Below are 144,179 nucleotides of genomic sequence, written 5' to 3' on the forward strand. Positions count from 1 at the left end.
CGAAAAAAATGAACCTGGCCTCTGGACTCTAATTTACTCATTTCGGTTTGACTGTGTAGTATCCCAAACAATACCTGCATATTCCAGTACTGGCCTTACTATAGTTTTATATGCCGTGAGTTTGACATCAGGAGTGGCATTCCGTAGCTTCCTTTTTAGGAAACCAAGCTTATGTTGGATAGATCCGCAAATGTACTCAATGTCTCAGTCCCACTTCAAATTATCAGTAATAGAAAGTCCGAGATATTTTACATGTTTGGAACGCTTTATTTCTTTCTGATTAATGGCATATGGATATTGTAAGGGGGACTTCTTATTTGTAACTGTCACAAAGGTAGTTTTTTCAAAATTAATTTTCATGTCCCATGTAGCACACCAGTAATTGATAGCTTCCAAAGACTCACTTACAAAGTAAGCTGAGGCATATACGGGTACATTCATTCGCAAAAATAGCTTTTATTGAAGGCAACATGTTCCACCATTCAGTACAAACACGTTCATAAAAATTGACTCCAGTGCCCAGAGAGATACGAGCATGGAGTTGTAAACTTGTACGAGGCCAGAGCTCGCCAAAGAAAATATTGTAGAAAAAAAATCCATACAAAAGAACTAGTATAATCATGAGTAAAGAACATCAAAAGCCAACGCAACTCCATAAATCACAGTTTACATTTCTATGGGAAGGGCTTCGACTGCACTTGGTCCCACACACTTTTAATTACTGACGATGTGCTCAAAGTTTTACTGATCTGCACTGTGTGCAATCATTAATTGTTTGTGCAAAGTCGGCATCAGCCAATGCATCATCACAACTTTTACCCTGAAAACACACTCAACACGTTTGGATATATATTCCTCGAGAAATCACCCAGATATAGCCATGTTAGTGTGACACACGGTGGGTTAACAACATGACAGCACACAAAAGTTGCAATAAACAATGGATGACTGTTGCAAAAAACAAAAAAACAAAAAGGCACATCACCATTCTGTCTACAGTGAAAACAGTATGATGCATTTCTTGAATATTGGGAAACAGCACACACAGAGAGGTCCGGCCCCTTCCGGAGTTGAAACAAAGATAATCTGTACAGACCCTGGCCTTTGCATGATGTAAAACAATATGTAGCTTCCACCATAAGAGTGTATACAAATGCATATGTGCGATCAACAATACCAGTGAAACAGTCACCACTATGAATGGTCACTCCACCGAGGTAGACCGTATTAAAAAATAAAGAATTATGATATATATGAGGGCACAATGTAATTAGGAGTAATCACCGGATAAAGATTCAACACAAAAACACCGCATCAACGGCAACAGGACAATTGACAAGAACTAAAACCTAGTTTCTACTTTGCTTCATTCGTTTGTTTCCTTGGCAGTAGCACATCAGTTACTTACGATATAGGGAATACAGTGAAGCCTCAATATAAAAGAAAGCACGGATAGAGACAACTTTAGTTAATTCAAGCCTGATAAGACCGACGAAACTGATCGAATTATCTGGCTGGTCAAATTAAACAAGATGCAGAAAATCCCAAAACACTTTGCTGATACATTTGACTGTGTTTGCCCGAGTCTAACAAACCGCCGAATCAAATGCGCACCAAATATCTGCATCTGAAGTAGAAAACTAAAGCATAAATGAAATTAAAGCTCCTAAACAAAGTGTAAATCTAATGTGGACCCGATTTTAACGCGAGAGCGTTAAGGGCCTATGTCGCATAAGATGTGGCGACGGCGTCTGCAGCCGAGGAAATCATTCCGAACCATGCAGGCCCTCTGCGTGACGCATAGGTGTTACTGAACTAAGTGAATTTCTCAAAGTAAAATGCATCAGAAAACTTGTCAAGTAAGACTTGCACACAATCTACAGACATGATAGCGTCGGATTGTAATTTGAATATGCAAGAAAGCATCATTCTGTTATGCGGAAACTCAACCGCAAACCCCTTTTCCAAATGCCATTTGAGGTTTGTCTTAGTAGGAGTGGTGTGGCCCACTTGGTGCCTTGCAACACCATCAAAACAAAAGAACCAGAAAGCTCGCCTACATGCGCAATGTTTGCCGCCAGCATTTCCAGGAAAACATTACAGTTACATAACCTGCAGTTGCCAGGATGCGTGAAGCCCAGTCAGGGATCTTTGAATGCTATCGTGTTCCACCTTTAAAAGCAAAACCATTTTTTTTTAGGATGGCGGCAAGTTGCCTAAAGTTTGCTTCGCCACAGTATAGCTGTGTTATGAAGTAAAGCCTACAAATGCCACAAGGGCGGTTTTGGTTTTGTATCTGATTGCACCATGCAGGCTACTTTCGCCACAATTTCCTAGGAAAACAAAAGGCGTGCTTTGGAATCGGGTAAACACCATAGTCAGACATTGCGTGCTACCGTTGTTGCCTGACTATCTTCCTAGGGCTGGCTGGAAATAAGCATTTTTGACGGGAGGTGACGTGTGTTCAATGCATTCACAGTTCCTTAAGCTCTGCTGCGACAGATGTTGCCACGAAAGGGATCGTTATTCGTGTTACCACAGGGGTCAGATGCATGCATGCTGACTGGTCAGCTTTGAATTATCTGGTGAAGGTCAATTTTAGAATTGAAATAATGCCCGTTTGGGTCCATCGAAATGCATGGGCACTGGCAGAGAAATTCGGTTGGGATCGAATTAACTGAAAAATCTAGACAAGAGATAATATTGGTTACAGTGAAGCGAACAGTAGTATGCCTACAGCTCAAAGTATGCGTTCCAGTAGCAGAAATCTCAAATACTCGGCAAGAGCAATTTGAGATGAAACATTCTGGACATGCATGCGTGGGCCAATGGCTCAAATTGGCTGGCCTGCCCCAACGTGCCGATTCTGTAAGACTGGATCAACCACACCATCATGGAGCAATGGTACAAAATTCATTCGTAATTTCGAGCTGTTTACGTGCCACGTATCACCATGGTAAGGTACCTACAGACCACTAAAATTGACAGAGCCTTAACTGTCTCATTGAAGGCATCATGCTTGCATTCCTTTCGCTTAGACTCAATCGAGAAATTGCTATTTTTTCAATGACATCAGCGAGTATGCTTATAATGAATATCGGGTGTATTTTCACTACAGTTGTAACTTAATTTGGTGTATTCAAGCAACATTATGAGAGCTGTATTGTCGGCCTATTCACTGCTTCTGCATGGCTGGACATGAAGCAGACATATGCAGATCAGGACAATGTGCAACCATTCACCATACCAGATGTAAATTATGGTGGCCACTGCAGCAGTAGCTAATTTTATAAATACCGCCTTTGCGTACCCAAATTCACGCCCTGTTTGCATTCTTTTGCACTCCTTTTGTTTTCTTTTGTATCTTGGGTTCTTTTGCACGCTCAGCCTATAGCGTCCCCTAATCTTGGACCCCATATTACTAAAGCTCCACAATGTCAGCGCATACTTCCCACTGAAGTGAGTTTAGATGTATGCTATTCAGGGTTACAGAGGTTAGATGTGCAGCCATGCACAACCTGAATGTTCTCACAAACGTCTAGGTTATCACCTAGAAAAAAATGCAGCTTGCGCAGTGGGTACCCTTAATGAGGGCATTTTTAGAGACTTCTAGGGTGATTTCTAGGGTAAGGGAGTCCCAGGCAGACAGTCCTGTGAAACCATGGCTTCAGAAGCACTGAGTCATTCACGGGCTTCGGGATGACAACATGCCAACCGAGCGAAGAGCAAAAGTGGTGTGCTACAACATATGTGGAAGGAGACGCCCGATGGTTGGCCTGGCTTTTCTCCGAGCCTGAGTGGCCATGGTGATAGTGGTGTGCTCTTTTTCAAGCGGCTTTGAAGATACAGACTGTTGGTGGCAGTTCTTTCCTTCACCAATTCTGGCCGAAGATGGCGATTACATGTGGTAGCGATGACAGCACGCTCTATCGCAGAGTGCTGTGGGAGCATGCGACTTGCTACTGCAACTCTTGCAAGATGCAAGAAAAGCAGGCTTAGCACTACCTCTTTTGGAAACTCATGCTAACCAAGGAGCTAAGTCTAGCACTAACAAGCAAGCGTCACCCAGGTATAAGAACACACTATTCCCATGAAGCAAGCATCCATCAGTTATATAGAAGTAGCCAGTATTTGATGTGGAATGCCGTGTGGCTGCAACAACCACAGCCATGCCACTTCAGCTCAAGTATACGCGTGCTATGAGTATGTGCCTCTTTGATCTACTGAGTGTGGCATACTTTATGAGTGTCATATGCACAATATGTGGTTCCAGCCAATCAGCACGCATTAAAACAAGAATTTCGGATGCAAACAAGAAGGCAATGAGCCTGAAAATACTATCAGCAGTGGTTGCCCGCAACTCTTATCACGTTAGTACTTCCCCAACCTGCCCCTAGGAACTCTTGGGAACGACCAGTGAGCACTCCCACAAGCTTAACAGGGACCTCTAGAGTGTGGCGTGGTGTGGTGCCCACAGAGGCAAGGGCAGCATCGGCAACGACGGGACAATGCCATCATCCCGGAAACTGGAGGGACTTGTAATAGGAGACAGACCGCTGGACAGCCTCGTCAGGCGTCACGTTAGGGTAGTAGTTGAGCCGCAGCGTGGCCTTGGTGCGGTTGAAGAAGAGCGATGTGCATATGTAGGTGACAGCCGAGGGTGGAGGCACATAAAAGCGTGGCCGGTACAGGGGTCGAATCAGCCGCAGCACCAGTACCAGCAGCATGAGCACCAGGATGGCCAGCAGGTAGGGGACCGTGTAGTCCGACAGCCGGCAGCCCTGGCACTCGACGAACGGCCGCAGGAACTCGTAGATGTCCTCGAGGGGCGTGTCGTCTGTCACGTAGAACACCTCGCCTGCCACCGACTCGTCGATGGCCAGCTTCTCCATGGCCCGCAAGTGTGCCAGGGCAGCATTTCCCACGTATGTCACCTGTTGTTGCGGTGAAAACAAAACAGAAGGAAATGAGGTTGCGAAACAAGCTAGGTGGTTGTTTACTGGATAGATGAGAACCCCCCCATAACACTGCTATGCTAGCTCAATCTGAAAAATTTCTAAGCACCCCAAGAAATGCAGCCATTTCAGAATACTACATCTTAAAAAATTGAGGAACAGCTAACTTGTGCTCACTAATGAGCACCCTTAACCATCATTGCAGGTAAGAATGTTCCCATCTTTCATAGTCACAGTCATCTGCGAGTTCTTCAGAAGATTGTACACCATGAGTCAAATCTGTGCCCCCCCTCTCTCCTGGGGAGCAGTGTCCTCGCCCCTCTATGTGCAAACTTAAACTGAGTTAGCACTGGCTGCTTTCGACTACCAATGCCAACTACACTGGCCAGCATTGACAATGTCATGCAATTAAATATATATATGCTTCATTGCCTGCATTTGTCATCTGACTGCAGTGGCAGTAGACAAAGCAGAGTTGAGGCTATCAAAAAGAACTGGCCCGACCGTCTTTTTGACTCTGCAACTGAACTGGCCAACGTTGGCTGTAGTGACCATTCTGCCAAACTAGCTGGTTACCCGGAAGCAATTACCAGGAAGAAAACAAGATATATCCAAACACTATGTTGGGCTTTCGGGCTGGACTCTCTACTCGGGACGTTATGCTGCAAAACAAGCAGCAAGTACTAGACAGTAAAGTGAGATCCACGAAAGCTATATTAGGGTTGGAACTCAAGAAAGCATTTGATAAAGCAGCGCATTCGGCCATACTCAGTCGATTCAGCAACCTAAACCTAGGAGAAAGGGTGTACAATTACATCTGAGACTTCCTAACGAATAGGAAAGCTGCCCTCACCATGGGGGAACTCAAGTCCGAGCTGAGGGACATGGACAGTTCGGGTACGCCTCAGGGCTCCATGAAATCGCCCATGCTCTTTAACCTCATTATGATAGGATTATAGGAAAAGCTCGAGGACATTGAAGGAATCAATCACTCCTTATACGCGGATGATATTACCATATGGATCTCGCAAGGCAGTGATTGAGAGATAGAACAGAAATTACAGGAAGCAGTAGATAAAGTGGACAAGTACCTTACATGCACGGGGGTTGAGTGCTCCCCAGAGAAATCAGGGCTTCTCCTTTACAGACCCACCTTCAAGGGCAGGCCGCCCAAGGGATACATCAAGGAGAGAGAGCACAAGGAGATACAGATTCATATGAAGAATGGCGGGGCCATCTCCATCGTTAAACAAATTAGGGCCCTGGGACTCAACACTGAGTCGAAGGGAACTAATGGTGAAACTTTTAGAAAGCTTGTGACCAAGGTCACTAATGCCCTTAGGCTGATCAGGAGAATCTCGAACAAGTATCAGGGAATGAAGGAGGCTAGCATTGTTAGGCTCATTCCTGCTTTTGCTATAAGCCGCATCATTTACGTGGCTGCGCACTTCAACTGGTACTACAAGATAGAAAATGATAAAATCAATACGCACATAAAGAAAGCTTTTAAGCAGGCCATAGGCTTGCCTGAAAGCACCAGTACAGAGAGATTAATATAGCTGGGCATGCATAACACTTTAGAATTGATTGATGCTCAGCAGACAGCTCAGTTGGAAAGACTGGCCAGCACTTGTACTGGCAGCAGTACCGTAAAAACCGGAATATAGGTCGAACATTTTTTTCAAAAAACCATTGCGAAAAGTCGACCCTCGTCTTATATACCGGACTTGGCGGAAAAACTACAGAAGTCTTGCAACAATGGGTGGATGACGTAAACAGCCACCATTAGCAGCAGCGTGGTGTGGCGACATTGAGGCATCCAAAATGGCATCCACAAAATGGCATCCACTTCAATGGAAGGCTAGGAGCCCAGATCGGCTGGCGCCTGGCAGGCCGGGCAGTAGCTATTTTAGGGGGTCCACTGCGTCTCATGGTGTAGGGGTAGGTAGAAACAATGTAGAAAGTGCAACCAATAGAGGCAGACGCCAATAAAATGACCACTAAGAGGTCCAGGAAGAAAACTACAAAAAATAAATTTAACACCAAGATCAGGTACATAAACATGCAAGGCGGTAGAAAGAGAGCGAAGTGGTTAGAAATAGAACAGCAGTTAAAGGACGAACGAGTAGGTGTATACGCGCTATGCGAAACACATCTCAGGGATCTAGAAGACCCACCGTTTATTGAAGGCTACGTCTGGGAAGGGAGCAATAGAACAACGGAGAGGAAGGGAGGAGGAGTAGGTACGCTGATACATCAAGGAACAAATTGGCAAAGAATAAAGTCAACTCGCAAAGAACATGCTGGGTATCAGGTACAATTGCCGGTAACAAGATATGGCTAGGAGTATTTTATTTAGGGACAGGGGACAAATGCAGGCAAGAGAACAAGGATCTAGTGAAGTGTCTCGATGACGATATAAAGCAGTTTGGAGAAGGTGCCGATATTTGTCTGCTGGGTGACATGAATGGCCACATCGAGGATCTAGATGGATACACAGATTGTAATTGGAAGTCGATGCTAGACTTCTGTGAACGACATAACCTAGTTATAATAAATAGAGAAAATAAGTGTGAGGGACAAATCACGTGGGAGCCCCGTAACAGAGAAACGACCATTGATGACTACTGCTTAATGTCGCAGGGGTTGTATAGCAAGTTCGCAATAGTGGAAATAGACGAAGAGGGGAAGCACAGCCTCGGAAGTGATCATAAGCGTATTAGTCTACAGTTGGGAGCCCTGCTCAAAAGAGAAATGCAGGGAAGTCAAAAAGAGTATGCAAAATTAAATGACGAACAAATAGCGCAAATAGTGGCCGGCATGCAGGCAGCAATAGAGAAACATTCCATAAAAAGGTGGGATTATAATCAGTTAGAACTATCATTAGTACAAAAATAAAAGAAGTAAAAGGAGTAAACCGCTGGAGAAGAAAGAGGAAGCCACAAAGTTGGTAGAATAAGGAAATTAAGGAGACCATCGAACAGCGACAGTTGGCATCACGGGAACACAGAGAAGCAAAGAGGGCGCAGTTATATGAAGAGGAAATAGGCCAAAAATGGGAATCTTATCGACAAAAGAAACAACAAGTGCAGGTCCTCGTCCAGGCTAAAATAAAGTAGTCCTCTGATCGCTGGCTGGCTGAAGTTCACGATGTAACTAATGGGGAGTCAAGAAAATTCTGGAACCATATAAGCTGGCTGGGTAAAGCTAATCACAGAAAAGAGGAACAGATTCACGATGCCAAAATTGTTTAGAGGGAGATGACGCTATGAACTACATTGGTTCAGTTATAGCAGAGACATTTAGCAAAGGCGATAGGGTAATTGCCCCTAATGAGGGAGCAAGACAGGATAGCATAATAGAAAACAGCTTAGAACTGACCATTCTTAACTGGAAAAAGGCGGAAGCAAATGTTTCAAAATGCACGTCCGCGGGGATAGACGAAATTCCAATCAAGTTAATTAATGAACTTGGCCCAAGAAGCAAGGAAACGCTGATGAAAGCATTGGAGACAGTCATAACAAATAAGCAAATTCCGCACAGCTGGAAACAGAGTATAATGAATTTGATTTATAAAGGGAACGGTGATAAGAACATAAAATCCTTCCGACCAATTACGATAACATCAGTTATATATAGGTTGGCGATGCAGGCGGTGAAATTAAAGATGCAGTCATGGGTTGAAAGTAATAGAATACTCGGAGAACTTCAGAATGGGTTCAGAAGTGGTAGGCGCTTAGGTGATAGCCTGTTCGTGCTTACCCAGTGCATAGAAATAGCTAAGGCGGAAAATAGACCTCTGTATTTGGCCTTTCTGGACATAAGCGGTGCATACGACAACGTGAACAGAGAACTCCTGGGGAACATATTAAAAGATGAAGGTATCGGTCATGAGGTAATTGACTTTCTACAGGAAATACATCGAGAAAATAATGTTGTAATAACATGGGAAGGAATTAAGAGTACGACAACTGTCGAGGTACACAAAGGATTAAGGCAAGGTTGTTCTCTATCACCGCTGCTGTTCATGCCTTACATGATAAGTATGGAAAGAAGGTTACAACGAAGCAATCTAGGGTATAATCTGTCGTACTGATTAGGCGGAAAGGTTGTTAAGCAACGACTACTGGGTTTAATGTATGCGGACGATATTGTACTGTTAGCAGATAGCCAGGAAGATTTGCAAACTCTGGTTAATTACTGTGGAGACGAAGGAGACAGTTTAGGTTTCAGTTTTAGCGCAGCTAAGTCCGGTTGGATGTTTTCCAACGATACAACTGATCAGGAGCTTACAATACAAGGCCACGAAATACCCCGAGTGGCCGAATACAAGTATCTCGGGGTATGGATAAACAAAGGGCAGATGTACACGGAAAAGCACGAACAGTCTCTCATAGCAAAAAGGCGAAGAGATGCCAGGATAATGAAGCGTAGGGCATTGTGGGGGTACAACAGGTATGAGGTACTGAGAGGTATTTGGAAGGGAGTAATGGTGTCTGGGCTTACTTTCGGAAATGCGGTCCTCTGCTTAAAGGCAGAAGTTCAGTCGAGACTAGAAGTAAATCAGAGAGCTGTGGGAAGATTAGCACTAGGTGCCCATGGGAAAACCACAAACGAGGCAATACAGGGAGATATGGGCTGGACATCATTTGAAGCACGGGAAGCTCAGAGTAAAATCCTATACGAAAAACGTCTGAGGAAATTGGAGGATAACAGGTGGGCAGCTAAGGTATTTAAATACCTATACAGAAAGAGCGTTGACTCGCAATGGCGGAAAAGAACTAGGAAGCTAACCAGTAAGTTTGCCAGACACGAGGACGAAGAAAGACAGAGCGTTAAACGACAGGTTAAAAACGCGGAAGGTAAAAAATTGGATAAATTCAATGGAAAAGAAGCATAGTGTGAGAATATATCGATACTGGAAACAACAGATCAGGAAGGAAGCGTTTTATGATAACTCAAGAGGCAGTGCCCTACACTTTGAAGTGAGGTCAGGATGTCTTAGAACGCGGAGCTATAAGGAGAAATTTAACGAAGAAGACACATGTACTGTGTGTGGTAAATCTGTAGAAACGATGGGACACCTCATACTAAAATGTGATGGTATCCATCCTGATGTCGATGCGGGCACAGTCACGCTTCCTGAGGCCCTAGGGTTCAGAGATAATAATAGTCATGTAAATAAATATGCGGTGGAAATTAGCAAAAGGCGATTGGAGGATTGGTGGCTCAAAAGCAGAGAGGTGACATAAGGTTAAAAGTGTAGGAAGACGTATTTAAAGAAAATGGCGAATTTTAATAACTTACAACACAGTTAAATAAAATAAAAAGCTGAGCATGGTGGCAACTGCCATCACCCCATTTCAAAGGGGTTGCTCCTACCTTCCATCCATCCATCCATTGAGGCACCGCTATTTTGCGTTTCGATTGTCACAAAGTTATATTGGTTAAAGGCTGTTTTTTCACATTTTGTTTCAAAATGAGCGGAAGCCGACGACAATTCACCGTCGCCTTCAAGAAAAAGGCGACTGAGTACACAGAAGCCCACGGCAACCTGACGGCACAGCGCGAATTTGGTGTACCCGTAAACAGCATTTGGTACTGGCGGAGGCAGAAGCAGCGTATTACAACTTGCAGCAACCAAAAGAAAACGGTAATGTCATTTCGTGGTCAGACCGCAGCGGCCCGCAGAACTGGAAGACAAAGTTGCGGAGTTCGTCTGGAAGCTGCGTGTAAGATCACTGCCTGTGACTCCCAAATGCATCCGTTTGAAAGCGGTAGAGATTGTACACACCTCTGGATTGGGCAGCGAGAAGCACTCGTTATCCGACTCTAGTTCGGACGACTCCGATCAAACGCGTTGCTCTAATTTGGAGTAGCGCTTGCGCACTTCGTGCCCTTCTGTGTACTGTACACCCAGCCAATTTTTAACAGTATTACGCAACCATCGACCCGCATGTTTGTCAGCACCTTATCATCACTGCACGAAGCGGCAAAATAGCGAAAGTAAGTGCATGTGTACACATGCGCATATCTCGTTTGTTACGCCGCTCAGCGCCGTTAATAAGGTGCTGACAAGCATGCAGGTCAATGGTCGCGCCATACTGCTGAAAATTTGGCCAGGTGCACATGCGAGCAGCATTTAAATAAATACTTTCACCATTGTGCAACCGGCTGAGTCGCATTTGTTTCAAGGTAAGGGTGTCTTTCGGTACTTTTGCCATTGAAAAATATTTTTTTTATTTTTAGAATTCGTTAGTTGGGGGATCAACCTATATTCCGGTCCGACCTATAGTCCAGTTTTTATGGTATACATACTCGATAAATTACGAACAGAGAGAGAGAGAGATGAAGAGGAAAGCAGGAAGGTTAACCAGATATTAGTCGCCCATTTGCTAAATTATAAATAAATTACCATAACCAGCAATGACTCAAGCTTGCATTGGCCAGAGAGATCAGGAGCAGGATTCAAATTCCAAATTTACTCAAAAATATGCACCTGGAATTCAATCAGGACAGGAGAACAGGCAGAGTTAATGCTCTACTCAAACACTATGGCAATAACGAGGAAGCACTATTCATGGATGCCGTGGAGTATTCAAATCACCAAGCATTTACAGCAGTAGCAATTAATACAAAGTAAGAAAGCTTACACACGTGCTCAATCAAAACTAGGATCTCTTAGGTTGCAGAGGAGGTTGCCATTGCTCTGGCTATCACTTCTCTCAAATATAGATACGTTATGAGCGACTCTCAATCGGCTATATGAAATTACGCCAGAGGATGGGTATCAGTTGAAGATGCAAGAATTCTGAATAGTAAAGTCAAACTCATATCATCTGAGGAATTTTACAAGGAAATCATCTGGTTCCCAGCCCATACAGAGTGCGAATCCACTGTCACCCCAAACCTTAACGAATCTGCCGATCGCGTTGCGCGAGGACTCATTAACTGCGCCCGATTAGGGGTGGCTCTGGCCGAGGAGGAGATGATGGAACAGAAGGATAGGGAAAGACTTTTCTCATTCAGTGACATTACCCAATTCCCTAGAAAGTCGAGGTGTATATATCCACATCCTAGCCCAAAAGTGGACAGGTCTCGGACGGTTGAGTGCAGGCACCTTCAAACCAGAACTTACACGAACCCGGCACATCATTAACCACACGTTTCCGGAATTATACCCTGATGCCAAATGTATATTATGTGATGATAGAGGATCCACCCTAGAGCATATACTTTGGGATTGCGAAATAGTTCAGAGAAGAATTGCAGCCTCCACCTCCCCACCCCCCCGGATAGACTAGAGGTGCGGTGGAGAGTCACAGCGACCTAGCTCTGGTCTTCCGGGCCAACTTTGGGCCATCCAGCAAGCCCGGCAAGCTATTGAGAGACGGGGTCTCCCTGCTGCCCCCGGTGCAGCCTAGAAACAGGTCATCACTCTGCAGGATATTCAATAAAGTTGTCACAAACACACTATCACGTGAAAAAAAATGCAAGCTTAAGAAAATGACCTAGAAGGAGAATTTCCCTTTCCACGTTTACTCCTGCGTGTGACACTCAGGTGATTCATTCACGAAGGCTTAGTTTTAAGACCAGCATGCTCTTAGCGCACAGCTGCAGCACGATCACACATCTCACTTTCAAGCAATCAGGCAAGAGAGGCATTTTTATTTATTTATTCTTGTTTGCACTTCATTCCAGCATGATAGGCCTCAAGATGGCACTGTGAAGCTGACATACGAAATATTAGAGATCTGAATACAGTTTCATTTACTCGTGTTCTAACATTTTTTTTAGTCTTTGAGCTCCTTTAATCACAGGCATTGGGTTGCAGTTCATAGTGAGCGTGAATATACATCATCCTGTTTCAGCACGGCACACAGTACCCCGCTCGGGACACCTCTTACTCCCACTTTTCCTGATCAGCAACACAGTACCACAGTTGCCCATGTTTTGTGGTGCTGTCTTAATGTTGAACTCTTATAACTAGCACTCGCTCATCAAAGTATCATCCTGTAAGATGTTGACGCTATGGTAGTAGTAAAGTGGCAATACATGCGCGTACCTGGAAGCGCTCATCAACGCTGCGGATCTTGGTCAGGGTGTTCTTCCAGGACTTGGCAACACGCAAGAACTGCACCACGAAGTGCTGGTCCTCCTCCCCGTACATTGCTGTTGGCCGAAGCACCAGTGTGCTGAACTTGGTGTGGCCTGCACAATGAGAGGGCGACAGCAGCGTGTGTCAAGCCGTTGCTGCTGCTCTGACTTGATACAGGTCACAAATGGAACAGGGATGCAGTCCCACGCGAACTGGTCATTATTATTAGGTTTGCAAACATGAAAATGATCACAGAGAGATAAAAGAGAGAGAAGAGGAAAGGCCTGGGGCTGACAATTGCTGCCAGAAAGGGAACAACACCCGCCTGCTCTAAAGGAAGAAAGGCTGATTCATTCGCGGGGTTTAATGTCCCATAGCAACACTTTGTACTCACGCTTTGTCCCTTGATAGAGCACTCACATGAAAACTGCGTCGCACCTTTTTTTTGCCTCTGTTATTTAGGTAGCTGTCGACTCCATAGATATGGTACAAAGACTCCGAACTAATTAACTACAGCGCCTTTCATACAGCCCGTTAGTATTGCAAACGTTTCGTTATGTCGCTATGAATACCAATCAGATTTTTAGTTTAATAGTGGGCCATACTGTAATTAATATTATGTAACTGACACTTGGGTCTGCCTTGCACTGTTTACTTAAGATGTAATTAATATGGTGATTTTCTATTACTTTCAAAAACCTTTCAGAAACCTTGCAGGTTTCTTTCAGAAAACAAGGGTTTTTCCATCTAAATGGCAGGTGGTTTCTGTGGGTTATTGCCATCTCATTGTGGCCAATCTGTACAAGACAGAAGCAGGGAAGCACATCACGTGACTCAACACTGCTTCGTGCAGTTGTCGGGCGCTTTTTCACTGTTGGGTTTGACTTCTGCTGCCTGTCATAAGTTCGCAAATTGGGAGACCCACAGCAAGGAACACGTAACACCAACCCTTCCCCTCCATCCGCGTCCATCTATCACACGTGTAAATGCGTATGCAGCTGGGTGGCACACATTTTCGAACTCATAATGTGAATACGAAGCTAGTCTTTTAACAAGTTGCTCGAAGTTAGAGAAGAGACTGATGTGTGCCTACGAGCAGCATTTGAAACGAGAGGTTGTCGTACGGTGTTTCGCAGAGATGGTTGCTATGGGCAATGGTCACCCCGTACATTCGCTTTCGTTGGCGGGGTGGTTTGTTAGCTTTCTGAGCATCATGTGACCACTGCGAATAGATATGCAGTAACTTGGCACCGAAACATGATTTTACTCGCCAACACCCGAGGATACAGTTCCGATTAAGGCTTAACAAGCTAGACGGTGTGGCCGTGACAAAAATTCACTGCCAGACCTTGTGATAGCGAGCCGCAAGCCATCACCGAAAGCATGCTGCTTACATGTTCCTATGGTTGGCTCATTAGTGATTGGCTGCTTCCGGTCAAATGATCTGCAGCAGGGCCCCAGTGTGTGTATTTACGTCAGCGGTACCTGGCACCACATGACTGCCAAAACAGGTTTCAATGATGTGATAAGTATCTTTCATCACACGAGGAGTCATGCTACATTTGGCATGCATTTTTAACTGGCCTTGTTAATAGGTAACTTTCGAGGTATTAACACTGCATAGAGTGATCACTGGGTGAACAGCAATCCAACAAGGCGATAATAATGACATGAAATTTTCTGTCCGTACTCCTTAAATTTTCACACTGGTGCAGAAAATTCAGTCTGAGGAGGAGAGTTCCCAATTGAAGCAACAGCTTGCAGGGCAGCCGACTTGCAGATTTTAGTGAATTGTCCGTTAGCCTGCCGGGCTCAAGCGAATGTTGTAGCCAGTCAGGCTTAGTTATTTATTTGTTTGTTTGTTTACTTTATTGATAACTTGATTGGTTTTAACATCTCAACGTAACACCAGGGGCTATGACAGACACCAAAGTGGAAAGCTCCAGCTCACTTTTAATCCTTGGTTTCTTTCTTCTTTTTTAATGTGCAATGCAAGTTTGGTATATGGGCTTCCCTGTATTCTGTCTCTATCAGAGCATGACTGGAGCAGATGGGAATCAAACCTTCGACCCCGTGTTCAGCACCGGAAAGCAATAGCCATTAGAGAAAAAGGTGGCATATTGAATTAAGATATCGAGTGAGTATGGTGGACAGTTTCGAAAAGAAACAGAAAATAGCAAATTAAAGAGTGATATTGTTACGGGCATGTTGAGAGTATAGAAGATTATATTTATAATATATATACAAAATGAGTCTGAGCAGTTAGGATGGCTGACCACCAACAACCCGCAGCAGCCAGCGTCTCGCGATCTTCTTCTTCCTCTCTTCGTTCATCTTTCCGTAACAAGACCCCCGGGTGGTGAAGCACCGTCTCGGCGCATGGTAGGCGAAGAACTGCGAGCGAAGTATGGCTTCAGTCGCAAAACGTGCACGTCAACAGGCGGCGGACTTGAGAATGGATCAAACTGTAACGGCGTGATCTCATAATTGACATCATTAACTTGACATAGGACTTCATAAGGCCCTGTGTAGCGGGAGAGAAGCTTCTGGAAGAGGCCGACCCAACGACATGGTGACCACGTGGGGTGAACTGAACATGGCGATGCCGCCGGTCGTAACACTCTTTTTGCAGATGCTCCGAGGCTAATAAACGAGATTGGGCGATTTGATGTGCCATGTGAGCGTGATTGATGACTTTGTGAGCGTACTCAGTGGCAACGCGGGGCACAGACCGTGTCGTGTTGTGGTACAGACCGTGGTGTCGAACGGTAATGTGGGGTCACGGCCATACAGAAGATAAAAGGGTGAATATCCTGCAGTGTCATGTCAGGACGAGTTATGCGCGAATGTCAATAGGCCAGCATGGCATCCCAGTCATGGTGGTCGTTGGAAATGTACATTGACAGCATCTCTGTAATTGTTCGGTTGAGACGTTCCGTAAGACCGTTCGTTTCTGGGTGGTAGGCGGTGGACAGCTTGTGCTCAGTGGCACAAGAGCGGAGGAGGTCATCGAAAACTCAAGACAAGAACGAGCGGCCGCAGTCTGTAAGTAACTGTCGAGGTGCACCGTGCCAGAGAATGACGTCGTGAAGGAGAAAATCGGTGACGTCAGTTGCACAACTAGTCGGCAACGCCTTTGTTATCGCGTAATCAGTAGCGATGGTGATCCACTTATTCCCTCTAGTCGTCGTCGGAAAAGGGCCAAGCAGGTCAAGGCCTACACGAAATAACGGTTCAGAGGGAACTTCAATTGGATGGAGTCATCCGACAGGTGGCAGGGGAGGTTTATTACGGCACTGACACAATTCGCAAGTTGCGACATAATGATGCACAAAGTGGTAGAGACCCGGCCAGAAGAACCGGCGTCGTACGTGGTCATATCTACGCAAAGCTCCAAGGTGTCCTGCCGTCAGTGCATCATGAAGTTGCTCGAGAACGATGGATCGCAGATGACGAGGAAGGACAAGGAGCAACTCGGGGCCGTCAGGGTTGATATTGCGGCGGTGGAGGATGCGGTCGTGCAGCACGAACATGCGGCACTTGCAGTCGGTGCTGCCAGATTGCACTCCGGCGATGATGGACTGAAAGGGTGCGTCGCGTTGTTGTTCAGCGCGCATGTCGGTCATGTCAGTCAAAGCCGTCACCGGATCATGTGCAGCAAGATCAGAGGGATCCGCGGCGTGACGAGAGAGGCAGTCAGCGTCCTTGTGCAGACGTCCAGACTTACAGTTGACAACAAATGAAAATTCCTGGAGCAGCAAAGCCCAGCGAGCAAGCCGTCCTGTGAGGTCCCGGAGGGAAGACAACCATCAGAGGGCGTGGTGGTCTGTAATGACTGAAAACGTGCGGCCATAAAAATATGGCCGGAACTTGGCGACAGCCCAAACTAAAGCCAAGCACTCCTGCTCGGTGATGGAGTAATTTCTCTCAACAGGTGACAGCAGGTGGCTGGCGTAAGCTATGACGCAGTCGGTGCCATTCTGCTGTTGGGCGAGAACAGCGCCGATGCCGTGGCCGCTTGCGTCAATGTGGACTTCGGTCGGTGCAGATGGATTGAAATGGGCAAGTATGGGAGGGGTGGTCAGAAGCCCAATGAGAGCGGCAGACGTGTGAGCCTGCTCCGGGCCCCATGAGAATGGCGTGTTCTTCTTTAGAAGATCTGTCAAAGGCTGAGCAACGTCGGCGAAGTTTTTGACAAAATGGCGAAAGTAAGAACACAGGCCGACAAAGCAGCGCACGTCAGAAGCAGAACATGGCACAGGTAAACTGCGTATGGCCTCAACTTTTTCCGGATTTGGTTGGACACTGGATGCGTCAACGAGGTGTCCCAACACTGTAATATGATAGCGCCTGAATTGACACTTTGTGGAGTTTAGTTGAAGGCCGGCTTTTCGGAAGACTGCAAGAATTGCAGCGAGTCGGGTAAGGTGGCTGCCGAACGTGGGAGAAAAAACAATAACGTCGTCAAGGTAACAAAGACAGGTGGTCCATTTGTAACTCGCAGGAGAGAGTCCATCATACGTTCAAATGTCGCAAGAGCATTGCATAGGCCAAAGGGCATGACTTTGACTGATATAAGCCATCCGGCGTGATGAAGGCTATCTTCTCACGGTCCATTTCATCAACTGAAATCTGCCAGTAGCAGGATCGAAGATCGATGGGCGAGAAGTATTGAGCTCCGTGCAAGCAGTCCAAGGCATCATCGATGCGTGGTAGTGGGCAGACGTCTTTATGCGTGATCTTGTTTAAGTGTCGATAATTGACGCAAAAACGCCAGGTACCATCTTTCTCTTTCACAAGGACGACAGGCGAAGCCCAAGGGCTGGCTGATGGCTCGATGACCCCTTTGCAAAGCATTTCGTCCACTTCTGACTGTATGACTCTGCGTTCAGCATGCGATACCCGATAGGGACGCCTACGAATAGGATTTGTGTCTCCAGTGTTTATACGGTGGTGAACGACAGATGTTTGGCCTAAAGGCCTGTCGCCGAAATCAAAGATGTCACTGTACGATTCAAGCAGGTGACGTATGTCCGTGGCCTGTGCAGGTGTGAGATCAGGTGCAATCATTTTTGCGAAGTCATCCGTTAAGTAACCAGAGCTGTGAGCTGCAACTGGCACTAATAAGTCACTCTCGGCATTCAGACTCTCAATGTTGAATTCGGAACCACTGGAAACGCTGGCCAAGAACATGCTGGCCGGAATCACTTGAGGGCACAGGCTGAAATTCAGAAGCGGTAGAGTGACGTCGCTGTTAGTAACCGTGACCAACGTATGCGAAACAGCAACGTTCCGGTTCAAAAGCATGTTGATGATGGAGCGAAGCACATATTCACCGTCAGAAACCTGTGGCTGGGAAGTCAAAGTGATGCAAGTAACTGCCTCGGGTGACAGATGCACATCGTGAAGCGGGCACAAGTGCGGTGGGGGCGGGGGTGCTCGGAGCAGCGGCGAGTTGAGGCAATTCCAACTGAAGAACGCCGGTCACGCAGTCGATCAGAGCAAAATGAGTGGATAAAAAGTCCAATCCAAGGATAACGTCGTGAGGGCAGTTGTCGACCACAGCAAAGAGAATAGAAGTAGGGCTGCCGGCTATAATTAAACGAGCAGTACACATTCCAAGAACAACCAGCATGCCGCCGTCGGCCACATGAAGCACTCGGGCAGCTGCTGGGGTGAGGAGCTTCTTTAAGCGTCTACGTAGGTTAGCACTCATCACAGATACGTGAGCCCCAGTGTCGACGAGTGCATGGACAGGTAGGCCGCCTATTTTAATGTCTATTACACTTCTCCTTGTGGGCACAGACAGAGGATTTGCTGCGGTAGTAGGCAATGCAGCACCACCTCCGAGGACTGCATTTCTTAGTTTTCCGAAATGGCGCGGCCAGACACCACAGGGGACGAAAGGCGACCTGGCTGCGGCGAATGGGAAGATGGGCGATGTGTTTGCGGTGAACGAGACTGGTGTCCGCGCGGCTGTACCATGTGTTCCTAGCAAAGTTGTCGGCGCTGTTAGACTCGGCGGTGGGCAAAACATTGCGGGCATTTTCATCAAAACGGCTCAGGTTGGTCGGCATGCGAGGTGCTGAGGGCCACGAGCTGTGACAGTATCGGGCGACATGACCAATGTGGCGACAGGTGAAACATATCGGCTGGTCGTCCACAGTTCTCCACTCAGTTGGCTTGCGATAACGCGGAGAGAAGCGTCAGGGTGGAATGAAAATAGTAGAAGGGCGTTCGTTAGCTCTGGGATGGGTGACAGCACACACAGAATGTAAACCAATGTTTTCAAGTTCCTGGCGAACGATGGCTTGTAGGAGGGGAACTGAAAATGTGGTAGCACCAGGGCTACGCAAACAAAAAGCTGTGGGCGCCATCGCATCCAGTTCACGTCTAACGATTCGCACCACGTCCTCTGATGGCGATGCATGTTGCTGTGCGGGTTGATCTTCACATGTCGACGTTGCAGCAGTATTGGGAAGTCTGGCGAATGGTTGCAAGACGCATCAGTTTTTGGCCTGCTCAAATTGTCGGCACTCTTTAATGATTGCGTCCACTGCGGAGCAGATTTTGCACATGAGCAGATTAAACGCGTCGTCAGCACTGCCCTTAAGCAAGTGCTCAACCTTCTCAGCTTCTGTCATGTCGTGATCGGCCTTACGACAGTGCCAGCGCGTCCTGGATGTACGAGACATAGGACTCCGTAGGGGATTGGGCATGGGAGGCCAGTTCCTGTTTTGCTGCAAAATTTTACAGCCGGCTGGTTTGCCAAACAACTCTGTCAATTTCTTTTTGCATTGGTCCCAGCTGGTTAACTCCTCTTCGTGGTTTTTGTACCACACCTTTGCCGTGCCTCTTAGGTAGAACAACAGGTTAGTTAGCATAAGCGTAGGGTCCCATCTGTTGATTCCACTCACGCGTTTGTACATGGCCACCCACTCTTCAACATCGGCATGATCGGTCCTGCAGAAAGTTCCAGGATCTTTGGGTTGCACAACGACAACCGAAGGTGACAGCGACGTAGCATGCGACGGTGTCGTAGGAGGTGGAAACGACGTTGATCCCGAGTGCTCACCGTCATTCATGGTGCGGACAGTGATGCGACGTCCACTGCGGAGCTCCGTTTGCAGCCGTGGTACCCCGCACCTCTCACCAATATGTAACAGGGATGTTGGGAGTATAGAAGATTATACTTACAATATATACACAAAATGAGTCTGAGTAGTTAGGATGGCTGACCAACAACAACCCGCAGCAGCCAGCATCTCACGATCTTCTTCCTCTCTTCGTTCATCCTTCCGTAACAATATAAATGAAATAGCAACACAGAGGGGACAGATGCATGCTGCGTGCAAATGAAAACAACATGAACATGCAGCTAAGAAGAAAGAAAGAGAAAGAAAACAGTGTGGCACTCAATGACCCAAGGATGGTACACAAACGTGCATGAAATTAGGACGACACCAGTAGCTGGAATAGTCAGACTACACCTAGGAGTCTAAGTGTGTCACTTTCATAGACAACGTAAATGCTCTGTAAGCATCATTGCATCTAGACACATGGCCAGTACGTTTCGTTCATGAAAACTCACCGCAAGTACAGAAGGAAAGAAAGGGGGCCTTAAAGATAACGACACTATTTAGCACAACTCTCATTTTCTCTTGTTCACACTTCATTACTTGTGTGGCCCACAGACTGCCTTCGGCTTCGGAGGGACAAGATTGAGGACAATTATTTTATTAGTAAAACCTGCATACATTAATGTGACACCGACGGCCTGATGCGCCTTGATGATGAGCCTAGACACACAGCAGAGTGACTGTCTCTTGCTAGAAGCTGCAACTCAAAAACTTACAGAAGCTTCCTCATGTCAACATGAGGAAGCTTCTATTATGACAATCACGAAGTGCACGCAACGTAGCTGACAATTTCACTCTGTCTGTGGGCCTCACTCCATCTCGTGCGCATGCATTTAATGTCAGTATTGGCGCAGCTTCTCCAGTGTTGCCGTTAAGAGTGAAACGCAGTTAGGGAGTCCCTTCAGGAGGGAAGGAAGAAGGCAGCAGCACAACCCACCATCGGCCAGCACGCGCTGATTGGCCTGGAGTACAAGTTGCTCGGCTCGGTGTTTAGTCTCGGCATAGGGACCCATGAGGAAGTGCTTTGGTGTGAAGGTGGTGTTCTCTGCGCCGAAGAAGATGTGGTTGCTGCTCACGACCACGTCCGCCGTGCTCGTGAACACCAAGTAGGGCACATTCTGTCGGATGCAGGCATCAATCACTGTCCGTGTACCTGCGGCAGACGACATCGAGGAGGGTTTCTGGAATCTTGGGCAACATTCTCAAGGTCATGTCGCCTGCAGTCACAAAGCACGCATGTGCAGTCAGTGTCAAAAGTTTACAGACCGTGGTATCTGATAAAAAACCTAGTACTATTTCTGCAGCCCGGTATGTGGATTTCCAATCTTCACTAGTGTGTGCCAACAGAGTTGTAAGGTTTTACTGGCTATGGTCACAAACTGTTCCGAAATTAATCTTATCAGATCCCGCAGTCTAACTCGCCGTAGCAGGTGAGTGGACATGGCCCAACACTGCTGAGCTCAAGGTTGCAGGTTCAATTCTGGCCGCAGAGGTTGCACTTCAGTGATGGTGAAATGAAAAAAATGCTTACGTGCTTAGATTTAAGTGCATGTTAAAGAATCCCAGCTAGTCAAAATTAATACAGAGTTTGCCAGTATGGCAGGTCTCACAATCATATCATGGTTTTGGCACATAAAACCTCAGAATTAAAATTTTTCAGTTCCCGCAGTCTATAAGCTTCTGATGCTGACTGTACTTGGGACACTGCAAAATATGCTGGTTTCAGTCCCCTTTTTTTTTAAGTTCCCATCAAAAGAAAATTTCCAGTTGATGATATCATGTCTCTTCCGTATATCATTGCTTCTGCACTGCACTTTTGACATCAATCCTAACAAACTTGCTCAGTTACTAGCCTAATCAGTCTTTGGGAGTTGTCTGCATTCCAGTCCCACTAGGTGCAGAAATCAACTGAGTCTCACTGAAATATTCGGGAAACAAATGCCTTAACCAGCTGCAGAAGAAGCAAGGTCGGGATCACCAATGACATGTGCATCCTATTGACCGTGTAGTCGCAGAGAAGAAAATGCATGTTTCCATCCCGAAAGTCTGTGACAAAAGTGAGGAATCGCCACAAATTGAGTTGAACCTTGATACTACAGCGAAAATGTATTTAAGGGAAGGCACTCCTCGAAACAACCTTTTTTTTTTACTAGCTATAGGTTTGAAAATTCAAACAATCAATCAAGTTCTTTATGCAGATTTCAAATACTTCATTCGTTTTTGCGTTGCTGCTATAGTTGGTGAGCTATGTCATACACAATGACAAAAGAGAGAGATCTCTGCAGGCACTTCTTTTATACACTAAATTAAAGAAAAAAAAAACATCATGCTGTAGCTTATTTAGCTTTTTGTAGGCAGAAAAGTGCCGATATCTAGCCAAATAATGTGCAAAACATAGGACACTTTAGCACATTTCTTTTTTTCACAATTCTTTGAAATATCACATTGTACGTTCACAACTATTGCTAGGAAATATTGCAATTTCAAGTAGACATCAGCATTCTACATATCTTCAAAAGTATGTATGCTAAGTTTCATTAGTATAGGGCACATGTGCACAAGGTTATTTTCATGGGGCCGTGAAAAAAATTAGTTGAAGTGTTATATAACTTTTTTTTATAGTTCCAGTAACTTTACACACTGTTTGGATAAATATTGGCACTTTGCAGTATACAAAGAGCTACATAAACTACAGCACAATGCTTTTCTGTAAAAAATTTAGGACACGAAAAGTGTCCACTAAGATCGCTATATTTTGCTGCTGTGTAGGACACAACTTGGGAACCATAGCAGCTACATAAGAACTAATTACATATTTGAAATATGCGTGAAACACTTTATAATTGCCTGGATTGTCCAACCTTTAGTACAAATAATTAAAAAGGATTTGTTGAGGAGCTCTTCTATTAAATTTGTGATGTACTTTTTTATTTTACCTCAGGTTACGAGCCTCAGACAAAATGTATTACAGCCCATCATGTCTATCATGCATCAAGCTTTAAAGAAAGCCTTTCTCAATGTGTGAAATTAGAAATGGGCATGTTAACAACAACCTGAAGAATTGTTCAGTATTTCTTGTGCTGCTCATAATTAATTAGACTGCCATGACTAATTAACTCCTTAATACACTTTACAACAGATATGCTGACACTATGTTATAGCACACATGCGAAAACATTAATTTCAATCGTTTGCAGTGGGCTATCTCTTGTGTGGCTCTCTCTTTATGCATTTAAGAGAAAGGTTGAGAGATATAAAAAAGCCAATCCCGCGTCCCACTTGTACAATGCAGCACTGTCGCAGACATTTGAAACTGTGATTTGTGTGTGTGTGTGTGTGTGTCTATATATATATATATATATATATATATATATATATATATATATATATATATATATATATATATATATATATATATATATATACAGAAAGTGTGCATCATTTTTTCTTTTGTGAGACACTTAAAAAAAGAAAAAGAAACTGTCCTGTCTAGGCCCCCTGCTGTTCTTGCAGATAGGCTATGTGTCTAGGCAGACATTACCAGAAAGGAAACATTCAATGATTAATTAGCTTTTTAACTAACTTTGGCATGCACATTGTAATTGCATAATTGAAGCCGAGGTGCCGTGAAGTTGTGTCTGCTTAGCAGCAACCCCCAGACTAGCACCACTTTTGAGACATGCGACCTTAAAACGTGCAACAGAATACATTGGCACTCCCAGTTTGAAGTTTCCCAAAGGCATGTCTCTAACAGTTTAGTACAATCTTAACTGGAACACCGACCATTTTCTAGCAAATTTTGGGGACGGACATTTCGAGCCGCGCTCCCCCATCCCCAGCAATAGGCAGCTCGCGGATGTGGACTTTTCACCTGATTGCCATGCTGCCTGTGCTGACATTATGTGTCACTTCTCATTAAAGGAGCACTAAAGAGAAAAATTATTTCACATGCAATAGCAAGTTACCCCTCTATGTGGTAAGCGTGGTAAGCCAGAAAGGGTGCCAAAAAGTAATAACAGGTGGCGCCGCCATTTTGAATTTAACTGCACCAGCTCACCATGATGTCGTGGACTTTGATGGTGCCAGCTACTAGGGCCTAGTTAATTCTTCGGTGGCAAAAATGGACTATACACTGTGTTTTAAAGGAGCCAAAGTTTCGACATGGGAAGTTGAGGCAACTTCTACTTAAGCAACGCAGCCCAAGTATGAGTAAATACTTTGAAATCTGTGACGTCACGGTGACGCGCTGGCACTGGGGTTCTGGCATGAAATAAATGAAATGGGGTTCTGGCATGAAATAAAAGAAATTGAACTTTGCCCTTAATTTTTACTTGTACTAGTCAACCTACTATACATGAAATTAATGAAAACAGAGCTTTCAAAGAATGCTTGATCAGTCCAAACAGATTTAGTGCTTCACTTTAGTGTCCCTTCAAACATGTGTGTTAGTTCCGATCTCTGCTTGAGACACAACAATCAGCACGTAACAATTTTTGCGGTGACAGCAGACAATAGACAGTGCTTTGGAAATGGTGCAAAGAAACACGCAGAAGTCAAGCTCCCGTCCTTCCTCTCAATTTCTATGCGATGCTCCAATTCCTGGCCAGTGGCCCAACTCGTGGCTATCTTTAGCGTAGCTCTGGTGGAGCAGGCGTAAGCAGCAGTTCTGCGATGCTTACGTACACCATGTCAAAGAAACAGACGGACCTCCTTTACTGCAGCCAACAACTTTCTGTGCTGGTTACCAGAGTATTCCACAGCTGTTCAGCGTGCCGTACCTTCGACGTTAACAGCCTCCATGGCTTCTGCATCGGGAAAAATGGTGCAGTCGACCAGGGCCGCAGTGTGGATGACGCAGTCAACACCCGCAAATGCCTCCTGGACTGCCTTGGCATTGCAGATGTCGCCCACGGTGGCCTTCATGGGCTTTTCTGTGCTGTGCTCTGTAACGACATGCAATGCGTGTGGACATAAAATTTGAATCTTTACTGCAGCCATTTCATGCCCTGACATACCCGATTTTAATGAACACATTTTGACCTTTATTTTTTTGTAATTTCTGATCTCAAAATGTACGTTGTGATATTTTAAAACCGTGCTTGAATGAACAACTTCTCTCTCATTTTTTTTCAGCAGTCTGTGCCTTGAAACTTCTCACCCTTTCTCACACCATGCCTTTTTGTTGCAGCACAGCCCTTGTCACATCATGCCAGAGTGCATGCAGACCAGCAAAAAAATCAAATAAGTTCAACGACACTGGCAGCTGTTCACTGTATATATATTTAGCTGCTCAAAATTTTTTTTACACTGCAATGTGCCAGCTATCAAATGCATAAATAATGAAAAGGAAGCCAAGTTTAATTTTCATTACAGGGTTCATTGTCTCGAAACTGCATAGCAGCTTATGAGGGATGCAATATTGGAAGGCTCCAGAATAATTTTGACCATCTGGGTTTCTTTAACGAGTACCCAAAGTGAGACAGATGAGCATGGTTACATTCTGATTTATTCAAATGAGTCAGCTTCGGTTGGGAATAGAACCTCATGTTTAACAGCACATCACGCTTGCCACTGAGGCACTATGACAGGCAAGGAAATTGGCACAACGCGTTGCTGTGGCTGGTGAGGGTTTGACTGCTTGATTAGGTTGCAACATTCCAACGATGGCAGAGACGATGGACAAAGATGGACGATGACAAAGACGATGGAGAGAACAAACGCCTTAACAGGCACCCTTTTCCATGGTGCGAAGCAGACGACACACAGAGAATGGGAACACACACAAGTGCCGCTACCAACCATTTTCAAAACATTCCCAGTCTCTGTGTGATGTGTGCTTCACAGCGCGGAAAAATAATGCACAGTAAAACTAGACAGACTTGCCCAGCAAAGTGCCTTTCGAATCTTACAGGCACCCGTACTATGAGTGCTTGCCACTGGCCTTGCCACTCGCCCCAGTATTCTAGAATGTCTCTCCACTCAACATTCCACCTTGACTCAAGAAAGTGGGCGGCAGCACTACCTCTCGATTGGAGTGGTCACTACACTTCAACGACACCCCGTGATGTTTCCCGACCAAAAAATGTAAGCATGTAATCTCGGCATCAAGCCAAATGCACTAGGATAAATGTGAGTTTCTGAACTAACTCCTCATCGAAGAAATCACTGAGAATCATTTCAGCAAGGTAATGTGTTCTTCTGTGAAACCAACAAGACTTCTCGTCTCGTCGGGAAGCAAATTTATGTGATGAACAGAAAATAAGTGGTGGTGCATCTGTCCTCTGGAGATTGCTGGCAACATTAATGCAATTAGAAATCTTTCTTATGACGGGGGTGTAATTGGCAGTTGTATGTTTTATATGTTATAAAGATTATTATGATTATTATTGTATTTCCATGCCACATCCGCATGCTATCTGTGAATCACAAAACCTTATGGGCACATCAGTAGACATGTGAACTGGCCCTCTCGTTGCCTACCAGCATGCTGAATTATACGACGACACCGTATGCCTTTTTACAGTCACTGCACCCCAGTTGCATCTTTGGCAACGCCCCCCCCTATCCTGGCTGCAACTTCGTTGAAATGGTTATCCGTCAAACGGTTGCACTTGACGAGGAGGTGTCTTGTACAGATGGAGTGCTATTGCTCCAATATGTTTAAAGTTACATACTCCTTGTGTCACCTAAGCACACCGATTCTGGGGGATTGGTCAAGAATGGGCAAATACTGATATACTATCACACAGACAGCACCAAAGTTGTCTGTTCAGGCACGTTAGTTCAGGAATGCATTAGCTTAAGCCGAGGAAGAGGAACCGTAAACACCTTATTTACAACAAAACATATAAAGCAGGATAGACAACTGAGGGATCGGACTTATTTTCCTTCTTTTCTTTTCCGCGCCTGCGCAAATGCAAAACCGCTGCATGTGGAAGCTACGTTTATTCCCAGCACCTGTTCCAAAAGGCCAAAGGCACTGTCAAATGCTGCCAGAATGCTCGACGCACTAACACATGTGCATAAGTGTCAATCCTTCGTTGCCACGGTTAGCTGTCCGCAAGTATAGACGCACAACAATGCATCTCTATGCGCTTTTTAATGATGTTGTGGTTTCTAGGCCAGTGGCCACACTCTTGGCCATCTTCGAGCAACTCTGGCAGAGCAGACACCGTCGGCAGCAGCTCTGTGATGCTAATATTGCTTGAAACACTGACACCACCACATGTAGGAAGAGCTAGGAGATGCTTTTACATTTACCAGGCACTATACGTACAATCTCAAGAGTGTGTTTGCACACATGCACATACGGACACACACACACACACACTTCAGGATGACAGAGGAGGGTAAGTGAGGCTAAGATAGGGGGAACGGCACTCACTGAGTTTGTTCTCGTATGGCTTGATGTCAAAGAGGCGGATTTCCTTGACATTCTTGTCGTGCTCTTGCAGCAGCTTGACCACGTGCTGGCCCAAGAAGCCGCTTGAACCGGTCACGAGCACCACCTCAACCTTGCGCTTGTCCCTGGTCAGTGAGAGAGGGTGACCAGACATTTCACTAATTTTTCACTTCAAAAGCAAGTAAGCATCACACACATGGGTCAGTGCAACATAAATAGAATAGCAGAAATAAACACAGCCTCTTGAATTAGGAGTAGTCACAAATAATAAAAGGATTCTCACTAGTGCAACATTAGAGCAATACAAAACACAGCCTTAACCACGGTGGCTGTGTCATTATGCTGCATTCTTGTTTATGTGCATGTTAAACAATCCCACATAATCAAAATTCCTCCAACGTTGGTGTTAATTCCGAGTTAACCTTCCCTTTCATGTGCATTGTCCTTGAGCATACGCAGGCTGCTTTTATGTACAGTTTCTAAGGCTCTTACAGGCGCAATCCTCAATTTGCACCTGTCCCGTCTTCTTCCTTGTGATCGTCTACTAAGCGCATCCAATCTTTCCAAATACAATGAACCAACTTGCCCAACAACGCACCCTGCTAAACTTTATTGTCAGTAGTGTAAAGGTTTTAGTAAAATTGTGAGTCTGCATTTTATTTTCCTTGCTGTTCGGCACACACGTTAACGTACTTAAACAAGGACACAAAACCAGACAGAGGATAATTACATGCAGGCACGCTAGTCTCTCAACTTAATGCCGCTTCCTTGCACAATGCAAAGAATAAAGTTATTTTTCTAAATCCACATTCTCCTGCCTTCGGGAGAACCCAACAATTTGAATTACCCTGAATTCCTCTTTGACTAATTCAAACTAAGTAACTTCAAAGCGCGCTGAAAACATAGCCAACAGAAGTTCTTTTTATTTGTTTGTAGTAACTAATTTAAACTTTTAATTATTTGTGTATGAATTTCCTTGGCATTACTGCAGTAATAATAGCCATCAACGGGCAGCAAGGCCTATAGGTCTCTGTTTCACACTTGCACAGGAAAAAATTAGCAAGACAGTGTGCAAGTAGGCCATGCTTAGTTTCAGTAATCAAAAGAAAAGAAAAAAAAAAGAACCTGAGAAGCATGCTATTAGTTTCACAGTCCTTTTATCATTGCTATTATTGTTGATATTATTAAAGCAATAATGCAAACAAAACTACCATCTCTAATTTACAAAGCACAAGATTCAGTTAATCACATGTAACAAAACTGTTTTGTAGCTTTCTGATCAGAGTCCACTGCCTAGCTGACTGGGATAAATAAAGGATTCATTCAGTCATTCAAGTGACAACGAAACAGTCAAATTGTAAGTCACATCCAGTAGGTAATGTAATGCTAACGACATCAGCAATATACAAAATGTAATTAATTATGCTGTGGGCTTTTACATTCAAAAGTCACAACCTGGCTATGAGATTTTACCCGAACTTCAGTACATTTTACAAGTTGGTTTAGCATGGACATCATGTATGATAGCTGGATGAGGCAGAGAAGACACAGAAAGATGCTCAAAACTGATGCCAATGTCGATTAAATTGGTGGGCTTAAGCATCATAAAGCAACCAGATGGCATACTTCTGTTCTTAGACGACCTTCGTGGTCTTTGAAATGCCACCAAAGACAAGGAAAGATTAAATCAGTCAAGGCTGTTTGATCCCACATTTAAGAACCTCATGATTATTGCTTTACATCAACATTACTGCTTTTCATCAAGTTGTTTCAGAGAAAGTTAAGACTTCATAGTTAAGGGGTTGGACACTTTGGACTTCATATTGCCCAGACTAAGAGGTCATGCTGTGGCTGGCAGATACAACCAGCTACTTTGAGTCAGATGCTCACACAGAGAGGACACAACACACCTGTATATACAAAGCCAATAAAACAGTCTCAAGAGGTAGCATCAGCAAATTACTGCGTCAGAAATTCCAATAAAATTGTTTACATCACCATGTCATGACATGGAAATATGACATCGTATTTTCACACTGACAGCACCAATGCAATTTTACGTTTACTCAACTTTTTCGCTTAGTAAGACCACTGTTCTTCGTAGAAGTAGTGCATATCTATTCAACATGTAGCCCCAATTTGTCAATTTGGTGCCTTTTAGCGCACCTTTACTATGTGCACACTAAGTATGTTTCACGTCGGGGAGCAATGGCAGCCAACATAATAGCAGCCACTAACGTAGTGTTCACTGAGTAAATGAAAAGCCCCCATGTGCTAAAATAATAAAAACAGCAACAAAAAGTAGCACAGCAAACAACAGCTGGAGGATCCTGCAAAGAAACGCCAAGCACAGATTTGTGCCACAGCCCTGCAGGGTGTGCATTGTGTGACAAAAGGTTTGACCCAGAAGTGCTTTATCTTCACATCACAAGCATGCTGCATGGAATTGAACCAACGAAAAGAAGGGACTGCTACTAGGTTCCAGTGCAAGTAGGGCGCAACTTTATCATGGACATGACGTCATCTGTTCTCATTAGTAGTAGCAACAAGTCTAGAAGCAATAAAGCAATTTCCAGACACTTCAAGGAAGAGTTTTTCTTTCTCTCTCTCTTTCTCCCCTTTTCTTTCTGCGGAGGTCTACTTTAGCGTCAAGGATGAATATACCCGGAATGCTAATGTTAGAAGAGCACCTGCTATGGGCTGCCACCTTTTGTATGCTAATGACTGACACGGAAGATGTACGCACAAATGAGTTGAACTTGAGTAGCCAAGCTTCTTGCGAAAGTTATGCCTGCCTGTTTTTTTACATTTGACAAGACCTAGAAATGACAAAGGCTAACACTGGTGACACTTACGTCATGAAACCGACACGTCAAAGCACATGATGATGATGATGTTATGCTGGGTTTTCCTTTTACATCAGTGCACGACTAGTTTCTTTTTGTATGTTTCTTTTCGCAAAAGTGTTGCACGTTGCATGTGCAACAATAGCAGACTGACTACCTGTAATTCTACTTTCATTTCCTTGAGCATGTCAATCGAGTGAACAACCTAGAAGGCAACAAGCTTTCTTGCCGTCCTGAAATTTCCTCCGCGGACTACACAAGCTTGAAAGTTGAAATTTCATGGGGTGTGGACTAAGGTAGGCTTGAAGATAACAAGTCAAGACGGCGACTGCAAACTTCTCCGGTGCTAAATCGCATAGCAAAAACAGCGCAACAATGGTCATCGGTGTGCACGAGCAATATCTCCAGCTCATACTGCACGTGTGTGTGCATGCATATGTGTACAATGTAGTCATTCGTCACAATTTTTTCCATACTCAAGAAACTACCTACAAAAATGTCTATATTTTCTTTTTTACCTGTGCCTTAGCTTCCCAAGCACTCAAAATGTACTCGCAAACCTTAAAAAAAAGAAAAAAGAAAGTACTGTAACTCTACAATTTGCAAACATTTTTACAATTCTTTCAGAAGCAGAGGCTTTAGCAGAAAAAGCAAAGACAAAAGTAGCAATGAATTACTACCTGCAATTCTACAAAGCCATTTAATGAACTGCAGCATTTGTGCCTAAACGAAGGCAGCCATACATTCAGCAGGTTAAAAGCTACACTAGCATGATCACGGGAATGGCTGCTAGTAAAATTCAGCCACTGCACAAATTCGACCGACTGTAGCCCTTCCTGTTGTCCTTTATCTCCTTCATTTTAACAAAGCTACGGTGTTGGCTGTAATCAACTTAGGCAACTGATATGCAAATACACACAGCATGTCAGATAGACACAAAGCACACATTATGTGTTGAAGAAAAAAACAGATGTGCAAACCGCTTGAGAACCTAAAGTTCCCAGCATGTTAATTGAAATGCATGTCCCCCTTGCCAACACAGGCACTATTAAAGGGGGGTGGTGGGTCTTAGAAAAAAAAATTATTCTTTGAGGAATGGTGCTGAAAATGTTTACATATATGTAACATTATGTGCTTATTTTGAATATGCCGTCTATGTTTGTTTATCTCCTCTGGTTCTAATTTTATGCAAGCTTCCTTTAATTAATTTTTAGCAAAGATTTGCAAACTATCAGTTCCTGAAATTTCAATAAATACAGTACCAATGGCTTCTGTATGATTCAAAGAATGCAAGAGGATCAACCATTATTGCTCTGCCTTAGCTGGAACAAGAGTTGGAAAACTTTAAAGCTGTTCACCAGAAAAACACTTTTCAGAGTTTCAAAGTCAATACCTCACAACTCGTGTCATAGGTAAGACAGAGCAATAAGGTTGGTCTATTGCATTCCTTGAATCGTACAGAAGCCACTGGTACCCTGTTCAGCAAAGTTTCAGGAACAAATACGTTGCACAAAATTGCATAAAGCTTGCATAAAATTTGAAACAAAGGAAATAAACGAAAACAGACCATACATTTCAAACAAGCACAAAATGTTACATATGTGTACAAGTTTTCAGTGCTATACCTCAAAGCATACAGATTTGGACCTACATCCCCCCTTAAAGGAACATTAAGGTGGAGTTAGTTTAGCCAGATAATCCATTTGCATTTACTTGGTGGAAAAAGGCTCGTTATCAGTGCACAAACCGAAGGTCAGAGCCTCCCGTTTTGGAAATTCGAGCTTGAATCAGAGAGCCAGTACTTCAATGTGGCATCACAGGTTTTAAAGTACTTTCCTGGTGGTTCGAGAAAATTCCTCATAGCACACAAGGCTGAGTGTTCCATTTCGTAGAATGTAATGCGATCCTTGTTTCCGGATAATCCATTCACCAGACTGCAGCGGATGCCGTCCAAATAGCATGATATCACAAGGAGCTGGTTTGGGAAGCCCATCTTAAATTTTTGTATCAAGATTCTGCTTACAGCAAGACCAGCGTTTCTGGTATTTCAGAAGAGTGATCTGCTGATCCAGCTCAACCTAACATTTATTTTGCAGTGTATCTTTCACGTGCTGACCAGCCTCTCGGAAGTCTTGATTCGTGCAGATCCAGCACAGCTTACAATGAGATAAACTGTTTTCCAACATTCACTACCATCTCAAATGTAACAAAGAAACAGATGCATAGAAGCAATCCCTAATCTCAACAAAGTTCATCATCATTAAATGGTTGAACCAATATATTAATATTGCAGCATAAGGATTTTGCTTTTCAGACCATTTTTTTTCCTCTAGTCTATGTGACACCATGTTGCGAAAGGCCAGTGGATTAATAGTATACGCTTTTCTTTCTTGATAAGTAGCAGGCAAAGCTACAAATGCTACAAAAGCTTTCTTGTCTGCTCGCATTCACAGTGTGCCGAATTTGAAAAGGAGACACAGGTATGTGTCAAGTAATAAGATGGAATGTAAGTCTCGTACTTTTATGTTATGTGCGCAAAATTAAATCCAGTCTTACCTTCGTGGGATCTAGCATCATTTATTTGCTGGAATGTTTGTTCTGCCACAAACAATACAGCTGTGAAAGAGGACAGCCAGCCAATGAATGTTGGATCAGACGGACATCGCAATGGCGCAGCTAAAAACTTCCAAAAGCAATCATTTTAACCTGCCAGGTCACAATGTCGATGGACTTAAAGTTGATATCCAACAACCAAATTTTTGTTTGCCCAGAGACAGAAAGTATAGAGAATTATATCTTATTTACAAGTTTATTACACTGTAACCAACAGGCATAAATGTTTCAAAAGTTCTTGAATCCATTCATTACACCAATGGCACAAATATAATAAGGAGCCCTTAATTTTTTGTGGTCTTGCAACGGGTCAAGCCACATCTCCCGTCCCAATTTATTACGTCATTAAATATTTTTATTATTATTATTATTAATTATTGAACTTCAAGATAATTGTTTCTCATAAGCAGTGCTTTGCTAATCTACTATGTCCTCTAGTATAAGTTTACTGTATCATTTATTTAATATTTGGTCAGTCTCATTTCTCTCTCAATTCAGCATTCAAAAAGATGTTGATTTGTATTAATGCGTAAGCATTCTTCGGCGAGCAAGTACCCCAACGAAATCGGGCCCACGCGAAAATTGTAATACCTTATATCTGTACAAAAATGGGTAATTCACAAAGTTAGGACGTTTAATCGTTATAATAGCATAAATGCAGATGACTGGCAGCTTTATGAGAGCGTTGTGTGTCAAGTTATCGGGAAGTGACAGCTTTTTGAAGCCAGTGGTGTACATAAAGCGAGTTGTGTGGCGAAAACAACTTAACATAAAGAACGAATGGACGAGCGCAAGAAGACAATGACGAAGAAGTCACGTGTGCAAAATGTCACGCGCCGTCAGAAAGAATACAAAGAAGGAAGTGGACATTAAGGACAGTACTTTATGGTTGATGTAGAAGAAAAGGAAGGAAGATGAGGAGGTGACGGAGACACTCTGGAACAGGGTGGTGTTGCTCAGACGCAAGAGGGCACCAGAGAAGTCGGGGCATCATCCAGAAGCGGGAGTGAGCCGCTGGGCCGTGAGCCCAAACTTCCAGACTCCTACCGGCAGAACCTGGACTGCCTAACCTCCTGACACAGTACAAGGTCCCACCGCGTGACAACCTGGAGTCCGCTCACGGAGCGACCAGTACCTTCCGTCGACGACGTCTCGGCATTCTTCAGCTACGTGACCACGTGCCTAAACTGCTGGTGAGCCGCACCCACCCTTGTTCACTCTCTGTGTGGCAGCACACTCATAGAACTGTAAGGTGTGAACTGAAATGACCATTTAACTTTGTTATTCGACGTCTTGTTTTAGTTAATGGAAACCGTGTCTATTATAAGGAGTGTAGAGTGTTCTTTTTCCCTCTGTCTGTGCCTGCGTTTTCTTGCTGCATCCCTTGTGCAAATGTACATTCTTCCTTCACTTCTGAAATCAAACGCTCTCATCTTTCCTCTGCAAAGGGAACATGGATATAGATATTATTTCAAGTTGCTTCCATTAATCAAACCTTGACAAAGAGATAAGGAACATTCGAAACCAGAAAAAAATTGATCAGAGAGAATGCCCATAGGGATACATAGGGCTCCATAAAAATGCATGGGGAAGCCTACAGTAGGGGTGGGCCAAATGAAATGTGGGGGTGGGCCAAGCTGAAATTTGCAGGTGGGCCAACTTAAATTTGCAGGTATGCTTACGCACACTTGGACAACTCCAGGGGAGTTCCTGCATAATTTTTTTCACACCCAACCAAGCATATCTTGTTAAAACATTATTTCTTCCACCAGTTTTAATCTTCTCGTACTCTTTTTTTTTCTCTCTCTCTTTCTTTTCATATGGTTTGACAGCATACCTTTTTACTTTCTGTTCTGTGGGAAAATGGGTCCACCATATTGTCAACGCTGCTAGCACGTTCGGAGTCGTTTCCCTTTTTTTTTAGCTCTGTTTCTGACAGCAATGCTTCCCTTACCGGTTGCCTCTTTAGGAGAACTAAACACCATCCCCAACCCTCTTTTCCTTTTCTCCCCCCCCCCCCCCCTTTTCTTCGAACAATTTGAATTCCAGTTACTCCTCTCACTGGCTTATTCTTGTCCCCCTCCCCCATTGAGGGTTGTGGAAAGTGATCGACACGCATACATAAAGACGCTGCTAAGGAAAGCAGTTTCGAAGACAAGTGCCCTGGTCAAAACACTGGCTTTTGCAAGGTTACTTGTTTCACCAGTGTTTATCACTTCAAGCCTCCACTTACCTGTAAATCAGGTCCTTGTTTTTCGATACATCGATGTTGCAAGATGTGGCATAATTATTACATGAATAGTGTCGCAGATCTGAACCTATATACCACCTAACAAGTAGGGCGACGCATTTCTGTGAGCGGCAACCACAGCGCACTGCTTGGGCTCACGACCAACAGATACTGGAACCGCACATACTGAAAGCACTAAAGTGCACAAATAAAGCGTGATTTGATGCAACCTTACGTCTGCATGTTGTAGTTGCAATACGTGAAGTGGTTGCTTTCGAGAAAGTGCTGCAGGTCTAGTACAACTGCAAATTGTTTGGAGTGAGACTTCCATAGCTTCACTACTTCCACAGCTTCAGCAGCATTGCCTGCCGAGTGTGAAACGGAGCAAAGGCCACATGGAGAACACGTACACTGGACCTCAACAACTACCGAAATATACTTTTTTATTTTGTGCTGTTTAACATGCAGCTACTACAGTCAGAAAAGTCAGATATGCAGTTCAAGCCCCTACAGAAAACTTTAACCACTGCTGAGCAGCCCCCCCCCCCCTCCCCACCCCTGGGTGTCAGGTAGCCTATCCATGCCTTGCACTAATCGTATCTTATCGGACCGCTGAGGCAAAGCCAAGGAAAGCCACGAGCTGCCTTGGTTTTACATAACCAAACAGAGATAGTGACGTACTGTGGCCATTCTAAGCAGCCTTCGCCAGTCTCCTGCTAGATGTGATCTTTTCCAAAAGATAAGAATGTGAGTAACTGCAACCTGCAGAGGACGAGGACACAGCAGTCTTATCAACAGCACACACTGAAGTGCCTCTACAGAAAGCAGAGATGCCAGGTGATAAACGCACGGACGTGTCTGATGGACAACACAAGCTTGCTGGCAGATGGTTGTTTTTTTTCTCAACGTTATTCATAGATAAACCCCAGCAGAGAGCTGAAGCACACCTCAAGATTAAAGACGTTAAACTAGTACCCTATTGGCTAGCCAGGATACTACAGGCAACCGAGGAGAAAACTTCACATAATTGGCATTTTCAAGTACAGCAATACAGCCTATTATTACGAATTGTTTCGAGCACATCTGAACAGTTTATCCTATTAAATGAATGTGGGGGCAATCGAGTATAAATTTTTGTGCCTTTTTCAACACATAGAACACTAAAGCTTTTCTTTTCTCTACCTGCATTAAGTTAAAAAGAAGTATGACACTAACATTTATTGATAGCATTAATCAATCTCTGGCTTGATCAACGGACAAATCCAGTAGTGAAGTCCAACTACACATCGCTAAAGAACCATGATGAGCACACTGCACATGTAATAAAATTTCCGCTGACCAATTATTTCATGAAAGCCATATGCCAATTTTTAGGCAGTAGAGGGGCTGGGCAATTCATGCTACATGCCAAAAATGCCAGACAGCCCAATTAAGTAGGTGTTTGACAAGGCCACCATCACAACAAGTCAAATTCTCCTGAGAAAATTAGATGCAGAAACTGCTATTCCCACAGGATGAAGTAAAGTGCCATAAAGTGTCTAAGACCTTAAGTTCCTTAAAATGCGATTATGTGTCAAGTTCCTGCTACACACACATTTTAAGACCATTAAATATCGCAATGATGACAGCTAGTGAATGCAGTTATTTCAATTGGCAATATTAACATCATCAAAAAGTTCAGGTCCAAGAAATGGCACTAACGATATTAATTGGCATATTTTATGCACATTAATTTACTCCATAAATGTGTTGTTCATACATTTCTGAATGTAATTTACCGGGGAAAAGAATACACATTCGACAAAAAAATGAGTTGTGAGAATGCCACTATGGCTGCAGTGGCATTAACTTTAACACTGTTGGGTATGTCCATGTGGTACTGCACGAACAAAATTAAACAGCAGTGAATATAACTTTTTTTGTGCCCCTGTGGCATGGGTGCAAAGGGAGATGACATACTCAATTGCATTTGCATAACTTTGTGCTATTGAGCACATGGTGTTTATAGCTTGCATGCATACATAATTTTCACATATACTGCATTAATATTTCATATGCACCATATGCTAGTGAGCGAACTGACTGTCGAAACTGCAGATATTACGCATTCAACTTCACTTACTTAACTCACTCTGCCCTTTCATCATCGTCTAGATTCTTAGTCGCACAATGATCATCAGGCCATAGTGATGTTTCTTTGGGCGATATGTTTCCTCCTTTTTTTCCCCTTTTGCCAAACCTTCTCTCCCCCTCCCTAAGGAAAAGTGCCAGCTTCAAGACGGTGAAACAAAAACTTTCGTTGCCCATGCATACTGCAGGCTTACTTTGGTGCTACCGTGACCAGAATATATGCTGCTTGTCAATGGAATGTGTGCAAGCATATGTGACATTGTGTCCTGACCCTTAACTTTTCCTGAAACAGTGCTCACTTGACCTGTATACCTGCCGTGCTGTAAGTATGCACTTGAAACACACACACACACACACACACACACACACACACACACACACACACACACACACACACACACACACACACACACACACACACATGGTGAGAGAGCCACTCACGCTGAGGGTGCTGCCCACGGGGAATCCACATCTTCGAGCTCCGGGCTCTCGTTGCCATTGGTGCTGCTGCGCTCAGGGTCAAAGGACATCTTTCTTCAGCTTGCTTCAGCCTGCCAGCACATACCACAAGTTTAATCGAAACATACTCGTCTTGCTTTGAGTTCTCAGTGCACCAAGAATTGCCACCCTTTAGTATATAGCTTATTGCTGTACACATGCACACGTATATAAATTTCAGCTATTCAATGTTTTAGAGAGGGAAAGACATAGGTGAAGATCGAGGCACGCAAAAACAATGAAATTCAGGCAAGTATAGCAGAAAAGAGATGTTTAGGGCTGCGAGTTAAGCAAAAAAGAAATCATGGCACTGAGTGCACGTACCCTGCGCACGCTTTTGTGCGTGCAATAAAGCGCCAGGCAGGTGATATATGATGCAACGAGCAGAATACACATGCGACAAACACGTCACTCAGTGAATCCACTGCAGAGTCAAACTCGGAAGCATCTGATCATCTGCGACCGGTTGTCACGCAACGCAATTATCTGCAACGGGTCGCGACGGCTTCGCAGAGGATGTGCATCTGGATAACAACGCCGTTAAACGGTAGCGTATTTTCAGTTTTCGCTCACTGTCCTGCGCGGCAGCACGTTTCTGTGGGGCGCGACCGTCTGCTCTCGCGCAACCAATACAGCAGCGACCAATCGCGTCGCGCGCTGCGGACAGAGTGAACGCGAAGACCATCCGTCCGGGGCCCTTCCTTTTCCTCTTGCCCGAAGACAGACAACGATTGCATCTCTCACGTGAAGGTCGACCGTAATAGATGCCACGCGACACGCTATCGCAGAGTCCACAATTATACGTAGTAGTACCCCCATTCCCTTCCAGGAAAGCGCGGCCTCAACAAGTGCGCCTCTAGCACCACTATACCCCGACCGACGAAAAGCTTCCAACTTTTTTTTCTCTGCTTAGCCTTGAAGTGTTTCTTGCGCCGGCGAGAACAGCGAGGCCGCAAAGGACAAGCTCGATAACGATCGAGGGAAAAAGTTCATGCTGCGCCGATGCAGTGTTGGGTACGATGCTGCTGGATCTCCGCACCGATTTGCGCGCCGTCGGCGCAGCGTTTGCTTATCTAGTTTTCCTTTTTCTAACCGGCGGACACATCAGACCTTAAGAGATTCCATCGGTCCACTTCAGCTCACCTTCGTCAACTTTATATTCCTGCCGCTTCACGAGACGGTTTCTCTTCCGGCGACGTTGGCGTGCTTGGGTGATGACAGCCAGTGAACCCAAGCTGACGTAACCTGTTGAGCAGCCTGACAACGGTGCCGGCCCGCAGGAACGAATAAACTCGATTGAACTCTGCAGCAGGTTGCTCCGGCGCATACAAAAACAACCGGCCGAGCAAGCCCGCCTCTCCACCGAAACACGAACCACACGCTCTGTCGCGCCCACGCCCGGCCGTCGACGAAATGAGCAAGGAGGAAAAGAAGCGGCGTGGCGGCGTAGAGAGGAGGACAAGTACGTTGGTTTAGGCCGCGGAGTTACAAACGTCGTAGCAGTGACACAATATTTGTAAAGTTTCATAGTAGGCAAAACTTAACCGTAAGCGACATTAAAAATATTTATTCTAGAACTATGAATTCAGTAAAGTTGTAGATCTACTCTGATATTTTTATTTTTCTAAATGAAGCCTCAGTTTGTGAGGCTTCCTTAAGGTATTAATTATTTTCCTTTTATTTCAATATCAGAACACATATTACGGTAAGTGTATTGAAAGACGTCACCCATAGCTAGCAACTTGGGTATGCTTTGTAATGTTAAGACGCGCCAAATTAGACCAAAAAGTAACTACAGTCTGCGTACCATGGAAAAAACCAAAACCAAAACAAAGCGCATGTTAAATACGTTGTAGGCGGGTTTGATCGCGCTTTTGTTTCGTGACTCGAGCGCGTGGCATCGTCTGCTACGATGGCCGTCTGTACCACTGCAGCATCAGCGCCGGGAAAAACCATAATTCACGGAGAGCACGCCGTCGTCTACGGCAAGGTGAGTTTGCAGTACTGCGCAAAACACTTGGTGTTTCCTGTCGTCTAGGCGGATCTTAACAAAGTTTACTTTAGCCGGCGTTTTCCCTGTGCTATGCGCTGAGTCCACCGAGCCGAAGCTAGCTCGCTCGTGCGTGAGCTTCCGTCCTGCTTCGGAAAACAAAACGCGCCACTTTTTCCTCGAACTCGATATTCGTCGCCGTCGCTGGTTTATCTTTTTTTATTATATATTTTTCCCTCGTGCTGCTCGATCGAGCTTTAGCTGCGGATCGAGTGGGCCGTGTTGAATTCATATAGATTGCACGTTGTGTGTGTCGCGCATTGAATATATCTGTCGAGGGCTTTTAATCTTTCTTCTGCTTACCCCTTTTCCCGAGGCCGCGGTCGCAGCAAGCGTCAACCTGCGGACCCGCGTTACTCGCTGCGAGCATGAGTCGTTCATTGTCTTGGAAGCTTCGGATCTCGACTTCGTCGAAGCCTGGCCCGTCAGCAAGTTTGAAGTTTTCTCTGTTCCCAAAGTAGGTGCGTTGAACATCCGTGTGCGTGTGCGTGTGTGTGTGTGTGTGTGTGTGTGTGTGTGTGTGTGTGTGTATAGTGCATACTGATCTCGAGGGCGCGACATCTAAACTCTGATAATTCAAAATCCCAGTTAATTCACACAAACCTCGAAATTTTGGTTGTGCTGCTATGTGCATAAGTCACTTAATTATTTCAAACAATTAAAAGTGTGCTGTGAAACTTTTTTTTGTTTCACAAGGGGTGGAGCAAGACTGACAAGAATTATCAGGCCAAGAGTGCATTTTATTAAGGGAATCACTGGCCAAAACATGCCTATGTTTGGTATTTGCAAAAGAACAAAGTACTGCTAACAACCCATGCATGTATCCATGCGAGTATCTATTCTGACTGTACATATCTGTTTGAATGTGACGTGCAGCCAGGTTAGTGTATGTGTGATAACCCATGAATATATTTGGGACCATATTTTATTTTGGTTTGCACAGTCCGCACTTACATTAGTTTGAACAAGAACATGTGGCAGTTGTAGTAATTTATTGTATTCGTAGAAAAGGAAAAGGAAGGAGGCGGTGATGAACAAAAAGCCGCGAGTGTAATAACTGTTGAACTTCCAAGTGGGCACCTTATACATGCCCCACGGTAAGGAAAGAGTTAAAATAAAAGAGTACATAATTAAGTGAGACACATAAGTCCAAATTAGCACAAGTTGATTGTATATGACTTGAAACCAAATGGCAGCATGGTTGCCACACTTTAAACATACTTATAATTGTCTTGCAGGCTACACGGCCAGTGTCATCGCGTTCACCACCCTTGTGCCAGATATTTGCAGCACCTTCGACGTTGACGCAAGGTCCCTCAAACCTGGAGACCAGGCGAAGCTCGCATTCCTCTTTTTATTCACTGGCATCACATTAAGGCACAACGATGGGTAAGTATGAATGCACTGTAACCGCAGTTATAGTTTACATGCAGATATAACTATATAATTAAATAGTCTGCACACAACTGTACAGACAGAGAAAACTTCAAAAAAAAGAAATCGGAAGTCAGCCAGAGGAGAGAGGGATACAGAGTAAGCTTATGAAAAGTAAAGGGCAGCGAAGTCGTCCCGAGGTGCATTCCCGTAGCCAGAGTTGTTGAACAAAGATGTCGCTGTAGCCAATGCTTCAACAAGAGGACTTGTCCTTGCCAGGGCAGGAACTGCTTTCCTTTGCGGCATCTATGTACATGTAGCTCTCTCTCTCTCTCTCTCTCTTCCTCATCCTAAATGGGGAGAGGAGGAGAAGAATAAGCTGGTGCATAGAGTAGGGTAGGGAAAGTCAAAGTGTTCAAAGAACAAAGGAAGAAAAATAAAGTTTGTTGTTGAGCTGTGATAGAGAAAGCACCGGGGGGTACTGCTGTTGATTCTTGCAAAAAGTTCGGATGACAAAAAATGGAAAAGGATCTATGTGTGTAAGCAGGAACTGTCAATCTGCAGGTGTGCCCAGTTTTTCAGAAAAACAAAAACTCAGGTGATAAACGGTTCAGATGTTTTAAAAACAAGCAGTAAAAATAGAAGTGAAAAGGAAGAACCACCAACCAAGAAATAACAAAGGAAAAATAGTGGCAGAAGCCATCAAACATGATTGTCAGAGTCAGTGATAGCTTTTTTGTGTAACCTGCTGCATATATCCCCATGCCATCTGTGAATCGTGAAATTCTGTGGACACACACTCAAGCAGCAGAAAGTCCCCATTACAAAATCGGTCTGACGTCTCTGGCCAACTGCAAAACGGTTGGCCTGACCTCTGCACCTGATGGGGGGCCGGCATCGGGGTTTGACACTGGCCTCACGTCTAGCGACCATCGGCAAGTGACTTAGGCCCGACCACTGTAGCCGACGTGGCCGAGTGCACACTGCACCCTGGCCTACTACGACCCAACATTTTGTAAGCACCGGTTTGCCATTGGCCATAGGCTGGTTGCAGATGTTTCTTTTATTATTTTTGTATTATATTTAAAAAAAAGACACATCAGGTTTTTCTTTTTTTGCTGTGTGTTGCGTTTTCAGGTCAACGATATACAGCTTATTAGAGGCGTTTAACTCATGCCAACAATTAATATATGCAACATGTGCATAATTCACATGTGAAACATAATTAAGCACCACTAATTATTCTCTGTACTCGTTAGTATATATACGTAACACGCAACAAAAGAAACACGTGAACGCAGTGTTTTCTCTTTTTAGGTGTTTATTTTACAACCATAAAATACATTAACTTTTTCGTGCAGCAGTGTTGACAGTTTGCATGTAGTCTTGGTTCACTGAAATAGTATGATACAGCTAAAGGTCAGTGCTGGTCTGCTGTGTGAGTTTCACGTACTGCCCGGCAGGCTCTCTTTCAGCCGTTCCCATGTTCTTGGCTCTGAATGGTACAGTATCCGGCCCCATCGAAAGTGTAACTCTGTCCCCATCGAAAGTGTAACTTGGATAGTTGCAGTGCTCTACAAACTGAAACAAACAAACAAATAATATAATAATGAATAACTCTGTTAACTACGCAGATGATTTTGTGGACTTTTTCACATTTGTGTGCGAGAAATCCTGATCCTGACAGCGAGAGACAAAATTATTATTTCGTCGTTGCACATGCATGTAATAGACATATACTGGGCACTTCCAGTGAAAATTGGTGCGTTCAACTTCTGCGATGTGATTCACGCTTTAGGATTGCCCAAGGGAACACGAGGACAGGAAGGATCGATTTACTGACTTGGCTCAGAATATCGTTGAAAAAGATATACATCCAGGGAGCGCGGTAAATGAATACTATAACACATGGCATGCACACACAAAATAGCGTGCAGACTGCCATGAGATAAGTATAATGGTTTACATCACGTCGAGACTGCGGTGACAAAGTTTTACACGTAAACTATGAAACTGCGACAGCAGAACAATTGAGGAACAACTTACATATCGGTTATCCACAGTGTTTCACGTATGTGTATTTTTGTCCGATGTTCCTGGATCTACTCTAGTCCACATGCGGGGATGTGCCACACACAATCCATACTTACCTACAATGCAGCAGACGTATATCCTACTGTACTGGGTATTTACAGTTTTGTTTTTTCATCTATCTGTGGGAAGGAACAAAAGCGACTTCGAATTAATTATGACTTTTCCGCAATGACAACCACACAAGCGTCTTACCTGATTTCTTCCCGAATAGTAATAACAGTTCCGAGTGTAGCAGGTCATTCGCACACTATGCTTCAATTAAAGCAGGGTTGTTCCAGTGTTTCCTAGAAAAAATAAATAAAAGAAAATATGTCACGCTTACAAGATGAAAAAACAATATTAAAATTGTATACCCGAAAGTACGTCTCACATTAATGCTTGATCCATTCTCATATAAAGCTCTTCCTTTTTTTCTTCCTGTCAGAAATAACAAACACAAAAAACAAGGAGTTCATACGTTGCAAAACCATTCTCACAATACAAAGCTAGTCTTGTTCACTTGACAAAGGCGGTCATGCACTACACAACGTGAAATTAAAATGCCACTTACGAATACGCATATCTTGCACGGTGAGACACGGCAGCTCCGCTCCATGAAAGAGGCTTGCGCTCTTCTTGTCCATGATAACAGAAATGCAGCAACTAGTCTACCAAGCTGTCGAGACGCAAAACGAGCTGGAATCCAGAGCTAGCATTTGGCACGAACTTGCGCCCCTGCCGCCCTGCCTGCGCCCCCACAAGCAGGCGGCGTTGCGCCTGACGAAGAAAAAATATGTAGCAAAGAACGCCCCACTTCGCTTTCTCGCCTCGTCCTCGTTGGTGGGAATTGATACTGATGGAGAGAATCGCTTGTCCCTGCTTTCCAAGAACCTTTTCATTCCTTCTAGGAGAGGGAGATGCGACAGCACACGACGACCGTGGTTCCCCATACTTTTCCTTTCTTCTTCTTTTTTTTCTTTTTTTGCTGTTTCCTTCTTGGTGCGTGTGCGTGCTATGCCCGTGCATGCATGCGTAATGTAAACCTGCGATCTAGATTTTGCAGGGATTGGTAGCTCTATACGAATATGTATATAGCTAATATATATAATAATTTTAACCTCTTCAGTGTGTCAAACAGCATTTTGGGTACTATGTATGTTACCACGTAGGTTCTGTTTTCCTTTTTGTTAAGATTGTCGAAATATTGTCTAATCTTGTTTTGTTTTCTTTTGTCCTTGCTCGTTGTATAACTGTTGTTACACTGTAGAATTACCTTTGTTTTAAAAGTCTTGATGTGAAGCCGCTGTCAAGCAAAAGGGGGCTGCGGCTTTGTCAAGCTGTATCTGACAGCTTTTTCTGCGACTCCGCTGTCTGTACCTTTACAAAGCAGAAATAACTAATTTGAATTTTAATAAATATTCACCTTCAATGCATCGTGTCTGTTGTGCACGGAGTTCGATATGTGCGTGCATGCATGCACAGTCAACACGCCTTCCAGGAAGCTTTGCACGAAAATGGTAGATATGCCTCACAGGAGACGGAGCTTGAAAAAACACTCATGATGTACCATAAATTTATTAATTCTCAACTGCTTCATTGTGAATGTCATTAGTTCATTCAGCAAAGGTTGGCATAATTTGATCTAACTCTTGTTCTTCCCATTCAAGTACACGTCGACAGCAGAAATGCTCCATTTGTATAACTGACATTGAGTGAGATATGCAGTCCTAATTATTCTTAGATGAATTCACTATAGCTACAAAAATTGCAGATTTTGACATCTGTTCACCATTCGGCTTCGTGTAATCACCTCCTTCACACTTCCCAGTGGAAACATCCAACCGAAATGTTTTCCTGAACTGAACAGTCTGTGAGTAACCTGTGCTTATATCGTCTGATGATTTTTACTGTGATGTGACAGGACCGTTTACAATTAACATGCCGTTCATGAACAATTCTGCTTGACTCTTTCCGCTGTGCAGATTAATATTACAAGAACTGTCTAACGCAATATCCATTTTATTATATTTTTTCCCCATTAAATAGTTATTTTCTCTATAGTTTACCTACAAAAAAATAAAGCAGTAATGAATGATATAATAGTGTTGCAAACCTATCTGTTTTCGAAGTATAGAAATCTTGGGATTTTTGGTAAAGGAAATGTAATACTTCCGCGATATGTCTTCTTGCGAGTTGCACATTGGTCTCCACGTACTCTTGCTCTCATAGTAGTGGTCCTTGCATGCGCACCCGCATATATGGCGAAAATAAATTTGATTCTGATTTCATAATTCCCCTCTAATTACTAGAGTTTGATCAGTCCAGAACAAAACACAGAACCATCCTTTAGCCAGAAGTTGATCTAACTGCCAGATGAACTGTCACTAGCATCTGTATGTGATGGTTGCTGTTTCTCCCCACGTGACGAACCGCCATCATTGCTTTTGTATAGCTGGTCTATATTCCCTCATCATATATTCGTCTGTCAACATTCATTACGCAAAAACAACAACAAAAATTGCTGCCTCTCACTTCTTTTTCAAAGCACTGCACAGCCTGTCGGAATTCACTGGTGCATGTGAACACCTTGGCCCAAAGGCTCAATTCCAAAGTGAAGTGTTGTTCAATTCCTGCCTGAGCCACTGGTGAAGACTTTTCGCGCCACGTTACTTTATTATGCTCACTTTTCTTGTGACCGATGACAAGACATTAAATTTGGCGGCCTCTGCAAGACAAAGCTGCATTTACGCAGCTTAAATATAAGAATTGGCTCAGCAACTGTAGGACTGTGTGCATGGTCCCGTGTAACACGTTACTCAGAAACCACTTAAACACTTATCGTATGTGCATGTAAATGATGCGACCACGAATATAGCGCGAGAGGGGACTGTTGGTCTCTGAAAACACTATGTGTGTGTGTGTGTATATGTTATATGTATTATGCGAAGTGATCCCACAAGGAAACAGGAAACGATGCGTAAAAGTGAGTGCTTGCAAGGCACAATTTATTCCTCATTACTGCGAACTGCCATCGCAAAATACCGGCACTCGTGAAAGCAGAATTACTCGTTGTTACTGCTGGCTCCTTTGTCACCATCAGCAGGAACGGTTTCTACTCCCCTTGTGACCACAGTTATTCGAGAGGCAGCGCTTCAGAAATACCCGTAATAGAATTGAACATGGCAAAGCCTTTCACGCATTGCATGATGAAGGCTTGGCGTGCCTACACATCACTGCCAATCGTCCTGCACAAGGTTTCGATTAATACGCTGTAACCACATTGATGCGGCACTAAAAGCTTTTTAAATTGGGGAGGATAAAGGCGGCACGAAATGCACAGTGGCAACTCCCAGCTCGCGCACTCTTGCGCACGGTGAAATCTCAGCGCTAGATAAAGTAAAGAAAAAATAGAACACATTATGTTCATGTCACGAACCTGAATATATAGCGAGGCGTGCTCCGAGGCTAGAAATTTTGGGGAAAAAACTCTCGCTGTATTCGTGCAAATAGTATATTATATATTATAATATGTGTATCTCTCGTGTGTCGTCTGTTCTGTGGCTCACATGCTCTCACGCTGCACAACCTCTGCTATAGCCAATGACACTGGTAGCAGCACGCAAAGACCACCTCCTTTTATAGTATTGTTATTGTATTATTATTTTGTTTTAATTGTACAAAGTAAACACCAGCAATGGTCAACTTACACCAGCATCCAGGCACTCCAGCTACGTGTGTCTCTGTGTGTGGTTGTGCCTATTCGTTTCATTATGTCAATAACTACAAATTCTCATTTAGGCATAAATCTCCATTTATGCTTTATGGTATATGTTTTTAACAAGTACACATTATTTCGGACATGCGGTTGTCTCAATTTGACAGGTACCATCACGCTCAGTGGAAAATACAATGTGCAACCACTTCACCATGCACATTCGCGTTGTAGCTCACATTGAGCATGGTAGTACGTAATAGCTCCATATACGAACCAGAAAACATATATATCCTAATGCGGAAACCGAAAGTTTGATCACATTAAACAACTTCTTTTTTTTCGTGTATGTGCTGGAAGAAGTGCAGGGTAATATTCCACTCACATATATAAAATATCCGCAATGAGACTTCCGACGGGTGCAATTTTGTATGCACTGAGGCAGTACATGCATGAGTCAGATATTCTAACGACAAAGCTTTTCTTTCACATGGGAGCTATAGGTTATGTGGGAGCTAGGTTACGTGGGCGCCTGCATGCAGCGCACAGTCTGCCATTTGGGAAGTGGCGTCATTCCTTCGTCTTGCACAAGAGCGATTTATGAAAGCGCTATACGTGAAAGCATATAAAGTTGACAGCAGCTTTGATGGACAAGAAAAAAGAAACCTATATAATAATGCCTGTTGTAATTCGTTCCATGGTTTCAGGCAAATTTATAACTATATTAGGTAAAACTATACTGAATAAAAAAAGATATTCCAAATAGTCTGTACATTTATTGCAATACACTATAGTGTAAGCATCGATGTTAATTTTTTCCGCGTGCAAGTGCTTTTGTGGTGCTGCCTTGGGCGTGTTTCTGAATTTCTCATCCTTGGCTCAGATAGATCGCACTGTTTATTCAAAATTTACTTACGACAGACACTGCTGGCTTCCCTGCCGCAAGCGCAGCATACAACTCCAGATGATGTCATCCAGCTCCAGAGACTAGTCGAAAACATGGAGGGAAAAGAAAAACGGTCGAAAAAGAAGTTTCCCGCGCCTCCCCGCCTGCCTTCCCTGGTGGCGCATTTTTTTTTCTTTTTCTTTTTTCCTTCTTTCCCCTCCTAGCTCCATACTGCAGTTACCCGGCCACGCTACCTAACCTTGGGCTCGGTTCTCCCTTCTTGCCCGCATTCTTTCCCGCGGCTGGACTGTTTTCCTTTGCAAAAGGATAGAAAATTGAGCGAGTTGGCACAGTAACATGATCTTGGATTGTAGCGTGAAGTGACACAGACACAGACTGTCCTGTCAGATACGTCCTGTCTGCTTCTAGTCTGTGTCCGTGTCACTTTTATTTTCACTTAGCCGGAGTCACCAGAAGGTACATCAGCTTGTCATTAGTAGGCATGCACGTTTGCTCTAACAAGCTTTAAAAGAATCCTTTACTTTGCTTGTTCGTTTGCAATCAAATTTCGCAAAGGTCATATTTCTTCTTCTTGCGTTTTTCACACAATGTTTAATTAATATTTCTTCTTGCCATAATTCATGCGAAAAGGCACCTCCTACCCAGTCGAACCGGACTAGCTGCGAATGAACCAACTGAACAGCAATGCAAAGCGTTTTACCAATGCGAACAAACAAAAAAATGCGGCCTTTTAGCAAAACTCAAGTTGAAACCAAGCAGCAGTACAAGCAAAGTCATTAAAGAAGGATTTAAAGAAGTCCAGAGTCACAGTCTGGTGCTTCTGCAGTCTGCATCAGCTGTGGCAGCATGCAAATGCTTGTTATGACTGTAGTTATGTAGTTAGTGCAATATATTTTATGCTGTCTAACGAAAAAATACGTGGACCCAAAGTTCAATCGGCAACTAAAGCCGGCCCGATGCATTGCCGGCTTGTCGCACCAATGAGCGTTTGACGCGCTCAGCGTCCAGTCGTGCTCTGACGGAGGCCCAGCCCGTGTGGCCGACCGCGTGCTAATGTAGCTGGAAGTAGATGTCGGGCCGACTGTTTTCGGAAGGCAGGTGGCCATTGAAGACGGCTTCTGACTATTTCTCAACAATCAGCCCAGCATCGGCAGTCGGCTAGGGTTGCTTGGGTAAGTAGACGCACAAAGTGGCAATCTCTCGGGCAACCACAATGCCGAATGACACCACGACACAGTACATCTTGTTGTAATCACTGCACCCCAGTTGAAACGCCATAGTAACCCCCACTGTCACTAGTATCCTGGTTGCAACTTCACCGCAATGGCTTTCCAGCAAGCAACCATGCTTGACCATGGAGGTATCTGTTGCGGAAGGGGTGCTATTGCTGTAACATATTCAAGCCTACATACCCCATGTGTCACCTTGCCATTTTGGGGGACTGGCCAAGAATGGTTACATACCTATATCGCATAATGCAGTACTGTCTGGGCAGTGACCTGAGTGACCTGAGTTGTATAGACAGCAGCAAGTTGTCTATGCGGGTATGCACCCAGTGGTCTAAGGTAGCGAAGACAACTTGGCTCACTGGTTGTGTGCCATTGTTCATTTTGCAAGATTGTCCAACCATCCAAGGTGGCCAAACTAGCTGTAAAGAAAGCTGTCGCTTTAAAAGGAAAGAGCCCGTTCCTAAACTAAATGCCAAACCACTTTTTTATTTTTTTTGAACACTTCAACTTCGCTCACCCTCTTCTGCACCAGCTCATTCTCCTCCTCCTCCACTAGTGGGGATGGGGCAGAGCGAGATATGTGTATGCAAGCTCTGCTAAGGAAAGCAGCTCCTGCTCTGACAAACACAAGTCCCCCTTGTTGAAATGTTGACCACAGCAACAGTAATTGTTTGACCACAGTTGATCACTTCAGGCCTGCATTTTCCTGTCAAATACAGTTTTGTTTGGATTCCTCTAGCCACTCGCTCTGTGCTATGTGAAGGGGAAGAGGGAAAGGAAGAGGGCGGCGACAAGGACAGAGAGAGGGAAGAGGCAAGGCATATGACGGACTGATTTGCTCGAAGCCTGGAGTCCAAACCCATGCTCTTTGAGAAGTTGGGTAAGAAAGGCCTGAAAACTAGACTTACGGTCCTGCCGAGGGCTCTCGACTAACTTGCTGAGACGGTGATTGGCTGCCGAGAAAGGCAAGAGTAACAGCTAATGTCTGGTCCATAGTGCACGTAATTGAGGGCAAACACATACTGTATGGTCTACAGTTTGAGGCACATGACATAACTCACAGCACTGTGTAAGTTCTGTGCAAGATTGTAGCACTGGGCAAGTTGGAACAGATCCATGACTTTCAGTGCAGAATGACAGACAAGGAAGAGTAGGGAAGACAGGAGCACTGACTTTCAACTAAAGGTTTATTCTAACAAGGCACATAGATCAGCAGACATGTTAAAATGTCAACGCTATTCATATTGAAAAGCGTGCACGATCTTGTGTCAGACACAACACAGACAGAAAGACAGACACAAGAAAGACGACAGGACAAGGCGCCTTGTCCTGTCGTCTTTCTTGTGTCTGTCTTTTTGCGCTAAACAAAGTATTCATGGACTTTTTGGACCTTGGTGGTCATGCCAACGCCGACAACTCTGCCGGATTTTCCGCCTCATGAACCATATAATGCATTTGCATTTAAAGATGTAGTCTTTAAATACACAGAAGTGCTTGTTGATGCAGTAGAACACGTGGGGCTAGTTGGTTCATAGCTTTCAAAAGATGAAGGGCCAATAGAGGCAGCACGCCAATGAAGAAACAACAATGACAGGACAAGGCACTACTCGCAACTGTTTATGGAGGTCAAAAGCGGCTGAATATATACCTATGGGGCGAGGGGGAGGAAAAAGAGGGGGCACTGAACAAAAACTGAACATGAAAGCTTTGACGAACAGATTTTGAAGTTAAGAAAGGCTGTTTTTCCTTGTTTGGTTTTGAGTGCAGTTTTGGAGGCGTTGTTGAAAAAGGTGAAAAAAGAAAGAAAAAGAAGCAGTGAAGAAGGTCAAACATTGGAAAAGAAAGCTAAACCAGTGGTGATAGCACATTCCCACAAAGTGGCACATAATCTTAAACATGTCGCCGCGAAGTACCAAATTCCGGTGGTTTTTTCCGCACCTCGGAAACTTGCTACTTTGTGCCGCCTGATTGGATCTGATGACTCTAAGAAAGTAGAGTTTTCTATTAAACATACAAACCATTTTGTGAAGTGCGAATAAGGGGTCGTATATCGGCCAAACTGGCCGATGTATTAATGAACGCCTGCGGGAACACAAGCTTTCGCTGAAATATGGTTAGGTATAGCTCAAACTTGCCACTTCATTGCAAGGCCTGCGGGAATGAGAATAAGCAAGTATGTGAAGCAAGGCTTCATGATGCAACAATCATTTTTAAAGCAAAGATGCTGTGGTGCGTGAACTGTTGGAGGCCAACGAGACTAAGAAAAGAGGGGACACCTGTGTCAGCCTGGGTCTGTGTCTCTGAATATTTACAGAAATGAAAGCATATTTTTGATAGGTTTTAGATTTTGATTAATCTTGCGATTCCTTTCCTATACATCTTCTGTATTCTCACACATGCACATTCACGTTCAGTGCTCCTTCTTTTTCTTCCCCCTCTCCCCATGGCTATATATTCAGCCGCTTTTGAAGCTCAATAAACAGACGCAAGTAGTGCCTTGTTCTGTCATTGTTGTTTCTTCATTGGCGTGCTGTGTCTGTTTGGTGCTTCATCTTTTGAAATTGTTGCTGCAGTCACGCACAATTGTTGTGCACCTTCACGGCAGTGAAAATAACAAAATTATGGGTGCATTTTTTAGTTGTGCATAACATATTTGGAACAACTCAAGAATTTTTAAAACAAATGTAAATTATGGGGGCTACGACTTTTTATTTTGTGTGCTTGTAAAAAAAATTCAAATTGTTTGGTTTCTAAAGCTATCTTTTCTTTAATATGGTGCATACCTCGCATGGCAGCACATTTTGCACCCTTATGGCCATGCTTCAAGTATATGTCAAAATTTCTCTGCTCAGCATCTGTTCAGCTCCCGTGGGGTTACAATTGCGGAAAAGTTCACTATTTCGATAAAAAGACCTTGACGTTTTGCTTTTTCTTCCTGCTTTCTCTTTTAACGCAGCATCGTTTTCCACTTCATTATTTGATGACTCCCTGTGAAACAACTGTAGTGCATCACACACTTCCCCTGGTGAACATCTTGATATGCGTGGAAGGTGTAATCAGGAAAAAAGAAAAACGTCTGGCAATGGTATAGCCTACAGGGCCTCTAAACTGCTTTGAGTTCAAAGGCGAGTGAGCAGTTTCCCTGTCAAGTCCACTACCTCGCCACGGGTGCCCTTTCCTCCTTGCCACATACCTCTGTACTTCTGTAGAAGACACATGGACACTACATCAGCACCGAACATCATGTTGGAGCTCTTTTCTTATTTGAAAGCACCATCAACTTCTGCTTATCAAGACCCCACAGTTCTTGGCTACACACTGTTGCCACCGCACGTACAGTGCTAAACGCACTACGCGAGGTGAAATCAGCTGATTGCACATGACGGGCAAGTGAGGCGAGGAGTAAGGATGGGTGCAGGACTGCATGCCAAACACGTGTCAGCAGATGGATTGGAACTGATGTCTCTCATATGCAGGCCAAGTGACAGCCCTGGTGATGTCACATGTATGCACTTGTTGGCATCACGACATGCAAAGAAATTACCAGAAAAGCTAGGAAAGGAGCAAACAATTGCTTTTTGAATTATCAGAGGAAGTTTATGGGCCCTTTAAAGCAATGTCACCGCAAGCTTGCTCAAATTTCAGTGGCTCTAAGGTGCACAATGTTTTCCTGGTCTCTTAGCACAATTGAACAACTTTGGCTAATTACTGTTCAACAGATGTCTTTCTGCTTTTCCATTCTTTTATCGGGCCTTGTTGCCACTGGATTTCCTTGCCATTGCTGCACTGCTGGTGTCTAGTCCTGCATGTTGTCCCGAGTGTCACCTTGTCAATCATATGTAAAAAATCCAGTGTCACTCACCAGTGATACATTGTTATAACTGCCACGTCCTTCTTAAATGGGCACACTCACATTGCCTATGAATTATCTACTAACCTATCAAGGTTAATCATGGAGGTTAACAAAAGAAAGCTTGAAAAAACGCTAAGGACTGTGCAGTAAGTAACGGAACAAAAAATTATTGTTGTGACATCGTGATACAGAAAAAGCGCGATATAAATCAGGCAGCAAACAGGCCTAGCTGATAAGATCGAGAACTGGGCAAGTTGTTGATGCCTGTGAATCGCACTTAAGACACAGAACTAACGAAAGAAATTTACAGGTGTACCTGATATTCTACTTGATTCTACTTGAGATTAAGAGGGAGGATTGGAGTTGCACAGGCCATGTAATGCGTAGGGCAGTCAGCTGGTATGTGTTCCATTCATGCAACAGAATAAATGCCAAGAGAAGGGGAGCGTAGTCGAGTGATGGCTCAGGACTAGGCGGTGTGATGAAATCAGGAAATTTGCAAGCACAAGTTGTCAGCTGACACAAAACCAGGGCAATTAGAGATCACTAGGAGAGGCCTTCGTCCTGCAGTGGATACGAAATAGACCAGTCATGATGACTAGGATTGCTACAAGGTAGCAGTACCCTTAGTTTTCCAATTAAGGGAAACTAGCCCCAAAAGGAAAGCTACTACTCAGTAGCTTGACATTATCCGAGGCCCTTTACAGACAACAAAGGCATGATTTGCACACAACTCCCAGCTAGACATTCAAATATAACGCAGTCACCAAACTTCCTTAGTAATAGTCACCAAGCAGTACAATAACACTCCGACTATTACTCCTAAGGACACAAAAGAACACAAGGGTAGCGGTCAGCATACAATTAGCCTAATAGGTATTCAAAAAGGTGTCTCAAAAATCCTTAATCATCAGCTGCAACTTCTTTGTTCGCCTACTCTAGCTCTGGCATGAACGAGTCTTGGTCTTTTAAATATTGTCGGCGATGTAACTTGAGCTGGAATATTGCTTGAATGATGCAGACACTTTGGCCCTGCCAAGTTCACCGTCAATTCAAGGCTGCCACTGGGAGCCGGTCTCGGATCATCAGCATCCTACAGCACGGCCTTGGCGACTGTGCTTCTGGCGAAATACGGAGCTGTGCAACGCACTCTTTCTAGCAAGGACCGTGAGCTTATCTCCTTGTGGGCCTTCCAGGCAGAGTGCATCCTGCACGGTCAGCCTTCAGGCATCGACAACACAATCTGCACATATGGTACTCCTCAATCCACCGATGTGCTTCCTTTCACAAAATGCATGCAGGGATACATTTATATGTTCCCTTAAGGTGAGGACAGGCAAGAAGAACTGGGAAGAGGATCCCATTCCAAGGTTACAGCTTGAATACAGAGTTTCAACATGGTCCTTATCAGCATCATGGTCATCAGGACCATGAGGATCTAATTTAATGGAGTGATGGTTTCAGGCTGAGCCTGCCATCCTCAGTGTCCTTGGGTGCTTATGAAGTATGCCGTCATAGGCAGTAGTATGCAGTCTCCATGCTCTTGGGTGTTTATGAAGAATGCAGTATGAAGTATGCAGTTGTTAAAGTTGGCTCATTACATGAAATAAATAAAATGAGTGCAATAAAAGACACGGGCAAGACAGGGAACAGCACAGGTGCTTGTTTACAACTAATGTTGGTTTTTCTTTCATATATATATATATATATATATATACGTATAAACCAGTGGTGGTGTTAATTTCGTTGGTTGTTAGTGTACGGCTGTGCTGTTTCATGTCTGGGCTGTGTCTTTTATTTTTTAAACTTGTTTAACTTATTTCGTATGACAGTTAAAGCAATGCTTTGGTAACTTCCCAATTTGCTTTCATGCTGCTGAATTTCGTGTTTACTTTATATTGACTCAGCAAAACATTCTTTGAGTTCAGAGGGAGTTGATTTGACGGGACCCCTTTATGTATACTTTTGTTTTAGAGTGCAGCTCTTAAACACCCGTTCCTGCGGTGAGCGCCGGTGTTCCTGGCTTAACCTAGCAAATGAGTACAGTGAAAGACGAGAGTGAATGCGGCGCGGAACGGGGAGATGAAAAGAAAAAGCGATAAGAGAGAAGAGGCGCGAGGAGGAAGTAAAGCAAAGAGGAGGGTGCAACGGAACCGTGAGGTGGAAAGCGAGAAAGCAGAGTATGGCAAAAGTGTGAGAAGAAAATTAAAGCGTAGTGCAGCGATGATCGCTGCGAGATGGTGCCAGAGTAACGCGTTGTCTGGGAGGTCATGAGGTCATGGAGGTGTAATGTTGTCTGGGAGGTCTTTTGGCAGCGGCTGCTGTGAATCGCATCCATGGGTCACTCATGCGATGCCTCTCGCAATCTCCAGATTAGCAAGGTAGTGGCACCGCATTTCGCTGCGTTTGCAACGTGCCGCACGAGACCGATTGTGCTATGCCCGCCAATATATCACGAAATGAAAACACATATGGAGCTGCGCTCAAATTTCGCATTAGGGAGTATCGTAATCGTTGGTGAATTTCATTATTCTGGACCCACAGAGGTGGCCTTAACTGTGTCGTACATGTTCCTTGAAGGGACCCAACCTTGATATCTAAGAGTTGAAAAAAAGTAAGTGGCCTTTGCTGAAATCATATAAAAGAGACCTTCCACTTTTTTTTTTCAGGAGGTGCCGTTCTTTTCAAGGGTGGGAAAATAAGTGAAATTCTTGAGAGGTGAGTGAAACCTAGTAATTGCATATCAGTTCCGTGGGAAATTCGCAGTGTAGAGGAAGATTCATGAAAGTGAAAAATTGTCATCTACTGGACAGTCGCAAGAAGCTGCAAAAGGAACTCGTATAGGTTGCTCAGAAAGAAAGCTTCACAGTTGTAGGAAAATTTGTCCTGTTCCAAGTATCGACCTCGGGACCAATGCCTTTCCAGGGTGGTTGCTCTGCCATCTGAGCTCTGAACCTTCCTCCAGCTTGCAGGCTTTTGCAGAACTGGTCTTCTGTATTCAGTGTCCCTGTGCTTTGAATTGCCTAATAATTTGGCCTCACTCTGAAATCTGCTAGCCTCCTGGTTAGCTCAGATGGTAGAATCACTGCCCCCAGAAAGGCGTTGGTCCTGGGCCTGATCCTTGGAGCAGGATGAATTTTTCTTCAACTGCGAAGATTTCTTATTGAAAAACCTGCAAGGGCATTCTTCATAGATTCGTGCTACAGATCAAGTGGATAATAATTTTCTCTTTCAGAAACCTAGAAAAGACGAGCTGCATATGACTTACTTGCTCTCTCCTATAATAAGAAAATAATAGGTAACAGAGTTCCCTTTTACAACCTATTATTGATTATGTGAACAAATGCAGCTTTTGTGAAGTGCTTCTGTTCGTGTTACTGAAGAAAATGAAATAGCATGTGCATACATGTATGACTGTGGCTAGGAGGACATTTCAGAAATCTAATAATGTGAATGTGGTTGTGTCACCATCTCGCATCCCACCTACACTCTTCCACAAATCGGCATGTGTATGCAGTAGAAGTATAATGAAATTTTGCCAGAATCTTTGTGAGAGTTCGGAAAAAATTTAGCTCTTGTCAGGTATTATGACTGAAAGAGAGCAAGTTGCTTCCACGAACAGAGCCGAAGCATGTCAGAATGCCAAAAACAGAAATAACAATTTTATTGAAATACCGTATATTTCGCTTAATTTCATTACCTTAAAGGCCGCCCTCAATAAGGGGTATTGCATAAGGGATGGGCATATGCAAGTACATGCAGAAGAACCAGAGAACGAAAAGCGTGTGTGTGGATGTGTGCGCATTTGTATGCATTCACTGCACACTGAATAAAGCGCAAGTACCTAATAACTGAGGTGAATGCATGCAAGATTATTAAACTAATCAAAGCAGGTGAGTATGGCAACATTGCGTAGCAATGCTGCATTGGCACTTCTGTGCTGAAGGCTATCCCAGTCAGTGTTGCTGCTAGGAAACAAAGTGACAGCATGAAGGAATTGTTTACTCAGAAAAAAAGTAACAGCACTGGGAATAAGCACTAACTTTTTACATGTGGATGCGCACACTTTTCTGGGGCCTTAGTTATTTCTGACAGCGAGACAACACTAACTGTTCAGCACAAATGTTCTCATTGCAGCATTATGAGGCATTTTTTTTTTCCTCAGCATTCCCAGCTACAAGGTATTGCTAGTGAACACCCAAGTTCCCAGGAACACCAAGGCTCTGGTGGCAGGTGTCAAAAAGAGGCACGACCAGGTAATGTGTGCTCAGCATGCCTTCCGAATGCTGTCAGATGTCTAGACTGTATAAAACAGAATGTTTAGTGTGATTATTTTCATTACAGTAGTGAAAACCTGTCTCTGTTGTCTTTGAATAAGGAATGTTGCTGAAGCCAACACTTTGACAAGAGGACTTCGTCTTCATCAGGGAAGCCACACCCCGATTAAGACAACTAACCTTGTTGAAACTTTGGCTTCAGTGACATTCCTTGTTCTACCACAGCTAATCGCTTCAAGCCTCCATCATCCTGGGAACCTCTGTCTTGTTTAGGATCTCTGTTATCTTTGTGATATGCGACAGTATGTAACAATCAGAATAGCTGATGCATAAATTTTGGGGCAAAGTAAGCCCCATGTGTTTGCCAGTATTTTGTACATCCGTATCTTTGTGAGTGCAAAAAATATAAATGAAATTTCTGCCCATGTGATACTGCCTCTCTCGTGAATAAGTCTACACTTTGCGGGTTTCTGCATAATTAATTTCATTACTAGACTCAGCTTAATTACAATGATGTGAGGTAGTCCCACAGTCAGCGACATAATTATGACCTTCTTTATTCTTTCAGTCACTATCAAATCCAACAGCGTGCTGATCAGGTAATTGAAGCAATTGTCTTCCCCTTCAGTTTCCAGAAGTTATAAAGCCAGTCTTGGAATCCATTGAAGCAATTTCTGAAACCTTTTGGAAGCTCCTGAAGACTGCACCTGAGATGGCAGAGAACATTTTCTCCAAAGCCTTGGTAAGCCTCTACCAAAACTATTCACTGGGTGCTGATCACAATCAGCAATGATTATATGGATCAAAATTGGCCGATTGATGTACCCAGATTGCAATGTGGACCAATCTTACAGGCAGTGTACTCAAAGTAATGGCTAGGCCAAATCTGATACTAGCGTGTGGTATATGTCCTTGCAAGAGTTTTAATGTAATGGGATTACTATACAGATCAGAATTTGTCATTCAGCAATGTAGAGAAGTGGTGCATCAGTGGTGGCGCAACTGGCAGGGTGCTGTTGTCTATAGGCGACATTTTACTCATGTAGACAGCACCTGTATATCATAATGTCACAATAACTCACAGGTTACTTTAAGATAGGCAAAGTTATTTGACAGAATATACAAATGGGCATTTTGGTAATCCGTACTGAATAGAACAGCACGAACAGAAAGCGAAGGACAGACGAGACAAGATTCAGCACTGACGAAGCACTGTCGGCGCCTTGTCTTGTCTTGTCCATTTTTTGTCCTCCTTTTTCACTGTTCTATTCAGTTCAGTAGGAGTCCTGCGGACGCCAGTAGGGAATAAAACGATACAGAATCTCACAATGTCATTGCAGTCACTCAATTCATGCGTGAAGACCTATGAGCTTTCTTTTTCTTTGCTTTTGAAGTTGCGTGTGTGTGTGATGCAGGAACTGGTGGAGATGAACCAGTCCTTGCTCAACTGCCTCGGAGTTGGCCACCCGCGACTGGACAGGGTCGCTGAGATTGCTGCCCAAAACGGTCTTGCTGCAAAGCTGACGGGGGCAGGCGGTGGTGGCTGTGCGCTGCTCCTCTGCTGTGTTGGCTGTCAAAATGGAGTGGGTGCGTACAGGTTTGCTAAAGACCAACAGTCCTGACCGCGCTCTCCAAGATAAATTGCGCAGCCCATTCATGCAGAGTACGTATATCAGGCATGCATCAGGGGGAGCCACCGCTGTAAGGGGAGGAGGATGGTGCCAGATACGGCTGAATCTGTCCTTCTAAACAAAGGCGTGCCAGCAGTTGCTTTTACCCGGGCATCTCCTTTTAATGGCATGGCAATAAATATGCATGGGATGAATAGTTCTTCACAGCAGAGCTTAACGATAGAGCACTGCATGTGTAATGTTAAAAATTCTGGGTTGCACTCCCGCCAGTGGCAAACTGTCTTTACGTCCACTGTCATTTTCTTTTCTCTTATTATTTAAACATTGGCCAAGCAATGTTTGAAAGTGATGTTGTGCAAATCACTCTTGGTTGATTGTGGCTTGATGCTACGGTAATGTGGACAGAGGTGGGGTCATAACTGCAGGTTTCGCATGCTGCTGACAGGGATTTATTCAAGCATGGCAGACATGCTCCCGACGCCCTCCATTTTAGCTGGGACTGTCATACAAGCTGGGACTTATGTCAAAAGCAGCTGGAGGTGCAGTACTCATTCTGCTTTGTACTCATTTCCAGGTTATGTTGTAGACCTAGAAATGAGTACTAAGTACAAGTTTATTGTTACTACGAAAGTACTTGCACCCATATCGCTTAGCAATAGAAAGATTAGTTACTATATTTTGTTAACTATATGTTTAATTATCCACTTTATGGTGTTTTAAAAGGCCATCAACTGTGGCCAAAGTTCCTCTCAGGAGAATAACTTAAATATGTTGTAGTTTTGCATTTTTGAACACTTCAGCTGAAGCACACTGCATGGGCTGCCTCCACAGGGAATAACAGCCGTGTTTCTGCAAACGAAATTCTGTGCAGGTGCAAGCGGTGAAGCTCAGTCGCTAGCAGTATGCAAGCAGCTCGAAGAGGAAGGCTTCCTGTACTGGGAGGTGGACTTGGGTTGTCCTGGAGTCACGCTAGACTGAGCTGTGCTCGTTGATCAAGGGGAATTAACTTCAGGCCAGAGCATGTTTTAGGTCAGCGGAATGTAAACTGCACTGTGAGAGCACTCTAGAGTGCTCGAAAGCGACCCATCGAATGTACCATAAGACTCGCACAAACTCACGCAATCATGAACTCAGGCTCAAAGATGTATAACTAGACCTGACTCAGAATAAGCTGCTAATGAAAAGGATATTAACCTCTTTTTCTAGGCGGTTCTTAGCCGAATGTTCTTTCCATTCCATTGAACAGAACTGTACACTGTTCAAAACTACCCTAATTAACCTCATTTCAATATATATACTGGTTATTTTAATTAGGTGCAGTTAAAGTGTGTCTTGGTTCAATGAGCAGTTGCAAAGAGCCAGTAAATTTAAAAAGCATCTGTATAGACAGGCAGTTGCTAACAATCCATAAACTACATGGGAAACCTACTGAAAAAGCTACAAGGGTTACCAAAGATTGCCTAAAGCTACCTGGTGCCAGTTTTACAGCACGTCTTACCTACTATGCTATCTAATAACCCCCAAAGATTTTGGAGCTTAATTAACCCACATTCACATCCTGATTCATCCTTGACAAATTCTAATGGCGATCAGCTGCATGATGCCCATTCTGATCAACTCGTTAACTACACTTTTTCATCTGTTTTTCAGTCATGAAGTCAGTACCCCTTCTAGACTTCTCAGTTCATTTCATAATTATTCTATGCCCCCAATAGTCATAACTAAAGATCGTATTCTTTCCTTATTAACTAACCTTAAAGATACTAAAAGTACGGATCTCCTTGTCTTTAACAACAAAATGCTTAAAAACATTATCGGAGTATTTTTCAAGTCCTATTTTCACTTTTTTCCCAGTCATCAACTGGCTCCATCCTTCACGACTGGCGAGTAGCTAAAGTAATGCCAATTTTCAAATCGGGCATCCGCTCTGATCCTCTAAACTGCAGACCCATTTCATTGACTTGCACTTTCTCCAAGCTCCTTGAACACGTCATGCAGACCCATATCATTACTTATCTTGAAGATCAAAGCATCATATTTATATATATCAATACAGTTATTGCTAGGGATTTTCTTCTGACACTCAGCTTGCTGGATTTACTAACGACTCGTTTACTTTAATAGACGTCGGGATTCAAATCGACGCATCGCTTGTTGATTTTTCCGAGGCATTTGACTGGGTCCCCCACCATAGACCACTACTCAAATTATCGCATCTTACTATTCGTGTTCACCTCTGTTAATGGTTCTAACTCTTCAATGGCAAGTCACATCTGGTGTACCACAGGGGAGCATGCTTGGTCCCCTGCTCTTTCTAATATTTATTAATGATTTACCTGATTGCACATCTTTCCAAATGATACTGTTTGCTGATGGCTGTGTTGTGTACCGAGCCATCAAAAGTGATGCTGACTTCCAATCTTTACAAACTGACCTCGATTCAATTATCACTTGGTGTTCATCATAGCTAATGACTCTAAATGACTCTAAGACAAAGCTTGTCTCCTTTACAAGAAATTCTTGCTGCATCCCAACAACATACACTCTTAATAACATAACAGTTGAGACAGCTTCCACTTACAAATATATTTAGGAGATCACCTGCAGTCCGACTTAACCTGGAACTATCACATTGATTTGATTCTAGCGGCTGCTAACCGTTCTCTTCACATCTTAAAACGTAATGTTTGACATGCTTCTGTGCAGGTGCGTAAACTTCTTTATATTAACTTAATCTGACCTAAAATAGAGCACGCTTCAGCCATACAAGACCCGGATCAAGCCTACATCATAGATAACACCAAATCCCTGCAGAACTGTGCGGCACATTTCATTTTTTCAAATTACTCGCATTTCACTAGTGTCATGGCGTTGAAAGCTCATGCGGGACTCGATAACCTTTTCCATAATTGTAAACTTGCTCACTTAGCTCTTTTTCACAAAATGTACCATCATCCATTGCTTCATGAGGATTTCTTTCACTCACCCTCAGCTGTCTTTCCACACCATGACCATCTTTTCAAGATCAAACGAAATACATGCCACACTTCAACCTTTGCCAAATCATTCATACCCAAAACCATTATTGAGTGGAACCAGCTGCCTGCTACATTTGCAATTGAAAAGAATGCAACAAATTTTCATGAACTTATAGAAAAAGAAAGCAATGCATAGCTTTTCTTCTAGTTCTGCTAGTTCTTGTAGTTCCATTCACCACAATGTGTTTTATTTTTTTCGTACTGTTGATTATGTTGCATTTTTTCATTATGTTTCATTGAGTGTTATTGTTCTGCCACATTTTGATTCTTGTTGCTTATTAATTTATCGTACTTGTTTGTCATGCAATTTTTTGCCACCCTCCAGTGTAGTACCCTCATTGTGAGGGCCTTTAGGGGTTTCTTGAAAAAAATATTCAGAATCAACTCAGACCTTAATTCAGTGTCAGCTCTAGATATACCATTGTCACAATCAACAGACTGATAGGCAGGCTGCAAAGAAAAAGAGATGCCCATCAAGTCATGATAATTACTTGAAGTGCCTCACTGAATCATGACCAAGAAAAAACTAATGACTGCACTTAAGTTTATTTTGATCACAAACACTTTATACATCTAATAAGTGTAGATTATGCTCTTATGTGTGACTGATCCAAGTTGCAATTCCAAGCCATATTTTGACCCCACCATTGCTATATTGGCTAAAGAGCAGAAAGTCGGGCCAAAAGTCTTGCATCTACTTTTTTCCTGCACCAAATTGTGCCGTTTTTCAAAACTAAAGCCACATTTCTATATAGATTGTAATCTTTTTCGGCATTTTTCAGTTTAAATAGGAGTCCTTGAGTGTGGAAATTCGCTAATAGAATATGAATGTGCAAGAAAAACAATGTTCATATATTAATAATAATATTTGGGGTTTTACATGCGAAAACCACTTTCTGATTATGAGGCACGCCGTAGTGGAGGACTCCGAAATTTTGACCACCTGGGGTTCTTTAACGTGCATCTAAATCTAAGCACACGGGTGTTTCCGCATTTCGCCCCCATCAAAATGCGGCCGCCGTGGCCGGGATTCGATCCCGCGACCTCGTGCTCAGCAGCCCAACACCATAGCCACTGAGCAACCACGGCGGGTCGATGTTCATATATGGAATCAAATAATGAATATTTCCCAAGCAAGGTATAAAGGTTGCACATAGAGTTCTTTCGAAAGACGAAGAAGGCTTCTTGAAGTTAATCGATACATGTAATGACGTCAGCAACTGGATGTCAGGTGAACTGGGGAACCTTTAAGTGAAAAATAAGTGAAAGTTGGTCATGTTTGGTGCACCAGTGACAATGACAGCAATAAACAAAGGAGCGGCTGGTCACCTAGTGCATGTAGTGGAATTTTGTTTGCTTAAGGTAGCCGAAGTTTTATGTTGCAGCAGTGCGCATCATTCAAAACGCGATGAAATCGGCTAAATACTAAATTGCATGACATAAATTGAGACAACAAATTCACAGGCTGCCAAGGACGAGGCATGCTCATTTAGCGACCGTAAACTGCTGCGCGAGGGAATCACCTCCACATGTTTGCTCGGGAAATGGTGTGTCTGCATAACAACCGCGGCTCTCCGGCACGGGCATCATTTGAAAAAAATTCTCCACTTTCATAGATCATTTTCACTGCAGGCTGCAACGTACATTGTTATACCTTGTGGTGTTTGAACAGATTTGAATATTCTACCAATTTGAATAGTGAGTTCTCTTATCAAATAATGAAGCCTTCAATCCACATTGTAAATTTTGATTATCTGCACAACCCTAGCTTTAATGGAAAAATACGAGCCCCAGTTATTTATACCGAATACTCGTGCTTCGAATGGCAAGAGTGTTCATCTTTTATAACAGTGCAGTAGAGACAACATTATCCTTTTTGCGGCAATGTACTACTAGTGTTGCCGCAGGATATAGTACTAGTAACCAACTAATCCCTGGCACGTACAGTGAACTCCTATTAATTTAAACTAAATTAATTCAAATTTTTGCTTAATTCGAATGCACTAGAAAGCCTTGGCAAGAAACACTATATTTCTACGAAAGGAAAACTCATTTAGTTCAAATTCAAAAACATGCTGCTTAAATTAACACGACCTCCACCGGTGCCCCCCATGCGCCGCAACAGTTACTAAAAGTTTGAAAACTCAAGAAATTCAGCAGTCAATGCTACTGCTTCCCTGGTCATGAAGCTGTTTTATTTAAATGTACTTTTGTCGTTTAGTGGCTGGCATTCCTTCTGCCCTTGAAGCCATCTGTTCCCACTTGTTTCATGTTGTGTCACGCTGAAGCGGCGTTAAACATGTCGCATTCTTTGCTTTATGTTGATTGAGTCTCATTTAAAGAACAAGAAACAAAAAGACATTACAGACTATTTCAAGCAAATTTTACCACCATTAGTTAATTTGACCTATTGGGTAATTCAACCAAATAGTTCCCTCTCTAAATTATTGAATTAATGGGAGTCAACTGTAATTAGTTGATTAGTATCTATCATTCACTTACTGATATTTGCTTTAACTTGTGTTGCCAATAAAAATACATTCTTCAATGCACAGCCTTCAGAAATATTCATTTTTTCCAAAGCAAGTGCAGGTGGTATGTAAGCGCTAATACATTTCCATGTGCTTAAAGTTGACAAAATATTTGTATTCACCGGCATGGTGAGAATTGTGGTGATTGGCTTAATTTTATTGTCTTTGGTTTGATGTTATTGTCTTTGGTCTTGTGGTTTGATGGAACAAGCCCACAACAATCTATCGTGGCGGGGATATGCTTGAAGTACTCAAGTCAGTGGCCAAAAGCGTCGAGAATTCCTGCTGCCTGGCTGTAATATGACGTCGTGCATTTTCCATCGTTTACACGGGTGGTCAATTGGGTTGCAGTGTCACCACTGTGAGAATAATACGGAGAGTACTTATAACACATATACAAAATGGGTGAATATCATTCCCATCATGAAGCTGCACCACTCAAGGAGGCTCTACGTCTGTACACACAGACAATGCGAATGCGAAGAACAGCCCAAATTTTGGCAGAACTAATCTCGTGATGGCTGTCGAGCTTAATGCGATTAGCATTCAAGTAATGCAGTGACACACTGTATTGCAACGGCCGAAATGCATGGTGTATGAGCCGTGTACTGCAGCCGGGCTCCTCTCTCGCATTTCCCTCTGTACATGCAGCACCATCTACCGGCCTGCCCATGAAGTTCCCCTTTTGCGTGGCCTCCGAGATGCGTGGCGTGCCGGTCGTGCTTATGCATTCATGGTGCAGCGTTAAAGCGTAGGGCTGCTATGCTCGAGAAACTCGTGAGATAAACGCTTGGGAAGGTTGACCTTCACAGTGGGCAATGTTTTGTGCAGCCTACATGGTAGACTTGCTTCCAAAGCAGTCAGTAATTACACTGGAGAATGCCTACTGCTAACGTCAGCCAAAATTAATCAATGTGAAAGCATTATATGCCCTATGAGGCAGAAAGTTCGGCGTGCTCAAGTGATGGTTGGAAAAATATGGCCGATTGCGCAAAGGGTAAAAACACATATAATACACATAAAGAAATGCTCGGATTGATGATTGATGTCAACTATCTCATAGAAGTTCCTGTAAACAAAGTAAATTAATGGTTTTGAAAAGAAAATTTTGGTGTAGGTGGGAATTGAACACGGCATCAGGGGTGCTCAACGAGTATGCTTGCCCAACACCACGGCGGCTTCACGGATTGGGCTCACTAAAGGTGTGCCTAGTGCATGCATCATTGCACACTTCACGTCGCAGCCATGTGGCTGCAACATTAGAGTGGATTAAGGTGGGTATAAATTAGAGCAAGATGGATTAAGGTAACGGTGTGAAGGACGCTTGACATATGACATCGCATATTATGGATGTAACCACTTAATTAGACAAGTCATAATGCTTTTGCATTCAAATCACTTAAGGCTACTTAAGAGCGACTATCAATTTTGGAGCTTGTGCAATAAAATATGGAGGAATGTTTATTTGGGTATGTCAAGTGTATGATGCATGTGAATGTGAAAAAATAGAAGCATGTGGGGTAATTAGGCGTGTTTTGAGAATTCACCATATTCTGGTATTCATTCTTTATAGCTAATGTACTCTTTTTATGGTAGCATACTTTTTAATGTTGTGTCATTTCAGAAATACAGGGTGTATGAAGTAAAAAACTGGCGACAATAAAGCATGTCTGAGGTGGAACTAGGAAAGAAATTGCGATGTTGAACACATATTATGGGTGCTGCAAAAATTATATAGTTTATTATAATTGATGTTCTTAACAAGTACTTAATGAAGGAGTAAAACCTTTACTGTTTGCGAGCTGCTTGGTGTATTGAGCTAACACTTTATAGGAACAAAGTGTGTGGTGGCAAGCAAATAGTTAACTTCTACATCTTTCTAAGTGTGGGAGCACGCCTTTGCTAAAGTTTACCTTCCATGAAAAATGGTCCACACGATTTGCTAAATAATTAACCTAGCCACTTACATGTGCAAATGTTGATTTGACAGATGTAAGACACACCAGCATCGCCAGTAAGACACACCATTTGGATCTTCAGATACTGCGATACATCAGCCGATTCCTCATTGCAGCTCCACTACAAGATCACTGCCAATTTGCCGGCAATTACTTAAAATTTCTTATTTCCCACTTACAGACCTCCATCCCTTTCAAATTCCCTCTACTAACATATAAGATTTTTGTTTTAAATATTAAGTTTATGTACTATAACTTCAACTACGTTATAGTACATATTCTGCGCCATTCTGTTGCTATTCTGCAACAGTCTCTGAGGTGGCTGGACTTGCATTAGATCTGCGCAGGCACACTGCGATATCAGCAGTTCTTCCATGCCGCTCGCACACTCATTACAATGTACTGCTTTATGGCACGATCATAATACGGGTGACATGTTATTTTGCTATGTGTTCATTTGTACGTGTTCGCAGTTGCTGCACACTAGGCTTCAATGCGTAACCTGCATATTACGCACTGAACCGCTCGTGCACATTCTACAGACATAAAAAGAATTGTAAACCGTACATCGCGCTATATAGGTTTGTTTCTATATGAATGCAGATGTTGCATAGGGTATCAAGGCAGTTAAATATGTAGAAACACCAAAAAGTTGAAGGAACAAATTTGGTGATATACCGCCACCTCGTTTCAAATGAGATGCCTAAATCTTCATTATCATCATCATTGCAACGGCTTGTGAGCTCATATCAATGTACAAAGTGCGTGTAATTTCAAGCGAACGTTAAAGTTTGACTTGGAGCAGTATGCACTGCTGATGATGGCTTTGCAAAAGACACATTTTGATTTGACTTTGTACTCGTCAGATGAAGAAGCAGTACAACAGCAGATAGCATTCCAACTAAGAAAATGTGCTGGCTGTCATTAACTGCCCTCAATTCCTCAGTAGAAACTTAAAAAAATATGCAAACAGTGTGGGAGACTTCTGCAGTTCTCCCCACTTAACAACAAACTTTTCTTTCTCGTTGTTATAAGAGGGCGTTGGAATAACATGGGAAAACGTTGGCACTTTAGAAAAACATTGACTTGGAGTGGAGAAAATTTGCAAATATGTCACAGAACTAGCCAGTAAATAAGATGTTTACAGGTGTGTAGACAATGATAGAGGAAAGCGTGTTCACTGAAGTGGGAGAATAACATAAGTGGATAGAGGTTGTGGAGAGAAAACCAGCTAGGGAACTAAATTGAACAGCAATTAATGAAATCAATAAGAAGGAAAGTCATTATGCGTCAAAGTGCTGAGCACTACTGTTAGAAACTACATAAGGCTACTTGATTTTCTGAATAACTTTATCAGCACGGCGGTTGTCCCATCCTGATAAATCAGCATCAGTTACAATATTTCCCACATCACAACACCAACTAGCTCAGAGCTTATTGACCACTGAGGTGCTGTTGATTATATTGACCAACAGCTGGCTAATCAGTGGTCCATATTCTGCGATGTCAAAGGCGGCTCTACGGTGTCTCTTGTCAGCTATTTGCTGCGGATCCTGTGGACGACCCATGTAGAATATATGAGAAATGTACCACTGTGTGATCATGAAAGGGCACAACATCGTGTTTCAGTTGTTGCTGGGTTATTGCGGTATCACCAGCGAAAACCTCGTTGACGAAGATGACAGTAAAACAGATGGAGGAACAAATCTTGTTTAAATACTTTTGTGGGTGATTGACGCAGCCGAGTATCTAAGCAAGCTACGGCATAATTTGACATTACCGCAGTGGCCTACCCCTGACATCACTCACCATCGGCTGCATTCACTCGACCCCTCTATGCAACTGCACCTGTTACCTGGTGTTCCCCGAAGTTAAGAAACAGTACTGCTTGGCTTACACCTGGCAATTGCACTCACTAATGCACACTCATTCTTCATTAGAATTATCAATAACGCCGAATACAATGCCTGTGGTGGTAAAGAAACTGTAGAACAACTTCTGTGCTACTGCCCATCTTAAGAGTCTTGACGTCCGCAAAGCCCTAAATCAGCTAGATGGAAGACCTTTCTCATTGGACAAGATCATGGGATGTTTGGCCTTGCACATCACAGCTGCACGAGGCCGCACAAGCACTGCTGCAAATCCTAGAGGCAAACAGACTGAGCCACCGTCTGTGATGCAGCACCAATGACTTTCACTACGTCAGCGACATGAACACTGCACTTTCCTTCTCATAATCTTTTCCTCCCCTTATCCATTTTGCCAAGCCAATGCAAGATAGCCAACTGGGCTCAGTCCTGCTTAACTTCCCGGTCCGCGCGCACGCACGCACGCACGCACGCACGCACGCACGCACGCACACACACACACACACACACACACACTTGAACGCTGTGTTATAGGGGAAAATTTGCCAGTGACTATTTCTTTGTACCACCCAGAAATAGCGCAGAGACTGTCTAACATATTTTCTATTATAACAATGTACCCATATAGAGCTGCTAAATAAGGAGGTAGGTAGTGTGTCAAAGGCAGTGAGCTTTAAAGATAGTAGGAGAATGGTAAATGAGCCAGCGTTTACAATAGTGACATACTAGTAGAACAAAAATATATAGACGCCGTGTCCCCTTGTCCACTGCTCCTTTAGCGAGCAGTGTACCTTTGCACACTGCTCGCTAATTGTGATAGCAGTGATGCTTTGTCTTATGTTACTCAAATGATCCCATGATCAGTTACCCCATGATCAAATGCTGACCAAATTTTGTGCAGATGCCATAGCAAGATATGGCAAACAGTACCCTTTAGGCGAACTGACTTCAAACCACATGCTGACATGAAGGAAGAAGTGCAACAGTGCTTAGCGGAATAAATAAAATAAAATGTTATTTCCTTTCCGAATGCGGGGTTATAGAGGAAATTCAAAGCTGCTTTTGCAACTTCGAGTTGCATTATAGAACATCTGTGCGGCTATTTATCAGTGACTGTGTCAGCACTCGTAAAGTGTCATAAGATAACAAGAATCTGAAGTGATGCGCATTGCTGGTGCACATGATATGTCCCGTGCTGTGCAAAATATTCATAGAACTGTTAGCTGGCAGAGCAATGTATTTCACGACACGTGCAGAACACGCCTCTTGAAAGCGGTGCTAAGCACAAAGTTTCTAGAAAACAGGCTACGCTAAACAGAACACTGACTTGGCTTCCATTCTGAAGTTGCAGCATTCAACCTAGTGACTATAATTAAAAAGTTATACTGTATATGCTATGATAGCATATATAAATATATGAGTGTAATTTTACTGATTGTTAATACTAATGCCGCACAGCATCCAATTTTCTCAATCGTGCTGGGTTATATAAAAAAATAATTAGCATCAAAGTCTCTCTTTTATAATAACTTTGACTCTCATCAATTGCTTGCCTCAGTGACTCTGGCTGTATTTGAGGATATTGCTATAGGTGTATCTTGTATCTTTATATACATGATACTTGACATGATTTATCAAAAATATTAATACTTATACATGTCTTGCCAAATGTATCATGATACACAAACAAAATACCCAAACAGTTCTAGTATCAAGGGTACATGTATCTTCAATACTGCCCGGCCCTGTATAGGAACGCACTCAATGCCAACCAGTCTAGAAGCTATAAGCTTAACTAAAGCTCATATTTCGAAAAGTAGACTTCGCATTATGTATTTTGGCACCTCAACTTTGACAAAGTTGATTTATTGAGCACATACATGGGGAGCCCTCCATTTGCATTCCCTATTCCAGGCTCACTGTTTCCAATGGACACTGCTACTGCTTACAAACAGATTCACTCGAAATCATATGGAATCACTCTTGCATGTAGTCTTGTGAAGTAAAAAAAAACATGTGGAATCGCACTTCATTCAAAAGTACCTAATCTAACTGAAACTATCTCCAATTCAATGGGACTTGAACTCAAACTTACACCTACACAGACCGCCTCCACTCACTCAGACTCGCACGCCTAGGCTCAGTCGGTTAGAAAAAAATTTTTCACTGGGTGGTCTACAGTATTCCAGAATTCCACTAGCTTCACATCCTGTGCGATTCTTGTTCTCGTCCTACATCTGTTTAGCGCTAGTTAAATATGTCCCGCTTGTGGGACTTGGTCCAGCTTGCTCAGACTCGGAGTAACGTACGGCTCTGTTCGAGTCCGAGTGAGTCTAGTCACGAGCGTTTGTCCACCTTGAATAGAATGCACGAGACCGACGTCTGTGCATTAAAATGTAGTCTGCATGCCTTCCTGCTATGATTCAGCGGTAGTCGGCAGCCATATATTAATTGAGTGTACGCTTCAAAGGTGGGTCATACTGTACGTCTGAGAGTGCGACACCTGCTGGCTGCGTTTTATGCAAGAGTGAATTTTTCCTTTGACAACTGCAAAGGCCATTTTGGTCAATAGTCACCAAATACTTTGTTGTTGTTATTGTTTTTCTTTAGGAGGAAGGTAAGCATTGCAATTTCTGCGATGCCTTCGCGGGGGTCACAATTAATTACAGCTGTGGCGATGCCCAGGGAGCTCCAGAGGGCATTGTGCACATTCGACACGGTGCAAAGGTCCAAACGAATTTCTCACATCGCCTTTCCTCTCTGCAGCGCTCCTGTCATGTATGCACACGCTCTGAACCACCTCTCGACACGTAGTGCCAGACAGCAGCAGCAGTAGTGGGAAAGTCGAAGGAAGAAGCAAAGAAAGCTTTGCTTTAAAAAGGACATAAAATCAATGTGCAGCCTGCATTGTGCACATACTGCAGCAATGGGTTTGCTTATCTTTTGTCCCTTATCTAACAAGTGTAGACCTCTGGGACATTAGGCTTAAGTTTGGCACCCCATCATGTTGTACCTAATACCATGAGTACCAGGTCACAATCAGAGAAGGCTATGAGCGTCTGCCATAGATGCAAGAGATCACTAATCAGTTGTTCCTCTGCCAGAGGCTGTGTTATGTTTAGTCACGCCAATATGCAATGGTCAGCCTCAAATGCCGGCTTATATTCTTTCTTTTATGCCCTGGCTGAAGTGGAGTGGGTGTAAGCAAGAATCTGTCATAGTATATAGAAGTGGCTAGTGTTATGGTCCCTAAATAATTTACTACTATACTATACCTGTTTCCATGAACCAATTTTTGTTTGGTATCGAGGAGGTAGATGCGTCGTGATGGTACATTAGCTCTTCTGTGCTGTGGCTGCCACTCATGAGTACAGCCAAAAGAAGTGCACATAGCACTCTTGTTTCTTTTCAAGCAAAGCTTTCTTTTTTGACGTGGCTGCTGCTGGTTCAGTAAGTGCCTTTGCAGATATATTTGTGGACGTATCACATGTGTCTCACCGTAACTTGCGCCAAAATTTTAAAATATGCAAGTGCCAAGTAGCTAGACAGAACCAAAGTACTAATGTTGTTTGCTGTCACTTGGAGCAAGTCTGACTATTTTCTGTACTTTGCTTGATCACATAACTATTTATTATGAAGTTCAGTAAAGTGGAAAGTTGGGCTAGTTGGTGAGTGATCATACCTTGCTGGTGAAGCAGCGCACTGACACGGACACAGTGAAGACAAACGTGTCGTCTTTTCCTGTTTGTTTTCACTGTGTCCGTGTCAGTGCGCTGCTTCACCAGCAAGATATTTATTATGAATTAACTTTTTAAAATATTATATTCAGAGCAAAAGTCTCAATGAAAAAATTGTTGACCACCCCGAAAAATTCCCGATACAGCTTTCTGTTGCTCAAAATGTACTACATACATAAAACCTTTTTCAAGACTGAAAAGAAGCTCGTGAAACAGGAAAATGTGCCATGCGCCTAGTTGTGTGACACTTTTTTATGTGGAACACATAGTATATGAAGGTTATATGTGCACCGAATGCAAGTACCAGCAAACAAGCGCGCATAACCCCTGTACACTGATTGACACTGACAAAGTAGTGCCTGTAAGCGCACCTCTGTTCTGCACAATAGAAAAGTAAATTTCTACATAAAAACTGAACATATAATGTCGTTTCAGAGGCATCTCAAGCAAACCGACCCCTTAATATAATTATTGCGTTATTCGATGGGATCCTTTGATTTACTTGATTTTATTTTAGCTATCCATTCAGTATGCACCTGAGGGTGTGTGCCTATTCTTGGCTAATCCACAAGAATGGGTATGTGCCGCTAACCCGCCGTGGTTGCTCAGTGGCTATGGTGTTGGGCTGCTGAGCACGAGGTCGCGGGATCGAATCCCGGCCACGGCGGCCGCATTTCGATGGGGGCGAAATGCGAAAACACCCATGTGCTTAGATTTAGGTGCACGTTAAAGAACCCCAGGTGGTCTAATTTCCGGAGTCCTCCACTACGGTGTGCCTCATAATCAGAAAGTGGTTTTGGCACGTAAAACCCCAAATATTATTATTATTAGGTATGTGCCACTGTGACACCAAAGGTACAGAATCCTTAAAGGTAGCTAGACGTGCGTCATGCATCTCTGTGCACACACCTGTCATCACCGTTTTCCCCTTGACATGCATCATACATTGCCTTCGTCCTTGCGACGTCACTGCATTTACATGTCACACTGTGCATCCAGCTGATTTGGCATTTGAGTTTTTGCACAGATTGCGAGAGGTGCAGTGCACATGCGTAAGAATCGCACGAGATTGAAGTTGCGACCTTTGTGGTGCATAAGCACAAAGAGAATGAGACTACATCCTGAATATGCTTACAGCGCAAGTATAAACAAACATGTAAGCATATTCAGGATGACCTGCCAACCCAACTTTTTACCTTGCCAATGAAAACATGCGTTTCATAGGATGAAAGCAAGCACATCAGTGCACATTGACGTTAATTGTATAGCATTTAATTAACCACTTCATTAAAGCTTCGTTTCACATAATTTCCCAACATGTGCGTAGGATTTCCATGATATCTTTTTGTGATCAATGCCGTCACACACAGCTTTATCGCCACATGACATCAGCAAATTTTGCTCTGCATCATGACGTCGCGATAATGACGATGCCAGGTGTGGTATTTCGAGATTAGCTTTAATGTGACATTAATATACAACCTTGCTAAGTGCCCATCTTTTACGTGCAAGAAGTTTTTAGTACTTTGAAAACGTCAGCACTCCTTTAACCTTGTGCTTACACACAGCCAGAATTTCTGCCATCATGGATGATAACCAAATTGATCTAATTGTACACAATGGCATTACTGTTTATGCTAACAATAAAGTGGACTTACGTAAAACTCTTGCTTGGGCTAGTTGGTTCATGCTTGAAGTAGTAAAGGCAAGGCGCAGAAAACCAGGACTCAAGAAGAACACAAACGACAGGAGCGCCGGTCCTGCCGTTAGTGTTCTTCTTGAGTCCTGGTCTTCTGCGCCTTGCCTTTACAACTTCAAAAAGTGGACTTCTTTTGAGAGAGCTGCAGGTAGTTTGAGCTATCACACACCACAAGATCATTTTTGACTTCGGTCGCAGTCTGTATCGGAGGGCCACATAGTATATGCCACACTAAAACACTTTAAAAAAAAAAAACCTACCCTTAGTTTTACTAACACCATGCAGCATTTCTGCAGATTTGACGTTACAGAAGTGAATGCAAACACTTTCTGCACAAAGAAGCTACTTCACGGAAGAGGTGGTTTAATAAAAGCAAATATACTGATCCACATACGTTTAGAAGTGGACAATTTGACAGCCGTCATTGGCCACACTGTGTCAAGAAATGAGTTTTCAGAAATTCACTTACCAACTTGGCCTCTCTGGCCAGTTAGCTCATGCTGCGATGTACGTATAATTAGCCACACAGTGCATAAACTGCAGGCAGCGGCTGCATGTTGTAACTCACTGTAATCTCCAGACTATGTATTTATTGAAAGCATTTCTAGACTAATAAATGAGCTTCACTTCATCCGAGCACCTTTGTTTTGTTGTGTGCATGTGATCGTCAGCTTCCACACACTAGAGCACCGACAGGCAGTGCGTAAAACAGGGCATCTATGACATGCTTCCAACTCCGCACCGGCTTCTGCTACATGCAGTCAGCAAAAGCACGGCCTTTGAGATCAGTACCTGTTACTCCGAGAGAGCCATTGCTAAAATATTGCATTCTGGGGTTTTACGTGCCAAAACCATGATCCGACTGCAAGGCACGCCATGAGAGCCATCGCTGGGGCCTAGATTCGGGCAACACCTATTCGAATGATAAGCAACAGATGACAAGGTTTAACCCCTTAACCATTTTGGACAAGCCCTGCTCATCCAACCCCTCGCATCCCCAAAGCGTATAGCATGAGTAAGTCTCATCCTTGCGATATTTGCTTTCCCCTTGAGTGTTCCGAGTGAGACACTCGTCTATGGCTTAAGTGGCGTTTTGGTCAGAAGATGGCAGAATGTGCACAGTGATTTATTTCTTCTAAATCTGAAGCATGTTTTTCGTGTGGCAAGTGGTGTTTTCAAAATGGTGTCTGACAGAGGCTATGCGTGGATCACCGGCAAAAGAGGCATTCCTTTGTCGTTTTCTTCCTACAATGATGGTTCAGATATCAAGAATAGATTGTTTCAGGAAGCGAAGACAAATGTGATGATGACTGAGGTCTGCAGCGGCTCGGACAAAGAAAAGAGGAAGGTCACAGGAGGACATCGCATGTGTGCATCTGTGGACATAAATTGATTCAAACAGTGTTCCGGCAGTCTCCAGTGTTTTTTTTTTTTTCTGTACCCTGTCAGAAGTGGCAGCTGTGGCAGTTCCGCCACAGGTGCCATCAACCCCGTGCAAAATGGCAACCGATATTTTGTGTGCCGAACGATGATTTATTAAAATTTTTTACTCGATCTGTGCTAGTCGCGTCGTGAACATTGTTGCCGCGAACGCAATTTTGTAAGTTCGTGGTTTCGTTGAACGTTTAATTACGACCACAATTTGGTCACTAAGGTTGACCAAATATGAAACCTTACACCCTTGGCTTGCGTTCCACGACATCAAGCGCCCGATTTTGTGTTGTGTGGCCTAGCAGAAAACAGTGTAGCCCAAGTGCAAACTTGAGTGACGTTTGCGCTTGCCATTAGATATTTCTGACCAAGAAGTTTCATGAGAGCAAGCCGATCATTTGTTGGCGTGTCACACTATCATCCCGGCAAGTGGATGTGGTGCACGTGTGAAATAGATTTACGACGTCACGTGCACAGCATTCACCCATTAATCGATGCATATGTACAAATAGGGTGCAATATAGAGTGCTGGAATGTATAAGGAAACTGATGAGCTACACACAATGGAGACTGCACGATTTTATTCATTCAGTGCGGCTTTCCTTCTTGACCACCCGATGAAATGAGTGCCAGTTCACATCTTTAGCTGGTCTGCATATAACCAAACGCATAACACTTCTAAAATATTTGTAATGCATTGTATAGCACAAAACAGTTTTCGTTTTCTTGTGGCCTAGTTACAATTATTACACCAAACACACCCACACTTCAAAAACGCCGACAATGAAATGGATTATTTAGGCTTGGATTGAAGGATTAAGCGCTAGCCAACGCGTGTCTGTGTGTGCTTGCCATTGAACGAGCACATCCTGATAAATTTGGCAACTTCATTCTAAATTAGTGTGGTGGAGCAGGTTGGCACAGCTTGATGGTTTGGTGCAAGATGGCGCAACTGGCACAGCACTTTCATAGTACCTATATGTGTGAGGACCTGTGACACGGAGAGAGGCAGACACGTCACTGACCTGTACGAAGTTTATTATTTTCCTCTAGAGTGCAGCATGACAAGACATGATGCAAGCAGCATTTACATGCTTCACCGTAACCACCTTTATAGCAGATTTATGCGCATTGTTGGCAGGTCCTATCACGACAGCTGTAACGAAGCAAACAACCCTCTCGCGAGCAAGTCCTTTTACGGGAATCAGTACCGAAGAACAAAATCAGATACAACCAACATGCAACATCCTCCGGTTTCTACATTCCACGGTTATATGCACCTTCCACTTTACCACCTCAACAGCAACACCAGGTGTCTCGTCTTTCAACACTGCAGCCGTGGTTACGCATATAGAAGGGCATATAGTGGGGACATTTCTGATGGACACACAATCCAAAGGCTGTGGCCGACGAGATGGCGAGGTGATCACTCGAGCAGCTCATCTCCTTCCTGGATCTCCTTGAGGCTGATGACCTCCACCTGACCACGACCTTTGCTCTCCTTGCTCACAAGCTCGTCCACTTGCCGGAAGTTGCCTGGGTCTGTCAGGAACACCTGTATGACCGACACGTGTGTCAGAAGCCAGATGCTTGAGTAGAGCTTGTTCTTGGACTGTCTCGATTGCAATGCTTTATTAGAATGTCTTACTTTCTTTTCATGCTTTATTTTTAAGAAGTGTTTATTGTAAACAGTGTCTCTTTGTATGTATGGCAATTTGGTTTGCACAAATCTGAATGTAGAAAAAAAAAAGTCAGATTTTTTTTCTTTCCAGTGTAATGATCGCACCCCAAACCTGCAGCAGTGATATGTCGTTTACCAAGTCTAGCTAATGATGAACGCGCTTACCATCTGTCGAATGCTACGAGAACGACTCTTCAAGACATACCAAGAGGTCTGCACGCACCAAACATTCTTAAGCAGATGCCTCAATTCATTCCTTTCATCACTTTCCGCAGTTCCATAAAAAAAAAAAAGCTACAACCAAACTTGCATGGCGTTATTATTTGTAGGCCTTATAATGGTCGTGGTCAACAATAACAAAAAAGGCGCCTTTCGATTCCTCTCGTCTGCACTCGTAGGCACACATCAAATCGAGAGTGGCAACGATAGTAGCCACATTTACACTGATACGTTAGAAGTGTACCCTATTCATACACCGACACTTTTAACACAGCTAAGATATTTGCCCACCCTTAGCGGAAACGTGCCGTATGAGGATAGCAGTGAAGACAAACGCCGCAGTTTTCGCAGCATGCCCACCATGTGTTTCTATGTCACTGGCAGCTAAGTGCTCCCATCTCTGTTTCTGTGCCCTCAAAGTGGACATGGCTACGTTATCGCCGTAAACTTTCCGATAACGATATTATTCATTACTGATATGGAAAAAAACTGCTTGAATGCACGTAATGTACTCACGAGAAGAAACAAAAATTGTGTTCGGCTTGCTCCGCCAGCCGCCATTTTTGTTTTGGTGTCCCGCACTACATACAGTGGCAGTCGCCTGTTTGTTGACTTGTTGTCATACCGCAGCAAATGCCGGATGAAAATTTTTTTTTATTTTTGCAGAAAACTTAACCCGCGTAATGGTTGCACCCCTGAATTTGCGCCCATTTTTTTTACAAAAAAAGTGTGATCATTATGCACGTAAATACGGCAACTTTCTACTCTTCTTGTGGAGAACCAAGGTAGCCGTGGAATCTGTAGATATTTGTAAGATATCCACATATGTCTACTGTACTCCTAGACTACGCAATGCCTCTATGACTGCTAGTATCTCTACTGAATCAAATGCCTTTTCATAATTTATAAAAGCCATATAGGTTCATTGTACTCCACAGTTTCCTCAATTACCTGATTAATGAAATGAATGCAATTCATCAGAATATCCATTCCTGAAACTAGCCTATTTTCTTGGTTGAGAAGTGTTGCCCTGATTCTATAGGAAATTATCTTGGTGAATATTTTATACAAAAATTAAAGCAAGCTAATGGGCCTATAATTCTTCAAGTCTGGGACATCTCCCTTCTTATGGATTGGTATAAGATTGGCATTCTTCCAGCTCTCTGGTACACTTGAATTTGTGAAGCATTGCATATAAATAGCCGCTAGTTTTTCAAGCACGATATCTCATGTTTTTATAATTAAATCGACTGTTATTCCATCTTCTCCTGCCGCTTTTCCCCGTTTCATGTCTTGCAAGGCCCTTCTAACTTCATCAGTTATGTAGCGGCAGCAGCATCGGCGTCGCACGAGGGATGACGTAGACGCTCGCGTCTACACGAGGCTCGAGCGGCTGGCGCTCCGGCACGGGCTAGCGTTCCGAAGGAGGATTATTAAAAAGAATGCTACGCTAAGAGATGGACTGTCGGTTCTTCCTCTCCTGCGAGAACCCGAGACTTTAACGGTCTACGTGGTCGCTCGTCGCCACAGTTTGGTGACTCCGGACGTGATACTGCCATACGCTCCTGTGGTAGAGACGACCATGGACCAGACCGACGCTACGAGAGCTCAAGGCCAGAACCCATCCGAGGAACGTGGTGAGCCCTCCTGTTCGGCCATCGCTGTCCGCCTCCCACAGTACTGGGACCAGCATCCTTCGGCGTGGTTTCTTCAGGCCGAAGCGCAATTTCAAGTCGCTGGTATCCGCTCTCAAGCCTCGAAGTTCCATTACGCCGTCGCAGCGCTCTCGCCCGCCGCCATTGACGAGGTGGCAGATTTGCTGAACTCCCCATTGTCTGCCGCCGCCTATGACAATCTCAAGGCGGCACTGCTACAGCGCACAGCAGCTTCACAATGTTCTCGCATCCAGCAGCTTCTGTCCGCTGAAGAACTCTGCGACCGACGCCCTAGTCAACTTCTTCGCCGAATGAGCCAGCTGCTCGGAAACAACGCGAGATCCATCGACGACACGCTGTTGCGCGAACTGTTTTTGCAACGACTCCCGGCTAACGTGCAGATGGTCCTGGCGACAGCCTCTACCATGGACCTTACCGGACTTGCCGCTTTGGCCGACAAAGTCATGGAAGTAGCCACCCCAACCATCGCAGCCACGTCACCGTCTCCGGGTGACAATACAACCGCTCTGCAAACTCTTCCCTGCTCTTCCGCAGTGCAATCTCCGCTCGACTCCTTGTGTGAGCGTCTGGAACGCATCATCTGTGGAGCGGAACTTCGCCGCGCGTCTCATCGCCCACGCAGCCGTAGTTCCAGCAGATCAAGACGCACGGGCACTCAAAATGAAACCTCAACTACAGCGCCTGGCGTTTGCTACTACCACAGCCGTTTTGGAAACGACGCCCGTCACTGTCAGCGTCCCTGCGCTTGGCAGGGAAACAGGCCGGCCGACCTCTAACGGCGACGAGTGGTCCGGCCCAACACACAAGTCGCCTTTTCTACGTGACGGACAGAGTTACGGGACAACGATTCTTAGTCGACACAGGTGCTGACGTCAGCATTCTCCCCGCCCAGCGCTCCGACCGAAAAGCGACTCCTGTGTCGTTTTTGCAAGCCGTCAACGGCACCAGGATTCCAGTTTTCTCGTCACGCTCCGTCATGCTAAACCTTGGCCTTCGACGAGCTTTCCGCTGGATCTTCCTGGTTGCAGACGTCCGTCATGCAGTCATTGGAGCAGACTTCTTGCATAACTACGGACTCCTTGTGGACATCCAACGACGCCGTCTCATCGACTCCGTGACCCAGCTATCCGTTCCCGGCGTCCCATCATCAGGCACATCGCCCATAGCGCCTATTTCTGCCATGTTGGACGAACCTTTCGCCGCGCTCCTACGCGAGTTTCCCACTTTGACGCGCCTGCCGTACTGGACGCAACCGGTACAACATGACGTGTGCCATCACATCGTCACCTCCGGCCCACCGGTCTACTTCCGACCCCGGCGTTTGTCCCCGGAGAAACTCAAGATCGCTCGCGCGGAGTTCGAACACATGCTGCAACTTGGCATCATCCGCCCTTCCTCCAGTAACTGGGCATCACCACTTCACATGGTGCCTAAGAAGACGGGAGACTGGCGCCCATGCGGTGATTACCGGGCACTAAACAACGTCACCGTTCCTGATCGCTACCCTCTACCGAACATTCAGGACTTCACGGTAGCGTTGCACGGTGCGACGATCTTTTCTAAGATCGATCTCGTTCGCGCCTACCATCAACTACCGGTCGCTGAAGAAGACATTCCCAAGACCGCCATCACCACACCCTTCGGTCTTTTCGAATTTCTCCGCATGCCTTTCGGTTTACGGAACGCGGGCCAATCCTTTCAGCGTTTCATCGATTCCGTTACCCGAGGTTTGCCTTTCGTTTTTGCATACATTGACGACCTTCTCGTCGCAAGCTCTTCGGCAGAAGAACATCTTCACCACTTGCGGTTGTTGTTTTCACGCCTTGCCAGTAAAGGAATTGTCATCAACGCCGCCAAGAGTGAATTCGGTCAACCCGAACTCGAGTTCCTCGGTCATATCGTCGACGCTAACGGCATTCGACCTCTGCCGTCCAAGATTCGAGTCATCGAAAACCTTCCCCGACCGACCACACTCACCAAGCTTCGCCAGTTTCTCGGTTTCGTCAATTTCTACCGCCGATTCATTCCCGAGTGCGCACGACTTATGGCTCCGCTAGACGCTCTCCTGGTAAACAAACGCAAACAAGTGCTTCAGTGGACTGAAGAGGCCACCGACGCTTTCACAAGAGTCAAGTCTTCCCTCGCCGATGCCACGCTGCTTAGACACCCAAAGCCAGACGCACCCACTGCCATCATGACCGACGCTTCAAACACCGCCGTTGGTGCCGTTCTGCAACAATTCATCGACAATGCATGGCATCCACTCGCTTTTTTCTCCAAGAAACTGAAGCCTGCGCAGTCCCGCTACAGCGTGTTCGGCCGTGAATTACTCGCTGTTTACCTGGCTATCAAGCATTTTCGCCATTTCCTCGAAGGCCGTCCATTCACTGTCTTGACGGACCACAAGCCCCTTGTGCACGCAATGAATCGTTCGGCGTCCTGTTACTCGCCCCGCGAGGTTCGACACCTTTCCTACATTTCCGAGTTTACAACAACGTTCCGCCACATCAAGGGCACCGACAACGTTCCAGCCGACGTCCTCAGTCGTGTCAGTGTCGTTTCCACGTTGACATCGGAACCTTTCATCATCGAGGCCGACTTACTCGCCAGTCAACAGCGTGACGACACTGAACTTCGTACACTCCGGAATTCTTCAACGTCCCTGAAATTGGAAGACGTCGTTGTGACCCCAGATGGTACATCCGTCGTCTGCGACACTTCTAACGACACACCTAGACCATACATTCCGGCATCCCTTCGCAGACGTCTATTCGAAACCGTGCACAACCTGTCGCACCCTGGCATACGCGCGACACAGAAGCTCCTTTCCAGTCGTTTCGTTTGGCCTCGGCTAAACGCCCAAGTTCGCGACTGGGTTCGCTGCTGTTTGTCGTGTCAACGTTCGAAGATCCAGCGTCACCCCATTCCGCCTGCCAAGTCTTTTCTTCCACCGGATGCTCGTTTTGACACCATACACCTGGACCTCGTCGGCCCTCTCCCACCCTCGAAAGGCTACTGCTACATACTGACATGCATCGACCGTTATACACGGTGGCCAGAAGCTACACCTATATCTGACATCTCAGCGCCCACTGTTGCAGCAGCTTTCATGTCTACGTGGATCGCAAGGTTTGGCTGCCCATCCACAATAATCACAGATCGCGGTCGGCAGTTTGACTCAGCACTTTTCAACGAGCTACTCAAACTACTCGGAACGACACGTTTTCGCACAACTGCTTACCACCCTCAGTCCAATGGACTAGTTGAACGTTTTCACCGGCATCTCAAGGCCTCCCTTATGGCACATGAATCGCCGGAGAAGTGGGTCCTACATTTGCCCCTTGTCTTACTTGGCATCAGAGCCGCACTCAAGAGTGACCTAGGTTGCTCCTGTGCTCAGCTAGTCTACGGCACCCACCTACGCCTTCCGTGCGATTTCTTTGTCGCCACCCCCCAAACGCCTATGCCATCACCTGCCGACTACGTTGCCGAACTGCAAGCTTTCTTCAGCCAGATGCGCCCCGTGCCTACACGTTCACAAGAAGCAAGGTCTCCGTACGTTTCTCCCGCACTCAGCTCTGCTACCCACGTTTTCGTGCGTAACTGTGCCGTGCGGAAGCCTTTGCAACCACACTACTCCGGGCCATATTGTGTTCTAGAGCGTCGTCCGACGACGTTTGTTGTGAATGTCAACGGCCGATCAGACACAATTGCCCTGGAACGTCTCAAACCCGCCTACATAGAAGCACCCACGCCATCAGCTCCACCAGTATGCGACGCGACCTTGCTGCATCCTTCGCCGCCGCCAGTGCACGTGACACCCAAGACCAACGCCAAGACACGCCGCGTCACGTGGACTTTCCATCGTTCGTTGAACTTTCCTCCTCTCTAGGGGGGGAGCCCTCTGTAGCGGCAGCAGCATCGGCGTCGCACGAGGGATGACGTAGACGCTCGCGTCTACACGAGGCTCGAGCGGCTGGCGCTCCGGCACGGGCTAGCGTTCCGAAGGAGGATTATTAAAAAGAATGCTACGCTAAGAGACGGACTGTCGGTTCTTCCTCTCCTGCGAGAACCCGAGACTTTAACGGTCTACGTGGTCGCTCGTCGCCACAGTTACAGAAGAAGCCTCTGTATCCTGTTCATTACTACTCTGAATGGAGATAGCATGGCTGCTCTGGGTGCTGTACAGCTCAGTATAGAATTCTTCTGCTGCTTTTACTATATCTTCGAAATTGCTCATGATATTACCCAGCTTATCTTTCAGTGCACAAATCTTGTTTTGACCGATGCCTAGTTTCCTTCTCACTGTTTCCAGGCTCCGTACATTTTTTACTGCTTCCTCAGTCTTTCTCACATTATAATTTCCAATATTCCTTATTTTCTCTTTGTTGATTAGTTTTGACAGTTTGCGAATTCTATCTGATATCCTGAGTTCGACACTTTCATTCTTTGTCGTTTCTTTATTAGATCCTTTGTAATTTGGGAGAGCTTGCCCACTGGTTGCCTTGGTGCTTTGCCTCCCACTTCAATTGCTGCTTCTGAAGTCAGCCTAGTAATGGTTTCATTCATTGCCTCTATGTCATCTTCATCTCCCTGTTCTAAGGCTGCAAATTTGTTTGAAAGTGCCAACCTGAATTGGTCTGCTTTTACCCTTACTTGGTCTGTTTCTTCTTGACCAATTTTATCCTTTCTCTCTTTAAACTGAGCTGAATCCTAGCTCTCACTAACCTATGATCACTGCACTTTACCCTACCTAACACTTCTACATCCTGCACTATGCTGAAATTGGCAAAGAGTATGAAATCTATTTCATTTCTTGTCTCTCCATTAGTGCTTTTCCAAGTCTACTTCATGTTACTGTGCTTCCTGAAGAAGGCATTTATTATTCGAAGCCTATGATGCATGATGTACCACTACAAACATTGGCTTGACAGGAGTAGAATGCTTCGCATTAAACCCTTTGCTCTACCAATGCCAACAGAGGCCCAGTATTCCTGAACAAGTAGTGACCAGGGCTGCAAATTTGACAGGGCAAATAAATTTGTCAGGGCTTGTGTTTTAGATGTGTGTTTTTCTTTCCTCTCTTTTGGTAGTCTGAGTGGTCTCCGAACAGTCCAGGTTAAATGATATTTCAGGCCTACTTATGTGTGGAAATTTACACGGAAGCCACTGACAGCAAACAGAGAGGATGAGTGAATCTTCTGGTCACACCGTTGGTCTTATGTCAGCAGTCAGCAGGAATGAAAGGTTCCCGGGCACGTAAAAAGCATGCTTCGCCGCTGAAAGACCATGCATGCTAGACATGACAACAAAGGTCACTAGTGCACAGACCATCTCAAGGGTGCCAGTGTCACCAAGAACGGTGGACATCTCGACAGAGGACGCGAGCGCCTCCAGCCGTGACCGCACGGCCTTGCCCTGGGGCACCACAACACGCAGCTTCATCTGTGACCGTTGCAGGGGTATGACATCTTTCAGCTGACGGATTGCTTCCAGTGCCTGCATTGGACATCAAAACACAGCATTGAATTCAATTACTCAGTTTCATTTCCAAAAGCAAGGCAGGGTAGACACTACGAGAGACACTGAAGTGTGTGTATGGACTGCATTCAACCACCTGATGTTCCTCGCTGTATGCTTAAAGCATGACACACAAGTTTTTTCGTCATGCCCCTAATAGAATATGGTCGCGGCGGTCGGAAGTCGAATTCGTAACATTGCACGTGGCTGACTTGAACTTGTGACAACATTGGAAATGTCCAGAGAATGATACCCCCTACAAAGGTTAGAGGAAAATGGCCAGTAAAGGTGGCCCCTGTGTGCTACCAAACAATACAGTGCTCCTGCTCATTGGGAGGCTTTGGTGAAAGCTTCACTTCACATCTTTGAAGTGCCTAACCACGCTTGTACGCACTCACCGTGTTCATAGCAATTCATCCTTCTTCCTACTTTATTATATTCTTTCGATTGATCGGTGCTCTTCATAGCAGCACTATTGAAGCTTGTTCCATACTTGCATCAACAATATTCCAGTGGCCAAAACAAGTGAAAAACTTGAATTTATTAATGCAATAATAGTTTACTGTACAAATGAGAAACACTCTAGCATCATTTCTATACAATCTCCCCCACACACTGACAAATGCTGGCAATATAAACTCTCTGGGCTACCAGGTAAATAAATGAAAAAAAAAAATCGAAGACCTTAAAATGTTAACATGCTGCGAGTGCTAATGTCTACAAGTAAGAAGCATCCAACCCCAGTGCGATGGTTTTCCTAAATTAATAAAAACTGACAATGAAAGGAGGTAAAAATAAATGTGGGAACTATCACATTGGTGCCACAGTTTGTGAACTGCCAAAGCAGCTGGGTTTGTAAGCGATATGCAGCCCTCCCCCCATTACACTTTCATTAATAAATACAAGCAAGTACTGTTCAACTTCGTAGGAATGAAAAGGTTTTGCATGAGTGCCAATTTTTTCGTAGCCTTCAAGATTTGCGACTTTTCGCTGTGGTAACAATGTGTAGCACCATAACCTTGAAGGCTGTGCTTCTGGCGTAATGCTATGTTGCTGCTTGTCCACAGACAAACGAAATGCACTGCATGCTAGCTGAAGTGCATGAAAAAGGTCAGTCTTGTTGTACCGAATTAACCCCAGAAAGGCCAAGCACCATTCCACATCAAAGAAAATTAAAACAACTTGTTCACGTCAATTTCTGGCCATTCCTACTAAAACGTTCCGTATGCATTCCAACAATTCATTTGTTTTCAATATACTATTTTTATGGAAATTGCACTAAATATATATGGAATCCATGACGAATAGGAGGAATTCCATGAAAATCATGCAGAGTTATTGGAATGGCATTTGGAATGTTTTAGTAGGAATGTGGAGAGTACATTTGCAAAAAAAAAAACAAAAAAAACTAACAATTAGTAGTAAATAATTACAATGGTAGTTAACTAATAATTGGTTTGCTGAACTACCCAAAAGAAAACCCTCTCCATAGCTCATCAGAAATTCTACAATTGACTTTTTGTTGAGCATCAAGTATCCAAGAGGAAGCTTTAGCTCGCGCCCAGCTCCAATGCCACCTATTCAAATACATTTAAAATGCAGAAATGCTTTCATGAGGCCATCTCTGAACCAATGTTAATGAAAATTGTTGCATATAAGAAAGAAAATTAAATTATGGTGACTCTAAGAAACTAGAAAGAATAATTTTGATTTAGCCCACAATTTCTTTTTACAGAAATTGGCCAAAATTGGCAAGCAAAATTATGCATTGACGATTATGACACTCCATAATGTGAAACTTGAGTGCAGCTACTCAGATGTCTTGAATTCCCTTTATATTAAGGCAATGAATTTGAATCTGAACGGCAGGATACCATCGCCGGCGGCGCTGAGCCTCTGCTCGTGTAGCTTGTATGGCAGCAGTGGTAGACGAACCACTTCCACAGATTGCGTCGCTCATTGTTCAGAAAGAAAGAAAATGCAAATGCGCGTGGAGCGCATTCTCTAGCAGAGGCGGCATATGTGAAGTAGTGCATGCAGAGTGGGTCTTCGCCATGGAGCATGCCTCGTGTGACGCTACCTTTCCTCCTCACCCTTTTGCCACGGTATCCTCCCCTGCTTTTCTCCTCGTGGTTTCGCTGCACACTCCACCTCCGCTTTCCTCCTCGCACTCTATTCACTATCGCCGTTTTTCATCTCCTGCTGCGCTCCGCATATGCTCTTTCATTCTTTGCTGCGCTCTTTCACTTGGTTGCGAGAGACACCAATGCTCAACGCAGAAACGGGTGCCTAAGAGCTGTGCCCTAAAGTAGAAAAACAAAAAAAGCACAAAGCTTACAAAAAGTTCTGCTGGCTTTAGGGTGCATGCTAGAGCACCCTAAAGATGGTTGAGAAAAGGGCGGGGTTTGCTAGCCGCAGATGCTGCACTGCAAGCCCCCGCCTTTTGCGCAACTATGTTCGCGAGCAGGGGCGGGGTCTAGCACACGCTTTTTCATTGGTCGTGCCTGGTTATTCTGGCCACGAATAGCTGACGCCACAAGTGGACGTGCCTGCTCCTGCTGCCATTTGCTGGCACTCAAGGCAGCCGTCGCAAAGCACAGGCCACATGCCCGTGTGTTTGCTTTCATAAAGAAACCCGATGTACATGCCCATCTGGGAAGTGCCACCCACCTGCTGCTTGGTGCTCTTGTTGGGCCGCACCGAGAAGTGCGCCTCCTTCATGGACTTCTCGACAATGGTGACGGGGTAGGGCCTCTTGGTCTCCGGGTTGATGCACATGTCGGCCACCATGGTGGCGATGTCTCGGTAGTTCGACTCCAGCTGGCAGTGTCGCTCCTTCTCTGACACCTGCAGCTCACCCTTGGCCAGGATCTGGACATGGATTGATTAGCGAGGGTCAAAGGCCAATTGCGACAATATTTCACTCCAGCTAAATTGGTTATAAACGGGCAGTCAACATTTATTTCCACTGAAGGGTAAAGGCCTCTCCCAGTGATCAATTACTCCCGTCTTGCGCCAACTGACATCACCTGATGCTTGCAAACCTAATTTCAGCACACAATCTAGAATTGCTATCCCAGACTGCACTTCCCTTCTCTTGGCACCCATTCTGTAACTCTAATAGACCACTGATTACCTGCCCTGAGCATTCCATGTCTTGACCAACTCCATTTTTTCATCTTTAATGTCAATTAGAATATTGATTACCCCCGTATGCTCTCTAATCCACACCGCTGTCTTCCTGTCTCTTGATGCTACACCTATCAAATGAGCAGTACATACTAGCAAAGCAATCTTGGCAATGTTGCAGGGCTGGTTATTGTCTAATTTTCTGATTAACAGCCTAAGCAGAAGACACTTCCACCTTGTGGTTAGTGTATAAGACGTAAACACAAGCACACTGCCTATGAGAGTTCTCAGCGCGGCGTGGGTGGTACCCACTCTCGTATATCATTCCAAGGAGTCGGTTGCTCTGGGTTGTGCATCACTTCTGGAAAGTAGTAATGGCAGCATTTTTCGTTTTTTCAGTTTTGGTGTGGAAAACATCTACTTTTACAAGCTTTTCATAACACATCCACTGATACTTCGAATGTAAAATACTGCATGGAAGCTACTTGTGTGTGTGAAAACTTTATTAAGTATCCTGCATATTGATTGCCTGGGTCTAGGCTGTGCAGGGGGCAACAGAGAGACCCTGTCTCTCAGTAGCATCATGGGCTTGCTGGATGGCCCTAAGTTGGTCTTGAAGACCTGAGCAAGTCAGTGGTGCTCTCCATCACATCTCCAGTTCATCCAGGGGGACTGCAATTCTCTGAACTATTTCGCAACCTCAGAGTATGTGCTCTAGGGTGGCTCCCCTATCTTCACATAATTTACATTTGGCAACATGGTATAATTCTGGAAATATGCGGTTAAGATGTACCGGGTTTGTGTTTCGGTTTGAAGGCGCCTCCAGTCAACCGCCTGAGACCTGTCAGATTTTGGGCTAGGAGGTGGATATATACATCTCGAGTTTCTATAGAATTGGGTAATGTCACTGAATAAGAAGAGTCTATCCCTATCCTTCCGTTCCACCTCCTCCTCAGTCAAAGCCCGCCCTCCTAATCGGGCAGGGTTAATGAGTGCTCGCACAACACGATGGGCAGACTCATTAAGGTTGAGGGTGTCTGTGATTGCCTTGCCGTGAAATTCCTCAGATGATATGAGTTTGGCTTTACTGTTTAGAATTCTTGCAACCTCAACTTACATCCATCCTCTGGCGTGATTTCGTACAGCCGTTTGGGAGTCACCAATAATGTATCTACATTTGGGAGAAGCAATAGCCAGAGCGATGGCAACGTCCTCCGCAACCTGAGATACCCTGCTTTTGATTGAGCATGTGCATAAGCTTTCTTGCTTTGTATTGTGATGCAGACTTTCAGAAACTAGGCATTTTTACACACTCCAAAATTTTATTGCAGCTAGCCCTTAAATAGTACATACGCAGACAATGTTGGTACTGTACCTGGTAGTTAATGTATACGGCACAGATTCTAGAACATGGCCTCCAAGACTTTCATTGCACCGCAGGTGCAGCTTAATCCCAGAGGTCGCGCCCAGGTGGCAGAGTCAGTGTGTTCTGGTTTATGGTCATTTCCAGCAAGCAATATTGACAGCGGTTTGGACTTTAACATTTACAAGTGTTACGTTTCGCCTTCGACGCGCGGTTTAGCCGGCGCGGCTGCAACAAAGCGGCAGACATTTTGGCCTGTTCGGCGCCGCCGCTACGCCTCCCCGCCAAGCGCGTCCAGGCATGTTCCGATGCCACGTGTCTTCATGTGCGTGTGTGAGTGTATGTGCATATTGGTGCCCACGCTTGTCGAAGCGCGGCAGCCGGGGAGAGGAGCTCCCAACAACTGTGAAGCGAGGGGGTCTGACAGGCGCCGACACGACAGTGTGAGCCACCTTCTCCTCCCCATTGTGCCCGACCGGCGCCGACACGACAGTGTGAGCCACCTTCTCCTCCCCATTGTGCCCGACCGGCGCCGACACGACAGTATGAGCCACCTTCTCCTCCCCATTGTGCCCGAACGGCGCCGGCACGACGGCTGCGCCACCTTATCCCATTGTGCCCGAGCGGCACCGTCACGTGCTCGTCTATAGAGGGGTTCCTTCTTGCCCTCAACTGCGAGAGTATAAAAACAGCTGCCCCCGGACGCCAGGGAGGGCTCCGATTTCTTCTGTTGAGTAACGTGCTCTCCCGTCTCTCTACTTCGGTCAACCTGACCGCCAACTCTTTGCGATGTTAGAATAAACAAGTTGTTTTGTTGTTACCAGTCGACTCATGCTTTGCCGGGACCTTTGGATGCTTCCAGTTGTACCCCAGGCCGCCAGGCCAACGCTACCCTTGGGGCTTGCGACCCAGGTGCAACAACGGGCGGCAGCGCCGAGTTCCCAACAACTCGCGCCCGCGGTGCGATTACAACACAAGCTAGTAAAGCATGGCACCTTTCCATTTCCCGCTTATTCAAAAGCCTGACACAGGAACCTAATTTTCCCTAACAAGGGTTGTTTTTGTTTGCGATAAGGTAATGCTACACCGAAGACAGAACATTACCAAGCTACTCTGCACATTTCATTGGCCAGTGACAGCATCTGCAGCAACAAGATTCATTACCTCTTTGCAGATCTTGGTCTGGTCTTCTGAACCGAAACACTTCACAAGGTCCTCCTTCTTGGCAGCCTGGCCCTTGGTGACATTTGTGTACACTGTGTGCATTTGAAGGACTTCATCAATGTCCTTCTCCCTGTGCAAAAAAAAAAAAAGAAAGAAAGAAAGAAACAAAAAAAAAAGCAGATATGTAAACGAAAGGAAAACAGAAAGTCGTACTCAGTAGACGGTTGAGAGGTGAAGCAAGCACCAGAGTTGTAATCGATCGACAATGCCAGTCTACAGCTTATTTCATGAAGAGATTCATACCAGTCCCATGCACACGCCTCATCTGCAAGTGCAGGGAATACTGCGAATTCAATCTGGACTAAGCCTGCATCACGAGAACAAATCGCGGGGTAATACCACGTTCCAATGGTAAACAATTTTTATTTTCTCTGTACAATAGTCTATACACATTATTTTGCATGTAAGTTGCAGCAGTGGTCACTCATGTTTGGAACAAAGTTGCTGATATGGCTGCCTGGCCAATGCTGGAGGCGAGTTGCTCCTTTGAGCCAGTGTGCAGGTCTTATTCTTTGAAAATGCACACGACAGCAGCTTTAATCCAGAAAAGCACGCATGCAGTAATGTCACCATTTTGTCACAATTTTCTATTTTCAGAGCCCCCCAAAAATGATCCAACAGGTAACTTCACAAAAGTAACTAGTTGTTTTTGAAGTTGTCTACATGTTTCAAATAACAATTGCACAATCAAATTGATGCCATTTATTTAAAGTGTGCACTGTAAGAGTATTTTCCAGCTTAAGATCAATTATGCACTTCTCGTATAGGCGACCTTTATTGTGAAGGAATCAAATCTATTGACTATGCAAAGCACCTGCAAGAGTTGTCCGACTGCTTACCCACCTGATCACACAACAAATATTATAATTCATCATCGCCAAAACACAAGTTGTGTTTGCATTTCACTAGCACTGAATAAACATGCAGTAATAAGATGTACAATCCTACTCATGAATATTCACAGTTAATAACAAAACTTGTGTTTTGGCTATAAAAGTGATGCTGGAGACGTATGAAAAGAAAATTATTTGTTCGTTTGTTTTCCCTACCTCGCATCCAAGTATGTTAGACATCAGTTAAGCTTGTGTTTCCTCTACACATATCTTGTGCAGTTTGCTGACAAAGTTCACAGACCAAGTGGATGCATGCCAAATGGCCTCTAAGCGACACTTCCGGTGTGTCAGAACTAGCATTAAAGAGGGGTCTTCTTGTTTTTTGCCGACATGCCATTTTCTTTTTACAGCGAAGCTGTATACCTATACCGTCCACGTAAATTTTCGTGTCAGCGTGGCAAGCAACAAACTCCCCATATGTGGGCCGATCCCGAAGATAGTGCAATGCCGGCCCTACATGCGGCGGAGGTGAAGCAGGCGTTAAGCACTCCCCATATGTGGGTCAATCCCGAAGATAGTGCAATGCCGGCCCGACCCGCGGCAGAGGTGCAGTTCGCCATTAATGGGCCCACATGCACAGCTTCGCTGGTCATCCTTCTTCACAGAGTGGAAGGGCACTGAGTTATTTTTGCTCGGTGTACTCCTGTCTCTCTTTCTCATGCGATGCGCTCTTTGAGAGCTGTGGTGACACGCTTGTCTTGAGAGCAATAGCATCATTGGAATTGAAATCGCCGATACCAGCCACTTTTGTCTTCTATACTTGATTGCCTTCTCCACATCACATGACCCACCAAGACTTCCCCACTTCTTCCTATCAATCTCAACTAGAATTTCAGCTTGCTCTCTCACCCACACACCTCTGTTGTTCCTGTCCATTAACATTCCTGATACCATTACCATCACTCGTTGGGCAGCCCTTAGATTCCTCTCAAGCCTCTTTGTTATCCTTGAAGCTATGGTCCTTTAGGTTAGCATTGGTTAATGATCTGACTAGCACTTTATCACATATTGCAATGCGCAGCTAATAAAGTGTGTCATATGAAGAGATTTCAGGGTTCATTAGCCCATGTTTGACTTGCGAAAGATGCGGTCTCAATACAAGCTTCTCAGATGAATGACTTTTTCTGTTCCCCAAAATACTTGTTTAGCCCAACACTAAACAGCACATAAGGCAGGTGTTTATCCGCCTGTCTTCTGTGATGTTGCATGTGTGTTTTCAGAGTAAGGTGAGTAAGGTCTGTGCAGTTCTATACCTTTACCATGAACGAGCTAAGCGTATGAACAGCTGTCAAAGCATTTGCATAATCACTTGCAAGCAATTGTGCAGTCAAAAGCACCTACATAATCAATCTTATTAAGAATTAAAGCTTCCGTCGAATTGGGCACCTACCACTTGAAAATTGAGCTACCGTTTTCACGTGTTGCACAAACACACCTATCCTTTCGAAACGCAGAGGCTCGTGTGTCCAGACTCATCGCTATCATTAGAAGGATTGTAGTGCACTCATAGCTATTTTGCTTCGGCCTTCTATTTCTATAAACTGAACAGGCAAAGCCGGCTGACGAGGCTTGAACTACTTGCATCACAACACAACGCCTCCGCCCGTCTCATGCAGTTGACAGCAACAAAAATAACTCTGCCCGATATGTGGCAGGCCACGCGCTTTATGGTAACAGCTCGCTAATGTTGCTTCATTTCACGGAAGCAGACGGCGGCCTGTGGGAACGTCCCCTATATACAGAAGAGAAGAAACTAAGCTTAAACGTAGTCTGTGCCTGAACACCATCACCAAACGTGACTGCCTCGCGCTCATATGAACGGTCGCAACATTTCCGCCATTCCTGCACCGTAACTGACCATGGCGCCCGTAGCCTACAGATAAAAGAGAAACCAAGCTTACACGTTGTTCCTCCAAGCCAAAACCTTGTTCTTGTAGCAGGCGATCTCGAAGCGCTTGCCACCTTTCTTCATGCGCACTACGGCAACGTTGGTCAACCGTATCTGGTTAGTCGGCGTAAATATCGACATTTTGAAACCTTAAGTAACAAAAACGCTTTAAATTGGACGTTATTAACGGATAAACGAGCGCTACCGTGTACAGCGAGAGTATGCCTAAGAGTTGTTACTCAAAAACTTGCTCGCAAATGAGCCAAAATCCTGCATTGCTGTAGCGCATAGACCCAATCCGACCTACGTGTTCTGCGATACACCAATACTATCCAATACGACCACACGAAAAGCGAGAGAGAGCCGGAGTGCGCATTCCACCAGTCACGTGGTATGAAGCGCTGCGCCTACTCTGCGCACGCGCAGGGTTGCCTAGGCGACCGAGACGCGTCTGCTGACGAAACGGTGACATGCGGTGACTCCAATGTCGATTGACCCTTTAATACTCGCATTTGAGAACCCTTGGTTAGTTCGCGAGCTCCGCGTGCGTTCGCGTCGAATAAAGCACAATAATGCAAAAATTTTCCAACTAATTAATATTAAATTATTTATAATCTAATGTTGAAAGAACTTACATGAAGCAGCCTCGCACACTCGATTGCTTAGTGGCGGCCCCTGCTCCCGGACACCAGAGGAAGCGAAAGTTAAGAAAGTTTTCATCATCCCATTCAATATTCCTTTCTCGGCAATCTGTGACTGCGTGGTGCAACGCACCGCATCCACTCCGCAGAGTTTGCGCTCTGGAGTCGGAACAGTACCGCCTTTCTGGTTGTGACAGGCGGCGCATCGCGTTCCAAGATGCAGCTCAAGCTAAGCTGCAGCAAAACAGAGCCCCTCGTGGGTGCCCTGATCACTGCCGCGTACGTCAAGCCGGCCGTCCTCGTCAACGTGGACTGGGACAGCAGTACAAGTAGTACGTGCTTGGAGCTCGACGGCGGCAAGTCGTTCGGATCGTCGGCGCTCATCTCGCGCTACCTGGCCCGTGCGGCTCCAGACGGCCAGCTGTACGGCAACACTGTTCTCGAGCGCACTGAGGTCGACCACTGGATCGAATTCGCAGCCGCGCGCTTGTCCCGCGCTGCCGATGCCGGTTTCGCCCATGCGCTAGGATGCCTCGACAAGGCTCTCGGTTCGGTCACCTACCTCGTGGGTCGGGCGGTCACGCTAGCCGACATCCTCGTCTGGGAGGCTCTCTACGGGAACCCGGCGTGGCACACGGCGCTGGAAGCGCAGAGATGCCCGCAGAATGTCTCCCGCTGGTACCGGTTCATCGCGGAGCAGCCCAACGTGAAAGACGTCGTCGCCAGCCTGCCGGCCGATGTCGCCGCGCGCAAGCAACCCAAGGTGGCGACGGCTGCTGCGGACGCCAGTAGGATCAGCAAGGAGGAAGGCAAGTTCGTCGATCTCCCCGGAGCCGAGATGGGCAAAGTGGTGGTCCGCTTCCCTCCCGAGGCGAGCGGCTACCTGCACGTGGGTCACGCCAAGGCGGCCCTACTTAACCAGTACTACCAGCAGGCCTTCAAGGGCAAGCTCATCATGCGTTTCGACGACACCAATCCCGAGAAGGAGAAGGAGGACTTCGAGAAAGTGATCCTGGACGACGTCAAGAAGCTCGAGATCACTCCCGATCGCTTCACGTTCACGTCGGACTATTTCGAGCTCTTGCTCCAGAAGTGCGAGGAGCTGCTCATGAAGGGCCTTGCCTACGTCGATGACACCGACGCGGAGACGATGAAGGCCGAGCGTGAGCAGAGGGTCGAGTCGAAGAACAGGGCCAATACAGTCGAGCAGAACCTAAAGCTCTGGGAGGAAATGAAGAAAGGCAGCGAGCGTGGGCTCAAGTGCTGCGTCAGGGCCAAGATCGACATGAATTCAAACAACGGTTGCATGAGGGACCCTGCCTTATATCGGTGCAAAATCATGGACCATCCACGGACAGGTGGCAAGTACAAGGTATACCCCACGTATGACTTTGCGTGCCCTATCGTCGACAGCATCGAGGGCGTGACGCATGCTCTAAGGACTACCGAGTACCATGACAGAGATGAGCAGTTCTTCTGGGTTCTCGACAGTCTAGGTATGAGGAAGCCACACATCTACGAATACTCCAGGCTCAACATGATGAACACAGTGCTCTCAAAGAGAAAGCTTACGTGGTTTGTTGAAAACAAGATTGTGGACAGCTGGGATGATCCGCGCATGCCCACTGTTCGTGGAGTTCTTCGCAGAGGCATGACCGTAGAAGGTCTGAAACAGTTCATTATTGCTCAAGGGTCATCTAGGTCTGTTGTGATGATGGACTGGGACAAAATCTGGGCATTCAACAAGAAGGTGATTGACCCGGTGGCTCCTCGGCATACAGCTGTGGAGAAACAAGATGTTGTTGTAGTTGACGTTCCAGGTTTGAAAGAAGAGCGGCTTCAGGTTGTAGTTCACCCAAAGAACCCAGCTCTTGGACAGCGTGAAGTTGTTGTGGCACCGCAGTTGCTCATTGACCAGGTTGATGCTCAGGTCATGAAGGCTGGTGATAACGTCACCTTCATTGGACTTGGCAACTTGAAAATCAAAAGTGTAGCCAAGGATGCCGAGGGCAAAGTAAGCAAGGTTATAGCAGAGCCAAATCTTGATGACAAGAACTATAAAAACACACTCAAGGTCACATGGCTTGCAAAGACACCTTCAGCACCATTGGTGCCCTGCAAGTGTGTTTACTTTGACCACATTCTTTCAAAGCAAGTGTTAGGCAAAGATGATGACTTCAAAGATTTTGTGAGAAAAGACACCCGCCTTGAGGTGCCAATGCTGGGTGATCCTCTTCTAGCGAACCTTAAGAAATGCGACATCGTTCAGATCCAAAGGAAAGGATTTTTCATCTGCGACCAGCCGTACGATCCAGAAGCGGCACGACACACCAGTGTGGAGGGACCCTTAGTGCTTTTCTACATTCCCGACGGAACACAGTCAACGTCAACACTTCCAGAAGTGGTCCAGAAGTTTTACGATGCACGAGAGAGCCTGAAAGAACAGCAGCAACGAACCAAGGGCAAAGCATTCGAGAAGTCTCCTGTCGAAGACAGCAAACCTGTGGTCGCGCAGTCTGGACAGTTGGAGGAACTGGAAAGCAGGATACAGGATGTTGGAAATGAAGTCAGGCAGCTAAAGGCGAGCAAAGCACAGAAGCCAGAAATAGACGCTAAAGTTCAGGTGCTGCTCTCGTTAAAAGCCGAATTCAAGAAGCTTAGTGGTAAGGACTGGCAGCCAAACTTGGCAGCACCTGCTGCGAAACAAGGTAACCCACACAATGCCCCTGCTGTGCAAAACTCTGCTTCTGTCAGTGACCTGGACAGAAGCATCCAAGCACAGGGAGACAAAGTCAGGAAGTTGAAGGCAGAAAAAGCGTCGAAGGAGGCACTGGAGCCTGAGATAAAGGAGTTGCTGAGGCTGAAGGCAGAGTACAAGGCCGCCACTGGAAGCGAATGGAAGCCTGGCAACCCCACCGTGCCACCTGCTTCCGGCACGGGTGACATTTCAGCAGCGATGGGAGGTGCGCAGGAACTGGACAAAAAAATTCAAGCACAAGGAGACAAGATTAGGGCCCTCAAGGCTAGCAAGGCTGCCAAAGATGCCATTGACCCTGAGGTAAAGACCCTGCTCCAGTTGAAGGCAGATTACAAGGCCGCTACAGGCCAGGAGTGGAAGCCAGCAGTAGCGGAGCAGTCGTCAAGTAGCAGCACGAAATTGTCATCCCAGGAAAAGCAAAAGGATCAAGGTGACAAAAGTAAAAAAGCAGACAAGCCTAAGCAAGCAGAAAAGGCCAAGAAACCGGTGACGAAGGAGAGCACTCCCACTCCACAGGACGGTCCCAAGAAGGTCACTCGTCTTGGACTGGAAGCCAAGAAGGAAGAGAACCTTCCAGACTGGTACTCACAGGTAGGGCATGCCATGCAGTTTCACAACTGGCATTTATGTTCCTTTGGCCATTGCTGTTGAACAAGTTGCTCCAGTGGAGGTTTACATTCAGGCTCTTTATGAAGGCACGTGGTCACTGATTGGTAAAAGTTGAATTTTTACTTATGAGGTAGAAAAATACTTTGCATTTCATTTCATTGATTTTTCACGTTAAAGGCCCGGAGGCATTACATAAAATGGGGCTTTAATCCTTGCGACAGTGTTAGAACAAATGTACAGAGCAGTAAGGAAACAACAATAAACGAAAACAAGCCAGGAACAATTGTGAAAAAAGGGGGACATCGTGTTGGAGTAAGGGTGTGTAGGATTGGTAATTAAGCCATGTGGTTATGTAACATTTTGCGGAACAATTTACCAACAGTGCATGAGATGATATCTTCTGGGAGACTGTTCCGATGGGTTATTACGTCAGGGAAGAATGAAGTGTTCATAGCAGGTGATCGGGTGATAATGTGTGCTATGGGACGACTGTAGCTTAAGAGCGAGAATGTACGTAAGGATGGATTGAACAGGGAATGCCTGGAGTGTGGATGGTAAGAAAAGGTGTGAAGCAAGCAGAGACGAGAGATGATCCTGCGAGAAGCAAGTGATAGTAGTTCAAGTGTATAATTTAGTGTGGTTATGCTGGTTTTACGAGAGTACTTGGTAGTTATAAACCGAGCTGCGCGATTTTGTATTGCTTCTATGCCATAGGTAAAATATGATTGGGAAGGGTGCCAGATAGATGACGCATATACTAACTGCAGATGTACGAATGTTAGATATGCTAGTTTTTTATTTCTGGTAATATGGTTTTCAGGTTACGTTTTAAATATCCAAGGGTATGTGAAGCATTAGAACAGGTAGTGTCAATATGAGTTGACCATGATAGTGTTCATGTCATGTGTACGCTGAGGTATACCTAAGGTGAGGCATGATTGTTAGTAGCTGAATTTTTTTGTGTAGGTGTGCCTGGTTATGCTGTGGCCGCGGGTGAATGACAGAGCTTTGCATTTAGTAAGGTTAAGTGGCATGAGCCATTTCTCACACCATTCTGCGATGTAATCGAGATACTGTTGTAGTGCAATGATGTCATTTGAGCCTTTGATAGGGGAATATATGGCACAGTCGTCCACGAAAAGACGTAATTTATTCTTAATGTTAGCAGGTAAGCCATTGATGTTGATGAGGATTATTGGAAGATAGTATTTTCTAGTACCAGTCAATAAACAAATTAATTAATAAACAAATAAGTAAGTAAATAAATAAATAAATCAGTTTATTTCCACCTCAAAGAGCCCAGGGCCAGGAAATAAAGCCCTAGAGAGCTTGACAGAGCTCCCTAGCCCCTGTACAGTTTAGCAGCGAAGTCCATTTTACATGACATTTCACACTTCATCAAAGTAGACGTTCAGTAGCACAGTACATTATCAATAACATTACGTGTCTGCCTTGCATACAAAACATAAAAAAGTAAACATCATGTTGGGACATTTCTCTACTTCTACCCCCAAAATTCTGGGAGAACAAACATAGGATTGATATCTTTCTAAACGTCCCTCAGCACATCATGTTATTTAGTAGTACACATGCACACATATAGTATACAATATGTATACGTGCTAGGTGTTTCCGTACGTGCATGTTGACATTGATTTCTTTTCATGTTTATTCTTTTTTTGCAATGGTTTCCATTAAATGTTCATGCCTTCTTCTCTTCTTTGTTCCATGTTATTTTCTTCTGATACCTCTTCAATCTGGTCCCATTGATATTGCATGCAGATCCAACACACATGTTGGAATCAATATGAAGCAAAGCTATCTTTATTTGTGTTGTCTATTTGATGGTGTACAAAAGCTGTTTTGCTTTGAGGTGTTTTATGTAAGTATTGTAGCGGGACATACCCATTCTAGAGGATTTGCCTGGAATGGGTCCACACCCACTGGCACATACTGAGTGGCTAAAGCAGAGTTTGGTGAATATGACTCACCATTTCATTGACATATCAGTGTGCTTTGAGCTGGCTTTATATGTTCGGGTTTTTGTGGGCAGTTATTTTTTGGCTGTGCGGAATAGAGGTGGGCCTACTTGCTCAACATACAAGAGCTATGGAAGCCTGTTTACTGCTACTTTTATATGGCGCCTTCCACATCTAGCGACAGGCCGTGTCTCAATTTCGTATTAAACGGCCAGAAACGGACAAACGTCAAAGTGAGGAAAGGAGCCAAAGAAAGCTATCGCTTTCAAATAGCAGGCATCAAAATTTTAAGTTGAATGGTAAAAGAGGTGACAGGATATCAAAAGCTGTTCTACATGAAGCCATTCATGCACGACACTGGCCTTTATTATAAAAATGTGTAAATACTACAGGCGTGTTATGTTGCGTGTGAAGTAATATAATGGAGTACCATTCCATATTTTCAAATTTGTTGAAACTCTACCACACGCTTTTTGCTTATGTATGGATGACACTTAACAAGTGTGAATGTTGAGAAGTGATTATAATATATTTGAATTTGACCCTAAAGTTGATTTTGAAGTGCTGTGCCTGATGTCACTGACATTGTGACGTCATGAGATCGAGCAATATTTGCAGACATATTGTATCAGTAACGTCGCATACAATGACATTGCTCATAAGAAAGCTAAACAACAATGCTGCGCCCATTTATGCTACCTAAGCTCACTTGTAGCAGCTGCAGTGATTGCAGAAACAGAGTGAGCCAATGTATCCTGGTGTTGTGACGTGCCCACCTCTTGTGTTTTGAAACTGAAGCTTGTATGTAGAAACAAGTACTGTATTTTACCCTGTAAGGCCCGCAGTCTTGTTCTTAAAGAATTGTTACTAATGACGGGCCTTAAATGAGGCAGGCTTATGACTACTCACTGAAGCCCTTAACAATACATATAAATGCGACCCCTGGTGGCCAACTATGGATGCATTTACAGTCGTCGACTTAATTTTTGGACATGGGCTAGTGCCATCTTACAGTGGCTTGTGGGCATTCACCAGCCCTCAGGTATGCTTGTGACACTACATGAAACTCTGTTCCCAAACTTTCGCACTCCAAAATGGGATGACGGTGGGCCTTACATGAGTAAATAAGGTATTGTTTGATTAAGCGAAGTTTCTCTGCACCTAGGCCTTTGATTCCCCGAGGTGCAGTGGTGCACCCTGCACCCTTGTGCTCGACTGAACATGATTCAAGGTAAGGTGCTGTCGCAGTGCAGTGCACCCCTGAACCTTGCAGGGAGTGAGTGCAGCTTGGTACACCATAACTGGCACCACCTGCACCTTTTCATTTGTGGTGCCATGCACCTTTTCGGAATCGAGCAAACCACAAATTATTTAGGGTGCTCTGACAAGTGTTAGTACTTTTGCTATGGTTTAGAGGGCTTGGACCTATGTTTAACGCAAGGAAATGACAAGTAAAAACATTTTATGTTAGTATTCCTTTAAGCAATACACACAGTTTCTTGGTGATAATCTAGTGCTTTCATTGTGACCTCACTCCATCCAGGTCTTATAGGGAATTCCTGAGTGGTGCAGTGAGTGTTAAATGGATGCTTGAATACTGAAAGTATATACCACATTGCCTAACATTTCGTGGCAGAATGATTGAGAAATGTGGCATTTAAACAGTACTAGCATAGTAGAGACATACTAGTATAGATGTCTACTGAATACCTGAGAGATATCTGACAACAGCAGAACTGATACAACATCTTGTGGCACTTTGACCAACCATAACAGGCTAGAAATGTTTGTGTTGTATGGTTCCTCTCTTTGAAAAGGACATCTAGGAAATATGTTCATAACGAATATAGCATTGCTGTTTGCCTTTTACGCTAGCTGATCAGTGTGCACATTGTGAGTGCAATAAATATTCTGCATGCTTTTGATTACAAAGAGAGCTTTGGTGATGCTTGTCACGACTGGTGTTGCTGCTCATGTCCTATTGGTACGCGTCTGTACTGTGCTAACACTGTAAAACAATTAGTTGCTGTTATAGCTTCTCCTTGAATGTTCAATAATCCTGTCAAATGCGCCCTTTGTCAAGTTTTCCTAACTAGAACAGTACAAAATAATGAACGATTTCTGTTTACATTGTGCCTACCCTTTGTTCGTTTCAGTTGTGTCATTTGCTAGATGCTTCTACGCATAGTGTGGCACCATGTAACGTGACGCTCGTGAACTACCGCTCTCTTCTTTTCCGAAAACGCAGGTCATCACAAAGGCCGAAATGATAGAGTACTACGACGTGAGCGGCTGCTACATCCTGCGCCCATGGGCCTACAGCATCTGGGAGAACATCAAGGAGTTCCTCGACTCGAGGATCAAGGTCATCGGCGTGCAGAACTGTTACTTCCCCATGTTCGTGTCGGCTCAGGCCCTGGAGCGGGAGAAAACGCACGTGGCGGACTTCGCCCCCGAGGTCGCCTGGGTCACCAAGTCCGGCAACAGCGACCTGGCCGAACCCATCGCCATCCGGCCGACGAGCGAGACGGTCATGTACCCGTCGTACGCCAAGTGGATCCAGTCGCACCGCGACCTGCCGCTCCAGCTGAACCAGTGGTGCAACATCGTGCGCTGGGAGTTCAAACACCCGCAGCCGTTCCTGCGAACCAGGGAGTTCCTCTGGCAGGAGGGCCACTCGGCGTTCGCGAGCAGGGAGGAGGCCGTAGAGGAGGTCTACAAGATCCTCGACATCTACACGGCCGTCTACGAAGAGCTGCTCGCGATTCCGGTGGTACGAGGCCGCAAGACCGAGAAGGAGAAGTTCGCTGGCGCCGACTTCACGACGACCGTGGAGGGCTACGTGCCGGCGAGCGGTCGCGGCATCCAGGGCGCCACGTCGCACCACCTGGGCCAGAACTTCAGCAAGATGTTCGAAATCCAATTCGAGGACCCGGAGACGCGCGAGAAGAAGTTCGCGTTCCAGAACTCGTGGGGTCTGACCACGAGGACGATAGGCGTGCTCGTGATGGTGCACGCGGACAACCAGGGACTGGTGCTGCCTCCCCGCGTGGCCAGCTACCAGATCGTTATCGTGCCGTGCGGCATCACGGCCGCCATGACGGAGGAACAGAAGGCGGCGCTCATCAAGTTCTGCCAGGATTTCGAGTCCACGCTCAGCAAGGAGGGCGTCCGCTGCAAGGGCGACTACCGGGACAACTACTCGCCGGGATGGAAGTTCAACCACTGGGAGCTCAAGGGAGTTCCCGTCAGGGTGGAGATCGGTCCGCGCGATATGCAGCAGAACCAGTTCGTGGCCGTGCGGAGGGACACGGGTGAGAAGATCACCTACAGCGCTGCGACCGCGGTCAAGGACATCAAGGCCCTGCTGGAGACCATCCAGAAGTCGATGTACGATAGGGCCAAGGCGGACCAGGTCAAGTTCCAGGCGGTCACCAAGAGCTGGGACGTGTTTCTGCAGAAGCTGGAGCAGAAGTGCGTCATCATGGCCCCCTTCTGTGGCGACATGGACTGCGAGGACGAGATCAAGAAGAACAGCGCCAAGGACAGCGTAGAGGCGGAGCCCGGGGCACCGGCCATGGGTGCCAAGAGCCTGTGCATCCCGTTCGACCAGCCGGCTAAGGTCGAGGAGGGAGACAAGTGCGTCAACCCCGGGTGCACGAGAAAACCCGCGTTTTACACAATGTTCGGACGAAGCTATTGATCGGCACTCATCTCGCTTCTTAATTTAACAGGATCTGACGCAATAAATGAGATTTTCGTTTTTTGTAGCTTTCCCGTTCTAGTTGCACTCTACAGCCTTCTTGCGTGGCGTCGCAGGCTCGGTTTTGTTTCACGTGGCGGTTACGCAGTCTGGTGGACACGAAATACAAAGTTGTCTGTGTCTTGGGATTGCGGTGCGCGAAATAAGGTATGCCAAGTCATTGCGGTCTACCTGGAGCCCCGGAAACGCTGAATCAGTCGCTGGGCGTGGGCTAACGTGCAGCCAGGTGCGGCCCACAGTAACCTTAAGGGGTCGAGGGAGGCCGCCCCCTTCCCTCATGATGCGCCAGTGCGTGCACAGCAGCGTCAAACATGCCCGTCACATAAAACATTCCAGCAATGTACGGAACCGACGAAAAACCGGTAATGCACGCGCCATGCATTACGGTCACCTTTTTTCTTTCTTTGTGTTACAGTCGAATGAATTTAGGCGCGCGCAATTATGCATGCGTAAAGGTACTGACGCGTACGGGTATGTGCTAGAAAGCGAGTTATGTAATTTCTACAGAAGCCATTTTTCCCCCTTTGAGTTCATGGGATCATTGCGGTAGCCACTCTTGTGCAATAAGTGCACGTTGGCAGCTAGCGTATCGCGCACAACCGGTACCACGTGAGGCGAACGCGGATCGAGTGATGCAAGCGCACCTGCTCGTCCAACCTTCTCACGTAACCGTCCCAGTCGTTGGCTCAGCCATGAAGGTTGCTCGCGAGCCCCCGTATCGCGCTTACTTGTTCGAAGCGGTACTTGGTTTCACTGCCAAGTTCTATATATCACTACGTGGAGGTTCGTCGACCACTGAATATGTATTGCGTCAGCTCCGCTTTTGTTTTGTTAGCGCGCTGCTGTCTGCATCTGCCTACATTCGTGCGCTAAGGCGCGTGGGAAATGATCGCGTTTTAGACAAACGCCGAACCAGTCCGAAGAAAATTTGTTACATTTAGCAATATTTTTTTAAATGTTCAGTCCTACCCACTGTACAAGCGGAATTTTAGTTTAGGGCCTTGTAGTCTTTACAAGCCGAAAATCGGAACGCTTCAGGGAAAAAAGAAAAGCACGAAGTTAACAAAAACGGGAATCCCAGATTGGAGGCGATTTTTTCATGCACGTGCCATGGAGCTGGGCCCGCACTGCGTATGATCTGCCCAGTCGTGAACATCAACTTCACTGTAACGTCCAAATGGACATTTTACAGTAAATCAACGTGTCATTAGCGGTGAGGGTAGGTAGATGCCTAAAACGGCATCTACCTACCCCCTCACCGCCCCGCTCCTCTTGGCAGGGACCCTCCATGTCAGGCTTTGTGGTAAAGCATGCGAAAGAAGAATACGTACAGCAGAAGTCGCTGGCGAAAATGACATACAGGTTTACATCAGTGTCGCTCCCGTTGCCACGGCGTCGGCGCCGATAGGGTGCGAACGGCAGAGCTGTGGCCCCGGTGGCACGCATAACTACAAAGAGCACTTCCCATCCGAGACCTGTAAACTGCATCTGTCAGAGCACCGAAAGCGGTCGAACGTGAGGCGTAAGTTCGCATCCTACTTGAGACAGTTACAATGCCTGCGATTCTGTTGCAAAAGTTACACTCGCAAATTTGTGGTATATTTCGGAACGATGTACAACGCATCATATTTTTGTTCCCTTTAGGTGTTTTAGTAGATGCAGTTTCACATAAATATCATAATGTTTGTTATTGACGAGTTACACTCCTAAGCTTCGTACGGCAGTTTCCTTCTCTCTTCTTTTCTTTTTTTATGCTTAAGGTCGCGATTGGAGTAAGAGCTTTTCTAAAAGAAATCGATGGCATAGATTGAAAATCTACGTGCTAAAGTCGGTAGAGTTGTCCTCTGAAATGTAACAAACCTGATCATCATCGGTACAGTGGATTCCGAAAAGAAAGGAAAGAAATATCCTTTCCCGTGTATTTAGGTAGCTGTTGTACAGCGTGTGTTCGCGTCTTCGCCTTCACGGCGTTAGTTCAGCCATAGTCCGTGCGTACATTTGTGTGCGTCTTACAGAGTTTCATACAATGAGTATTGTATGAAACTCTATGGTGTGTCTAAGCGGTGAACGTTCAAACTTACTGCAGAAACCTGAATACAAATCGACGCATTCAAATGCCTCGATAGCGCTGCGCTGCACATCTGAAGTAGACGGAACCACAGCTGTAAAATGCGCGAGCTCGAATGTTATCTTCCTTTCCTCGAGCCGTCTCCTCGTATAGGATGCCTTGCCGCGATATGTGGCAACTGCGCTTGCTTTTCCAGACTCGCGACGTGACAGTGGTGATAGCCGTGGGTATTCGGCTTAGTCATAATCGTTTACGAAAATGCTGTCGACGTTGTTTGCTCATTCAGGGCTTGTTGCAGCTGCGTGTTTTTCTCTCTTCGTGTATTAATTCAATACACATTTTCTTTGGTATCCCAAGGAAAGAAGAGAGATAAATGAGATGCGAAAGGCAGGGAGGTTAAGCGGAAGATAAATCATTATAGATCATTAGATCATTATATATGGGCGAACGGCTGGACGCGGCAGCTTCGTAAAGCTGCTGTTGGAAGGAGGCTGTACGAAGCGAGAATCTGTATTTGGCCCCTTGCGGTAGCTGATCAGTCAAACATTGCGGACTGAGATAATCTAAGTAAACACGGGAAATTTTCAGTTGGACCTGAGGCATCTATACGCCAATCCTAATTGGCGTATGGATGCCAAAGGTGGAGTAAATGAGAAAAAAAAAAGGGGGGGGGGGGAGTAGTCTGTGTACACCTAGTGGAAATGCACATTTCGTCTGCTGCTGAAGTGCTGATTGGCTGGACTGGGGTACGCGTCAGAAGAAGACAGGCGCTCCCAGACAATCAGTACTTCAGCAGCAGACAAAATGGGCATGTCCACTAAATGGACGCTTCCAGAACAACCGCCCCCCCCCCCCCCCCCCCGCCACTCAGTATGAAGAAAAAAGCTAGCGGAGAAGAAATTAAAGAATCGACGCGGGAGCGTGTCGAGAGTGTTTCGTGAACAGACGGAAAAACAACTGCGTGCAGAAGCAGCGAGGGAAGCTGAGCGAAGGAAAACAACTTCGTGTCAGCTGCTTGCATCGCAGTATATAGGACTCAAGGCTACTAAGACGTACTTTCAGTTGCTTCGTTTTTTCCTCGCGTAACGCCTTCCTCAGTGACCTTCAATATCGCCGTTTATGTTCGCTAGCGAAAATGTTTATTGCAATGCATACGTGACGCTTTGCTTATACAATGTACACTAGCTAATCTGTCATGGAAAGGGCTTACATAAGTGCTGAAATGAAATGGGAGTCTTATATTGACGTACGAGCAAACCATGCAAACAAGCAAGCAAGCAAGCACGCAAGCAAGCAAGCAAGCAAGCAAGCAAGCAAGCAAATGAAAAAAAATAACCAGCTATGGAGTTTCTTGACAAGGTCACTCACAAACTCCCAGTCCAGATTTGTAACGGAACGCGCTTGAGGCGTAGGTTTCAATCGTGCACTTTACGTCGGCATACAACAACAGTATCGTTTCAGAATTCCATTTTGTGATAACGAATGATAACAAACTAGTTGTGTAAGATACGCGGCCTAAACGGTTATGCACAAAACGTGTTGCGCTGCTAAGCACGAGGTCGCTGGATCCCGGCCACGGCGGCCGCATTTCCATGGGGTCAAAATGCAAGAGCGCCCGTGTCCTGTGCACTGGGGGCACGTTAAAGATCCCCGGTGGTCAAAATTAATAATCCGGAGTGCCCCACTACGGCGTGCTTCATAATGAAATCGTGATTATGGCTCGTAAAACCCCAGAATTCTGTTCTGTGCACAACGTTGTGAGCCTCACAATAATAGAACGGTTTAGTATGACCGCCATTTAAGTGTACTTTACTGCATCCCACCACGGAGTCCGGAAGACGGTGCTGATATGGCAGAGTAAGGTTAGGGATGGTACTGTGAGACTTTTCATACTTGTGGGTAGTACATAAATCAGACTCTCTCGCTTTCCGCGCAAACAATTACATAGGAGCTGCTCACTGAAACGCAGGTATCAGGAATTATTGTCTACATAAGCGAACATATGCAAGTGTTTAAATATGCTGTGAATAGGTATATATATATATATATATATATGTATCAGGTGTTTGCTTTGAACCTTGACATAATTTAAAATGAAAGGTTGACTAGAATAACACAGTTCTACATCCCGAGATAGATAATTTGAGGAGGAGTGCAATAATTACACGATAAACCATAAAACTTTCAATACTCACGACTACTAATCGGTTCAGGGAGCATGTTGCGATTGATGATGTGAAGCAAGGTTTGGGTACGGGCTAGTTGGTATTCCACGGTATCAATCGTCACTTACAGCGCATACATAGACGAGGGACAAGAAGGACGACGAAGACAAACACAAAGACCTTCGTCTCTTTTTGTCTTCGTCGTCCTTTTTGTCCCTCGTCTATGTATGCGCTGTAAGTGACGATTGATGAGTGAGTGAGTGAGTGAGTGAGTGAATAAACTTTATTGTAGGTCCGGCGAGGACGCGAACTCGTCGCGCACCCGGCTAGTCCCACGTCGGGACCGGCAGTTCTAGCCCACCGGCCCGGTCGCGGGCACGCTGGACGGCCAGGATTTGCTTTTCTAGAGCGGGGCTACGAAAAAGCGAGTCCCGCTCCTCCTTGATGAACTTGGGGTATGTCGACCCACACTCCCACAGCATGTGCGCTAGAGTGGAGGTCTGGCCGCAGGAGGGGCAGGCGTCGTCGCGACACACGTCCGGGTAAGCATCGTGGAGAACGGACAGACACGGATACGTACTGGTCTGCAGAAGCCTAAGCGAAACGGCTTGCGCCCTATTCAACTTGGGGTGAGGGGGTGGAAAGACCCTTCTAGACATGTAGAAGAATTTAATAAGCTCGTTGTGAGTAGCGGGAGCGTCCCTGTGGCCGTAGGGAGGAGGGGAGTCGGTGCTTCTTGTAGAGGAAGCGCGGTCGGTGAGGTCACGCGCAGCCTCGTGAGCAGACTCATTGAGGTTCGGGGGAGCACCCTCGACCGACCCTACGTGAGCTGGAAACCAGTGGATTGAATGATGCGTGAGAGCATCTCGACTCGAGCTGCTAAGGAGACGAGCAGCTTGCTTGGCGATGCAACCCTTCTGAAAAGCCCTAACTGCTGTTTTGGAATCGCTATATATCTCGGATGCACGACCGTCTAGCAGGGCGAGGGCGATGGCGGCTTGTTCGGCGACACCGGGGTCTGAAGTGCGAATGGAGGCGCAGTTGGAAATCTTGCCGCTGGAGTCGACCACAACGATGGCAAAGGTCTTCCCATCGCTGTACTCCGCGGCGTCGACGAAGCCTGCTCTAATGTCTCGTTGCTTGATCTGTTTGAGGATGGCTGCTGCTCTGGCCTTGCGTCTGCCCTCGTTATGGACGGGATGGACGTTTCGGGGCACAGGCGCCACTTCGAACTTGTCTCTAATGCACCTGGGGATCGGGGTACTGACCATCGGGAATCCCGCAGGCTGGTAACCCAGCTCTTCGAGGATGTGTCTACCTGCCGCTGTGGTGCTCAAGCGAGTGAGTTGCGCGCGTTCTTGGGCTTCGGCAATCTCCTCGGCAGTGTTATGCACCCCCAGCCTAAGGAGATCCTCGGTATGGGTCCTGATGGGTAGCCCGAGAGCCCTCTTGACCACTTTGCGGATGAGAGCGTTGAGTTTGTCTCGCTCCGCTCTGAGCCAGTTATGCATAGAAATTGTGTACGTAAAGTGACATAGTACGAATGCATTGATAAGCCTGAGGAGATTGTTTTCCTTCATTCCTCGGTGCCGGTTTGCTATTCTGCGAACGAGGCGGAAAGCGTTGTCCGTCTTTGCGATGATCTTGCGGAGAGCCGTTCCGTTCCCGCCGTTGAATTCGACAAACATGCCCAGGACCCGAATAACGTCAACCCTGGGTATCACCCCCCCGTCACAAGTGCGAAGACTGATGCTGCTACGATTGATGATTTGAAGCCGATGAGTTTTCAAGGCACGTCCACTCGGAAGTCGGAACGAATCTTGGAAACTGGTACACTTTTTTTTTAACTAAACGCCGTCAAACTCGCGGCAAAATACACTGCTGCGCCACTGAATTATAGAGCGCAGCTCTTGGGCACCTTTTCCTGCGGGGAGCGTCGGCCTCGTCCCTCGGCGTCCTCGTAACCGAGAAAACGAGCAGAGCAAAAGGATGGAAGAGCGAACGCGGAGCGCGGAGAGAGAGAAGGGGATTCTTGTTGATGGGAAGGAAAGGTTGGGGTAAAGTGCAGCGCAGTAACTGTCTCTCAGCAGAGGACACCTCAACCGCGCTGTACAGGGGGTAGGGAATGAAAGTAGAGGGAGAGAAAGTGCACCAGAAACAGCAGCGCGCGGACGAAAGACTGCGATAGCGAAGGGAGCGCGAGGAGAAAAGCGGAGAAGGAGGAAGTTAAGGCGAAAGCGTGAGATGAAAAGTGTATTGCCGCTCACGACGGGCTTGCGGCGACGAGGGCTACGAGATGGCGCCAGGAGTAGCGCGCGTCGTCTGCATTGAAACAAAGCGCTGCATGAGCGGAGGTCTGTCTGCGGCGGCTGCGGTGAGTCGCGCTCTCGCGTCACGATTAGCGAGGCAGTCGCGCCACACTTCGCTCCGTTTGCAAAGCGCCGCACGAGGCAGATTGTCCGCGCCAGCCAATATATCGCGACATGAAAACACGTATATAGCTGCGCTCAAATTTCGCGTTAGGGAGTATCGTATTCGTTGATTTTTTTTTAAAAGAAGAAAGAAAAGACGTCTTAACTCTTAAACAATGCCAGGCAAATTTAGCTGGAACACTCTGTGGGTCATTTCACGCCAAGTGTGCCAGAAGGGTCGCTCGACCACCTCGGATTTTTCTTTTAAAAATCATGGCTATTTATTAGCTTTGTCAAAGTGACTTCCTAAATTGCTATCACTGATCGGAAATGGCTTATGCTTTCAATTGTTGCTCAAGTACACGAAACATGGCGAAACAAGAAGGTTATTATTACAGAGTTGGGGAAGTCACTCTGACCAAGGTTGTAAATGGGCATGCCTTTTTAAAGCAAAATCTTAGTTACTAGAGCGACACATCTGGGACACTTAGCGTGGAATGTCCCCTATGCCTTTTTTCGTCTCACAATATGGGAACACATATTTCACAACTTGCGCCAGTCTCACAATGTTTTCCAATGAGGATATACAGTTTAAGCCTTGCAAGTTTGCCGGCTGCAATTCATAAATCTCAATATTTACCTTGAAGGAGGTGCGGGTCTAAACTCGCGATGCTCCCCATAAATTCGCGTTTCTAGATTTACGTTATTTTGGATTCCTCAACTAATAAAGAAGCTTCTGTATGACTAAGTTTTGTTGATGTGTGCGCAGCATGTAAGAGGAGAAGAAATTTTCTTTTTCACGTGACAGTGGCGCTTGCATGGCGTATTCAAATTTATTATTCGATTACACGTTTCAGTGTTTCGAGCAAATAATGTACGGCTGTTCTACCAGTCCACCTCGTAGAGTAGAATTGTGTAACGTGCCAAAATATTGAAAAAAGAAATCAGTTAGGTATTTAAGAAAATTTGTGCATGTGCACTATCCTGCTTGCCCTTCTTTCCTTTATGTATACTGCTACGCCCCCCTTTCTTTCAGGTCATGAGCGACATGCGCGCATGATCAGCGCGACATGACATTCGTAACAGTGGCGTCGTGGGCGCGCACCACGATAAAAATGATTCCGCAAGGTTAGACGATGAGCCCTAAATGATGTAAAAAAAAAAAAAATTCAGAGCCGTTCCACTCTGTGAAGGTGGATTACCAGCGGAGCTGTGTATCTGGTGATAATTATATGTTGATAATAAACATGTTGACTGAAAATAATACACACATACCACAATGAATTTCCTCTTTTTCACGATCTTTTTGTTGTTTTATTAAATTGCATACTCAATGCTTTTTTATTTTTAACCTTCTCTTGTTTTTTTTTATTATTTGGCCAGCAAGGTGGCTATCGCTTTATGATCGCTATGCTGTACGGCCAGTGGCTCTGTGGTGACAGTGGAAAGGTGCTTAAAAATTAAATTATGGCGTTTTACGTGCCAAAACCACTTTCTGATTATGAGGCACGCCGTAGTGGAGGACTCCGGAAATTTCGACCACCTGGGGTTCCTTAACGTGCACCTAAATCTAAGTACACGGGTGTTCTCGCATTTCGCACCCATCGAAATGCGGCCGCCGTGGCCGGGATTCGATCCCGCGTGGAAAGGTTCTTAGCCAACCTGAAGTCTATACACGACCGATGACACGTCGTGCTCACACTGATGTTTCTGTAACATTGAATGCCGAACTTTTCCGTCTGGCCGGTCCAGGCGCGTCTATGTTGAAATCACTCACAATAACGATGCGAGTGGAGTCTGCAGGGGCACGTGATCCAACCAAACGCGCTTACGCTTGGCGTTTGCGGCGCGATCTTCGTCCGTACTACGAGCCGCCCGCCGTCGCCGCGCACATTCCCGCTTCTGTTCGCGACGGCGTTCTTTGTCGGCGCGCTGTTCTTACGCAGTCCTCACCGCCGTCGAGTATCCTGTAATAATTACCATATACGGAACTCTGGCGCTGCAGTCGTTGAGCCACCATGGGAATGAATGGGAAGTATACATGAATCCGTCTGATCTTCGTGCTTGTGGATTCGTTCATTACGCTTTGTATGCCTTCATTGATCTAAATTTCAGAGAAATCTATACTTTTCTGATGACGAATTCGGCAAATCGTACCGGCGCGCTGGGGCGACGATGAATGGACGAAACGGCACACTGGTGCGCCCCGGTGCGATTTGCCGAATTCGCCATAAGTGCAGAACACGCTGGGAACACGCGCAATCTCTGCTAATTGCAACGGTTCAGCTTGTCGAGGTGGCCAAATCGAAACGCGCCAAACATCTCAAGGCACTGGCTTGCCCATGATAAATTCGTAAGGGCGTTACATGTCGCTTGTCGATGCATGCCTCTGTGGCGTAATGGTTTCAATATCGGGCGTCTGTGCGAGAGGTCATGTGTACGGATCCTGCTGTCGGACAATTTTAATAATGTTTATACAATTATTTATTACGCAGTACATCGTTGAGAATGACGAGCTTTCAAAGTCGCGAAGTCGTTTGAAGCCAAAAGGACGAAGTTGAGACAAATACATGTACTCCACATAATCCCCGTGCTGGTTGAGCCGCCCCCGTTGAATCTCCCGTAGACACTAGCGCCAGAGTAATCCCTCTAGTAATTATTGTACGAAAGTCCATGGTCATAGCACGCGGCCTAACCATAGTACGGGTGGAAGGGAACTAAGATAAGGCTACGGGGTTTGCCCTTATAGAGCCCATGACGTCAAACCGCAGTACATACCAAACAGTGTCTATTCCGGTTTTACGTTTTTTATTACGATCTTTTTTTATCACAATGCGTGTCGACACTTCTCGCGATTAAACGCACCTGGGGAATACTCGGCGATACGCTTCTGCTTTAAGATTTAGCTCTCTTAACTCTGGGGTGGCTGCCATCTTTGCCTACGCTTGCTTTCCCGCGAGCCTCCCCCCCCCCCCCCACCGCCAATTATTTTTCCGGTGCACTCCCCCCCCCCCCCCCCCGGATGTTAGCGATGGGGTCCGGGGGCATCATGTCTTTCTTTTATTTTTTTACGGTTTTGGACAAATCGACTGAAGAACTACAGTGGCCTAAAAGTTGAAAGAATAGAACAGCCTTAAATTTACCGCGGCTGCATATATTTGTCTGGCGCTCGCAAAGCAGAAGGACGACAACAACAGTTTTAGGTCCCCTTCGCCACCAGCGATTCCGACTGTCAACGGCAGCTCTCCGACCGTCTACTGTGCGGAATCAAATGAACGGCCACCTGCAGTGGCGTAGCAAAGGGGGGGGGGGGGCGCCGGGGGGCCGTGGGCCTCGGGTGCAAGGGGCCAGTGGGGGGGGGGGGGTAGTGTCATATACGTCTGAAGACACCCCTCTTTCCACCGGCTACACCCGGGGGGGGGGGGGGGGGGGAGTGACAGAAGACTTATGGGCCCCGGGTGCCAGACGACCTAGCTACGCCACTGGCCACTTGATAAGTGTTCGAGTGTTTCTTTCGTGCACATACTCTTCTAAGACTTCGAACCCTTCCCGAACACCCAAATCAACTCTTTACTCGAAGCATCAACTATGTACTACCTTTAAAAATAAGCCCGGCACAGACTACACATCATCCTTGCGAATATAAGTAAAATCTTTATAGCAAAATGAATGGGACTCCACAATAAACTTCACAGCATTAAACACATCTTGAGCGAATGACGGAGTGCCAAACAATGGGCACGGTTCTACGAGGTGGTCCTGTGCCTCCGCAAATCGGCCACGCACACTTCACCCACAGGCGCCTCTGAAGAAAGGAGGACCCACCGCTCTGCGAGGAGTGATACATTCCGGGCGAGTTCTTGCCCCGGTCTCAATCGGAAGCCGTGATTTCTCGCCCGGGTCTCTTACGTCACTGTGGCGTGGCAGCCTGTTACGCAGCAGTTCCGGCGCTTATTCTTCCGCTTCGGATTCCGAGAATATATGTCAACCAGACCAATTTAAGTTGACTTGAAGCCTGCCGCCAATTGTCCGAATCGCAACCACCGCGGGGAAAAAAAAAAAAAAGAACGAAAAAAAAAAAAGATCGAGCGCGTCATTGACCATTAAAACTGCAGACTCAAATAGCGACGGCTGCATATTCCGTGAATAATCGACGTCACTCCTGCTCTGCTCAAGGAAAGGTGTGCCAACGTTGTCTCTGGAAGCGACTTGTAAGCGCGCGCTACGGAGCCTGCTCATCGCCGCCGTCCGTTGCTTGAATTTGCGGGCCACGCTATATAAAAGCGTGCTCGGCGTACCGCATGTTGTTTTGTTTTTAAGTCAGGCTTCGAACAGAGAAGTAGACAACCCCGGCTTATGGGAAGTCGTGAAGTGTGTGCGTTTAGCTCAAGTGTTAAGTGCTGTATCAGCTTTGGTAGCTGAGCAACAAGCGTTTAGTCAGCTTTGATAGCTGGGTGCGAAGCTTTTGTTACTTCTGCGTGTGTGTGTTACTGTGCTGCGTTTGAAGTGTTATATGAATCAAGTTCTTCTGTTTCTCCGTGTGTCGTCCGTCCGTCGTAATGAGTTTGTAATATTTGAATTGTTAGCTTGTTGAGGAAACGTTCGTGGTGCCCAGTGTTTTCTTTCACTTTCTCTAAGGGCGTTATGAATGTCTGCCATGAGTGTACGCGTTTTTCAGTTTCTTATTTCATTTATTTGTTTAGTATCTTAAGAACCATGTGGTCATTCTATTGAGCATACTCACTCTACTTTAGAAACAAATAAAACTGATGTTTACATATATTGCCTCTCCACCTATGTGTATCTCTTGCCAAGGCGCATGCATGGTGGTGGTGGGGTGGGGGTGGGGGGGGAGGCGAATGAAAATATAGAGGGTGCGAATTCGGCAGTTCGCCCCCATCAAAATGCGGCCGCCGCGGCGGGGATTCGTTCCCGCGACCTCGTACTTAGCAGCGTATCGCCAGAGCCACTAAGCGACCACGGCGGGTCAGCTAGCGCTTCGAGGCGCTCTGCTGCGTTGAGGTGACTGCAGTGATTTCGGGATCGGTCCATATTCGGATCGGTATAGGCTGTGTTTTACGTGTGCCACACGGCACCCTGTTGATCGCGATCGAAACCGATATGGATCAAATTTCTGGATCGCGATTGAGCGCAAACGGAGTAAGGGAGCCAATACCGGTCGACAAATTCGGTCGCGATCGAAAGGGGTCGTGTTACGCCAGTAGACTGCACTCTCTTCGGGATCGGCTCACATATTTTGTCAGACAGATACTTAGAAAGTGTGAGCATTTAAATAGCATTACATGTCCGAAGTTGGTTTCGACCCCGGTTCCCTCAGCCCAGAGGCCTCGTCATCTACCCTCTAAGCATGCACAAGACGATGGACGCACATCTGGATGCATGCCTATTAATTCATAACATCCTTACCATCTTTCTATGAACAGTGTTTGGTTTAAAAACATGAGGCCGCGGGATCAAATCCCGGCCACGACGGCCGCATTTCGATGAGGTTGAAATGCGAAAACATCCGTGTACACAGATTTAGGTGCATATGTTAAAGAAGCCCAGGTGCTCCAAATTATCCCGGAGTACCTTACTACGGCGTGCCTCATAATCAGATCGTGGTTTTGGTACGTAAAACCGCATAATTTAATATTTATTTTATTTTCTTGTTTAAAAACTTGCTTGCTCTTGCACTACCGCACGGCTGCCAGGTACCCATCTCAAGTACACGGGTACACTAAATGTTTTCTGCAAAACTACTCTCTAGACTCTAAAGCTTCCATAAAGTTTAATTAGAGGACGTTGAGGCACTACCAGTTTCTTTGAGTTGGCTGAAACAAACCTTTGTATAATTTGGTATGAACAGTTAAGAATGACGTCAATATAATATCTAAACTTGTTAAAGTGTGAGGGTCCGCTCGAGTGCTGCCCCGCGCAGCCCAGTATTCCACATATCCTTGCTCAGGTCTCTCCTCAGCACCCACACGAATTAACCTTTCGCCTTTTACTAAAGGTTACCGTGGGGAGGGACACTGCAATGAGCCTATAGGCCAATTTTTGCGTGGCCCTACCTGTTTGGGTGGGGCCTACTACGTCAATCCAAAGTTAGTTCATCTCGGTCTCGTTGGTATCAGGCTATCTGATAACAGTATGACGACGAGGGTATGACTACAATGGTGTGACTGTGACTGTGTGTCGACGACGGCATGGCGAGATTCGGATCAAGGTAAATAAATATACGTGGTAGCGAAGCTCCCATAGGCGCCCATACATTCAAAACTTGGCGGTCCATTGGCGGTTCATGGGGCTTAGCGCCATCTGTATGTGGTGGGAACACTTCCAGCGGAAGAAAAAATAATGTGACGCCATGTCCGTTAAAAGCAGAAGTGACGTCATTTTGTTTTCGAAGGCGCGAAATTTGTTTTGTTGTCCTTCATTTGGAGCTATATATTCAAATGCCCCGCCATTCGACTTGATGGGCGTTTCGAGCTTTCAGCGTGGAAAGCGATGCAGGAAAAGGCCAGCCGTACGGTTGTCGAAATCGCATCCCTGCACAGAACATACTTTCTTTGGAAGCCGACGAAAGCTCTAGGTGTAGAGTGCTGATCCTATTGTCGGATGCCAAGCCCGTCGGTCAGCGCAGTCGCACGAAAACAACTACACAATTATCTGGCGGTCGTAACTCACTGCTTTTGACTGAACAGATTAAGAAGCGATGAAGCTACCCGCGTCACGAAATTCAGACAAACTTCGACAAGCAAGAAAGCACAAACTGTGAGGGGGGCGTATTTCAACAGGTGAACTTTACGAGTGCGCCTTTCTGCCCGTTTCAAGACGTGCATTGCATTGCGAGTGATAGTGGCGTCAACGCCCCCTGTAGCGATGGGCGCTGAAAAGAAATGCATTTATTAATAATAATAAATTCAACTTGTATTTTCTTAACTCGTCACGAATATATAAAATTGAATAGGAATTTTATTTTCGTTGAATGAATCTAACTGTGTCTCATTTGAATTAAAACACGAGTTTTCCTTTCCCAATGTTTGTTCCCTCCAAACATAGTCGCGCTTCAATCACTGCTCCCATAACCCCCCATGCTGATGTCGGTGACAATCTGTACTGAACCGCTTTTCGCCCGAAGCTTCGCGACCTATTTGAATCGACCTTGTTCGGATGGCGACGGTTGAACAACTACAACGGCATGAAGACCACGAGTACATACCTCCTAGTGGCGCAAGCTAGTAAACTATGGTGACGGGTCGGCACAAGAGGGCACACACACACAGACACGCACACACACACACACACACACACACACACACACACAAACATATATATATATATATATATATATATATATATATATATATATATATATATATATATATATATATATATATATATATATATATATATATATATATTGTAACGAAAAAGAGTAGCCTGCCTGCGCCACAGCACCATCGCTACCGGCATGAGCTCGTGGTTGCTCTCCTTCGCCGAACGCTTGTGACTGTTACCCCCCGTTCGCGCCCGTTGCTAATAAATCTCCTAGCAAGTGGTGGACGTGCTGGGTTTCGACCACCCTGGAACTTCGGAGTCGCACTCCACCCCCATCATGCCCGACGACGCACGCACTCCTCCAGCTCCTCCAATGGCGCCGGCCACCTTGGTTTGTGCCGGTGCCTTGCGTCAGCGAGATCCCCCTATCTTCTCCGGCACAGATGACAAAGACGTTGAAGATTGGATCTCGTCTTATGAGCGAGTGAGTGCCCATAACCAGTGGGACGACGTTACCAAGTTAAGAAACGTCGCATTCTATCTTACGGACGTTGCGAAACTATGCGTTTCTAAACCATGAAGGCGACCTAACATCGTGGTTAGTCTTCAAGACCAACTTTACCCAAGTTTTCGGTCGGCCTGCAGTAAGAAAGCTTCGTGCAGAACAGCGTTTGCGCACACGATCCCGAGAGGCCGGAAAGAACTTCACTAGCTACATTGAGGACATTGTCGACCTTTGCAAACGGGTGAATGCTTCGATGTCGGAGGAGGAGAAGATCAAACATATTGTTACGTGTAGCTGACGTACGAGTCTACAATATATTTACACGTAGACAAGCGGTGGCAATGATGGCGACGCTATATCAAGCGGTGGCCACGTCGTCTTCCTTCTCCTCAGTGCAGCCACACTGTGGCGGCTGTTCCGTAGCATCACCCCCGGCAGTAGAAGCGCCGTCCCGGTGCTTAATCTACACATCCGCGGCGAAAGGTGCGTGATATGGCTTTAGTCTCGCCACGTGAACGATGTCACTTGCAGCCGACGATGACGCTGAGAGGCTGGCGGGGATGACTTCATACGTGACATCGGTCACTTGTCGCACCACACGGTATGGGCCAGTGTAGCGGGACAGCAGCTTTTCGGAAAGGCCCACACGTCGAATGGGGGACCAGAGAAGCACCAGAGAACCCGGAGTAAATTGTACGTCGCGATGGTGGCAATCGTAGAGGCGTCTCTGATGCTCCTGCGAGGCCTCGAGACGGGTGCGGGCGAGCTGGCGCGCGTGGTCGGCGTGTGCGATCGCGTCACGGGCGTATTCAGTGGCTGAACGTGTGGCCGAGGGCAACAATGTGTCCAAGGGCAACGCGGGTTCTCGGCCATATAGGAGGTAGAATGGTGAATAGCCGGCGGTGTCGTGACGCGATGAATTATACGCGAACGTCACATATGGTAAGTGAAGATCCCAGTCGTGGTGGTCGGTCGCGACGTACTTGGATAGCATGTCGGTGATGGTCCGGTTGAGGCGCTCCGTGAGGCCGTTGGTCTGTGGGTGGTAGGACGTGCTGAACTTGTGCTTAGTCGAGCAGGAGCGGAGGATGTCCTCGACGACTGCCGACAGAAAGCTGCGGCCACGGTCAGTGAGTAATTGGCGCGGGGCACCGTGCACTAAAATGAAGTCATACAGAAGAAAGTCGGCAACGTCAGTAGCACAACTTGTCGGGAGGGCTCTGGTGATTGCGTACCGCGTAGCATAATCAGTAGCGACGGCGACCCATTTATTTCCGGAGCCCGAGAGAGGGAACGGTCCAAGAAGGTCTAGACCAACACGGAAAAAGGGTTCCGGTGGGATGTCGATCGGCTGAAGACATCCAGCTGGAGGTGTGGAGGGCTTCTTCCGGCGCTGACAGGGCTCACAAGCGGCAACGTAGCGCCGCACGGAGCGAGCGAGACCCGGCCAAAAGAAGCGACGGCGTACACGGTCGTATGTGCGCGAGACGCCCAAGTGTCCAGCCACGGGAGCGTCGTGAAGTTGTTTGAGGACAGTCGACCGCAAGTGGGATGGAATTACGAGCAGAAGGTCACGGCCGTGTGGATCGAGATTGCGGCGGTATAGTGTCCCTTCCTTAAGGAGAAACATCCGGAGAGAGGCGTCGCCAGGCGTTGACTCCAGATGGTCGATGAGGGCGCGTAAGGAAGGATCGCGGCGTTGCTCATTGCCGATTTCGAGCAACTTGGACACAGAGAAAACGCAAGTGATGGTGTCCGCATCAGCCGGGTCGTCGACGGGGTAGCGGGACAAACAATCCGCATCCTGGTGCAAGCGTCCCGTCTTGTATACCACGGAGAAGGTATATTCTTGCAGGCGTAACGCCCAGCGAGCGAGTCGTCCCGTGGGGTCCTTGAGCGAGGATAGCCAGCAGAGCGCGTGGTGATCAGTGATGACACAGAAGGGGCGTCCGTACAAGTATGGGCGAAACTTGGCAACAGCCCACACAAGAGCGAGGCACTCGCGCTCTGTGATTGAATAATTGCGCTCGGCGGGTGAGAGAAGTCGGCTGGCATAGGCTATAACGCGATCATGTCCACGCTGGTGTTGTGCTAATACTGCTCCTATGCCGTGACCACTGGCATCAGTTCTAACTTCCGTTGAAGCAGACGGGTCAAAATGGGCCAGAATTGGAGGCGTGGTAAGGAGAGTAGTGAGCTGCGAAAAAGATGCGGCATGGTCAGGTCCCCAAGAAAATAGGGCGTCTTTCTTCAAGAGGTCGGTAAGGGGACGGGCGATGGTCGCAAAATCCTTCACAAAGCGTCGGAAATATGAGCACAGCCCTACGAAACTACGAACGTCCTTGGTAGACTTCGGAACAGGAAAGTTCGTAACGGCGCGAATCTTGTCCGGGTCAGGTCGCACGCCTCTGGCGTCCACGAGGTGTCCAAGGACGGTGATTTGGCGGCGAGCGAAGTGACATTTTGACGAGTTCAACTGGAGACCGGCGCGGCGGAACACGTCAAGAATCGCTGAAAGGCGGTCTAGATGCGTGTCAAATGTGGGTGAGTAAACGATGACGTCGTCCAGATAGCACAAACAGGTGGACCACTTGAACCCCTGAAGCAAAGAGTCCATCATTCGTTCGAAGGTGGCGGGCGCGTTACAGAGACCGAAAGGCATCACCTTGAACTGATAAAGGCCGTCAGGGGTAACAAATGCAGTCTTCTCTCTGTCCATGTCGTCGACGGATATCTGCCAGTATCCGGACCGTAAGTCGATAGAAGAAAAATAAGTGGCACCGTACAGGCAGTCGAGAGCGTCATCAATACGTGGCAAAGGGTACACGTCCTTTTTTGTGATTTTGTTCAGGTGGCGATAATCTACACAAAAACGCCACGTTCCATCCTTCTTTTTGACAAGTACGACGGGAGAAGCCCAGGGACTACAGGAAGGCTCGATAATGTCCTTTGCAAGCATCTTTTTGACTTCCTGTTGGATAACAGCTCGTTCTGACGCAGAAACACGATATGGACGACGGTGAATAGGGTTCGCATCGCCAGTGTTTATGCGATGGGTCACGACGGACGTTTGACCTAAGGGTCGGTTGTCAAAGTCAAAAATGTCGCGATAGCCTTCAAGAACGCGGCAAAGGGCTGCAGCTTGAGCAGGTGTAAGGTCAGAGGAGACCATCTTCTTCATGTCGACGTCAGTACTGTGCGAGGACGTCACGGTATGGGCTGAGCTGTAACGATCTTCCACTGTGAATGGCGCGACCTCATCATCCTGCAAAGCGCGAATTATAGCCAAGGAGATCCCCTGAGGCAGAACTTGCGCGGTTAGCGCAAAATTGACGAGTGGAAGGCAGGTGCGGTTACCAGTAATTTTCAGCACAGTGTGCGGCACGATAACACCATGTGTAAGCATAACGGCCGGAATTGGTGCGGCCACGTAATTGCCGTCAGGTACAGCTGGTGAGGACAACAAGTCTACGTGTGTCATAGAGTGAGGTGGTAGGCGAATAAAATCGATGCAGCTCAGATGGCTGGGAGGCGGGTCCACAGGGTCGGCAAGAAGAGGCAAGTCAAGGCGAAGTGAGCCGGCCGAACAGTCAATGAGGGCACAATGATGGGCAAGAAAATCCAGACCGAGAATGAGTTCGTGAGGGCAATGCTCGATGACGGTGAAGAGAACGACGGTGTGTCTCTCAGCAATGGTGAGTCGGGCAGAGCACATGCCAACAATAGCGACAGTCCCTCCGTCGGCGACTTGTACAAATCGGTTCGGGGCAGGCGTCAGAACTTTCTTGAGCCGACGGCGAAGAGCAGCACTCATAATGGACACATGCGCCCCGGTGTCAATCAACGCGCACACAGGAACATTGTCGACGAGAACGTCCAAAAGATTCTTGTTCGTCGGTAATGTGAAGCGAGGATTTTGAGCCAATGTCGTCTTTGCAGCTTCACCTCCAGAAGCTGCGCTGTCTAGTTTTCCGGGCGGGGGTGCGGCGAGTAGGTCGGAGAAGGAGCACGGCGAGACGGGGGCGAGCGAGATTGACGACGGGAGGGAGAAGGCGAGCGGGAGTAGCGGGGTCGTGTCAAAGGCGTCGCAGGGTCAGATGATGGGGTGGGCATAGAAGGGGCGAAGGAAAAGGACGCACTAGAGGGGCGAGGGTGGTAAGTAGGAGAATAGCGTGTGGGGGAAGTCCAGCGGCTGCGGCAATGGCGAGCGACATGTCCAATGCGTCGGCAGTTAAAACAGATCGGCTTGTCGTCCACGGTTCGCCAATCGGAGGGGTTGCGCTGTCCATAAGAGTAAGAAGGGCGCGGTGGGGCCGTGCGTGGAGAGAGAGGTTCCGAGCATGCGGAACGAATGGAGTGCAGGCCGACGTTGGATAACTCTTGACGGACGATGGCCTGGATCAAGGAGATTGCCACCGGAGAATGATCAGGTGACGGAAATGAAGGGGCCGCCGGTTGTGCCGCTTCGACCTCACGACGAACAATGCGGGTCAAGTGGTCACATCGCGACGGCTGGTGGAAGAGGTCGTCACAGGATGACGTGGCAGCTGTGTTGGGAAGTCGCGTGAGGTGCTGGGATAACCGGCGGCTTTTAGCATGCTCAAGACGGCGGCACTCCTTGAGGATCGTATCGATGCTGGTGACGTTGGTAAACACCAGTAAATTGAAGGCGTCGTCAGCAATCCCTTTGAGGACGTGATTTACCTTATCGTCCGCAGACATGGTCGGGTCAGCCTTGGCACAAAGGGCCAAGACGTCGAGAATGTAGGACACGTAGGACTCGGTCGACGTCTGTACACGTGTGGCTAGGGCTTTCTTGGCATTGACTTGACGACCGAAGGGATTGCCAAAAAGGTCGCGGAGCTTCTCTTTGAAGAGATCCCAGCTCGAGATCTCCTCTTCGTGAGTCTGGAACCATGCAAGTGGAGCTCCGTCGAGGTAGAAAACAACGTTCGCGAGCATAATAGTCGAATCCCACCTGTGACTGGTGCTGACACGTTCGTATAAGCGGAGCCAGTCGTCAACATCAGGACTGCCGACTCCGTTGAAAACACCAGGATCTCGAGGTGGGGAAATGGCGACGTAGGTCGGGGCTGCAGGCGGAGACGGTTGCGTAGAGGAAGGGCCGCCAGCAGGAGCCGAAGTTGCACTGTCGCCGTTGCGACCGCTGCGAAGCTCCATGACGGGTACGGGGAACGTCCACCTCCACCAAATTAATGTTACGTGTAGCTGACGTACGAGTCTACAATATATTTACACGTAGACAAGCGGTGGCAATGATGGCGACGCTATATCAAGCGGTGGCCACGTCGTCTTCCTTCTCCTCAGTGCAGCCACACTGTGGCGGCTGTTCCGTAGCAATATAATGAAGGGTATTCAGGACGACGCGTTTCAAATGTTATTGTCGAAGAGTCCTCACACTGTCGCTGAAGTGATAGAGTTGTGCCAGAGTTACTACGAGTTGCGCAGGCAACGGCTTCACACCCGACGTCCCACCCCACCCGCTGACTCTCTGTCAAGGTTTGGAGTCGACGACAACCATGCTGCTCTCTTCGTAAAAATTCAGGAATTCATTCGCGCAGAGGGCGCCCGCCAGCTATCTTTGATATCTTCTGTCCAGGAACCACCACCTGCTTTGCATCCTACGATCCGCGACTTCATTCAAGAGCAAGTATCTCAAGCAGTTCCTCCAGTCGCTGAGCAGACACCAGTCACGGCTCCTCTCACCTACGTTGAAGCTGTTTCCCGATCTCGTCCACAAACGCCCCTGCCGCCCTCTATGCATCGACCACCGACATTTTTGCCGCCATCTATGCCGCTTCACGACAGACGGCATTTTCCGAATCCTCAACCGCGACCCGGACCTTACCCCCACCAGTGGCGCACCTTCGATCACCGCCCAATATGTTTTGCTTGCGGTGGTGCTGGTCACGTGGCGCGCCATTGTCGTCGTTGCATGCTTCCTCTTCAGAACATCCGGCGAGCGCCACCTTTCCCCGCTCCGTTTTTCTCTTCGTCTTCCAGCCTTCCGACCTCTTCCTTTTCCCCTGAACGCCCAACCGCCTCTACTCGCCGCTCACCATCTCCCCGTCGTCGCCCGCTTTCTCCGATGCGGCGCCGTCCCGTGTCCACCGAGCAGGAAAACTGATGGCCGCTGTTCCCGAGGCACGAACTGCGTCCACGTCGCAATGCCCAAGTCCTCGTCCCTCTCCAGCCAACGTAATTGAAGTCTCTGTCGAAGGAATCGCCGTCCTGGCCCTTGTAGATACAGAGCCGCCGTATCCGTAATTTCCGCCGAACTCTGCCGCACACTACGAAAGGTTTTGACGCCTCTCTCCGACTCCTCCCTTCGATCCGCGAGCGCTCAAAATATAACGCCTCTCGCTGCCTGTACTGCTCGCGTCTTCATTCAAGGTCTACTGTATACCGTCGAATTCGTCGTGCTGCCCTCGTGTTCCCACGACATTAGGCTGGGGCTTCCTTGCAAATAATAACGCCGTTATTGACTGTTGTCACGCCGAACTCGAACTTTCTGCACTTCCCGACGTCGAGACTATCGAAAACGACCCTTCTAGTGTTAAACTCTTTGTTTCCGAAGACAATTTCGTCCCTCCACGCTCTTCCCTGCTTGTGCCTGTGTCGTGCGCCGCTCTTTCTGATGCCACTGTTCTTTTTACGCCCTCTGAGGTGTTCATTCACCGCCGATGTTCTCCGCTGCCCTTTGCTCTCCTTACTCTTCGCAATGGTGTCACGAAAATGGTCGTCGACAATCCCACGGCCTGCCCTTTAGCTTTGTTTTATGGTGAATGCCTAGGATTTGTTCAACCGGTCGACACCTTTTGCATCTTTGACGCTCCTGCCGTTTCTACTTCTGCGTACCTTGGCGCACTTACTTGTGACCCTGCGGTCGATCAGGCACTCCTCGACGCTTTTCACTGCTCCATCGACGATGGCACGTCATCTTCCTAACGAAGCCAGCTTATTGCTCTCCTGCAGAGGTTCAGCGCTTCTTTCGACAGCCATGCTCCCGGTTTGGACAGCACATCGACCGTTTTTCACCAGACAGATACCGGCAGTCATGCGCCTTTACGGCAGCGCCATTACCGAGTGTCCGCCTCTGAGCGCCTTGTCATTGACCACCAGGTTGCTGACATGCTCAAGCGTGGCGTTGTGCAGCCTTCCAACAGTCCCTGGGCATCACCGGTCGTCCTCGTTAAAAAGAAGGACGGCTCTATTCGATTCTGCGTCGACTACCGACGTCCGAACAAGATAACGCGCAAGGACGTTTACCCGTATACCGCGCATCGACGACGCCCTCGACTGTTTGCAGGGAGCTGAGTTCTTTTCTTCGCTGGATTTACGTTCCGGATACTGGCAAGTCCCTTTGGCACCATCTGATCGACCTAAAACAGCATTTGTAACACCTGACGGATTGTACGAATTCATCGTATAATGCCCTTCGGCCTGTGTAACGCTCCAGCCACTTTTGAGAGAATGATGGACAATATTTTACGCGGCCTCAAATGGAACACATGTTTATGCTACCTGGATGACGTAGTTGTCTTTTCCGCTGACTTCCGAACCCATCTCAGCCGTCTCGAGCAAGTTCTGAAATGCCTTACTGACGCGTGACTTCAACTTAACTTTAAAAAAAATGTCGTTTCGGCGCCCGAAAGCTCACTATTCTTGGCCATGTTGTATCGCGAGACGGCGTCCTTCCGGATCCAGCCAAGCTCCGCGCTATCACCGACTTTCCGCAACCAAAGAAGTTAAAGGAGCTTCAAAGTTTCCTTGGTTTATGTTCATACTTCCGACGTTTCATTCGAAATTTCGCTTCCATAAGTGCACCGCTGACAGCCCTTCTAAGTGGCGACAAAGAACTTTCCGCTTGGCCGCCCGCTTGTGATGACGCCTTCACGAAATTACGCCGCCTGCTAACCTCGCCACCTATCCTCCGCCACTTAAATCCTGCAGCGCCCACAGAGGTCCACACCGATGCCAGCGGCGTCGGACTTGGAGCCGTACTTGCGCAACGAAAAGCGGTGTTTGATGAATATGTCGTTGCCTACGCGAGCCGAACTCTGACAAAGGCCGAGGCTAATTACTCCGTTACAGAGAGAGAGTGTTTAGCCATTATTTGGGCCCTTGGAAAATTCCGTCCTTATTTGTATGGTCACCCTTTCGATGTCGTCACTGACCATCGCGCCCTTTGTTGGCTGTCTACCCTTAAGGACCCATCTGGCCGACTTGCTCGCTGGGCCCTTAAGCTACAGGAGTACGACATCCGCGTTCTCTACCGTTCCGGCCGCAAACACACGGACGCTGACGCCCTTTCTCGCTCACCAGTCTCCGCTGACTGCGCATGCCTATCCGCCTTGAGCCCACACTCCCATCTCTTGCACTGCGCAACATGCCGCCGGAGCAGGGCAAGGGTCCCTGGATCAGTGCTCTCATCAGCATCCTTTCTGATCCATCCACCTCTTCACCATCTCGCGCTCTTCGCCGCCAGGCTACCCACTGCTGCATTCGCGACGGCCTTCTTTATCGTCGTAATTACCTCTCTGACGGTCGCAAGTGGCTTCTCGTGATACCCCGCCATCTCCGTGACCTTATCTGCGACGCTATCCACGCAGACCCTCAGTGCGCACATGCCGGCCTCTTCAAGACCTATGCTCGACTACGCGTCCGATTTTATTGGCGCGGCATTTATAACTACGTCAGAAAGTTCATTCGCTCCTGTGCTCAGTGCCAACGCCGAAAATTACCTCCCGGACAAGTCTACCCGTCACAACCCCTTCCCTGCCCTATAGTCGGCCCTTTGATCGTGTTGGTATAGACATATACGGACCGCTGCCCTCCACTCCAGCAGGCAACCGCTGGATTATTGTTGCAGTGGATCACTTGACCCGCTATGCTGAAACAGCTGCTCTGCCGACTGCCACCTCCCGCGACGTTGCATCGTTTCTGTTACGACATTTCGTTCTTCGCCACGGGGCCCCTCGCGAACTTCTGAGTGATAGAGGCCGCGCCTTTCTTTCCGATGCTTTGAAGGCACTACTCGACGTATGCCGAATCGTTCACCGCACCAGTACAGCGTACCATCCGCAAACTAACGGCATGACCGAGCGCTTCAACCGTACTCTCGGCGATATGCTCTCCATGTACGTCGCCTCTGATCATTCAAACTGGGACCAAGTTCTCCCTTTCGTGACGTATGCGTACAATACTGCGGCCCAAGCAACTACTGGTTTTTCCCCTTACTTTCTCCTATACGGACGAGAACCTTCTACTACGCTCGATACCATTCTTTCATATACACCTGACGCGTCCGAAAGTACTCCGCTATCTGAAGCTGCTCGTCATGCCGAGGAATGCCGCCAGCTTGCCCGCCCTTTTTCCACCGAGGACCAGTGGCAGCAGCAATCCCGTCAACCTGCCGGCCGTTCTGCACCAAATTTTCGCCTGGCTCTCTCGTATGGCTTCGGGTACCCGCTACTACACCCGGCCTCTCCTCAAAACTTGTCGCAAAATACCTAGGACCCTACCGCGTTTTGGAGCAAACGTCGTCCGTCAATTACATCGTAGAGCCCCTCACGCCATCGACGTACCTACGCCATCGCGGCCGCAAACTTGTCCACGTCTCTCGCATTAAGCCGTACTACGACCCAATAGTAGTCTCTTCGCCTTAAGCCGCCAGGATGGCGCCTTTTTCTGCGAAGGGCGATTGCAACGAAGAAGAGTAGCCTGCCTGCGCCACAGCACCATCGCTATATACCGGCATGAGCTCGTGGTTGCTGTCTTTCGCCGAACGCTTGTGACGGCTACCCGTTCGCGCCCGTTGCTAATAAATATCTTAGCTATATATATATATATATATATATATATATATATATATATATATATATATATATATATATATATATGACATGCTCGAAGTGGCTAAGGGAGGCAGAAAATCTTAATCACATTAAAAGGAAATTATTTGTGGTACAGTTGTTCTCGAACCCTCTTCCCTAATTACAGCAGCCCGAAGTACAGCGGCCCGATGCTTTCTACACCATTGTATAATAAATGCACGCTTGGAAAACCAGCTTTTCACCAAGGTTTAAAAACTACTTTTGTTGCGAACTAGCAGTGCCAGCGTTGCTCCGAGGTCCTGGTACATGGGGCCAGTAACACTTTGTGCAGTGCTACGTTTAGAGCGCGAAGATTTAATGAAGTTTAAATAAAGATCTTATAGACAGAGTTTGCTTATGTTGGCTTACTTAAATAATTACATGTAATATAGTATACAAAATTATTTAATTACGTCAAAATAATAGATAAACTTGTTAAAGTGTGAGGGTCCGCTCGAGTGCGGCCCGCGCGGCCCAGAATCCCAGATATGTTCGCTCAGGTCTCTCCTCAGCACCCACACGAATTAACCTTTCGCCTTTTACTAAAGGTTACCGTGGGGAGGGACACTGTAATGAGCCTATAGGCCAATTTTTGCGCGGCCCTACCTGTTAGGGTGGGGCCTACTAAGTCAATCCAAAAATAGTTCGTCGCGTTGTTCCTTATTCACGGGCTGCGACTTCAGCCTATTTTGGCGACTACTCGTTGTCGCGATGACGTCGTGGTCGCTGCATCGTCATTCCAGCTTTGACATCCAACTCGTCATTCCGTCGTCGTCGCGTGGTCGTCATGCATCCGATTTTACACCGTCCGTCATGAAGCCGTCGGGGTCGTTTCATTGTCGCTCCAGCTTCGCCATCATACACTCTTCATATCGTCGTCTTCACACAATCGTCGTCTTACAGTATTCCTGATACAGTCGTCCTAATACAATCGTTGCAATCCCATTGTTCTGATCTATACCACTGTCATGCCATAGCCGTCATAGCGTCATTGTCATGCAGTCGTCATCATGCATTCGTTGTCATACGGTTGTCGTGATGCCATCGCGCTCCCTTTGTCGTCTGCATTCAAGCTTCGTCATCGTCGTCATTCCACCGCCTTTACTCATCATCATCATCATCATCAGACTGGTTACGCCCACTGCAGGGCAAAGGCCTCTCCCATACTTCTCCAACAGCCCCGGTCGTGTCCTAATTGTGGCCATGTCGTCCTTGCAAACTTCTTAATCTCATCCGCCCACCTAACTTTCTGCCGCTGCCTGCTACGCTTCCCTTCCCTTGGAATCCAGTCCGTAACCCTTAATGACCATCGGTTATCTTCCCTCCTCATTACATGTCCTGCCCATGGCTGCCCATTTCTTTTTCTTGATTTCAACTAAGATGTTATTAACTCGCGTTTGTTCCCTCACCCAATCTGCTCTTTTCTTATCCCTTAACGTTACACCTACCATTCTTCTTTCCATAGCTCGTTGCGTCGTCCTCAATTTGAGTAGAACCGTTTTCGTAAGCCTCCAGGTTTCTGCCCCGTAGGTGAGTACTGGTAAGACACAGCTATTATATACTTTTCTCTTGAGGGATAATGGCAACCTGCTGTTCATGATCTGAGAATGCCTGCCAAACGCAGCCCAGCCCATTCTTATTCTTCTGATTATTTCCGTCTCATGATCCGGATCCGCCGTCACTACCTGCCCTAAGTAGATGTATTCCCTTACGACTTCCAGTGCCTCGCTGCCTATTGTAAATTGCTGTTCTCTTCCGAGACTGTTAAGCATTACTTTAGTTTTCTGCAGATTGATTTTTAGACCCACTCTTCTGCTTTGCCTCTCCAGGTCAGTGAGCATGCATTGCAATTGGTCCCCTGAGTTACTAAGCAAGGCAATATCATCAGCGAATCGCAAATTACTAAGGTATTCTCCATTAACTTTTATCCCCAATTCTTCCCAATCCAGGTCTCTGAATACCTCCTGTAAACACGCTGTGAATAGCATTGGAGATTTCGTATCTCCCTGCCTGACGCCTTTCTTTATTGGGATACTACGGTGGCTGTGGAGCAGCTATAGATATCCTTCAGTATTTTTGCATACTGCTCGTCTACACCCTGATTCCGTAATGCTTGCATGACTGCTGATTATGAGCAGCTTAATGTCTGATACGGGTTCTATTTGGACCCAAGATGCTAAGCTTATTTTTGCAAGTTGCCGGATTGCTTGAAGCCCGCTTCACCTCCGCCGCGAGTAGGCCCGGTATTGCACATTTCGGGATCGGCCCACGGTTTTTGGTCTACGGAAATCGATCCGCTGGAAACTAGCCATTACAGCTTCGCTGTAAAGAAAAGTAAATAAAAATAAAACAGCGATTCAGTGGTGGCGCCAAGACCTCGCGCCTGGTACTCAATTTCTTAGATAGGAGAACCACGATGCGATATGAAAGTCACGTGTGTGGCTAACTGAAAGACATTCGTCAAAGCTGGTTTCTCCTGAAATGTGGAGAGCTGCGGGACAAGACAAGCCCACCTATGGAATTCATGTTGTTCCAAGCAAGTAAAGAGCGCTTCTCCAAAATTTTCCCTCGATAACAGTGGTACGGCAGAGTAACACAAACGGGCGCGATTGTACACTTTCGGGTCGTAATAAGTGTTAGCTTAGTGACCACACACTAATTGCGCGGAAATGCGTGCTTGCTGCGCCGAATGTTAAAAAAAAATTAGATTTTGTGGTTTTACGTGCCAAAACCACTTTCTGAACCACTTTAATGTGCACCTAAATCTAGGTACACGGGTGTTTTCGCATTTCGCCCCCCATCGGTGTCGAATGTTATCTCTTCAAAGCGTTCTATTGCGCGCGCATTCGTTCAATACACGGGATTGACAGTGTGTCGTGCATTATACTCCCATATTAACTGTATGCGATCGCTTCGCACCGGAAATACGGGACGTGCCACAATCGCCAGATGCCGCCGCAGACGGTGCCGAACTACACATCAGAAATAACAGCAACTGGCGCTGAAGTCTCACTTCGCCGTCCTCGACACGATTTCGGCGAGAGCTCGTGCGATTCTAGAACTGTCGCATGGTCCGGCCGATCCGGCTGACAACATTGGCGGGGCGTCGCCCGGACCACTGTCGAAGTGCGAAGGAAAAAGGCATTCGAATGTAGTCGTTACGCTACCCCAACCTCGGTTTTTTCGCCACCGTTAAGCTTTCTCTTGCATTTAAGAACAATGGGTGCGTCTGGATGTCGTGTCGTCGCGCGTTAAAAAAAAAGAAAAAGCACGTTGAGCGAATGAGAGCGCGAAACATTCGCGACATTCATTGCTCGGAGAGGCAGGGAAGGATATACGAAAGAACAATGAAGCCACGAGGCGCGCTAACAGAAAGCGAATGCGCCCGACATCGGGTACAAACAATGAACTGTTCTTCTTTTTTTTTCTCCCACCTCGCCACTTGTCTGCAACGCAAACAGCACTGAGCTCTTCTAACTTGCGCCGGCACCCCGCCGGCGTCGAATGTGTGAGAGCGCTTCTTTCTATTGCTCTTCATTATTTTTTGGCCGGAGGAGAAAAGCGCGTGCAATGCTACCTCCGCATGTATTGCAGACCGATGGCGTGCAAATCAATGTTTTTCATGAGATATCGCGCGCCCCTCTGTTGTGGTAACACAATGCCATACTGGGTAATCAGAATAGAGAAATAGGAAGAGAGAGAGTTTAATGAAAGATGAACATTGTTTGCTGCTTTAGATGGAGCGATCAAAGAGACATGAACGTTTTGAAAACATATGTACATTTGACAGGAAAGGGAAAGCGAGGAGCAGGCTGGCAACTGCCACCAGAAGGGGCACAACGCCTGCCTGTGCTCTTCAGAAAGGAGGTGGCAGAAACACAGAGATGGAAGATAGGAAGGAGGGGAGGAAAGAGGAAAGAAAATGAAAAATGAAATGGAAAGAGACATGAAAGGACACGAAAAAGAAAGCAAGAACAAGAAACAAGCAACAATAAAAATTGCTTGGCAGCGATAGCGTTTTCGCAAGCCATTTGTTCACCTCCCGACACAAATTCGGCGCTCCGTTTAATCTAACCTTACACTGTTCTTTCTGTGAAACGAACCTATGACAACAACCCTAGAAATCGGTAGAAAGCCCACAATGCTTGACTGCGTCCTGTTATCATTGTTTTTAACTATGTAGCACATGATCGATGGCGCAATTTAGCCATCGCACGCACATTTTTCCCGACAGCTCTGTGGATCCCCACGAATCGTTAATAAGAATGGCGCTGCAAATACATCTTCCCTTAGCGCTCATGCTGTCCAGGCAGGTATGATTACCTTTGTCAAGTTAGATAGCAGAGAGTTTTAGAAAGGAAACGTACCATGGAGGCTTCGAGCAAACCCACACGACGCTTGGGTTTTATCAAGTGCTCTCTCTTCCTTATTTCACAGGATGTTCGATAACGTCCTCCTAACTATGGTTTCCCTATTACTTATATTCCTAAGTATTAGGGGGCGAAATTCGAAAAATAAAAAGAAAGTTGCTCGGGTACTTAGGTTTGAGTGAACATTAAATGTTTTTCAGGGAGTAAAAAATTAATCCGGAGCCCTTCAATGAAGTTCTCCCCAGTGTTTCTTCGGGCTGGTAAAACTCGTGAGAGAGAAAGAGAGCGAGGGAGAGACACACACTCTTTAAATGGCCCCTCACCAGGCCACAGAAAAATTGTGGTTATACACTGGCAGTTGTTACGTGTCCTCTAGGGAGCGTTCTGCAGCAAAAAAGTTTAAAAAATCGGCTCATTAATAGCCGAGATAGAAATATTTCCGTGCTGCGAGCCCATGATTTCAGCAGGCGGGATCCATTGCCAAGCAAGACGCTCTCTTCACTCGCCCCGTCTAGCCTCCGCAAGCGAAATTCCTTCCCTACGTTGTCCCATACCGGACCTCGAGGATCGCGTGACGCATACGTCACAGGCCCCGCCTTCATTTTTTTCTCCTCACTTTTTTTTTTCGGCGCTACGCACTTCCGCCGACGGCGTCACGCGCGAGCTGCTGTCTCGTTCGCGCCGTGCACGATATTGCGCGCTGCGCACAAGGAAACAAGACTAGCGGTATAATTCAGTGCTACACGAATACTGAGGCAGAGCAAGCTGATCGCAGAGCATGATCACGCACTGGAACACGGTAGAAAATGGCATAGTTTCGGTACCTACGCACGTGACCACACGACCGTAGGAACAAGCAGACGAAGCGGAAGTACATCTCTCTTGCTTCGGTTCGAAGTTAAGCAAAAAACACGCAGACATTCCGTTTGTGCGTTTTTAATCTTTCTCTAAACTTCAATTCGTCCATTCAAGCAACAGGTCGCACAGATAACAGATGTTGTCTTGAATAATTCTCGAAGTCACGTGTCACCACGAGCGATGCCACACTGCGGACACGACTACGTAGGCGCAGGGGAACGATTACGTCACCGTCTGGCTTCGAGCGCGCCGGCCGCGAGGAGAAGGAAAAACGGCGTTCGGTTTAAAATTTCAGATGTTTTCCGCGGCTCGTAGCGATGTACTACTTTGCAGACACGATCGTTATCGTGCAACGTATGCTCTGTGCTTGTCACCTCAAAAATGGCCAGACCTGGTGAGGGGCCCTTTAATGAAAAACTGTAGAGGTTTGCCTGGCTGCAAATCTAGCGTGTTGCTCCAAATGAATGCGATGGCAAATGAAATGATACGCACAACACATCGACAGACATGTAACACACACAAAATGCGCGAGGAGGACGAGGAATACGCGTTTATTTTCGAAACAGTATCCCGGTGTAAGCCCCGGTTCTACTCTAGGTGGGAGGTCTCCTCATTCCAGCAACCATCCGGCCTTCGCTGCCTCCTTGGCCCTGGCGACGAGGCATCGTTATTGTTCCAAATCTTCGGAGACGAGCTTGACCTCCCATGTTTCGATCAGGTCTTCGCTTTCTTGTCTGGCGGTACAGCCTTTCGGTGAAGGGGCTGCGTCTGCGTCTAGATGCCACGGACCCTCGAGGATCAGGTGCACCAAGGTGTCCGGTACGCCGCATATTGGGCAGTGTTATCCTTGTAGTGTTGGGTAGAGCCTGTGCGTGAGTATTCCGTGGGTGTAAGTGTTACTCTGTAGCCTTCTGAATGCGGTAGTTTCTTCTTTGTTGAGTTTTGGGTGAGGTGGTGGGTACACCCTGCGTTCCAGCCTGTGATGTTGAAGGACAGCTGAGTAGGCGATGGTACGGTCTTTGCCCACCGCTGACGCAGACCGGGCATCTCGAGAGTAGGAAGGGTTGGCCCTGCAAGTGTGGCCGCGGGCCGCGGCGTGTGCCGCTTCGTTCCCCTGCAGTCTCTCGTGCCCAGGAACCCACGTCACGCAGGCGTGACGTGGGAGTGATGAGTGATCGGAGTGCTGCGGTGCTTCAATGTCGTTAGTGCTTCTGTCGACACGCAACCCTTAGCGTAGTTCCTCACAGCTGCATGCTTCAGAATCAGAAAAGACGACAGCTGCGTCCATGCACGTGGTAGTTGCTAGGGCGATCGCTGTCTCTTCTGCAATCTCAGGGTTTTGTGCGCGGACTGGCAGACGCTAGCTCTCTGCTTTGAGAATCTACGACGCTCATGGCATAAGCGTTTTTTTGCGGGTATTTGGCTGCGTCGGTGTATCTGGCGTCCGGATCTTGCCTGTGTCTTTGCCGTAAGGCATCCACTCAGGCATCCACTTCTTTCCTTGTGGTACGTGGGGTGCATGTTGCGTGGAATTGGTGCTATGCACAGAGCTTCGCGGATCTTTGGAGGAATTCTTTCTTTTCGGTCCATGGTGGCTATAAAGGTTTCACCGTAGTTCAGCCGTTGCAGTACTGCTCTTCCGGTGGGCGTGAGCTTCAGTCGTTATAACTGAATGGCTTTGTGAGCTTCAGCTAGTTCTTGCCAGCTGTTGTTTACGCCCACCTTGAGAAGTCCGGTAGTCGAAGCCGTGGATGCGAGGCCGAGGGCGATTTTGGAGGCATTGCGTATTTTAATGTTTTTTCTACCTCTGCGTTCTTCAGCGCGAGGTAGGGCGTGCCGTATTTTATTCTACTGGCAAGGAGTGCTTGCATCACGCGCAGTGCGTCTTGTTCTTTAAGTCGGCTTCTACGACTTCCAACTCTCCTGACGAGATGCATGAGCTATGATAGCGTTCGCTGTAGTCACGGGAGGGTAGCCGCCCCGGACCCGTCTTTGTGAATGTGTAGCCCTAGAAGTCAAAGGGTTTCCACTTTTGGAATGGACATTCCATTGAGGGTGACGTTGGGATCGGGTTCATCGTAACCGGGTGGTCTGCCTCTCGTTCTTGACTTGAGGACGAGGTGTTCCGACTTCTCGGGAGTACAGCGGAGGTCGCATTGCTGCAAGTAGCTCTCGATAGTATCTACTGCTTCCTGTAGGCATGTTTCTTGCGTTCCGGTGTTTGAGGTCCTTGTCCATAACGTGATATTATCTGCATAAAAACATGTCTTGGGTCTGGTATCGCGTCGAGGAGGCTTGGTAGTTTGATCACGGCGACGTTGAAGAGCAACGGCGATATCACCGAACCCCGCGGGGTAAAAGGTATAATCGGAAGCTATCGCTACGCAGGTTCTATATTCCAAGTGTGGCCGTACGACCTGTCAGAAAATTTCCGACATAGTTGTATGTCCGAGAGCCGTAGCCCAGGTCTTCGAGTTGTAGAGGATAGCTTCGTGACTGACGTTGTCAAAAGCTGCCTTTGCGTCGATGGCTAAAATCGATGATTTGCTTCTGGTGTTCATGTGGTCGATGAGGTCGATGAGGTGTTCTTTGAGTAGAAGGAAGACATCTTGCGTTGACAGATTCTGCCTGAAGCTGAACATAGAGTTTGGAAAATACCCGTTGTCTTCGAGGTACGAGGTTAGCCGGTTGTGTATCATATGCTCGAAAAGTTTCCTACAAAGGAGGTAAGGAGAATCGGGCGCAAGTTCTCAATGCTGAGGAATTTATTTGGTTTGGGAATCATGGTGATCTCCGAGTGCTTCCAGGCAGCCGGTAGCTCTCCTTTCTCCCAGCATACATAGAAGTACTGGAGTAGGGCTGCGGTAGTCTGCTGCGGAAGGTTCCGGAGATGCTTGTTGATGATCCGATCTTTGCCCAGGCTGGTGTTTCTTGTGAGCGTCGATAGTGCTGCAGAGAAATGAGCATGTGTAAAGGGTTGGTCAAGTTCGGGGTTTGGTTTCCCACTGTAGGCTTTGTGCCATCGTATTAACGGGTGGGTCGCCGCACAGCTTCTTCTGAATTTCTCGGAGGAGGTTCTCTTTCGATCCGGCGTGGTTGTGCTCGAGCGTACAGAGGTGCTTTCGCTGGTGCATCTTCGTAGGGCCATTGCACAGAAGGGCGCGCAGTAGATGCCACGTCGTCTTTTTGCTCAAGGTTCCCTGGAATTCGTCGCAAAATGCGTGCCAGTTCTGTCTTCCTAATCTCTCCGCGTATGCCTGTGCTTGCTCGGTGAGGAGGGCAATTCGCTTCTTTAACGTCTTGTTTCACTTCTGCCTCTTCCATCTCTTGAGGAGAGCTCTTCTGTCTTCCCAGAGGTGGATGATGCGCGCGTCGACGGCTGGCGCACTACTTCATTCAGTTATATTCTTTTGGCGTGTCGTTCTGCTGTGTCGAGGACTTTCTTCAGCCAGTCATCTATGTTCTCGATGGTGGTCTCGACATTTAGCACGGCCCTAAATGACTACTCCGTTACCCGGGCCGGTCCAACCCTAGCGGGCTTGCGAGTGTGAGCCACGGTCAGTTGGAGGATGTGGTGATCACTGCCCAGTGTTTCAGGAAGTCGGCTCCATTCTGCAAAGGGCACGTTTAGCATGAAGGTGAGAGCCGGGATGGTGTCTCTGGAGACACTATTACCTATTCTCATTGTTTGGAGTGGGTCATTCCACATGGTGAGTTTGTGCTATTGTGCAGTGTCGTGTACTCGGGCTCCTTTCTTCGTGGTGGTCTGGAGTCCGCAGACCATGTGTGGGGCGTTCAAGTCTCGTACTATGATGACTTGATGATGCGTTTCTTAATTTCTCGTACAAGGTGGTCGAAGTCTGAAAGGTGGTTCTCTGGGTTCTCTGGGTGAAAAGGTTCTCTGGCAGGGCTGTACATACTCACTACGAGTACGCTCCTGAGCGATTTCCTCTCCGGTATGATTTCTATTAAGGTGTGTTCGATCGGTGTGTTGACGGGTTCCAATTCGTGTACAGTGATATTCCCTTTAGTGAGAATTGCCGTGCGTTTTGTTTGTACGTGGGCGTTGTAGCCTTGTAGCTGGACGTTTTGTGCATTTGTTTCTTGCAGCGCCATGAGGTCGGGTGCGTCTTGTTTGACAAATTCTTGTAAGGTAGTATGCATGCCGTGGTCGATAGAAGAGACAGTTTCATTGCCATATGCAGAGAGTTGAGAGCGCATTTGTAGTCCTGCGATTAGGGACCGCCATCTTCGGTTGATTCTGTTCCCTGCCGGCGCTCGCGGGTAGGTGAAACTGAACGAGAGCCACTTCGGCCGTTTGCTCGCTGCTGCTGTCTGTCGTGCTGAATGTCATTTAATGACGTCTTGAGGTGCTGTTTTGTTACGTAGGTCTTCTTGACGTGGGCTATAAAATTCTCTTGCTGCGCTGCAAGTCCATCGACCTTGGCGTCTAGCATGGTAATCATATTGGCTATACCTGTGGCGAAATTCGCTATTGCATCGTGGACGATTTGCTCAATAGTGGCATGGGTACTTTTCACGAGAGTTTCTTGGAATCTTGCGTTAGCTGTGAATTCAACACCTACGTTGGGGAGCGAGGGTCGCGGCCGTGCAATGTTCTCTTGGACTTTCGTGCATCTCTGTTGCAGTTTGTCAACGAGATCCCTTTGCTCCTCGCACTTTCGTAGAAGCCTGTTCGTGTTGTCTTGCTGCTTTTGTTGGCATTGGATCAGCTTGTCGATGGGTGTCTGTTGGCTTTGTACATGACTGTTTTGATTGTGCAACGTGTTTTGCTGAATTCGCACCCGATTTTCGAGAGCCTGAAGGGCCGCAGTTTCGGCCGACAAGATGCGCGATAAAAAAAAACAAAAACATTTTGGTATCTAAGTGAGACCAGTGGCTCGCAGGAAAGTTAAAAGCGGCTTCGTGGTGCGGGACGCACAGGAAGCGCACCGATCCGTGATGCAAACACTTGTAGCCCAAGGTGCGAGCCCTGAGGTACGTTCGGCGTCGATCTTTTGGGTTGCGAAGGGGCTGCAAGAGCATGAGTAAGTGTGCGACGTCTTTTCGCACATTACACGCAGGGCATAACGGCGACGCCATCCGCTTTGTTTTATGCACGAAGCGTATACTTTCTTGCGCCGGCCGCTTTCCGGCGAATTCCGGTGCGGACATGCATGCGGTGACGCATGTCGAGGCCACACGGCGTGCCTCGACATGCGTCACCGAATTCTGAATTAAATGACAAGGGCGAATGGACGTGCACAGGCTTGCTCAGTGATGGTCCTTGTGTAGCACGTTGCGAGCGCCACGCAAGGCAAGACGATGAAGCTGAACCGTCACGTTTAGAAGCTAGGTGTCTAGGTGTCGGAATCTACGGTGAGGAGTTGCCGTTTGCCGAACCAGCAACGAAGTCAGCGGGCGACGCACTGAGAGAGCGCAGTGACTGGCAGTATACCGCGCCGTGCCGGCAACCCGCAGGTAAAACACACGAATCCTATATAGTAAGGAGCGTTGCGAGTAGATGTCAGAAAATAAGGGCACAATGTACCTAGCCAATAAAGTGGACGGTGTCCCCAAGCTTTATTTTCTTTTCTCTAATTATTCAAGTGATAATTAAGCTAACAAAAAGTTACGGTTCTGGCTGAAGAGGTCTGATGTACCAGTCATTTTTTTTTTATTTTTTAATAGCGTGGCTAACATTAGCTTGGACTCCCGTTACTACGTTCAGTGTTGCTTTACACGAGTTCGTTTAGGTTCACCACGCCTTATAGTCGCGTTCGTTCCCCACGAGATTCGCTTTCTGATGACAGCAGCATTGACTAGAGTCAAGAAGAGCTTAGAACTCAACATTCGGCTTGTTGTTAACTCGCGTCGAGCGACCGCGGAGTAGAAATAATCATGCCGTCGCCGTCATGAGATCGTCGTCACCGTCATCGTCTTGCTGCTGCCGACACACATGTACGACACAATTGCTCGGTTTACGGTCGCTCCATCTAGTAACGTTTTGCGGAAGCCCAAACGATATGCTGGATTGCCAGCTATCTGCAGCAGATTATTTAAAAAATATCAGTGCCCTCCCACTCTGTGAAGAAGCATGCAATGCGAAGCTGTGCATGTGGGCCCTTTAATGGCGAACTGCGCCTCTTCTACGGGTTGGCTCAGTATTGCACAATATTCGGGATGGGCCCACGTATGGGGAGTACTTAATGCCTGCTTCACCTCCGCCGCGGGCGGGCTAGGTATTTCACAATCTTCGGGATCGGCCCACGTATGAGGAGTGCTTAATGCCTGCTTCACCTCCGCCGTGGGTCGGCCCGGTATTGCACAATCTTCGGGATCGGCCCACGTATGGGGAGTGCTTAATGCCTCCTTCACCTCCGCCGTGGGTCGGCCCGGCATTGCACAACCTTCGGGATCGGCCCACGTATGGGGAGTGCTTAATGCCTCCTTCATCTCCGCCGTGGGTTGGCTCAGTATTGCACAATATTCGGGATCGACCCGCGTATGGGGATTGCTTAATGCCTGCTTCACCTCCGCCGCGGGTCGGCCCGGTATTGCACAATCTTCGGGATGGGCCCATGTATGAGGAGTGCTTAATGCCTGCTTCACCTCCGCCGCGGGTCGGCCCGGTATTGCATAATTTACGGGATCGACCCACGTGTGGATAGTGCTTAATGCCTGCTTGACCTCCGCCGTGGGTCTGCCCGGCATTGCACAACCTTCGGGATCGGCCCACGTATGGGGAGTGCTTAATGCCTCCTTCATCTCCGCCGTGGGTTGGCTCAGTATTGCACAATCTTCGGGATGGGCCCACGTATGGGGAGTACTTAACGCCTGCTTCACCTCCGCCGGGGGTCGGCCCGGTATTGCACAATCTTCGGGATCGGCCCATGTATGAGGAGTGCTTAATGCCTGCTTCACCTCCGCCGCGGGTCGGCCCGGTATTGCATAATTTACGGGATCGACCCACGTGTGGATAGTGCTTAATGCCTGCTTGACCTCCGCCGTGGGTCTGCCCGGCATTGCACAATTTTCGGGATCGGCCACGTATGGGGAGTGCTTAATGCCTGCTTCGCCTCCGTCGCGGGTCAGCCCGGTATTGCACAATCTTCGTGATCGACCTATACGTATGGGGACTGCTTAATGCCTGCTTCACCTCCGCCGCGGGCGGGCTTGGTATTTGACAATCTTCGGTATCGGCCGATGTATGGGGAGTGCTTAGTGCCTGCTTCACCTCCGCCGCGGGTCGGCCCGGCATTGCACTACCTTCTGGATCGGCCCACGTATATGAAACATTTTTGTTGCTGTATGCCTAAAAGCTACTGAAGGTTAGTCATATACAGCTGTTGCTGTAATAAGATTGATTCCCAGAGTGCGTGGGACCTGTAAAATTATTTTTATTGGTGACTAGGCTTTAAGATTATCACGTCACAATTCCTCCTGTTTTTTTTCTTTTCCTCCATGATGTTAACCATATGGCCTGCAAAGTGTTATCAGAAATCTTTCTTCCCTTTCCCATATCCCTCCTCTTCTAGTGCAGGGTAGCCAACCAGGCGTTGTAACTCTGTCTCCCCCTCTCTCTGTATGAGCTGGGATGAAGATGAGGAGAATGCAGAGGCCAGAGAAAAGCTGTTTTATATTCAACAAAATTTCAAAATCTCCCCCTCCGAGCGAAATAATGATAATTAATGACGTTCAATCACTAGACTCAATCAATCACTAGACGAGACCCGAATTCCTTACGCCCACTTTGTGCTAACATATTATTCATTTACCTATTTCCATATTTAACGCAGTTATCGATAATAGACTCATCTATAATCGTAGTCGGGACGCACGAAGACCGCTTCATGCACGAATGAAAATATGCACGTATTCTCTTATCGCCCATGTTATACCAGAATGCAATTGTTTAATTGGGTCCAGGTCCTGACCTTGAAATAATAATTTTGTGTTATTCATTGGTGCATAATTCTTCAGTGTTCGCTGGTTTTCCCTCTAAGTGTACTTGTTGCCCTCCAGGGGGGGGGGATCATGCGTCTGTAGTAATAATAATAATAATAATAATAATAATAATATATAACAAACGAGAGGAGCGCACATTTTTGGGCCTGTTGATTCGTTGAATTAATTGAGGTCATAGCGGACGAGTGTGCGATCATTTCTACTCGTTTTGTCGGTGTAAGCACCATGCTCTTCTGAAATAAGATCAAGTGATGGTTAGCGCACGCCCTGTCGTCTTTCTTGTCCGCGTCAATCCAGCGCTATGACCTCAATTATTGAATGACAACCAGTTGACAACCAGGAGACGGCCTTTATTCTTTCCTCTATGCACGACGAACAACAACTGGTGCACAGTAGTCGGAGTTGTAAACAACGTGTTAGTGTAGTGGGTGCACACATGTTACTTTGGATGCATCTGAGCGGCGGCGGTTCGTCGTCACTCTCGTTCACAAAGGATCCATCAAACTTGAGCGCGAAGGGAGGGGGGGGGGGTGAGGGGACTTAAGTGGGTGCGATGATGATCGCCAACGAGCAACCGAGACAATAGGTGCCGGGTGGCACAAAAGTACACAAGACCACACAGTGAGCGGGGCGGGGGCACCTACGTAGTCAGCGGGCATGGATTGGGGCACATACACGACAGATATGTGACGCCGACGAGACAGGAGGCGGATGACGATGCTTTGCTTTGTTTTTTTAACTTTCACTATGTGTCTTTATGTGTGGTCTGTATAGGTTCGACAAACCCTGCGCCACACGGCAGTTGGCGACGACTGAATGAGATCTCGGGTACAGTAGAGGTAGTTCTGCTATCGTATTTAAGCTAAGCGAACGGGGAAACTATGCCACGACACCTAGGCTACAGTGTCGTTCCTATCGTTTTCTCCACTTTGGTTTATTGGAATGCCGCGCATTCTTACCTACTCCCCTGTGTGGAAGCTACCTCCGTGCAGGTAATGGAACATCGAACTTGAGCAACAGCCAGTGCAGACACTAACTCATTAGGTGCACAACGTTATTTCACTCGAACGTCGGGAGAAGGGACATACTCATGCAGCCGCAAACTAGCGTGTGCGAGAGAGAGAAACGATACAGCATACGTATACTTCGCATTTAATTCCCTAAAAAGAAGCACCAAACAAATATTGCACCGGAAAAAATTGTCACTTTCGCCGCAGCCATCGAGTCATCGGATGGCCACAGCTCAGTAAATGACGGATGCGTCTTTGTGGGACACAAAAGAAGAGAAAGCCAATATACGCAATGTCCACTGGGTTGACGTCGGCGCGCGCAGCCCGAAATCGGAGGCCGTACTTGACAAGTGGTTCGACTGTTTCTGTCGCCGAAACATTGCACGGCGAAAGCGGCGTCGCTCGCTGACCGCGTAGCTCAATAGCACAGCACTTTGAATTAGTCGGGTTGTTGCACCTACAGCCCGTGTCGCGATTGACAACGGCAACGTCGGCCCACTTGCGTGAGATCCCGGGTGCAAGCGTGCCGGCGCTGCGTTATACCGTGTGTCCCAGCAAACGCTAGCCAAGCCGTTCAAACAAAAAAAAAAAAGTGCGAGACACTGTGTTAGGCTGTCAGAACGCTGATGATCGAACACCGCAGGTCTTAAGACTGTGTCTTGCGCCGTGTCTTTGTCAATAATTCTTTTTTTATCGTTGAACGGATTGGCTAACGCTAGCTGGGACACCCTATATACTACGGTATGCCAAAGTGCATTCCGTTCCACCAATTATGCTAATTTGGGCAAAAACCAATAAAAAAAGCTAACATAAAGAAAGCTACGGCTGTGCAGACGTTTCGAAATTTACGATGGGTCCTCGTCCGCTGTATATCTGGAGGTACTTTTCTGCCCTCAAATACGTCTTCCTGCGAGATAGTTGTATTGCTATCAATACTGACAAACGCGTCAGAATGACGTCATCGAGTACCCAAGAGCAAAGCTAAACGCTATATTCCTTTGTTTGGCATAAAAGTTTGATCAATAATCGAGGAAACGAAGGCCGGATTTCACTTTTTTTTCCTCCTGCTTAACCTCAACGCCGGGGCGCTGCCACGGATCTATAAATATATTTTAGAATTTGCGCTGTTTTACAGCCGGTAATGTAATCGAGAACTGCTAGCTTGAGTAGTTCGTTCTTATATAGCTCAACGGTAGTCCTTACTTATCACGAAATTATTAACTGGACCCGCGTCGCCACCAGTCTGGGTTTAGCGCCCCTTGTCCGTGTTACCAAGCCTCTGCTCGTAGTCAATGTGGACGTCCTGCCTGTCGCGTAAAGTGTGATTCACTAAATGATTGTACCTTTGGATTTATCTTTAGTGTCCCCTTAAACGATGTGAGAGTACATGCCAAAATACGCGTACACGTACTAACGCACGCGACAGTCACAGCAAAACACAATCGCGGTGATTCCTACCAGATTGGGAACTCAGGGGGAAGGCGTGGAGCAATGGGATTTAGACCATACTCACAGGCTTGCGACGCAGGTAGTGGTGGTATTGGCGTGGTAGTACCAGCTGACTAACGTAATTGAGTGCGGTCTCAAGAGCTGCTTTCATAACTGTTGCATCAAAATTTTAATTGTGACAATTGTTGGCCAAATTTCCTATTGCCCGGTCTCAGGAGGATATTCTGTAGCGTCCACGTTCTGTCTCTGACCGCGCAGTAACAAGCTATGTGCTGCGGTCGTTCAGTTGCACTGCCACCTCCTCACTCTCTTCGCACTTGTACCATTTCCGTAGACAGCTGAATAATTTCGTATGTTTCCAGCGTTATTCTTCGCGACTTGGACACGGGGTGCACACCAGCGCAGATTCCGCACCATTTCCTTGAGGGTGACGCCGCAAACATATGGAATTACCGGACCGCATTACTAAACGTTTTGGGTACCTGTCTCGTTCTATATCGGCGCTTTGATTGAAAGTACGAAAGTTCAAACTCTGCCGTGTGACGAAGGTGTGTGGGTGTGTACGCGAGACCACGTGGGTGCTACGTTTCTCATGCTTTTACAACCATCAATGTAACAACCATCATGTTTTACAACCGACAATTCCGCCCGCGATGTGGTGGGCAGCCGGGCGCCGGAGATGTTGGTTTCTGCCCAAAAGACGGCAAAGTCACGTGCCCCGCGCAGGCCTCGCCGTACCGGGAACCAGCAGAAGGTGGTGGTGTAGTAGTGGTGTCAGTGGTCACGAACGAGGAGGGTACCCGCAGCTGCACCGGCCACGGCTACGTCACAGCCTAGGACTCCTTCACCTTGGTGCCCACCTCCCGACTCTGCAAAGCGGAGAGACGGAGACGTAGCGGTCACGGTTCGGCACTCACAATTACAGACGCGTACACGTGTGCATCACACGCGGTGCTGTCCTCCAGTTACATTGCACCGCGTTTAATCGCTGGCTACGGCGTTTACCCGCTGAGCAGGCTAACCCCACTGGCTCGGTAGGGGGCGAGTTTCTTGCCAGCAGTGGCATCGTGGCTTCCCTGTATTCCCCCGTTTGGAGGTTAAAAGGTCAGGGCACGAACTCTGCACCCAGTGCATGTTTGTGATACCGAGCACCAAGTCACGGGTTCGAATCCCTGCTACGGTGTCTGCTTTAGTATAGGGGCTGAATTCAGAATATGCTCGCGTATGCCGCGATTCCTTATTGTGGTATCGCGCAAGAAAGCAAGGCAGTAGGACGCCACAGAAAAAAAGCAAGCTCTTGTATCACCTCGTCGTGTCTAGCTTTGTAAGCAGTGTCACGACCACAAACAACCATAGCGGAAGGATCCACTCGTATGCGGAGCTGAGTGAGCAGGTCGAAGAAAGAAAAAAAGAAACATTAATCCGATGACCCTGTTGCGGCGCTAGATATGTCGAACCCGGCTCCATATGGTAGCGTGGCGGAGGCTTCGGGTTGAAGAAATCGGAAGCTCGGAAGCTCGGAAATCGAAGATCAACAGGTTTTCTGGTACTTGAACAAAACCTATTTACGTCG

At 46.4% G+C, this 144,179-nt stretch overlaps 4 protein-coding genes, 1 non-coding gene and 1 pseudogene across 7 annotated transcripts; 4 read left to right on the forward strand and 2 right to left on the reverse strand.

Annotated features, from left to right (window-relative positions):
• Positions 1 to 4,206: 4,206 nt before the first annotated feature.
• LOC142576447 (3 beta-hydroxysteroid dehydrogenase type 7-like) lies at positions 4,207 to 39,336 on the reverse strand. Of its 2 annotated transcripts, none has more exons than XM_075686585.1 (7): positions 39,055 to 39,336; positions 37,855 to 37,964; positions 27,577 to 27,719; positions 24,971 to 25,135; positions 21,130 to 21,345; positions 13,021 to 13,166; positions 4,207 to 4,934 (listed from the first exon to the last, which is right to left on the reverse strand). In XM_075686585.1, the coding sequence occupies exons 2-7, from the start codon at positions 37,941 to 37,943 to the stop codon at positions 4,515 to 4,517; spliced, it is 1,179 nt and encodes a 392-aa protein (XP_075542700.1). In that variant the 5' UTR covers positions 37,944 to 37,964; positions 39,055 to 39,336; the 3' UTR covers positions 4,207 to 4,514. The 2 variants fall into 2 exon arrangements, with proteins under 2 accessions (XP_075542700.1, XP_075542701.1); XM_075686586.1 differs by lacking the exon at positions 39,055 to 39,336 and adding an exon at positions 38,236 to 38,549.
• Positions 39,337 to 39,735: 399 nt separating this feature from the next.
• Mvk (Mevalonate kinase) lies at positions 39,736 to 66,426 on the forward strand. 2 transcript variants are annotated; one of them, XR_012826848.1, is made up of 10 exons: positions 39,736 to 39,901; positions 40,278 to 40,422; positions 41,200 to 41,350; positions 54,131 to 54,363; positions 55,779 to 55,827; positions 57,275 to 57,365; positions 58,015 to 58,128; positions 58,802 to 58,973; positions 59,889 to 60,046; positions 66,211 to 66,426. XR_012826848.1 is itself a non-coding variant. In XM_075686590.1 (9 exons), exons 1-9 carry the CDS (start codon positions 39,824 to 39,826, stop codon positions 59,993 to 59,995), a joined length of 1,140 nt encoding a protein of 379 aa, XP_075542705.1. In that variant the 5' UTR covers positions 39,737 to 39,823; the 3' UTR covers positions 59,996 to 62,905. The 2 variants fall into 2 exon arrangements, 1 of the variants encoding a protein (XP_075542705.1); XM_075686590.1 differs by lacking the exon at positions 66,211 to 66,426 and having other exon boundaries at positions 39,737 to 39,901; positions 59,889 to 62,905.
• Positions 66,427 to 76,300: 9,874 nt separating this feature from the next.
• Sbds (SBDS ribosome maturation factor) lies at positions 76,301 to 93,219 on the reverse strand. Its single transcript, XM_075686592.1, has 5 exons — positions 92,886 to 93,219; positions 90,032 to 90,161; positions 87,046 to 87,246; positions 84,187 to 84,354; positions 76,301 to 76,834 (listed from the first exon to the last, which is right to left on the reverse strand). Exons 1-5 carry the CDS (start codon positions 93,011 to 93,013, stop codon positions 76,706 to 76,708), a joined length of 756 nt encoding a protein of 251 aa, XP_075542707.1. The 5' UTR covers positions 93,014 to 93,219; the 3' UTR covers positions 76,301 to 76,705.
• A 362-nt stretch (positions 93,220 to 93,581) lies between these two features.
• GluProRS (Glutamyl-prolyl-tRNA synthetase) lies at positions 93,582 to 102,629 on the forward strand. Its single transcript, XM_075686591.1, has 2 exons — positions 93,582 to 96,862; positions 101,108 to 102,629. The coding sequence occupies exons 1-2, from the start codon at positions 93,731 to 93,733 to the stop codon at positions 102,560 to 102,562; spliced, it is 4,587 nt and encodes a 1,528-aa protein (XP_075542706.1). The 5' UTR covers positions 93,582 to 93,730; the 3' UTR covers positions 102,563 to 102,629.
• Positions 102,630 to 115,226: 12,597 nt separating this feature from the next.
• Positions 115,227 to 115,355, forward strand: LOC142576862 (U5 spliceosomal RNA; annotated as a pseudogene).
• A 12,088-nt stretch (positions 115,356 to 127,443) lies between these two features.
• On the forward strand, positions 127,444 to 127,569 carry LOC142576867 (U5 spliceosomal RNA). The gene has a single exon (XR_012826989.1). It is a non-coding gene; the product is annotated as a U5 spliceosomal RNA (small nuclear RNA).
• The last annotated feature ends 16,610 nt before the right edge of the window (positions 127,570 to 144,179 follow it).

The sequence above is a fragment of the Dermacentor variabilis genome, chromosome 3 (assembly GCF_050947875.1).
Source record: "Dermacentor variabilis isolate Ectoservices chromosome 3, ASM5094787v1, whole genome shotgun sequence".
In the NCBI taxonomy this organism is placed as follows: Eukaryota; Metazoa; Arthropoda; class Arachnida; order Ixodida; family Ixodidae; genus Dermacentor; species Dermacentor variabilis.

Excerpts from the sequence above, each read along its gene's own strand:
- LOC142576447 (XM_075686585.1), bottom strand. The coding sequence starts at position 37,943 with ATGTCCTTTGACCCTGAGCGCAGCAGCACCAATGGCAACGAGAGCCCG. Across the intron at positions 25,136-27,576 it reads GCCATACGAGAACAAACTCA|AGCACAGCACAGAAAAGCCC; the intron begins GTGAGTGCCGTT and ends ATGTCGTTACAG. Across the intron at positions 4,935-13,020 it reads GCGTTGATGAGCGCTTCCAG|GTGACATACGTGGGAAATGC; the intron begins GTACGCGCATGT and ends CCGCAACAACAG.
- Mvk (XM_075686590.1), top strand. The coding sequence starts at position 39,824 with ATGGCCGTCTGTACCACTGCAGCATCAGCGCCGGGAAAAACCATAATT. Across the intron at positions 57,366-58,014 it reads TCAAAAAGAGGCACGACCAG|TTTCCAGAAGTTATAAAGCC; the intron begins GTAATGTGTGCT and ends CTTCCCCTTCAG. Across the intron at positions 58,974-59,888 it reads TGGCTGTCAAAATGGAGTGG|GTGCAAGCGGTGAAGCTCAG; the intron begins GTGCGTACAGGT and ends AATTCTGTGCAG.
- Sbds (XM_075686592.1), bottom strand. The coding sequence starts at position 93,013 with ATGTCGATATTTACGCCGACTAACCAGATACGGTTGACCAACGTTGCC. Across the intron at positions 84,355-87,045 it reads ACAAGAGCACCAAGCAGCAG|GCACTGGAAGCAATCCGTCA; the intron begins GTGGGTGGCACT and ends TGTCCAATGCAG. Across the intron at positions 76,835-84,186 it reads ACACTGGCACCCTTGAGATG|GTGTTCCTGACAGACCCAGG; the intron begins GTCTGTGCACTA and ends TCGGTCATACAG.
- GluProRS (XM_075686591.1), top strand. The coding sequence starts at position 93,731 with ATGCAGCTCAAGCTAAGCTGCAGCAAAACAGAGCCCCTCGTGGGTGCC. Across the intron at positions 96,863-101,107 it reads TTCCAGACTGGTACTCACAG|GTCATCACAAAGGCCGAAAT; the intron begins GTAGGGCATGCC and ends CCGAAAACGCAG.